The sequence below is a fragment of the Miniopterus natalensis genome, chromosome 11 (assembly GCF_054644295.1).
Source record: "Miniopterus natalensis isolate mMinNat1 chromosome 11, mMinNat1.hap1, whole genome shotgun sequence".
NCBI lineage: Eukaryota > Metazoa > Chordata > Mammalia > Chiroptera > Miniopteridae > Miniopterus > Miniopterus natalensis.
Genome location: NC_142091.1, coordinates 65,133,335 through 65,277,513, shown reverse-complemented (window position 1 = coordinate 65,277,513; position 144,179 = coordinate 65,133,335). Strand labels below are relative to the sequence as shown.

Sequence of the window (144,179 nt, the reverse complement as noted above, 5' to 3'; positions counted from 1 at the left end):
GAAGCAGGTAACAATTGATTTTTGTCAGATAATCAATGAACGCTTATCGCTCACTGCTTAATAACCAGTTGATCTGAATTCAACTATTGTTTTCAAAACCATCCACTAGACTGGACTATGTACCTCCCCTCAGGGAGGTTTGGGTGAAAAGATGCAGTTTCTAGACAAAGCCTGTGCAAATACAAACAGCAACATAAACCTGAGACCCTTCAGCTTGATTCTGGTGGCGCCCACCAGGGATCTCTGTCTCCCCAAGGATACCCGGAGTCCTTTGTCCCCTCCCCTGTCAGCGAAAACCACACATAAACAGGCCCTTTAGCTGCTAGGGTCAGGGTCAGACTCACACCTTTGTTTATATCAAATATTTACTTTGTGCAGTTCTGATATTTCCATCACAATTGTTTTACCCAAAGTGGGTAAAATATAATACTGGGTCTCAAATGCAGAAATGCCATAGGGTACCAATAAAAAGGCCCGCACTATGTAGGGACTATTAGTTTACTGTAACTAAAAGGTATTTGCTCTGCAGGGGAAAAAAATCTTAAAAACTAAGAAAAAGAAAAAAAGGAGAAACCCCCAAATTTTTTTTGATTGGGTAATTTTGGGGAAGGTAGGGGTAGTATGATATAAAATTCTGAAGAAAAAGAAAATATCCAGAAAGCAAAGGAAAAAGAGAAATAAGGAGCAATGTATATTCCCCAGTAAAATATATTTTTAGTGCAAACATGGGAGATGCAGAGGGGCTCTTGCAAAGCAGGGACCTTCCAGCTAAATACTGTCAGTTCTTCAGCTCTGAAAAGGCCAAACCAAGCGAGGCTTTAAGGAGGGGCACAGTTTGGAGATCAAGGTTGTTAATTCAATGCAATTTTTTAAAAAGAAAACCAAATCAGTTAATAGAATTTTGAGCAAAAAATTCAATGAAATATTTTTAAGATTCAACTTCCTCATATAATTTAGTATCCTTTTAAGAGTTTTTTTTTCACTATATTGAATACCTTTCTAAAGTATTTATTTACTGAAAATTTCCCTCCACATCTATATTTTCAACATATTAGTAAAATAGGTTCAAACTTTTTGTTTGGTTTTTGTATAAATTGCTAGCATTTTTTCCCCCTGAAATATCCCTTCTCAAAGTTGTATTTTTTTTAAATTCAGGATATTTTAAAATGATTACTACTTTTTCAAGTATTGTATCATTATGGAGTAATTAAGATTTTAAAATTTTAACCATCTTTATGACTCAGAAAGCCCTTAATCCAATTATCAGGGTGAAGGGTAAACTGACCTTTCCCCCTTTCAGTACTGATTCTAGTTTGGAAAAAAGAAATCTCTTTCAGAGAATACTGATTTCTATATTTACCAAAATATGATGGGCAAATTTAACACAGTGAAGTTTTAAATAAGCTTGACATAGCAATTTACAAAATACCTCTTGTGTATAAATTTGGGGTTTATGTTTATTGCTCCTGCATGGCACAGAGAAAAATTTCATTTCATACTTATATTATGTGTTTAAACCTACCTCAAATAGCCCTCTGAATTTAATTTCCTGGGGTCAGATCTGTTTCTTTCCCTTTTCTTTTTATATTTTACTCTTGCTTCCTTTCATTATCCTACTCTCTCTATATTATTTTCTTCCTGCTCATTAGCAATATTTTAATAACAAAATCAGCAGTAAATAAAGGCAGTATAGCAGCACTGAAAGTTAGAATTATATTACCTACTGTTCTCCTTCTAAAGATCCCAAGGTAGCTTACAAAGAGAAAATGAAATCAGTGCTCTTTCTCTTTCCACAGGATTTAGAAATTTGACAATTTTTACATGATACTGATGCTAAAGCATTGTAGACAGTGCCTTTTCTATACCATTATTGGGATTTCCCCACATTCAAGGTTGGAGATGGAAATTTTATTTAAAGATGTCTGATTTGGGACTGATAACTGACAGATCCATAATCAGTCTCCTTATGAAGGCAGGGTTATTTCAGACTTGAGGGCAACTGACTTGTGAAAAAAAAAAATACTATCCTATGTCAAAAATAATGTCAATATTTAGCCTGTGTATGTGATAGACTCCCCTTTAATTTTAAATGAAACTTAGAAGGATTCGCACCTCCCAGTATACTAGTGAGCCAGTGACTAGGTTTTAACGTGAGGCTACCTTCGGGTAGAAACGGTGAAGTGCCACCCCCGGGTGGGAAAGGCGGGCCTGCACCTCTGCTGCGACAGTGTGCACGCGCGTGTGTGCCCCCACCGGCGCCCAGAAAACAGGATGCGCTGACCGACCTGTGCCCGGACGGGGAGTGTACAGGTTCGGGGTTTTGATGACATCGCTCAGCCAAGACGTTGGATAAACGCCTGTCCGTCTCTCTACCCTGTCCTCTCCCAGTCACTGCCCAGCTGGTGGCACATTTCTCCCTCAGCCTCTGGCATCTTGTAAGATCACAGCCTCCCTTCCCTGCTTTTAGTAAATGTATGTTAGCCTCCACGAGGCCATGCCATCAAAAATATAATTCTGAGCCCCTTGAAGAGAAAGGAGAATTAGCAGACATCAGCCTCCTTTCCTGAATACCATAAGCCTCCATTTACTAGAAGGCAGCTCCCTAAGCCACACTTCCCCCGGAGGGCTGCACATTAGCAGGCCCAGGAAGAATGAAAAATCCTTGTGGACGTGGACGTATATGTGTATAATCATCCCAGTCACCCCACGTCTCCCCCTCTCTTTTCTGTGGCAGGCAGAGTACATTTAAATGCAACAGGTTGGTGGGCATGTCGCAGGCATGAGAAACAAGGATTTGTAATCTTTGGAAAAACTGTAATTTGGAGCAATTCTGTAACCTGGGTTTTCATACTTGTTTTGGATATATGATTTTTTGAATTCTAATAATTTTTGGAGATTTCCATAAACTCCATTTCATTCTATAATATGACTCTTCAAGCAACTGTCAGAATCTATTACTTTAACTTACTACAAGGCTCTCCTACATTAAAAAATAAAAGCACAACAAAAATATTTTTGCCAAAAAGCAAAGCAGTAAATAAATAACGGTCCCCATTTAGTGTCATGTATAATCAATCCTTTTGTAAGTATAACTGTTATAAATAAAACAATGTATTTTGATGTGTTATAATAAGATCTAAAATTTTATAATCCTTGAGTATATACAGAAAGAAAAAACAGATGGAAAATCAGCTGAGTACTAAAATATAAAGTCCTAAAATTTATATTAGTAAAGAAAAAAAAAAAAAGCTCTCAGTTTAAAATTGTATCTGGAAAGATATTTTGACTAAAAATTATATTTGTAACTAAAAAAATTAACTCAAAAAGGGGTCTTATTTTCAAATTAAGAAATGAATTTATGAATGGTAGAAGAAAGCAGCACACCTCTAAAAATAACCATATTAATGAAATTACATATCTCTCTGTAGAAAGTTGTATTTATTTTGTGCCACATGAAAAATTAATATTTTATATTCATAAATAAAATATCTTAGATATTGAGCTTTGGTTAAATGATAATCTTTACTGGGATAAATTATGTTTAGTTTGTAGACTCTATAGAAAACAAACAAAAAAGAAACAAAATTTCATGTTAAATCTCAGAGTAGCTGAGGGGTAGCTCACTGAAAAAGAAGATTTTCAATCATAAAAATGAATTAAAAAGTGTAGTTTATTTTTAAATGTCCCCCTTTTTTAAAAAAAGATACTTCCCTTCTCTCAGAATTCTAAATCATCATGAAAAAATAAATTCAAAAGCTAATAGCTAATCCTGAAAAATCAAGAAGCTTCCATCTGTATTTTTTAAATGTTTGTTTGTTATTTGAAGAGATATCAACTGTTTTCCTGATCGCTTTATATTTAAATGCAAATACTTCTTATGAAACAGGTTTTTTTCTGGATAAACTTCCTAAAGGGTAGTTTAGGAAGGGAAATATCTACAAATAGGAGGTTTTATAAGCATGAAAATGCTAGATTAGTGTTACAGACTAAAATGGTTTTTCTTAACATTTTCACTTTAATTCTTTAACATTTTAATGAGCGAATTTTAACTCAGGGAGCTATCGATAAAAAAAATTTCTTTCTTTTTAAAATTTTATTATAAATGACAGCTTCTGTGCTCCCTTACCTATATACATATATTTTAAAATTTAAAAAGAAAGTTAGGCCTAAGGAAATTCACTAGGGGGAAACTGCAGTCCTCTTTTATGTAAATATTATTTCATTAAAAGTGGCATTAACGCTCAGGGGTCCTGGAAATGTAAGGAAAAGTTTGGAGGGTCATCTCTGATTCACTCTTCCTTTTTAAGTAATTCATACGCTGCCAACTTACTCACTGCCCTTCAGCCAGCTGAGAAATAAAGAATTTTCCAGACAATTCATTTTGGTTCATAGAACCCCCACCTCTAGCAAGCAGGTTTTCTGCTCTTTTTCCTATCCCTGACCCAGTGCTCCAGCCACAAATTCAAAGCCTGAACGAGACTCTTTCATTAGAAAAACAAAAATTAAAAAAAACAATCACTCATTCTATCTTGAGATAAATAGTAAAACGATTTCTTTACTTGATTTTTTCCCTACTAACCTAAGGTCTGGGCCTTAAAGGTGATTAGACCCCGGGGATTATGACTCCCTTACAGGGTTAATTTGCCTGTGGAGATGTTTAAGGGTCAATGGAGTGTAAGTCATTACCGTTTGCTCTCCTGCGAGGCCAGGAAGCCCTGAGCAAACTCCCTCATGTTCTCACGACGTATCTGACCAGCTCCCGACCGGTTCCCTGCCCAGTTCACAACATCTGGGACATCTTGGTACGATCCGGACAGTCCTTGACTTTACACTCATTTTTGGCCTTGCTCTTCCTAGCAACTTAACCTTTCTGCTTCCCTTTTCCTATTCTCAGCTCTCCCAACTAATCCGGGACTATCTCTAGTCCTGGGCCTGCAGGGACCTGTCTTAATAATAACAGTTCATATTAGTCGATATTAACTACATACCTGAACTAGCTTACTGACATCTCATTTCATCTTCCCAACAGCCTGATGACACAGGTACTTGAATATCCCCATTTTCCAGGCGAGGATACTGATTCAGAGGCAGGATTTGCTCAGGGGCACGCAGCTGCCAAGAGCAGACCTGGGGAGTAAAACGAGGCCTCACTGGCCTCAAAGCCCAAGGTTCTCGCCATCAGGTGTTACAGCTTCCTCAGACTCTGCTGCTATTTTCCTCCGCTTAAAAGGCTGCAAGAAGAGATGGCAAAGGACCACTCTATAGACTGCGTCTGACATGTCCCTGAGCTTTTTGTTATGTGGTTTTTGTGCGTGTTTTTGTGTTTTTTTAAAGAAAGAGAAGTAATTGAATAGAAGCAATGGGTAGGCTCTGGGTTAAAAAGTCTGTGGAGAAGGCTCCAATTTCTATAAAAATTAGATAAAATAAATAAAAACAAAAAACATATTTTCCTTCCCCTTTGGAATGGCCTCGAACGTGCTCGACAGGTCTGAGGGTACAAATGTGGCCCCGGCCCTTTCTTCCTAGTGTTACACAGAAAACAGAGAGACCCCATCAATTCTCCCTGCAATCACCCCTGCCATTGCAGCCAAGACTTAAAAGAAAGGCCTGACAGGACAAGTTAAGTGGATCACAGGCAGGAGAGAAAGATTGTTTTGGGGGGGTAAGAGAACACAAAAAGATTTATAAGACTGTGAAAAGTGAAGCTGGAGGAAGGAAAGAACAAAGATAAAATACAGGGTGGGGCAAAAGTAGGCTTACAGTTGTCCATATGGAAAATAATACGATTAATAAATAATAATACAAGAATAGACTCTGTGTTTCCCATAATCACAACTGTAAACCTACTTTTGCCCCACCCTGTATATATGAGAAAGAAAGAGAAAACCTTGTTTATGACAGCAAATAATGTCCTCTATTCTTGCCCTTCAGTTTTCCCTTTACCCTTTTCTTGGAGGGACTCCCCTAAGCTCTGAAAATTTAGGACTGGATATAAACTGACAGGAAAAAGGAAATGGCAAGTACCCTAAGTGAATTGCTTTTCCTTCCTGATCAAAAACTGGAAAAAAAAAGTATAAAGAGAGTGATTTGCAAAAACAATTGTGATTAAATTCGACAGATTTTTAAAAGAACTTGAAAGGAAGGAATTACAGGGAAATGAAGCTACAAGGAGATAATCTTTGTGTAGGGATGCATAAAGTAGAGAAAAAGATTTTCCTATCAGCTCTTCTCATTTGCTCCCAGCCGGGTAATCCTGGGCATGGGCAGGCTACAGAGCAAATGGACAGATGCTTCCAGAAAAGCTTATCTTTTATCTGTCACTCGGGGGACAGCTCTGGTCCTATGACTGCTGATTCTATGATCTAAGCCTTGTATGCCATTGCTATATGTGTCAAGCAGGAAAAAAGTCTATAATATTAATAATAATAATAGTAATAGCAACAGCTAACATTTATTGAGCACTGATGAGGTGCAAAGCACTTTCTATGCATAATCTCAATCCTTCCAGAACCTTATGGTTGCTGTTAGTTCCCCCATTTTACAGATGGGGAAACTGAGAAAATGAAAAGGACCAGTTGTATTTGAATTTTCTATACTTCAGTTTTGGCTGCAGCAATCTGCTGCTTCCTTGCTTACGTAGAAATTCACACCCTGTCCTCCCACAATCTACTACAAAATCTTTACAAATTCAGATCCTAATCTGGGCTTTGCTTTCCCAGGGTCGTCTCCCGGCTGTGACTTCCACTGGCTGTGCACCCTGGGAGTCTTGAATAGAGCATCTAGCTCTCCCTGAAAACACAGTTTGCATCAGTATCCGATCAGTGCTACAGTCAGAAAATGCCCTTTGCCCTAACTGATGGTGCTTTGGCCTTTCCCATCACCAGAAGGAATTCTGAGGGCCCTGGAGGAAAGGAAGGAAGGGGCTCTGAAAGACTGGGAACTAGGAAGAGACCTTTGCACACTGACCTCTCCATGTCCACTTTGGGCAAGACTCCCAATTTCTCCTTCACCGAAGACCTCAGCAGCATCACCTGCCATAAAGGCCCTTGATGTGCTATGTAGACACGGTCTACCACCCTAAGAGGGCCAACCCAACCGGACCAGTGTACCAAACTAACAATCCAACAAATGCACCATTCCTTTCCCTCTCAAGGAATCCCTGTCCCGTCTAGCTATGATTTCCCCTGGTGGTCAAAAGGGCCAGAGGAAATCCGCCTTTGCCACAAGCCCTGACACCGAGACCTTACACTGTGCATCTCCAACACAAGCCTCTCTTCCTTCGCGGAATCACCAAACTTTGCCAAGAACACTTAGCCTGAAAGATAAGCTATCTCTTCAGAATTCTGCAAGACCACACTAGGTTTGGCCATTGAAACTTCTCTGCTTCTGTCCCTCGGCTCCATGCCTGCCTTGCCTTTCAGTTACTCGTTTTCTGTTCAACATTTAGTCTAGACATTTGCTAAGTATTAACTAAGTTCCAAGTACTTGTTGTCCAAAAAGAGGGGACCAAAACGCATGATGAAAATGCAACAGAATGCTACGAGGGGGAAAAAAGGAGCAACTAGAAATCAAGATTTGACGATGCAACCTAAGCTTCAAACCTTAATATTATAAAACGTAGGCCTTAGAGACTAACCAGATGAAAAAAATTTAATTTGGGGTTCATGGAGCCCAAGGAAGTCATGAACTCCCTGAAATTGCATGTAAAATATCTGTGAGTTTTTTCTTTTTCTTTTCTTGTTTTGTTTTTCTGGAAAGAAGGTCCATAGCTCTATTAGGTTATCAAAGGGAGAAAATTTACTTATATCTCCAATGCCTAAAATAAGGTCTGATACACAGTAGGGACTCAATAAACATTTTTTGAAAAAAAAAACAAAACATTCAACATTCGTTGAATAAATGGATGGTTGAAGGGTCTGAGCTCTAAAGCACCTAACTTTATAGATGGAGAAATTGAGGCCTAGAAAGGATATAATTGCTTCTTCAAGGTCATGAGCCTAAGTAGTCAGGACCAGATAGAATTAGCTGTTTTAACTCTTTCCGCTGCTAGTTAGTCTTGTTTGGCTTTTTAACCTAATCACATCTTTCACTCCATTTCATTTTCTTCCTTCCAATCCATTTCTTTTTAAGCACAGAGAGAAATGCATCTTATTTCCTAGTTAGAAGTTGCCAGCTAGTGCATATCCCAAAGGGGGGGGGGGGGGCAAACAGCAGGAGAGCCTATGAAAAAGGCCACCAGAATAATTTGTTTGCAATAGCACACACAGCATGGCTACCATTCCTATGTGCTGAGGACATGATTAATATGGCATTGAAATGGCTGTTATTGATGGAAATATGGAGAGCTAAAATAGTGAAGTTAGAGCTAGGGGGTGGCAATAAATCTTAAGCTTAAAACTGACCAGGCCAAGCAGCCGTCCTAGGGAGCAGGTGATCTACAGCACTCAAAAGATATCTGAGGGACAAGATCAAACAGATCCCCCACTTGGTTTAAAAGCTCCTTCTGAGGGCCTTCCTTGCTTGTAAAGTAATTAGGAAATCCTGGGAGAATTCAAAGCAGGCCTTACTACCCTCCAAACAGCGTACAATCAAACCCAGCAGATAAGAAGGATGAGACCCAAACTGCCACCCAGGGGACAGAAATAGGGAGAGGGGCCTGGTCCTCACAGAGCTGCTCCTAGGAGAGGTCTTGAAAGAGACTAATAGTCAGATTCTGTGACACAGCAGATTTCTTGTGCTGATGACTCCCTCGGAAAACTGAGGCCAACATGAAGGCTCTGAGGTCTAGGATGTGTCAGAGGCAAGAGACGAGAGCTGTTCTTAACCTAGCTATAGCCCCAGAATGCTAATTACTTGCAGAAGGTACTTTTGGTAAACTCTTCTTTGAACCCTGGCATCATAAATGCAAGTCATTTCGGAAGGGAATCTGTTACAGTGCCCAGGGTTATATTTATGGATTATATGTATTATTAGTGGTAGGAAATATTTACTGAAAAAGGAAGAATCCAGAGTGGACAATAAACAACCTGGGTTTGAGCCTCAGCTGTGTGACCTTGATAAAATCACTTAACCTCTCTGAACGTCTGTTGCTTGATTTATAAAACAAAGTTTATATATCCTCTATAGCTCTTTCCAGCTTTCACATGCTACATATTATGACTAAGTTTGAGGTTTAACACGTCGATAGATTTTTCAAATGTGATCTGAAGAGGTTACCCTTCAGCCAAAAAAAAAAACCACAAAAAAACAAAAAAATCAACACCCCCCCCCACCATATTATTTTCTTAGATTTCTCTTGCAATTGAGATATCAATTAAAGGGGAAAAGGAAGAGATGTTAATCTCCTGGAATGAACAGCAACCCTATTGCTCTAAGACAGATGCTGCAAACTTCAGATACTTATATTCAAAAGGGGAATTTTTAAAGAGATAGCTTCAGCCAATGATTTCAAGGCCTTGCCTTCACTTTATATGGTGGGATTATAGAGGACTCCAGTCAATTTATTTATTATTTGAGTACCACTCTAAAAATGTAAACATTTCACAAAATCTACGTAGCAAGTCATTTCATTCATAGAGCAAATAGCTCTGTTTTGTAACGATCTGAAGGTCTTCCATGCAATGTGCTTCTGCTCTGCCATGACCCTCAAGTTTCCCTCTAAGATTGCTAACAGCTTCCTACATTTTGCTCACGTAACATCCAAGGATTAGCCAGGTAGCTCAGTTTCTCCCTTCCTCATAAATCTAACAGCCCTGGGGTTTCAAAATTCTCTGCCAAGCTCTGAACTGAATTCCCCAACAAGAATCACAATATGACACTGAAGCTCAGAAAGGCAGCTAAACAAAAACTCTGTAGCAAAGGATTTTACTGGTTAATAGAAAAAGGCAAATGTATTTAGAGTTGATGTGTTACCCTTCAAAAAAAATCCATAACCTGAAACTTCTATCTCTCCTACGTTGAACTCCAGTTAAGGAGACATAACACAATGCTTTAGTTTCCTCGGAGAAACTGAGCTCAGCCGATGACCAACTCTGCACTTCTCCTGGGTCCCTGAGGGGCCTAAAATAGTCCCAAAAGTGTGGGGTGGAGATCAAACTGTGAGCCCCACTGAGTGAGGCCTGCACCCCTTAGTATTGGAGGCTTGGGAGCCTCCAAACCCTGAGGCCTAATACTTGCTAGGAGATAAGACAGGAAGGGGGCCTGCCTTGTGGGGTACTGTGTCCTTCCTTATGACATCTATGATGGGTGCCTTCCTTTGCCAAAGACTAAGTCACTGAGGACAGTCTCCCAACGTTGGATCACTGGCTTCCCTGTGTCTCATCCCCAAGTGGGGAGTGTGTGTGGAGGCCCCTGGGCCTGCATAGGCCAAGGAGCGGTGGGCTGAGGTATCTGCACTCACCTGGCACTTGGGAGCTCATTCGTCCAGACCCTTCAGCTCGTGTGACTTCTGAGACCCCCTCTTCCAGGGGCCACCCCTCATGCAGACCTCCAGGTGTCAGGACAGGTTTGACCACCTGAAAGGACAAATAGATGGGTAAGATTACTCTGATGGCTCAGAAGGAGAATGGGAGGAATTGAGGGCTGGGACGTTTTGCAGGAAATCAAGGCGAGGGGAGGCTGAAGGGGAGGGAGAAGACAAAGGGGCACATCTGGGCCAAGGGCTGCAAGGCAGGGATGCTGATGTAGGAGAGCTTTTCAGAGGTACCCACAAAGCCTCCCAGTCTGAGACGTCTCTGGGACAGGAAAGAGGGTCCCGGTCTGAGGCTGAAGCAAGTGTGCCCAGAACCTTTGACTCCATCCCTTCCTTTGTCTCCAGCCTAAGGCAGGTGAGGTGGAGGGACTCAAAGCAACCACAGGTCTTGGAGTGAGGATAGAAGGGGAGAAAAGGCACAGAGAGAGGAACCCTGGCTCTAGCGTGGGTGCCTCAGGAGGAGACCCAGAGGGGGAGCAGTCCAGATGCAGAGCAGCCAAAAGTGAGCCTGTGGGGGACAGCATGCAGAAGCCCCTAGCCTGACCCAGGGCAGGTGGCAGGGAGAGGCCTCGGTGGTGCCTTCGCCCCTTGCTTAGCTCCAGGGGCAGTCTGGTTTCCTAACACAGGCACGAGCTAAGCTAGTTGTCTGGGCTCGAGAAACCAAGTTCCCCCAGCAGCTTCCTGGACACTTTCCACTCCCCAGGGAGAAGCCCCCCGAGGTGGGGAAGGGTCTCCAGCAGCTCCCCCTTCCCTACAGGGGCTCTAGAGGTCGGCATCAGATGCAAATGCTTGGAAGTTTCCATCAGGCCCCTGTTAACTAGGTGACGTGTCTTTTTTTTTTTCAAAAGGGGTGTATTAGCAGTTTGAGGGTTCAAAGAGATTGCCCCTCTCCCCCCTGCCGACCTTCCTCAGCAAAGGCAAAGTGGGAAGAAAGCGGCTGATCAGCTTCCACTGGCCTCAGGCTGACGCAACCGCCCTGAGGAGGGAAGGAAAGACACCCAAAAGCCACAGGCTTTCCCTCCTCGTGAAGGGGGGTCCTCTCCTCCCATCCCACCCCGGGGAGACAGCCCCGGGGCGAGCCCCCGGCCGGGGCTGCAGGTGGGCGCCCGGCCCCGCGGCCGCCGCCCAGCTGCGGCGCTGCAGCCGCAGGCGCTCCTCGGAGGCAGCAACAGTTGTCTGGCTGAGGCGAGGCGAGGACTCGCTCGGGCGCGCACGACGCCGGCTGCGGCCGGGTGCTCCTGGGCTCTGCAGCCCTGGCCCCCCACTTAGCCTCGGCGGGGACAGTGAGGGGACCCCCGGCCCAGGGACCCCCAGCCGCCTGCGCTCGGGGTGGCTCAACCCCTTCTGCGCAAGTTCACTTCTCTCGGGTCACCTCTCCCAGGCCCGGCGAGGGACGGGGCTCTGGGAGAGAGGAGGGCTTTCTGGCCAGGGAAGGAGGGGGCTGTCAGCAGCCAAAGACAAGAGCAAAGCTGAAGGGGCGCAGGGTGAAGCTATTTTTACTCTAACGTGGCTCTTCTGCCTCTCCCTCCTCGAAGCCATCGCTCCACAGACGGCCCCAGGCGAGGGGCAGGGAGGAAACCCACCCCCAGCTTTTGCTTTTGCTCCATCTACTTTGGCAGACGGTGGAGACCCTTTTACTCTTTCCGAACACGCCGCCGGGGAGGGAAAGCCTCCTTTATCTGGGGAGAGGGACTCTGGTTTAGCCCTGGAGCTCGGAGTCCTCGCTTTCGGTGCCTTCCCGCAGGCTGAGCTGGACGGCCGGACTCTGCCCAGCGCTCTCGGCCTCCCCAGTCCTTCCTCCACCCGGGAGAGGGTAGAGGCTGGGCGCTCAGCTAGCCGAGCGCGGAACAAGGGTGGGCGTTTAGGTGGCTGGGAGAACCGTAGCTGGGGCGCAGGGGAATTCAGGCCCTCCCCGAAAATGGGTAGCTTTGCAGCCCTCGGGTCTTGAACTCTCACATCCCTAGACACATTGTCTATCATTGTCTATCCCTCTGGGCGCCTGTGTGTGTCTGTGTGTCCTTCTGGTCCAGTCCCTAAGGACGTCTAGCCGTGTTTCTTGCTGGCGCAGGGCACGGGGCGCAGGTCGTGGCGAAGGCCTGGTTTGCGCCACTTGTAACCAAAGTGGTCACGACTGCAAGGAGTGGAAGAGGAGGGGGGACCCACAGACGGTCCCCAATCCTGCAGCTCTGCCTCCTTCCCGAGGACCCGGTGCCTGGAGAGGCCAGGACGGGGCTGCTGCTGCTGCTAAGCTGCTGAGTCGGGTGCGACCGCATCTCTCAAGAGCTCCTTCTCTGCAGGGGAGGTTTCCCCCGGTTTTCGACTGTTTTACCCCCTTCTGTGCTACTTAGTTTTGAAAAAGACGAGATGGGGGTGCACCCGAGGCTGCAAAGCGCCCTGAATTAGGTTGGAAGCAGGTGCGGGGGGAAGGAGGAACTCCGGGGACCGGGCGGTGCCTGGGTTTTCCCTCCTCTCGGAGCCACCCAGGGCCCCGCGGCTCCCTCACCTCCGGGCCCGGCTCGCGGATGGGGGACGCCGCAGGCCTCCAGCCCCCCCCCTCAAGGGTTTCCCCACCCCCAAAGTGTAGTTGGATCCTTAGGGTCCAACAGGACCAGAAAATGTCCTCAATTGATTCCTGGTCCAGGTACTGACTCGGCTCTAAGACCAGGTCCTTTTTTGTTTTTTCTTCTGTTTTTTTTTTTTTTTTTTTTGCCCCCCCTTTTTTATTTTTCTCAGCGGGTGAACGGGGTTATTCGGGGTGTGAGCGGGGGTGGGGGGGAGACACAACTTCTGTAAACTTTATTGCATTTTAGCTTATTCCCACTTCTCCGAAAACACACGCACACCGCCTGCTCCAATTTCCCCTGTGATACAAAGTCCATTAAAAAGTTGGGGGGGGGGGGCGCTAAGGACAGGCGGGTGACCGAAGCCTCGGCCGGCGCTGGAAGGACGGGAGGGAAAAGGAGTAGTTCTCCCACAGAAAACGGGGACAGGACTGGGAAGGCTCGGGCGCGCGGCTTCGGGAAGCTGAGTGGGCTTCGGCGATCGCTTGCAGTCTTCTGGACGAGTGCGCCCTCCGCGAATGCTTTTTGGGGTAAGGGCTTCCGGCTATTGAGTTATGTACAGCAAGCCCAGACCGCAAAAAGATTCGCGAAGGGCAGAGTCTGCCGGCTTCTTCGGTCCGCCGCCGCCGCCTCCAGCCCAGGATGCCTCCGAACCCGGAGCCGAGCGCGCTGGGTCTCCCCGGCGCGCTCCGGCGCGGCTCAGCCTCCCCGCCCCGCGCGCCGCCTCCCTCTCCCGCCCCTCTCCGCGCCCCCGGCCCATCCCCGCGTTTCTCTACACCGTCGCGATCCCCCAACTCAGCTGGCACGGCCTCGAGCGAGGTGTGTGCAGAGCGAGCGGAGGAGCGCCGAGCGGGACCAGGAATCCCGCCGCCCAGCCTCCACCCTCTCGCGTCGCTCTGGCACCCGAGCCTCGCCGCCGACCTGCTGTCTCCCCCACTCCCCTAGCAGGGCTCCGCCAGCCCGGCTGCAAGGTCGCGGATCTCTAAACAGGTACAGCTCGGATTCCCCCTAAAACCCCTCTCGTCCCTCCTAGTTCCCCAGCCGAGGTTCCAGCCGCGACTACAGGCGCTGCGTAAAGAGAAAAACTCCCCCAGAGCACTAAATAAATACAGACGAGGCTGCCAGCTCATTGGTACGGACTAAAATCGTCACCCACCAATCAGGAGAGAGCTCGCATTTTCTTTTTCTTTCTTTTTTTTTTTTTTTTTTTTTCAGAAGGGGGAGGGAGAAAAAAATATTTCCATTTCTAATTATTCAACAAAACCCAGACGAGAACACGTTAAAATATTGTTGTTGCAAAAAGCTGGCCATGACCGCTATTCCAGCCCAGGGGAGGGGAGGGGCGCGAGATGCTGGGCAAGCGGGGTTCAAGAGAGCGGCCTCTCCCAAAGGGACCCAAGCCAGAAGATTCAGGCAGAAAATGACAGGCAGATGAACATAAAATAAACCCAAAGTCCACGCTAGTCAGCCTATTTCTAGAAATATAAGACTATCTAAATCCCGTCCCCCCCCACCCCCCAGTTCTTAATGCTCAGTAGGAAGAGTGAAGATCCTCCCTCCTCCCCCTCCCCCAAACCCATCTAGATATTGGGTGTCTAAGAGCCCACTCGCCTCAGGTGCCCTTTCATCGCTGCAGCCCCTCCCCCACTCCCTACCCATTCTGCAGAAAGCTGGGGGAACAACAAGTCAGGAGCCCCCCGCAGACCGCCGCCTCCCATAGAGGCCTTAGAGTTTCCAGCTTCTGCAGGGGGGAGCAGAGGGCGGGAAGGGAGCCTAAGGTGGAAGGAGGAGAGAGAGCTCTTTCCTACGTTAAGCCTCCTTCCCTCTTCCTTCTCTCCCTCCGGGTCCCCTCCGGCATCCCAAAAATCCAGACTTTGAGAAGGTGCCCTCCTACTTCCCCGGGCAGCGCCACCCTTCCATAGCCTCTCTCGCCCCGCACCCCCTCCGCCCCAGCGTGGTCCAAGAACAGTGTGACCATCTCCCTCCCCAGCGGCAGGCCCCTATAGGGAAAAACACAGCCAAGGGGGGATGCTGCAAACATTGCAGTAACTTAGAGCGAAAGTTGTCATATCTGTTCTTTGCCACCCTGGAATCGACGTGCGGACGGGCGCGGGCGCCCACACACACACTCTTGCTCAGCACGCCGGGAGAAAACGTAGCTAGACGAAGTAGTCACTGTCTCCCGTCGGCCCACCCCTCTGCACATCCATCACCTTCCCGCGGCTCTGCGACCCAGCCACCCTCCCACCGCCTACCCACCACACGGCGACCAACAGACGCACGCACACACCCTCCGCGCGTCCGCGCGCCTGCCGCTCCGGAGGGGGCTCCAGGCGCTGCGCCCGCCGCCGCTGCGGCGCTGGGCAACTGGGGGGAAAAGTTCTGCTTAGCCGACCACTGAGCCTACCCGCCACCGGCCGACCCTCGACCCAACCCCCTTCTGCTTACCTCGGGAGGGAGGCCCCGGGAGCGCGCTGGTCCGGAACGCACTGCAGCCAGCTGGAAGGAGCTCCAATCCAATCGGCCGGCGCCCCTCCCCGCCCCCCCACAACTGTTTGCCCAGAGGCATAGCGGGCTCTTCCAGGTAAGTATATAAGTTACTGTACTGTGTGGGAGGGTCACGATCTTGGTAATTGCGGCTTTCCGAGCTTAACCCCTGCGTTCCTGCCTTCCTCCAACTTGTTGAGGACTCGTCGGGTCCCAGGCGGAGCGAGCGAGCGCGCCAGCCAGCGCGCCGGCCGGGAGGGGGAGAGAGGTGCACCGGTAGCGAAGGGAGAGCAAGGCAGCCAGCGGCGGAGTTCAAATGCCCCCCTGGCAGCGGTTTTCATTGGATAGGTCCTTCCCCCCACCCCCGGCTCCCCTGGTTTGGTGCCCCCCCCGCCCCCCCCCCCCCGGCTCCCGTGTAGGGGACGTCTCCAGGCGAAGTCACGATTCCTTCTCAGTTCGGAATGAACTGTGACTAGAGCCATGACGAAGCCAGCGCGCATTACTCACTTTTTGCAGTCACGACTTGGGAATCCGTGCTGGTTCCAACCAAAATTACACCGCTACCATTGAATTATTTAATAGGTTCCAGTTAGGGGTAAACTTGTCCATTGTCAAGTGATGGGGGAGGGGAACGGGGAAAAATTAGGACCCGGAGCGTCCTCCCCCCCCCCTTTATGATACTTGGACACCCCCAACCGCTCCACGTGTTGCAAATGCTTTATTGGGCTACCACCCCTCCCTGCCCGAACGCTTCCCCACCCCACCCCCAGCTATTTTCTGTGCAAGTGTGGAAGGATTTGTAAACACGACCACGCAACTTGCGGGGCTGAGGGGCGAGGCTTGGGAAAGGGAACCAGTCGGTCCGGATGAATGACGAGGAGGGCCCAGGGGTGGCCGAGAGGTCTCAAGCAGCTTCGGCTTGAGCTGAATTGTCAAGACAAAGTGTGTGATGCAGCGCCGTGTTATTTCCCACAAATAAGTAACGGCCCTTGTTACTATTATGAGCTGGCGAACACCCAGTCTCAGCCGGGGAATCTTCCCAGAGAGGGACTGCTTCTGAGCTAAAAATATCTGGGCCCCCCAACCCCCAGGGCTGCTCGTCAGTGTCCTGTATGGGGGGGTCAGGTCACTAAAGCCAGGGGCTGTTGCTGGATTTGGATAGGGCAGAGGGAGCAGAGAGTACCTCGGCTCTACTCTTTCACCTGAAGGCCAGCCCCCTCAGATACTTACCTCATCGTCTCGAGTTTATTATTATTTTTTAATTGCATACAAAATATCCCTGCAGGCACACAAGCGTACTGCAGATGCGCAAGATTGCCTCATGTCCCCCGCCGCCTACAGCCCACCCTTGTGGCCGGTTCCAGGATGCATTTTTGTCACTCCTCTACCAGGGGTTAATCAGTATAAAGGTCTTTGTGTGCGTCTGATGACCTTCCTCCCTCCTCACCTGTCTGGCTACAGGTTTGGCCAAGGTGTCTGGAGTTGATTGCAGTGAACCCCACTCTAGGTCAAGCCCATAATCCCAGGGAGTTGATGGTCTCCCCAATAACATTTGGCAACTAGGAGACGACCCCCCCCCCCCGCCCCAGTTTCCCTCAGAGCCAGTTTTCAGAAAAATCCTTTGGCTTTTGGTTTTAAGGTCCTCGCGATGTTCCCAAGCCTGAATTCTCTGCACATCGCACCAGCAACTCCTGTGCCTTGGCTTCTAATTCATTCATCCCACCAACTCCTTCGGGGCTCCTATGACTAGGACGCGAAGGGGGAATACTAAGAAAAATGCCATAATGCACAGATACACCCTTCCACACCTCGCAGGGATTGCAGGATGCAGGAGCGTGCGGGGATGAAGTGGGAGGGGACGAGAGTCCGAATAAAGCAACCTATGGCCTCTTATTTTTAAAGTCACCATCACCGGAGAGAAATCTTTCAAACCCACTGGCGGGAAGGTGCGGGAGCCTGGGAACGGAGACCCAGATAGTGCCTGGCCTCTGCGGAAAAAGCCGGTGAGGCAGCGGCGTTGGGTTCCTGAAGCGCTGGGCCTTGGCGCATCCTCGAATCTAACACTTGGCTCCCCCTCCTTTAATTTTTTTTCCTTTCCTTCCCACTCACCCCTCCTTTTCCCCAAAGCTCTCACCGAAGTCACGACTATCCCCTTTGAACATCCTTAACTCCCTCCTTCCCGCACCCTCCTTCTGCATGCAGGGCGGGGCTATCCGCATCTGGCGCCAACCCCGCCCCCTGGCGCTCCGAGCTGAACTCGCAGGGGACCGGCGGGTTTCAGCACCTGCCCTCCATGGACAGCGACCTCGTCCTGGGCCAGCCGCGACCCGGGTCGCTGTCCTCCGGCTGCCGGACCCGAGAGCGCGGGGAAGTTTGTCTCAAGGAGTAGAGATCCTACTCTCTTTACCTCCCGGCCCCATCCATGCGATTTTAATCTATATCTACCGTCTCCATTAATCTCGCACAGAAATAGCACATTAAGTCGTATCTGGGCACCCTTTAAGACAGAGAAAATGGGGAGGGGAGGGGGCAGTCGGGAGAACCGAGCTCAACAGCGCCGACCCATAAAGAGAGAGGGACTTGCAGCAGCTATTGATTCAGAGATTCGTCAGGGTGATTCCCAGCTCTACAAGAATTTCCCCTTCCAGTTCCTTTGCATGCAGCCCAAAATTCATTAGGCACACACACACAGCTGTAATCCCCCCCACTCAATCCCACCCTCCTCTTTAGAAAGGGGTAAAAAGGCAGCCAAAAAGAACCTCGGGGCATGCACAAAGTAAGCCTCAGCTCATACTCACAGTCTGCGGCATGCACATGACATAATATTACTTACCCAAACGGGAACTCCTTAAGAGGGAGAAAGAAACAGGGGGAGGGAAGAGAAAGTGGAAAGAGAGAGGGAGACAGAAGAGAGGAGAGGAAAAATCCAACAATTAATTTCCAGACATAGTTGGGGGGGTGGAGAATGCGGTGATGTCCAGGTTTTCTTCCACCCGCGCTGGCTTTTTATCCCAGTGCAGCCCTCGGTCTATTTCTGGAACACGATCAAACCCTGATGCTATTTTTAGCAAGTACTGAAAAAACCTCCACACACAAAGGCATTTCGCTAGAACGTTTTGTCCAAAACATTAAATGTGCATTAAGCGCCCCCTCCCCACCTTTTTCTGCACTAGCAGGCTCACTCACATTACTGCAGATGATGTTTTGCAAAGCAGAAAAATACCCAAATATTTCTTATATGCCCCCTCCCTCCCGTCTGCCTCTGCCTGTTGCAAGCTCCTCGCGTCTGTCTCCCTGAGCAGAAGGCTCTGGAGTGGCTGTATTCTTTCCGAGCCTCATGTCTCCATTGACCAGATCCCCCGCATTCCGGGGAAGAGGGTCGGCTTAGGCCCCTTCCCCAGACGAGCGTCCCAAGGAAGCTCTGGAGTCTCCTGCTATCCACGATGGAGATTCCCAAACCAAGGGGGGGAATCCTCCTTACCCTTCCCACGTTTCCCACCCATGCTTTGCAAAATCGCGCTGTGTTTGCAACACACCGCCTTTGGAAATGTATATTTTGAAGGCTGCATATGTGTGTGTGTTTTGCGTTCTAGTAATTCACTACGAGGGGGCTGGAGAAATAGACTCAGGAAGGCAGCGCAGAGCAGCCGCCTTGAGGCTCCTCTGCCAGCCTGCGTCAGTCATCAGCCACTGACGTCACGTGCAGATTCTCCCCTTTGGTGGGTCTGGTTCAGCCGGGAAAAGGCTTCTGCTCGGAGACAGCGCTTTGTGTTCAGAGCAGCCACTGAGCTGGCGAGGCAGCCGGGGCGGGCGCCACCCCAGGCTCGGGCTGGGCGGCCGCAGAGGCGCCGGCCGGCGGCCGGGAGCGCGGGGCCCGAGGGCGCGCCCCGCAGGACAGCCCCCTTCCCCAGCTCCCGCCGCCCGGGCAGGCCGGTTCAGCGCCCACTCCCCCAGCGTCCCTTCCCCGCCCTTTCGCGACCGGCCGCTGTAGCAGATTCAGCTGCGGCTCTAACTGGGATTAATTCTGTGTGTCTGTCAGGCAGAGCGCCGCGGCTCCTGGGCTGACGCACACAACAGATTCCGCGGCTCCCGCTTTCTCCCCTGCTCCCCTTTCCTCCCTCCTTCTTTCCCTCTTCTGTTTCCTGCGCCCACGCATCCTGCTTGGTCTCCCACGGAATCAGCCAGCTACAGCTGCCCAGAGAGCAATAATAATCCGAGTTACAGACAGAAGGACAGACAGGTTCCCAGAGCAGGAACAGATAAACCTGCAATGAACACACAGCCTTTTGCAAATGACCAGCAGCATTAGGAGCTGCCCTGGTGTTGGGGGGCGGGGGGGGGGGGCAGGGAACAGGGCGTGCTGCTGCAGCCTTTCCCTCTCCTCACCACCCCAAAAGGAAACCCACCTCTACAAATACCCAGATGGCAGAGTATTAGCCAATAAACAACTTCTGGTGAATGGTCCAGGGGAAGAAAATTCAACAAAGCCTGGAAACGCTTAGTCTCTAGCAACAAAATCGGGACTTTTGAAGACTAGGTGATGGTTTGCACTTTCTCCTCAAAGGCCAGGGGATCTTTTTTCTTCTTAAAATAATGTCCCTGAAAAATGAGCTCAGTGGATTAGGGCTATTTTTAAACCAATTTGAATGGAGCTTGTTTCATGAAGGTGACAAAATCTGTGTGTGTGTGTGTGCGTGCGTGTGTGTACGTGTTTCGGTGTGTTGTATCTGAATCTGAGATTTTCAGCAGGAGACGTGCCACACCTCAGCATGACAAAGGGTTTATTGATTGGTGGTGATGGAGGTGGGGAGAATTCTTGCATATTGGAAGATCTGAACAACATCTCATACACAGAGACCACCTTCCCCAAATCTACACAGCATCCTGCATCCGCCTTGCATAACTTCTGTGCTGGGGGAGGGGGGAGGGAATCAGAGACCTATTTACAGTCATGGCTTGATGCATGGCTCGTCTCCTTTATTAACCTTAATTATCAACTTTCCTTGGCAGTGGTTTTCCTTGATGCCAATAGACAATTTTCCAGAGACTACCACCAGGATTTAGGGCACAAGGCCTGGGAGACAGTGATCACGGGGCTGATCTTTAATCACTGTGATCTTTAATACCCTCTCATCTCCCTCCTCAGGCGCTCCTAGCCTTTGTAACTTGCCTTGGAGATTTTGGGTTAAGCTTAAGCCCATCCTGTACCCTTGATTCCTGTCTGTGGTTTAAGCCTTGCCCACTAAAGGGAGACAGAGGACAGCTGCTCAGCATGGAGGACACCCTCTGGCAGCCCATCAGCAGCTGTTTATTTTTAGTTCCATGAATGCATGTATGTATGCATGTGAGAATGTTGCTGCAGTAGGGAGGTGTGCAGTCAGGCAGTCAGAAGAAACATCAATGAGATGTAGGTGGCCCTCATTTTCCACTGAAGATGACATCACATGGGATCAGCAGATGTCACCCAACAGGCAGGAAAGATTCCCCATCATGTGTCTGCAGCGTTCCAATGAAGTCTTCTAGGATTAATGCAAATGTCAGGCTAAACATATTTTTAAAGACTCAGAGTAGGTATGTTTTTAGAGAGATGAGAGTAGGTATGTGTAAACATCAGTTCACATTCACAGAAACCATATAGTTTCTATATAAGCTACATAAACTCTATAGAGAAGAGACAATTTAGAAGAATGTGACCTGCTTTCTATTTCTATGCTTTCTATGGTTGTTGGTTGCTATTGTGTCTGATGTTGAGACCAAGGCAGGTTCATTTAAGATCCCTTTGGGGGTTCCCTGACAGCTTCCAGAAAACCCTGATTCTAGCCCTAACAGATGATGTGGAGCTGGAAATACAAGAAATGTGCTCAGACTCTGCATCTCAAACTTTTGAGGGCGGTAGTCAAAATTATACTAACCTTGGCTGCCTGGTTGACTCAACATCTCTGCCCCTTCCCCAAGAGGGTGCCCCTCTGCCTTGTTCTCAACTTGCCAGGGTTATCAAGCTGACAGATAGATGGGAGGAAGGGGGTGGGGAGGAGATGCTTAGTAAGCTCAGCAGAAACATTTGCAGAAAGTTAGGCCTCCAGAGGCAGTGGCTCTGTTTTTCGTACACAGGACCTTTGGCACATGACTGAACTGGAGCTGGTGACATTGGCTTTCTGAGCTGTCCTACCATTCTTTGCTAAGGGCTGTGATGCCCAATTCCTGTTGGAGCAGTCAAACTCAGGATCCAGGGAATTAACAGACTGATGTGGAACCTGTCCAAGATGCAAATCGCCTTCTGCACTGTCAACTGATTCCTGGGCATCCCAGCATGAAGAAGACTTACTTCCCCTAATGCTCCTGCAGAGGGCCTAAGGGCAGGCTGTTGTCACAAAGTCCTTGAGAAGAACTGAGTCTCCTCTCTTTCAGGGTCAGTGAAGCCCAGAAATGTCCCACCTGTGTCTCTTGTCTCCTTTCTAAGCACCAAGAAAAATGCCTGTAGGTAAAGCACTGGATTTGGAAGAGAGAAAAACAACAACAAAAAAACACAAACCCAGCTCCCAGGAAATCAACCAATAGTCTATCAGGGAAGAGGTCCAGGGAAGAGATTTCTCTTTGCCTAAAGGTATCTCCATCAGGGAGCAGAATTATTTTGGCCTAAGTGAGGGACAGGATGGGAGGGAATAAACCAATAGTCTTTGAGTATCTACTATGTGCCAGACGCTGTGCTAGGCACTTTACTTATGGCAATTCTATGGGTGTCATTACAATAATGTTACCTACCCCACTGGGTTGTTGAGTACAGAAATCACTTCGAAAAATAGTAGTTATGATTTTTCCCATTTCAAAGCTAAGGAAGTGGAGAACAGATAGGTTAAGTGACTTGTCCAAAAGTCTTAGAGCTTGACATTGTACAATTAGGGATCTGATTAAATCCATGTCTGTGTGGCTTCAATACTTATGCTCATACCACTCTATCATCTTGCCTCTATTTGATCTTTTACATCCCAGTTCCAGGCTCCATCATTTGGAATTGGAGATGTCTGGGACTTTCTCAGTAGTGACCTGAATAATGAAACTGATTTATTCCTCCTAAGGAGCCCTTTAGTCAGTAGACATCCAGACACACAAGGCTACCTGCCTGAGGAGAGACGTCCTCCACCCTCTACCTAGGGATGCCTCAGCTCATCCAAAACTCAGAGGATTTGTCCGAAGCCAGCCAGTGTGGATGGCAGATGCAGTGACCTTTATGCCCATTGAGGCTGCTATGCCCAACCATGTTTCCACCTCCACTGAAGAAGCCCCTTAGGTGGCACTAAGGAGTTAGGAATTCCCCAGTCCAGTCTTCCAAGCACTCTGCTGCCTTAAGGTGAGATCAGCAGCAAATCTGCATTTTGACTGGCTAGTCATCAGAGTCCTCCTTCACCCCTTTAGAAACTGGCATCCCCCATCGTTTCAATTCTGAAAACTTTAGAGGCTAAGCCATTAGCACAGTGGGGGAGTCAAGCCCCAGCAAGCTATTCCACGATCCCCATCCCCTATCAAATACATGTTTTCATCACTTACCCTGATCAAGAAGTACATTCTGTCTCAGGAACATTTCTTAGAAGCCAGCATATTTGGAGGTTTGAGGGTGATATTTTTAAGGATCACTTGCCTGCTGAAGGAAAGTGACTAGAATTGCATCCCCCCCCCCCTTTTTAGTTGCCATCAGCACTCAAAAGTCTCAGTTCTCCATCTACCTGAAAGCAATCGCAGTGTTCAACTTCAGAATAGTGAAGAAAAGATCTGCTCTTTGCACACCTCCATTATCAAGGAACAAGCTCTTTCAAATGCCCCCCTCCCCTCCCTACACCACTAGTAACCGCTGGATGCCTCGGAGGGCGAGATGATGGATTTCCCAGATAACTTATCGATGGAAGGCACATTTGGGAGAATGGGGACCTAGAGGGCCACGCAGGCGTATCTAGAGTGGGTTCATGCTGAGGGTCTAAGCAAACACAAAGAAGCCAGAGCAAGCACATGATAGGGGGCTGAGGCTGACGGGGTGGGGTGGGGTGGGACTCAGGACGCCAGCATGTTTGAATTTAGCAGAGGCTAAACAGAAGAGCATCAGAGCTTGAAAAGCATGGGCCATGCGGAGAAAGGAACAATCCGAGGGGTGCTTCAAGACAGCTGCACGAGTTTGGCCTTAATTTTGTGGTTGGTGGACAGCTGTCAACCCCACCTGAATTCAGTGGGCAGAGGAAGCTCAATTACAGATTCACGGGGGAGGTCCAGGGGGTCTCAATTAGCTGAGCTTTCAATCCTTTCCTATTAAAGCAGCCTTGAAAGTAGCTGCTGGTCTACTAGGCTTGGATCCCTATATCTGATAGGCCAACAGTAAAGCATGGGCATTGCATTCTTTAATTCCTAGTCCAGTAAATATAGGTTGTGGCATAGGGGCAGAATGGACTAAGGTATGTGCTGGATTGGCCAGGTTTTTTGTACTTATTGGCAAGGCTATGAGTTAAACAATGAATTAGATCCGAATCTTGTCATGAGAAGAGAGAACTTCAGCTCATCTGTGAAGATCCGGCATCGTCCATTAGTTCTAGTTTACCTCTCAAAGTGGAAATAGATGTGGGGAGAGAAAACACACTTTCTAGGTATAGTGGGCTTTCTGAGAACCACACTTTTTGCAGCGATTGTCTTTGAGAAAGAGAGCACTATGAACTCAACAAATTCCAATTTGGTTAATACTGGGTGTCTGTTTTGTTTTGTAGAGGTTTAGGTTAACATTGTGAGGCTGGAATGAAGGGCATTTGAGACAATAAGAACCAGTAGAGGACAAATCTTACATCCTAACGGGGTGGATCTGGCTCATCAGCACCAGGTTTCTGAGGTCACTACACATCACCTTAGACAGTGGGGGCAAATGTCACTTACCTCACCATCCAGGAACCTGTGGCTCAGAAGCCTTGGGTCTCAAATGAAAATGCCTAGAGTGAAGCCATCGCAATGTGGTAGAATGAAATGCAAATTTAATTGGAGGGGAGGAAAATCGAGATGGTTCCATCCTGTGTTCGGGGGCAGTCCAATTCAGAGGATCTTTTTCTTTCTCTCCGCCCTACCGCCACCTTCTCAATCACTCCAAACATTCTCGAGTGAGCTCTTTCACTATAGCTGACTGAGATTAAGGGATTTCTGGTCTTTCCATCTGGTTTCAGTTACGTCATACTCAGTTACCTTGGGTACCTACATCGAGTGTGGCTGCTCTGGCAGAGAGCCATGCAACTTCATTTTGGAAGAGGTAGGATTTGCTGTTGCTTTCCTGACCTGGGGGCTGAGTGTTGGGCGGAACCTGGCAGGAGACACGGGTAGGAGAGAGGGAGCTAATGTTAGCCACCTGGATATAACTCAGAGGGGAACTTGCCAAACAGAGAGCAAAGCTACTGCCCGTGAGAGGGGCACCTGGGAGAAAGAGCTGAGGGGGTAATGAATGGAGGAGGGATGGCGATCGGGAAGGGTTATTATGGCGAGGGCTCATAGGAAGATGAACGCGAGCAGCAACACTGCAGCAAGCACGAGGCAGAGGGTGAGGTGAGTCCTGGGTGTCTGAGGACTGCTTTGAAACCTCATCTGGTCTCCTCTTGGTCGTTGGCGCTCCTACAACAAGCAAGAGTGAAAAGGGTGGTCTGTCAGCAATCTACCTTCCATCACTCACAGCTCCTTGTGAGCACTGTTCCAGGTTCTCCCCTCCCCTCCTTCAGTGCTATCATTTTGGCAACCCCGGGGGTAGCAGGGACACGAGGGACAGATGCTCAGGGCTACAGTTAGGTAGAGATGCTCAGCCTTACCAGCAGGTGGCCAAATACGAGTTCACTCCAAATTGGAAGGCCTAGACCAACTATGCACCAAGAAGTCACATTTCTGGCAAAGTAGAGTTTGTGGGGTTAACAGGCCGAACCAGAAAGACAGCTGCTTCCACTGGTAGTTGGGGGTCAGGAGGTTACATTATGGACAAATATTTTTAACCCAACCACTATGTTTAGGACAGTGACAGCCCCCAATTGCTCAGGAGGTGCTGCAGAAAGCCTCCTCTTGTAGCTGCTGTGTTGCTATCAGCAGGTACCATCATGATCCCCTTACGTCATCACTCTGCCTCTAGGGAAAAAGGCAGCTAGTAGGAGATCTTGAATTGGGGTGGGGTGGGATGCCAGGCAATGTCTAGTGTGGCTGCTGTCCCATTGCGTAGGTTTAGAGACACAGCAGTGAAACTGGAGACCAGCACCCAACCCAACAAGGACTGGGAATTCTATGACTTACCTATATCTCAAATTCCCAGGAAGAGCCAATGTGGAAATAAAGGCTTTGAGGTTCTTCTGTGTGAAAAGAATTACATCTCTGCATGGTCCAGGAGAGCTGAAACAATATTTGGGATTCTCCCAGGGACCTAGATACCCTTAAAATGTGGGCTAGTGAGAGACCAGCCTTAAAAAGATAAGTGGCTTGTGTCATTCCTAATTCCCAAATGACTCAATATCAAGGGACCTCAATTATGAACCAAGCTGAAACAGGGAAAGGAGTGACTCAGGACAGGATCTGCATGTAAATCAAGGAGGTGCTTTCACAATCTTTACTTTCTGCAGTTAGAAACCCCAGTCTAGACCTCGGTTTCAACCAATACCAACCAGAAAGTCAGCAATTCAGCTGAGAGCAAAGATTCTGGTCTTGACTCTGCCATTTGCTCCCAACCAAAATCTGGAACGCGTCACTCAACATCTTAAATTCCCAATTTGCAAAACATGTGTACCTGCCCTACCTGCCTCACAGGAATTTATTTTTAAAAACACAGGTGTGAACATGTCCCACACATTCAGAGGAAATACTCCTTAGTCACTGTGGTTGTCACTCTTCCTTCTGTCTGGGCAGCACAGTGACAGCACAGATTGGACAAGCACCGCTATGTAGTTAATTGTCTCATGAGTTGGATTTTTTTTTAAAGCAAAGTTGAAATGCTTGAGGACCCAGGAAGGCTATGGAGCAACCCCAGAGCCAGCACAATCTACTTAGATTAGGTGATGAGAGCCAGCTTTGCTTCCAACTTCACATCGTCCCTTGGTTCTCTTGCGTTCCCTCTTGGGAATTTTAGGTCGCCGAGGTGGTTTGCTAGTCTCTGGTGATGCCAGGCACTCAATCACTCCAGGTCTTCGCCGCCTCATTTATAAAACCCTGCCACATGGAAGTAAGATGCTTAGCACTGTGTTGGCGCCCAATAAGTATGAGATGAAATTATGAAGGAGACAGAAGAAACCAGTCTCTGGAGTTTCATCCTCCTTGGTGCCTCAGGATGTCTCATTTCCTCCTTGGTTCAAGGCACCTAGATGCTCAGATGCCTCAAATTGATCCCGGCAGGGCAGGGCAGGGCAGGGCAGGGCAGGGCAGGGCAGGGCAGGGCAGGGCAGGGCAGGGGAGGGCAGGGCAGAAGGACTGCTTTGGAATTTCTATCCAAGAGCCAGTAGAGGGAGCTCCCGAGTAAAACTGCTCCCGTCTGGTCCACATGTCCTTCATTTCCCTCTAAAGCCAACCTCTGCCCAGGAGCCCCCGACAATTCCTCTTCCAGAAAACTGGATGGAGCCCTCAGCGAAAGCCCTGGACCCAGGCCTGCTTGCAGAGCACCCAGGGGCTCTGGAGCTTTAGAGACAGCTTGAGTCCCACACCAAGGTTCAGCTCTTGGGCTCCAGTTCCAACTTGGAATAACGAAGATCGTGCCTACTGGGCCTATCTCAGGAGATCTGGGCTGAGGCTTTGACGCTCACACTTCTCTGGCCCTTGGAGTTCTGACTGTGCTCCGGCTTTCCAGTCATCCGCTTCCCACGAACGCCTAGGTCACAGTCACTAAAGGGCCTTGTTGTAACTTGTTACAAGGCAGCCATGGAGCCCGGATACTGTTAAGCAGCAGAGTGAAGGAAATAGTCTTTGCCTGCTCGTAGGAGCCTTTAAACGCAAGTGTCTGAGAAACCCAGTGCTGGACACGGCATTTCTCTCATAAAAGACCTCAAATGGCTGCCCAACGCTGACCCTGGCAGGATGGACGCTGGTGAGGCTCTGAGCCAACCTTGTCCACGGTTCCTTCTCTACTCACATTCCTCAGGTCCACCACGTGACACAATCTTTTCTGCTCATCTCTATTTCCTGACTCACAGTTAATCAATGCAGTAGTAGGAGCCCCAAGAGATGGTGGGAGATCTTTCCAGGTTTTCTTATAATTAACATTTGCTCACAGTCTGCTTTTGATTAGAAGTGGCCTCGTTTCTTTTAGGGTACCCAAGGGGCTCTGGGCCTCATCTGCTTACAGGGTGATACAAAGCTCAGGAGGAGCCCAGAATGTGGCAAAGACTTGCCACCCAGGAAGGTTACACACATAGAAGAGCGTCTCTCCCCCTCCCGCTGGCATGCTATCAAGCATAACGATAGCTGGTATTTATGGAGTGTTTACTAGCCTCAGGTACTCTGCTGAGAGGTATGTATACATTATTCCACTCAGTCCTTATAGCAACTCAGTGAAACAGTTCTTATTACAGTTTCCATTTTAAAGTTGAAAAGCTAGGGCTTGGAGAGGCTAAATAAACTGCCCTAAGTCAAAAAGCTCATAAGTATGATAGCTGGTATTCTGAAATGCAGAACAGCCCCCCTCTGGGCTCTAGCTGGGTTCTCCACAGCAGACAGTGGTGGAGTTCCCTTCAGCATTAGATGTTTCCAAGGGTGAGGGGAACCTGGGCAGTGGGACACCCTTGTTAAGTCCCAGCCAGAACCGATGGAAGCACCTGGTGTTCTTTCTCAGTTGATTGTTTCCTTTCCACAAGGCAAGCGCCACCTGTCCCAGGAGGAAAAATGACCACCAGGATGAAGTTTACTTTCGTTTTCTTCTCTGAGATAACCCCCTGGATACTAGGCCAAGCCACGGAAAACAAAAGGGACTCATTACATCTTTGGAAAATGCATTGGACTTCCATAATTTGGGGATGGGCTGGAAGATGGACAGCTGGGGACCTAATTCAAGGGTAGAATTCTTTAGGTCTCATGCCTGAAAATAAGACTGGAGATTGCCATTAAAAATAATCAGAAGTGGGGTGTAGGTAATGGATTCCCTGAACAGGATACAGGTAGATAGCTTTTTAAAATCAGAGAGCTTATAAATCAGTAGGTTAGTGTAGAATAGGAAAAAGCCTCTTGTCTTGGTGTAAGTGGGTACAGAAGGAGTTTTCAGGGAGGGATAGTGGCTATTTTGCTCTTCCTTTTTCTCTTACACTACCTCCCCAGACAAGTTCTGTTTTCCAAATCGGTGTGAATTCTATATAGAAAAGTAAATTTGAAGCAAATAATGCTTTAATGGATTGGGATCCTAACTCCTGCCTGCCCCAGAGTGAGGCTAGGTACAGGCCTCCCTCCAAAGCATGTCTTCTAGGGCTTGGTGGTTCTTAATACCCAAGATGTGGTGGTCAGGGTAGGTCTTGTCATTCTGGGTCCGGTGAACCCTCACGTAATCAGCCCATGGGTTTCCGATAGGGTGAACTGCCATAAAAGCCTGCCCCCCTCACCAAATATCACCAGGAGTCTCTGGAACGAAAGACCTGTATCTCAATGGGTGGAACCTGTTGTCCTTTTCCAACTGGTACATCCACACTAGTTAATAAACTCGTGGATGAAAGGATTCCTGATAGAATAGGACACAGGATAGATAGGTTTAGAACAGGGACAGGAAGCCTGCGGGGGCTTATTGGCCAGACAGAGGATTTATAAATCCCAGGGTTGGTAAGGCTCTCACCAAAAGATGAATGTGGGCTTTAAAGGCCTCCCTCACCTTCTGGACCCTGAGTGCTGTGGTGGCAAGCAGGATCCATATCTTAACTATCACATGGCCTGCTATCTAATAGACTCTCCTTAAATTTTTGCTGAGCTCCCAATTTTCATGAGGCCTTGGGGTCCAGGTAAGGGATTACTTTCCCAAGTGTTCTCCACTTGGGAATGAGGTCATTGAAACTCAAGACCTAGATGAGGGGTAGATAGTCCTTCTTGTCTCCAAGGAATCACTGAAGGACTCTCACGTGTCCAAGGAGGACTTGGGACATCTGCCCCATTGGAGAGGAGGAGCCTCGAGTCTTGCCTCTCAGCTCCAGTGAGTCAAATGCAGATGATCTTCTCATCCATAGTCTTGGGGTCCAGACCTGTGCTAAGCACTGACCTTTCTTCTTACCAGGATGCCTCCTCTTTCAGGACTGGAGGCTGCTGGGGGGAAAGGGTTTATGGGTTCTGAGCTGAAGTGAAAACTCCAGGAGAGTTCCCCAGGCCTGCCCCTGTTTTTGCAGGGTCAATGGAAAACAGTTCCTTTGGCTTTCAGTAGGGTAATGGTAGGGAAGATAGAGTTTTCCCCTCCCAAGAGGAGTCCCTATGTATGTGGAAAGGTCTAAGAATGACTCTACTGGCTTCAGAAAAGGAAGAATCTACCCAGGAAAAAGGCATATGGTGGAAACGCCACACCCACAACATGCTGTTAAAAGATGCTCCCAAGTCACTTTTCTGATGCTTCCTTGGGCCCATGAATGGCCAGAGGTATAACAATAATAAAAATAACAATAAAAATAGTAATAAATCAGACATTTGGTATGTGCCAGGCACTGTGCCAAGAATTTGCAAATAACTCAATGAATCATCATAACTCTTTGAGGCAGGTGCTATTATTACTCTCATTTTTACGTTTCAAGAAACCGAGGCTTTGAGAGTTTAAATAACTTGTCAAAAGTCACATAACCAAATACAGGAGTCAAGAATTGAAACCAGGCCTGTTTGGTTTCAGAGCCTGAATGAATCATCATCAGACTGTACTCAGGACACTGTGAGAGTCCAGACTATGAAAGACCTATGTCTACCTCTATTGCCGAGTGAGATGGGAAAGAAAGGGAGGCAGGATTTAAAAAAATTAACATCTGCCTGTGCACACACATATGCACAAACACGTATATCACGTATGTAGACCACTCTAGAGTGCTTTGGGATAAGCCATCTCACTTCTCATTTCATTCTCAGTGGGGTAAGTGACTATTCCCACTGTCCAGGTGAGATAAGCAGGTCACAAAGAAGCTAAATAATTTGTCCTCAATCATATATCCACTTGATTGCCTGAATCTACATGGTTTGATGCCAAACCCGTGCCTCTTTATAACATATTTCCACAATAATGAGGCATACTCAGAGTCAGCCAGCATCTATTAAACACCCACCATGGGTCAAGCACTGTGCTAGGCTCATTTCATAAACAGTAAATAATTACTCATTGACTCCAGTCCGCTAACTGGGCTGTCACTGCATCAGCGTCCAAGTCAAGTAAAAGTTATACAAAAGAATAAATAAGAGTAATTCCTTTTCCTCTTTTCTCTAGGTATTCTTAGTAGCTTAGTTCAAGCTAAATATTTAACCAAAAGGTGTTGCTGTCATCTAAAGGACAAGGCAAGGAAGAAAAACTAGATTAAGGCTGAAAAACGTAACTCTCAAATTCCCCGAACCAAAGATAGAGGGTCAACAGGGTCTTCGTTTTCTAGGTTGGATGCATTTTTAATCCCATCCTATTTCCATTCTAGTTCAACTTACATTTCTGAGGGGCCTTCTAGCTTTGCTCCTTAGAGGGTGTTGATGAAGAAAGAAAATATTCCCTTTTCACTGGGGTGTGTCAGGAATATAGGACTCTCTTCTTGACCCTTTCAGCCTTAAGCTCTACTCCTCCCATATCAACATCAATTGAATTTACTGCCAAAGTCACTTCTGACCAAGAGATTCCTGGGCAGACATCAGAAAAGTGGTGAGAGAAATGATAACTAATAGCAATAAGTGCTAAATAATTCATACAATTATTCACAAAGCAAGCAAAATATTATTTTATTCATTTGCAGATGGTGGAGCCTAAGTACATATCAAGCAGAGGATCTGCTTCATGAAGCCGAGCTCGAAACTGATGGGTAGGGAGTGGATGGATGCTTAATTTCCAAGGCCTGGGCTCTAACCCAAGGCTTCAGCAGACCCAGAAGAGACCAGCAGATGAATTCTCTCTTCAAAGCCGTGACACCATCACCAGGAAGTGGTGGACTTTTCATAGAGTTGGACTTGGAAGGAAAGGAAACCCCAATGGATAAAAAATGGGGGCTTGCTGAAATTTTTTTTTTGCTGCAGATGGGATGATTCTCTTGACGAGGGAAGATGAACCAGGGTTCTCAGTCTGGGATCTGGGTTACTTCTCACCTCCTCTTGCCCAGGCTGGCTTCATGGCCATGTGCCCAGGCTGGCTTGATGGGCAAGTAGAGGTAAGTCCATGACTAAGTAAGTGGGGGCACTGACAGCTCCTGGAGGTCATGCTGTTTGAACCAGAACTTGCTTCAAATGCAGAAAGAAGGGTTCTACCAAACACTGATGCCCAAGGAGCCCTATCATATCATTTCTTACTGGTGGCTTTCCCTGCAGTTGCCAACCACCTATGCTGGAAATGATGACATGGAGGGAGAGGGAAGGAAAAAGCAACCCATAGCTCCTTCTCCTTTCAGGCCTTCCTGACTCATCAGCAAGCTGAAGTTGGAGAGTGCCGGGAGAACATTTGCGTGTAAGACGTGAGACATCATAAAGGCCGTTGAGTTCATTCTGTCCAATGTTCCTATTGTTCTGGTAAGAACAAAATACATGTGCATGTACGACCTATGAAATACTGATTATGTAATTTCAGTGATTCTGCGAACGAATTAAATGCTCTTATATTTGCATATGAAACTATCTTTGCGTAACATAAAGATGAGTACTAATTCATGCTAATAATTTAAATTTTTATTTTTATTTAGCACGACATTAAACAGCAAATTAAGAAACATCACAAGTTGAGAGAGATGGTAAAAGAAAGAAAAAAGCTTTATATTCTAGTACCTTTAACGGCACATTTTTTTCTGGTTTTTGAACAAGGGGTCCTACGTTTTCATTTTCCACGAGGCCCCATGAAGTATGTAGCTGGCTCCGCTCTTGCTCTTACTTTTCTTAGGAGAACAGAGGGGAAGCATCAGGGCTAACCCACGGCGATGACCATGTGGGGAGGCGGGCTTCACTCTTCTCAGTGGGAAGGCCGCAGCCTGCAGGGAGGCTCCCCAGCGCTGAATGAATCTGAGGAAACCCAGGGCAAGTTCAGGTTCACCACACACACTCAGGGACGTCAGACCCGCCCCGACACAGGACGCGGCATTTCTCCACTGGCATCTTCAGACTTGATGGGTGAAGAGGGTCCGCTCTTGTGTGCAGCTCATGAGCTCGTGAGTGGAGAGAACTCTGCACACACACACGTGTGTTGTGGTCTCGCCACACATATGTGCATATACACTGCATATGTGTTTGCATGTGAAGTGTGCTTGGACAGCTGGTTGAGCCCAAGAGAGGTGTCTTTTCATGGATCTCAGGGGGTTGGCTGACGGACATGAAACACCTCAAGGCCAAGGTAGAAATGGTGTCTTTCTGGAACTTAGTCCTCAGGAGACCCCAGCTAAGACTAGTGAGCGATACTGATGGGTTTGGGGAGCTATGGAAGACACACACCTGTATTTCCAGGACCAGGTTTTTCTTCTAACCACTTACTTCTTTTATATTAAAAGAAGACAAGCACTTGTTGAATTAGGTAAAGAACAGAAACAACTGCCTTCTGAGGGGCAGGACACAAATGACCCTATAACCTCCTAGGCCATGAAAGGCTATCCCCCTTCCACCACTGGACAAAAAATGAGGGGGCAGTCCCCTGAACTGGGACCTTAAGCCATGTGGACAGCGGATATCAGGCATGCTGGCCTGGCTTCACTCCACACCAGCAGGTCCATAAGATGGAGTTGCATCCACTCTGCTCTTTTCTAGCTGGACAGCCCTTCATACCAACAGCAGGCTCTGTGCAAGTCTGTGTGCATCTCACCTCCAATCCCATTTGTATGTAATCCTTGCCTTGGGTTCTTCTAGCTCTGGAGCCATGACAACAGCATGTTGATTCTAACTTCCAAGCACCCTCCTCAAATCTCCCCCCACCCCGGCGGAATAGAGTCACTTTTCATGTTAATTTGGTAACCCCATGGGAGGAAAAAGCTGCCACTTACTCTTCAGAATCACAGCCCTGTCCAGGTGGTCTTCACTACCACCAGTCCGGTCCAAAGAGCCACTGCCTTTTACCTTCTCATATTTCCAAGTGCATTTTAACCAGACATGCAAATGGTGCCCCCACATATATATTTAAAGACCCATTGGAAGAGGGGATGTTCCCCCTGCAAAGAGACTTGTGTTCCACCTTCCAGGAGTGGCTGCTCTTCAGAGGGGAGGTGATTCAGCTTTCCTGGGGGTCATTTTCAGGGGAAAACACAGTACTACAGCTGAGAGCGCTGCCTGCTTCCCTAGACTAAAAAAAAAATCCTCAGACACGGAATTCCCATGGACAAATTCTGGCCAACACCAGGGGCTAAATTTTCCCCATTAAACGTAAAGCTCAGGATAAAGGATGCGGGGAGGGAGAAGGGGTGACAATGCCTTTTCAGCCTTTTCAACCCTCTGGAGGATTTGAACTCTGGCCCCCAAGGTCAAATGACTGATGTTCAAAAGTCCCTTCTTCCCATCCCTCCACCTCTCTTCCCCAAGCTCCTGACTAACAAAGAAGGACACTCTTTGCTACACACAATAAAGCCCTGGTGGATTTACCCAGATTAAAGAGCCCCTTGAAGTCTCTGTCAAAACTAATCTTCTCAGGAGAAACACTTGTTGATAACCACCTTGCTTTGTGAAGCAGCAGGGAGACCAGGGCCCCGCTGGAAAAACTGGCCTCTGACCTCCCCATCTCCACACGGCACCAGGCCCCATGCATCCCTGACCTCACAGAACGCAGCCCCCCCAAGCCCTGCAAGCTCCCGCCCGGGCAGCTTCTCCAGCCCAGCTGAGCCAACCTCACACGGCCTCCTAAAGCCAGGCGGCCGGCCTGCAGCGCCCCGCTCAGACCCCGCTGGCCGCCGGCCTTCCCTCCTCGCCGCCCCCGCCCCAGCCCAGCGATTTAACCCTCCATCCTGCGGAGTTCAGCCTCTCTCCATGCTGCAAAGTTTGCCAGGCGCCTGTTCAGGAGGCTTTCTCTACACAACCGGCCCTAGGAAATCATGCATAAAGATTTCCCTCTACAGGTGGTTGTGAGCTGTAGCAGTTTTTGCTCTTGAAATGGAAATGTGTGTGTGTGTGTGTTTAAATTTCATTTTACCCACTGATTGGGGTTTTTTTTTTTTTTTTTTTTAATGTTTTGCTTGCACCCACTAAAGACTTAGCATTTTTTCCAAAGAGTGGGAAGAGAGGTTGAATTCTTTCTGCAAGAAGTGTTCCCATCACTATACCGACCACCACCCTCTGACTCTTTCTCTCCCCACACTCCCCCACTTTGCTTCGACTTCATAAAGCCTTTTGGGAACTAAATTTTCATGTGCAAAATAATTACGAGAATGAAGACAGTGAATGAGAATCAATCCAAAATATGACAAAGTGGAAGAAGCACTTGCCCACTAAGAACCCCCTCCACCCTCTCACCCCCCCCACACAAAACATTAGGGTGGGGGGAGACAAGGCAGCACCCCCTCCCCAGTCTACCGCCACAAGATTGTCTTCCAGCGGGCATGCCTCCTGCAGAACCCGCACACACACAGCCCTGGGGAAGCCTGCCCAAGAAGTCTCGACAATTTGTGCAAATATAAGTGCTCAATGAAAAAGACAGTAATCATGGCCAGTCACACAGACCTACTCCTCCAAACATTCGCCAACTGACATCATAAACTTTGCAAAAGCCACACACAAGACAGTGCACGGTATAACCTACCTTGGCGAGCTCCTTCACTTTTTGTGCAAATGTTTTCCCCTCCGCACGCTTTACACAGATTTCTAGGGAAATTCGGAAGGGCTGGTGAGGGGGTGGAAGGGGTGAGGGAAGGAGGGTAATATAAATAAGGCAGCGTTTTAAATGCACCACGCGAAAAGCTCGGGGTTTCACGTTTTGTCTGCACTCTTCCCGGAGCGAAGCAAAACAGTTCGCGTTCGGTGCCAGACTTGGTCGGAGAGAGAGGGAGGGAGGGAGGGGGCGAGAGGGAGGGGAGGGAAAGACCGAGGGTGGGGAAGGCTGGAGGGAGGGAGCGAGGAGAGGAAACGGGAAGGGGGCCGAGGCAGAAGACAGGGGAGGGGCGCGGGGAGGGAGGGGAGAGGCGGAGGGGAAGGAGGGGGAGCCGGGGGAAAGGAGGGAGCGAGGAGCAGCCCCCTCCCACGCGCCCACCCCACGCGTGCAGGCACCTCCTGAGTAACTGATCAGCGCAAAGAACTCCTCGCCCACGGTCCAAAACCCCGCCTGAGGTCCAAGTCCCGAGGCCCTCACTCTGGGTCTATTTATAGACAGACCCTAATGATATGCGTTGCATTTGAACGTAAATGTGTGTGGGGGGTGTGTGTGTGTGTGTGTGTGTGTGTGTGTGTGTGTGCGCGCGCGCGCGAGCGGATCACGTACGGTTCCTTTGACAGGTATGATTTTTATTTTATCTGTAATTTTTTTTTTTTTTTTTTTTTTTACTGCGGTGCGTTTGCTTATATCTGCTTGGATTTTCTTTCCTTTTTTTTTTTTTGCATCAGGAAAACATGTATCCTTTGAAGGTGCTTGGGGGAAAATGGTGGGGGTCGTAAAGCTTACAAAACCCTGGCTTTCCCTCCCACCCCCGCCCGCGGAGCTGGGATATTTGCAGAGTTGGGGCTGTTTGAAAAGGCTCCAGCTCCGTGTAGCACGCCCAGTTCCAGCAGTGTGTGCTATTGACCTGCATTGACGTCAGTGCGTCATTAGGTCTCCCTTAGAAACACTGACTTTCAAAAATAGTATCAAATTAATTCAGTTGGAGCCTGGTGAAGAAAGGCTACTAGCTGGAATCAGCCATAAAACTCCAGAATTTTCAGCCCTAGATCTCTTCTTTTTCTAGGAGCCAAATAAAAATCAGATTGTATGGAAAATGCCATTGATGGGATTTTTTTTCTCCTTAAGAAAAGAGACCAAATTAGATTGCAAAACCCAGAACTGCTTCTTTTTTTTCTTTCCCCTCTTTTTTTTCTGATCTAAAAATAACCCCTGCTTGAGCTGACTGCGGTATCTTTTGTGTTGCAGCTCTCTGTTTTTAGCAGTATGGTCTGCTGAAGGGTGGAACACAAGTACAGATCTCCATCTACTGATATTTGCAAAGCCAATAATTAATTTTAATAAAACAGGTGTGCCTCATTGTGATGGTGGGTAGTAAAGGAGAGGGAGCTCCATAAGAGATTTATACCATTCACACTTTCCAGTTTCATGTTTTTCCAATTCATCTTCTTAGGATGCAATTCTTACCCCACGTGTCTCACGTGGCCTCTGACCAGCACAAGCAACCCCCATTCATACAAACACAAAGCACCAGCACATTCACACTTAGCAGAGACAGTACATTCATAAGCAAAGGCTCTGGATCTTTCTTCCTCTCAGGGCTGCTTGGCAGAAAAGGCATAGCAGCCCACCAAAACAGGATTAGGTTTAATCTGGGGGATTTAAATATGCCATCTGATAATTAGATTGCACTGTTAAAGTCTGCATTTATTTAAAACCTGCTTTTTATAGAGGAGCAACCACCCCCGTCACCTAACAATACAATTTCAATTGGTCCATTTTATAACCATATGTTTATATATTTACATATACCTGTGAATTATATTTGTGCATATAGGAAGCCTCCCCCATGGAAGCCAGGTGGGTGATATCTTCTGCTCTCAAAGCGTGCGTGAGGAAGGGATATTAGATCTTTCTCTTTTCAGACGAGGCAGTTTACAAGAGTTTTGTATGGTCTTCATTTTCATATCCCTGCTTCCCACCCTCTCTCCCTTACCCACTTTTCTCAAATATGCTGAACTTGTGCCTCTGGGTGACAAAAGAATTTAGTTTCTCTGACCCATTCAGTTTTTGGCCTCTGCTAAGACTATTAATGAGGGGACTAATTAGGGCCATTGTGTACAGGGGCCCTCTTGGAGGCCACTAGGATGACAAGGGATGTGGGAGAGCTTGGGTAGAAGCAAGGAGAGCCCAAGATATATTTAAATCACGTGACTTAAAATTAAGAGGGCCTGAATTTTTTTTAAATACACCTACAAGGTTAGGTTCGTAATCACCCAATCATTTGTGCTTATCACTGTTTCCTAAAAGAATGAGGCCCTTCCTTTCATTCCCTGAAATGGAACTGAGATATCTGGGTAAGATCTTCAGACAAGGACAGAATATTCATGACTCTACCATGGGGGGCTAGTAGGCCAGGGGAATGGCAGGCAGAGAAAATCATACCCCGGCTCCTACCCATCTGTCTCTTGCTCAGCCCCAAGGAGGAGCATTGAGGGTGAGTCAGAAGGCTGTGGGGCAAGTTTATCTAAGGACAATTTCTGGTGGTTGGAGGAAAGTTCAACTGATGACAGACTGACCACGTGGTTTCCCTTATCTTGCCCCCCTTTCTTCTCTGAGGGTTCAGGGAGGAGAAGGCAATGGCCAATAGTTTGTGCTGCCACAGCAGCAGCAGCAGCAAAAGGGAAGTGTGATGAGAAAACCAAGTGCCCCCCTTCTCCCCCAACCCAGCCCTTACAGACTTTGGTAAAGATACTGATCAGTGGATGCTTCCAGCCAGCCAGGCACCTGCAAACCACCACCAGGGCTTGCAAGGCTCCCATACACCCTTCATCACAAATGCATCCATTCACAGAAACCTAAACAGTCATTCATGCACCTGCACACAACCACATTCATTCATATTTTAGCCACAATTGCAGCCACGCATTCGCCTGCAAAGGCTGAGCAAGTGTGCACAGCAGGAACACGCCTTTAGAGGGCTGCATTCTACCCCTCCCCTCTTACACACACACACACACACACACACACACACACACACACACACTCACTGTTTGCCCAGCTTCCTTGCTTCCTTCCCCCAGGGGTTTTCAGCTCTGAAGTGCACAAAATCCTGGCAGGAATAAATTTTTCCCATTCAGATGGTCACATCCCCAGCCTGTATAAAGACCCACTGACTTGGTCCATGATTAGATCATGGAAAAGATGCCCAAGAGCTGGCAGAGCAGCAAATGCCTAGGTGTATGAGGAGGGCCAGTTCTTTTCCTGGCCTGGTTTTCCTCACTTGGCAGCCGGTGAACATGGACAGGGCCAAGGGAGGGGCTTACAATGTGGCCCAAGACTGCACAATGTCCCACTTGGCCTATTCAGATCTTGTCCTTTGGGAAGAGGTTAGACTTGTGGAAAGCTGTCAAGTACTGCAGGAGCCAAGACTTGGCATTCTGAGGCCCTGGGAATTCTTGTCAGGCTGCGCATGAAGGGTAGGGAGCTGGGGAGTCTCCATTTGCCCCTCCAGATTCACTTTACACTCTCTCCACTCTCTTCTGTGCCCAGAGAGACTGACCTCGATGGACTTCATGAACAGACTATATTGATCTCTGGTTCAGCCAATGGAGGACCCTAGCAGGGAAATTAAGTACAGGAGCAGAGCACAGTAGGGTACTTAGTCCCCCATCTCCCTCCCTGCCAAGCTATGGGTTGTCTGTGGCTATGTCCCTCTACTGAAAGCCATAGCTGCTGTCAGGTGGCCCTCTTACACAGCTACAGTTACAACTCTAAGTTCTGTGTGTATGAATACATCTAGACCAGCAATTCTCAGACTCTCTAGGTGTGTGAACCTCACCAGGACAAAGGTCCCCAAATGCACCTACTGGTTACCTAAAAAAGTCTCCCATCAGAATGCTGGGTAAGTAGTGTTTGTTTTATATGCATAAAACAAGGTGAGCTTTTTCTGTTGACTACATGGAATCAAAGAATAGATGCTGCAGAGATACTGCAGAGCAGTGGTTAAGGAGAGCTCTGAAAGTGGGCCATCAGCTCAGCTGTTTACCAACTCTGTGCTCATGGACAAGTTAATTTCTCTAGGCCTCAGTTTCTTCCTCTGTAAAATGGAAATGATAATAACAGCACCCTACTCTTAGAATTGTTACAAAGACTGTATGAGATAATGTATGTGAAAGTGTATTACACAGTGCCTGGGACAGAGTTAACCCACAACAAATGTTAGCTATTTAACTATTAATAGAATAAGCATGCATTCTACAGATGGCCTTCTATGGGATATCTAGAATTTTCATGGCCAACAATATTCATTTTATATCATGACCTGAACACACAGACACACACACATACACACTGTAAGACAGTAATAGTTATCCTTACAGTTGCAATGCACTTTGATATGTCATTTGTTCTATTTCATCAAAAAATGCATGTCATAAGTACTGGAGAAACAGTGATCTGGTGAACCTTCTGGGATCAATGTAGTGAGGACATCCTTGAAGGTGACAGAATAGGGACAGACCATTTCCTCATGTCTTCTAAACAGGTGTAGTCTCATTAATGGGGAAAAATCAGTAGTAGATATTCTCTACAGAATCTGAAATTCACTCAAGAAGCATGTGAGCAGACTTATGCATAAGTAACTAGGAGTTGGTGCTAGACCTCAAGGAGCTTATGGTTGAGTAACAGTTAAATTCATTCACTCATTTATTCAGTTTTAATAAATTGAGCCCCTACTGTATGTGAGAACACACTGTTCTATATCAGTGTACAAGACAAAATTTTCTGACCTCACAAAGCTTACCATCTCAAGACAGTGACAGACAATAAATAAATAACCAAATAAACATAATATGGTTCAGATAGTGGTAACGGCCCTTAAGGAAAAGTTAAGGACAAGGAGACTGGCCGACTGGTAGGAAGGTCCATCCTGGGTCAGATACTCAGAAACACCTCTCTAAGGAGAAGGTATTTGACCAGAGGCAGGAAGTCAGGGAGTGAACTGTGTGAATTCTGAGAAATGCTCCATTGAGAGGGACCAAGAAGAGAAAAGGCTCTGAGGCAGAAATGAAATAGTCCAGGTAGAGGAAGAAAGCCAGGGTGGCGAGAGCTTAGTGAGCACGAGAGGTATATGGGGCCAGATGACATAGCTTCCTGAACATCATGATAATCTTGAATTATGTCTGAATGTGACAGAGAACCATTGTAGGATTTTAAGCAGAAGAGTGACATGATCTGATTCATGTTTCCAAAGGATCACTCACACTGCTGTGTGGAGAACTGACTGAAGGAAGCGAAAGGGAAACAATGGGACCAGTCAGGAGGCTGTCGCTGCAGTCCAGACTAGAGCTGTTGGCGGCTTGGACTAGGTTGTCGTGGATGGAGGTGGCAAGAAGTGGTTGAATTAGCGGTACCTACTTTGAAAGTGATGCCACTACATATGTGTAATATAATGTAGAATGTGAGGTGCCGAGAGAGTACACAATGCTGTGGGAACTCAGGTGAAAATTACATCTGGCTGAAGAGTGAGCTGGCGTTTGAGCTGTGTTCAGGATGAGTGGGCAGAAATGGTGCGGGAGGAGAGGACATTCCAAAGAAAGGGACAGCATACGGCTGAAGGCACGGAAGAGGGAAAGCAGAAGGTGTTTGGGGCCCAGTGGTAATTCTGTGGATTATGGGAGGCTTGAAAGGGTGCAATGGGCTGAACAGGTTTGGGATAAATCATAAAAGGCCTGGAGTGCCATGATAGTGTTTGGGCCACTATCCAATGGAGAGTCACTGCATGTTTCTAAGGAGGGTTTTGTAAACTCAGAGCTCAGCTTTAGAGAGTACTGGACATCTTGGGGCTGCAGGGGAATCCAGAAGCTTCTGCTTTGGGCCTCCGTAGATTCATTCAACATGGAGATCTATGACCTTCCCTGATCCAGAATCTTTTGTTCCAGTCAAACCAGCCCTCTTCATGACCAGTGGACTGACCACAATTATCCCCTCCCCTGTGCTTTTGTTCAAGTAGTGCTCGTGCCTAGGTGCCTCCCCCAGCTCCCGTCCACATATCCAAATCCTCCCTCATTCTTTTCTGCTTCCTTGGTCTCTATTGCTCTCTGCCATCTACCAAAGTATTGTCTACACCACTCATTTTGGCTCTTAACCTCATATACCCACTCATATTTCCTTAAGAATATATTTCAAGAACATAGGACATCCCCATGAGATATAAACCCCGTCCCATCAAGGACCTTACCTGGCACTTCCTTTGTTTTCTCCACAGTGTCTGGCATTCAGTAGTCATTCAGTTATATTGACCACACTCATACATACCTAATAACGTGAGTGTTGAGAACCAAGTGGCCTCCTGAAGGGCCAATGATAGAAGGGCAGCTGTCCAGAGGAACTGACATTTAGACACACAGCTTTGACCATCCCAGAAATGAACACACTAAGACCTGGACACACTTAGTTTTTACCTTTCATAGAGCTGTCCTGGGGACCTTTGCTCTAGGGAATATAATCCACATTCAAGAGGACACAGCAAGCCCCCGATTTCCAACAGGGAGACAGGGGAGTGGGCCTGGGTCAGATTCAGTGTCCTCCCCTGGCCACCTCACATTCTTGCCCCTCCTCCAGCGTGGACAGGTGGCTCCCCAGTTCCTTGCTCCCAGGCTGAGCTGCCACACAGTATATATCACTTTCCATGGAGCCACTTCACTCACTTTAGGGGCTTCCGCTCCAGAGTGCTCCCCCCCCCCCAGCAGTGCCCCCACTTCATTTCCCCAGCCACTGGAAACTGCACGCAGGGAGACACAAGTTTCAAGACAGCCAGAGGGCCGCGAGGACTCTCAGCACCTGACACCTTGCAGGGACATGGGTCACTTAAGGACACACCGCGAAGGCACAAGCGATGGGTTTCCTTCTCGGTTGCTGTGGGCACTCAGTTTGGTGCTCGGCCTGTCCTTGGCCTCCACTGCTCACTGGTTCTTCCCAGGTGCTCCGCAGGGAGGAGGGTGGGGAGGTGGGGACCCAGGGGTCCAGGCCACTGACCCAGGGAGGATGAATTTGTCGGATTCTTGCTCACGTGCTGAGCGCGGAGCTGGGCCCAGGCTCCATGGGGCAGGGCGCCTGCCTCCAACAAGCCCAGCACGTGGTGGTGCAGACCCGCCGCGCCAGGGCCGGCGCCGGGGCTGCTGTGGAAACGCGGGCTGCGGAGTGTCGTGGGGACCCCGCACCCACTTCAAAGTCTCTTCTCCCCACCCCCTCCCAAGCCCAGCTTCGGTGTAACCTCCAGGACCAGCTCTCCACCGGGGGAAGGGCCCCCTTATCTGCCTCCTGGTCCCCTCCCTGACCGCGGGCGCGGGTGGGGGTGAGGGCGGCGAGAACCCCTTTCCCGAGCCCCTCCCCCATTCGGACCAGCGGGGCGCCCCGCAGCCCCGACCCCAGCTCCCGGGCGCAGGGGCGGGGTCCCCAAGGCCTGGGGGTGGGGCTGGGCGAGGGGGTGGCGGCTGCAGAGGGCCCCTTTCCCGCAGCCCCCCGGCCAGCTCGCCCCCGCCGCCGCGGCTCTCCTCCCACGCGTGGAAGCCGCGCGGCCGCGGAGGCGGCGGTCCGGCGGGACCCGCCGATCACGCTCGCTGGGGCCGCACGCGGCCCTGCGCCGCGGGCACGTGAGGGGGCGGGGCCTGCGCCCAGGATCCCCTCGCGCGCTGCCTGCGTAGGAGCGCGGCGCCCGCCCCGCCCGCGAGCTGCGCCCCCCCGCCGCCCCGCCGGCTCAGCGCCGCCGCCCCCGCACCGCTGCGCGCGCCGCCTCCGCCCTGAGAGCTCCCGCGCGGGGGCGGGCGGCGGAGCCGGGGAGTCGGCGCTGGCGCGGAGAAGGAAGGGGGGCGGCGGGGCGGGTTCGCCCAGCCCTCCGCCCCTGGACGCCCCCTCCCCAGTCCCTCGGAAGGCGCTCCGGAACACCCCGCGCTTTTTCTAGATTTGGGGAAGCGGGGGGATAGAGCTGCGGGCTGGCGGAGGCGCGGGGTGCATGGGATGCGAGCACCTCCCCCATCCACCCACGCGCGTGTGCTCTCCCGGCGCTGACGATGTCCTGCCCGCTCCGCCGCTCGGGTTCTGCTCGTGACTCTGCTTCGTGCTGGCAGAATTCCGCAGCGTGCGCCGGGGCGGGGGCGGGGACGGGGGCCGCGGAGTAGCTGCTGGCGTTGCCCCTTGTGCATGCCCACGCTGGGACATGCCGAGCCACCTCGCATGCCTACCTCCACCCACAGTGACCCTGACCTCCCGTGCCAGGTCATTCCCAGATCCAGCCCCTGTGTCCCCAACCACACTAGAGGACACTATGTTGTGTCTCCATCCTGCACCTGGTTGGCCCCGGAGGACATTGAAAGCGCCCATCACTTCCTCTGGGCACACACACTCCACCTCTAGAGTCCACATGGGTGCTGGTGGCAGAGGGGAACGGTGAGGGCAGAGGGGCAACACACAGACTGTCCACAGGGCCCCTTCCGTGTCCACCCTCTTGGAACAGGGCAGTGGAAAAACAAACAGGAACTCTGCAGAAGATGGAGCCAAAACACCAGCTCCTTTCCACCTTCCTGGCGTTGATCAGCACGTGTGTCCGCCCCCGGGGGTAAATATTATGGTTTGGTTCCGCTCAGCACTCAGAAGACGCAATTGCTGCCCCTGGTAACTGGGCAGCAAGGCCTGGCCCTGGGCTCGCTCCTGTAGGATGCAGTGCTTCTGACGTAGGGCCCAAGATAAGGCGGTGTGTTTTGGACACACGGAGAGAGGTAGGGTGAGAAAATAAATATTATGAAAAGCAAGAGGTACTCAGAAATCACACTAGGCGCCCTTCTGTTAGTAACACCCTGCACTAGAGGGTGTGGGCTCACTCTGGGGGAGGGACTGTGGGAGAGCTGTTTTGGTCCTCCCAGAGCTGGATGCAGCCCCGAGGCCCTCTCACCCGGTGAGAGGCAACAGGGCTGGACCTGAGCTGGGCGTGATCATTGCTGGCTGCAGTGATAGCCACTGTCTAAGAGCTTGACCTGCATAGACTCTTGCACCAAAGGAGAAGTCCAAGCAAGTGATTCCGTTTTCCCTGGTCCCTCCTGTGCTACAGCCTACTGGATGTGTTCGATCTGGTTGCCCTTCGCATTAGAAACTTGAAGACATCCTTCAGCAAGCCTCTACCTTCCAGGCCAGACTCCTCAAAATTCCTGTTACTCAGGACAGCAATTTCATACAGTTTGGCAGCAGCTTGTTCTTTGATTAGAGTTGATTTTGTCACCTGGTATTACCTTGAAGACAGGGATTTATGTACAAACGTGGAAAGGGCCTCGCGAGAGGGCTGTACTCCTGGGGGAGGAAAGGACAGTACAGAGCATTAGGATCCTTTGACCATTTATTTATTCATTCATGGTGTGTGAGGGCTCACTGTGTCCAATGCCTTGTGCAAGGTGGTGGGGAAACTCAGTTAAAATGACATGGGCTTTGATGGTGGGAGTTTGGGGTCCACTGAGAAGACAGAGAATGATTGAAATAATTGATAGAACAGGAGGTATAACTGGAATCTACCCTGGGGACTCTGTCAGTCAGCTTGGGCTACATTATGCTGCAGTAACCAGTGACCCCAACACCTCAAGCAGTTAAAACAAGCAACGTCCACCACAGGTCTGTGGTTCCACTTCATGCTCTCATCATTCTGGAACCAAAGATGAAGGAGCAGTCCCTCTGTAGAACTGGCTGGTCTCAATGACAGAGGGAAAATAGAGATGGCAGAGTTATGTAATGCAAGTCATTGGCTGAAGCAAGTCATGGGATTAAGTTGGTCATAAATGGGCCAGGAAGTATAATCTTTCCACAGGGTCAGGCCAGTGGGGAAGGACAGTAAATATCTTGTCAAATAATACAACCTACCCCAGCCTCCCAGAGTTGGTGAGGCTTGAGCTGATGGCAAAACTGGATTCAAACTAGGGCCCGGTGGGCAGACAAGGCAGGGAGGCTATTCCTGCAGCCTCATGGGCCAGTTATGGAGGCATAAAGCTGGTTGGTGCGTTCAGACATGCCAGCCACCGCCCATTCAACACCTCTTCCTCTTTGTTTGCATAGTGTAGGGTAGGTAGCTTTCTTTGTCGGCCTTGCTCTCCCAGGTGGGAATCTTTTTTGGGGGGGCTTGCTCCAAGCCCCATTTCAAGGATTGTCACTGGGGGAAGGACACTGATTTATTGTTATATGTCTTCCCAAAGATAATGGACCCAAGTTACCTAAAAATTCTTGTCCTCCATAAATACTGCAAAACACCAAAAAATCAGCAGATTGCCATAGAACACTTGATGCCTTAGAGACTAGACAGTGGTGGCTACGCATGGGGGCTGAAGGCTACCAGAGTGACCACTGTAGGTGTCAAGTCTTCTAAAATTCTAGCCTGTGTTCATGGAGCTGTTTAGGGAATGTCTCTAGATGGTTCTGATGACGACCTAGGTCTCAGCAACTCAGCTTCTCTGTCCTGGTGAGCTTGGTCAATAAAGACCTCATTTCTACCCTCTTCTTCTAACAGTTTCTATCCTGTTTTAGTTATTAAAAGAGGGACATCTCTTGGCCAAGATGCCTAGGTGACAACCCCCCTTTCCCCTAATGCTGCTAAGCAGGAACAAATAGGTGATTCCTGACCTATTAATTAAACCTTGTATTAGGTTAGTCCTTGGCTGAGAACTCACTGGCTATTAGCCCCTCCACATTCATTTGGCTAAAACAAGCCACAAGGCCAAGTTCAACATCACTGGGGTTGAGAAATATACTGAAAAAATAATCCGGCTCATCACAGAGCTGCAAAAAGTGAGACCAGCAGTAGGATTAGAACACTCTGTGTAGCTTTATTCACTATTATCCTGTGTTTACATGGACACACATGAAAAGTAGTGCAAGGAAAATCACTCATCAAGCGCTTTCCCCTTCACCAACTTCCCCTAGAAGTTTAAATATTCAAAGGAAAACACTTGTTTCCTTTACTTACCATTCACTGAGTACTTCTTACACCAAATATGTGGGGTTTTTCCCCCACCAAGGAACTCTCCAACTGTCCAGACATCAGCTGGGTGTCCCTCAGTTCAACTCAATTCTACCAATAACTGCCTATAGTTAGTACAACCCCACAGGATAAGGGCTCAGTCCCATAAGACTGTCCTCCCCCTTTTAGATGTCAGTCACAAGTCCCAGGTTGTTACGTGTGCTTCTCACCTTCTGGCTGTAAATTAAACCCTCCTTGGGTTTGATACTTTTCTAGAATGGCTCACGGAGCCCAGGAAAACAGTTTACTTACCAGATAATTGGTCTATTATAAAGAGATATAACTCAGAATAGCCAGATGGAAGAGATGCATAGGGCAAGGGATGTGGGAAGGGATGTGGAATTTCCATGCCCAATTCAGGCACTCAATCTTCCAGCACCTCCACATGTTCAGAAACCTAGAAGCTCCCAGAACCACACAGTATTGTGTGTATGTTTTTAATAGAGGTTTTATTGCTTAGCCACAATTGATTAAACCATTGGCCACTGGTGATTAACTCAGCCTGCAGCCCCTCTCCTCTCCTAGGAGGTCAGGTCAGGGGCTGAAAGTTCCAACCCTCTCATCACAAGATCGGTTCCCCTGTCAACCAACTCCCATCCTGAGGGGCATCCCAAAAGTCACCTCATTAACAACCTCAGGTGTGGTTTCTAGGGGCTTGTTCAAAATAGCAAAAGATGCTCCTTTTACCTTTATTCCTCTTAAAATTTAGGAAATTCCATAGACTGAATATATATGTCTTACTATGCATCATAATATCACAAATATATTTGAATTTTTTTGTGCTAAAATACACATTACATAACAATTATCATGTTGTTGTACAACCATCACCACTCTCTATTTCCAGAACTTTTTCATTCCAAACAAACTCCGTGTCCATTGAACAATGACTCCCCATTTTCCCCTCCCCCTCAGCCCCTGGTAACCTCCACTCTACTTTGTGTTTCCATCAATTTGCCTATTCTAGGAACTTCATATAAGAGGAATGACACAAAATTGTCCTTTTGTGTCTGACTTATTTAGCATAGTGTCTTCACCGTTCATCCATGTCATAGCATGTACCGGAATTTCGTTCCTTTTCGTGGCCGAGTAATATTCCATTGTAGGAATATTACATTTGTTTCTCCCATCCATCTGCTGATGGACACTTGGTTTGCTTCCACCTTTTGCTGTGGTGAATAGTGCTGCTGTGAATATTGGTGCACAAGTATCTGTTGGCGTCCTGCTTTCAATTCTTTGGGGTGTATATGGTTCTGCTGTGCTTTAATTTAAACAATAGGCAAATTTATATATTTTAGTTCAAATTAAACTTCCAGCTCTTTTCTCTTCCCAGTACTCTGTAAGGCAGTAAAGGGTATCACTTTACAGACATGGAAGCTGAGCAGGAGGTCAGGGCTGAAAATGAGGGCTGGAAGCTAGATCCTTGGTCTGTAGTCTCTCGCACTAGGCGAGCATTCCGGAGGACAGGGGCTGCCGTCTGTCCTTACCGCTGATGGATCTCTAGGATGGATGACTACAGTGCAGTCAATACATTTTGAAAGAATAAATAAATGTGGTTTTTTGTGCTTTACACCCTGGCAGAACCTCTGAAATAAACTCCTGGTGTCTAATGTATTTCTCTCCTCCAGGTCTCCCTCTCCATCTACTAGAGGGACTTGGGCAGACACGCTGTTCCAGGCCCACGTCTTAAAGGATAACAGTTTCAGCCCCAGTCAGGCCCGAGCAAGGTTGCTTTCCACAGTGTTTCTGTTCACAGTCCCAGGAGTTCGCCCTTCTCCCCATCCCGAGTGTGGCTCCATCTGGGCCCCCCCATCCCTCCCTGGGGGTTCCCTGCAATTCCAGGAGCAACTGGCTCCTGGCTGCTGTGTGAGCCCCCCTGGGGGTGCCTTTGGCATGGGGTGAGGGGGTATGAACGTCTTCAAACCAGATTTCACTAGGGACAGCTAGCCGGCTGCATAATCGCAGGTCCTGTGATCTCACAGCCCGTCCCGGGGTTCGGGAACCTCAACCCGAATTCCCTTTTGTTTACAAATGGAGAAAACTGCCGTGTTAATGGGGCGGTGACTGGGCTTGGCGCTCGCTCCAGAAGATGGGGGCTCTAAGGGGCTCCCCTGCCCTCTCCTCCTCGGAGGAGCCTGGGTGTGGCCTGCACCGGCCGGTCCTTTGTCCCCGGCTTCCCGCCCGCACAGCAGGAGCTGCGGTGAGCGGCGCGGAGCCCGGGGACGTCCCGCTGGTGGAGGGGTCTGTGCAGGAAAGGGGGGGCGCAGAGGCCTCCGCCCAGGCCCCCAAAGGACGCGGCCCAGGGCTCAGCTCCCCAGGGGGGTTCTTTACTAGGGAGGCGCAGAGACAAAAGGCTCGCGGGTGGGGCGGGTGGGGGCTGCAGACGGGCTCCCGCAGGTTTGGCAGAAACAGAACTAAAGCCGCGTGTGCGGAGCCCGCCCCGAGGCCGCACGCGCCCCGCTCGGCTGGAGGGGGCGGGACCGGGGCGGGGGCTCCCGCGGGCAGCGGAGGGTTAACCCCTCGGGGCCCCGGAGCGCGTCGGAGCTGCTGTCCCGGGCTGGGCTTGAGAGCTTTTATCCCGTTAGTCCCCCTCCTGCCTTTGCTTTTTATTGTTCGGAGTTCGGGGTTTGGCTTTTTCTTTTTAATGTTTGAAAGATGTCGAGGGGGAGGGGAAAAGTCACCCCAGTGGCAGGGCGGGAACCCCAGCGGGCAGGAGGGCGGGGTGTTGGGGGGGGCCGCCGGGTGTCCCCGGTTCAGGGGAAGAGCTGGGCAGCCACCCTTACCTGCCCCTCACCCCCACATTCCCCCGAACCCCCAAACCTCAACCTGGGCCACGGCGCCCCCTGTTTTGAGACCCCCTCCTACACTAGTCCTGCAGGACAGCTGCTGGCAGGGGCCACCTGCCATGGGCGCGCCTCCCGGACACCCAGGCTCCTGATCACTGGTCCCAGCCTCTGCTGGCCGGGGGCGAGAAGACCTGGGTCCTGCACCCTGCTCTGCGCGGACCCCCTGGGCAAGCACATGGGGGAGATGGACACTCTCTCCCTCTGAAAGCAGAAGAGCAGCTGCCACCCAGGAACGTGGAGGAGATCAGGCTCCAGAAATGAGGGGAGAGGTGGCCTGGGTTACTCAAGGACAACCGAGAGCTTAGCCGTCTCGTCTGTAAGACCTTTATGAAAGAAAATGATAAAACTCGGGCAGGGGGGCGCGCTCAGCCTATGGCCACGCTGGCCAGAAGTTTCTGCAGCAAGAGGGCTTCAAGTCGAGGTCTTGGTCTGAGGCCAAAGGCCCGAGCACAGAGGTCAGGTGAGAGAAAGGTCAGGTGGCTTGGGTGTGGCACTGTGGAGCCAGATATTGAGACAGAGATGAGGGGACAGACCCTTTGAACCCCAGGATTCCGGCGTTGGAAGGGGATGCTTGCGGGTATCTAGGGGACTTCCCCGAGGTGGACGCATCCAGTTGGCTGCACACTTTGGGCCTGAGGGAGACGACCTGGGACTGGACAGTGATTACTGGCCAATGGAACCGTGTAACTTGGAAGCCCCGGGAAGCCGCAGGGGTTGCAGAGCCGGAGGTGGGAGCCCAAAATGTATTTGCATCTCTCGTATTCCTGCCTGTAATTTGCATCTCTCGTGTTCCTGCCAGTAACTCTGGCAGCCAAAGCAGCCCTGGGCAGTGCTCCCCTAGTGCTCAAGCTCAGGCCGGGGTCTTCTGAACTATGGCTGACATTATACAGGCGGACTTTGACCAAGGACAGGGTACATCTGAAGGGGACCGTGACAATGGTGCTTGGCAGGAAACTCTCCCACCTGACCAACATAACTTAAAACTGAAATTTGAGAGAAAGAGGGAGGGGAAATGTCCATCTGCAATGACAACTGGATATTGTGGAGAGCCGGCCTGCCATTAGTAAAAAATAGAAAAATCAAAGACATCCTCAGTTAACTTTACGTGGGCTCAAATTTGGGCTGGGTATCTTTATTTTCTCTTTAGGTCCTCTCTCCACCCATTTGCAATTATGCCTTGAGACCTATCTTTATGTTTCAGTGGGCTCTCAGGCCCCCTTGGCTTCTATTAGGTTCAGCCAACAAGAGTCAACCAGCAGGAGACTGGAAGGTGGAAGGAGAATCAAGTTGGGACATTTATTTTGTGGCTTCCTCCCAGCTGAGTCACCATCACCTGGCTGCATCCTGCTTCTAAAGACCATAGCTCTTGTCAGGTGGTGATCTGCTCTAGCACCACCCTCCAGATTCTGGTGTTTGTCCCTCCCTTTGCCCCGGCAGGGCTTGCGGTGGTACCAGATCCCCAGTGGGCTAGCTCCATTTCTTGCTGACCTTCTTTAACCCTGCCCGAACTATTAACCAGCCCCTTTATTAAACCCTCAATTATCCCATCTGAGAGTGCCACCCACTTGCTCAGACCCTGACCAATACAATAATTGAATAAATGATATAAAGCTGAAACTGTAACCTGAGGTTAATAGAAGCTCAAAGCCATCACCAAGATCTGGTTGGATGAGACTTATGACATGAATTCTCTGATGGTGAGGATTCCCTTCATCCAGATAAACTGGTCTTATTGCAGTGCGTCAGGAAGTAAAACTCAGTTTGTTCATTTATTTAAAGAAATGATCATCGAGTTTCTGCTGAATGCCATGCACTCCACTAGGGGCTGGGGAGTCACTGGTGGGCTAAACAGATAAACCTCCAATTCTCATGGAGTTTTTAATCTAGTGGGGGAGAAAGACATTAATCACATAGTCACAAATATGAATATGTAGGTAGAAACTAAGATAAATCCTTGGCAAAATAGCTACAAGTTTCTCTGAGGGCATCACTGGGATGCTGATAAGGCGTGGAACATGAGAGAACATTCCTCGTTTGAGGAAGTGACACCAAGGTTTATAGTGCTCCTTTACATACACAGTTTCATTTGATTATCACTTCATTTGTGAGTTGGACATATATAGGAGTTACTGTTTTCATTTTACAGCGGACATAGAAGTCCCGATCAGTATAGCAGCATATACATTTTAGCTATATTAATCTCAAAGAACTTTAGTATCCAAATTTATTTACAGTCCACCCAAGAGAAGGAGGTTGTGCAGTACACCCAATAATAATGCATGATCAATAATACAGGTTATGGGTCAATTCGGTTCCATTAACAGTCTGTTAATCGGTCAATATGAGACTGGAAGCAATTTACCTTAGCCTTGTTAATAATATTTTTTCAACTTTATTAAGGTATAAATGACAAATAAGAGTTGTATTTATTCAAGGTATATATACAAGGTGATGTTTTGAGATATGTATATATTGTGAAATGACACCACAGTCAAGATAAGTAACTTACCTATCCTTCCTTCCCTTTTTTTTCTGTGTGAGAACACCTAATATTTACACACTCTTAATAAATTTCAAGTATACGATATAGTATTGTTAACTGTAGTCACCATGCTGTACAGTAGACCTCCAGAGCTTATTCATTTTGCATAAATGAAACTTTGTATCGTTTGACCAACATCTCCTCATTTACCCCCTCCCCCACCCCTCCTCCAGGCAAGGGACATTCTACTCTTTGCTTCTATGGGTTTGATTATTTTAGAGCCCACATATAAGTGAGATCATGAGGCATTTGTCTTTCTGTGTCTGGCTTATTTCACTTAGCATAATGCCCTCCAGGGTCATCCATATTGTCACAAATGGCAGGATTTCCTTCTTTTTAAATGGCTAGATAGCATTGCATTGTGTGTGTATACACACACACATAATATTTTCTTTATTCATTCATCCATAGACAGACATTTAGGTTGTTTCCATATCTTAGCTACTGTGAATAACATGCACTCACCATCCATCCATCCATCTGTCCGTCGTCCATCCATCCACAGGAGGCATCAGAGGCTCTGTTTACACGGCACAGCAAACAGGCCAGGTCCAGAACCGCAGCTGCATTGACATCACAGTCCGATTGCTTTCGCATAATCTGCCATCCTCCTCCAAGTCCGGGATACACCTGCCCAAGCCAAGGAGGGAAATTAAAGGAGGTGTCATAAGGGTCAACAGTGCTGTGCTGGTAACCTGGCTCTTCGAAGGGGAAAAAAATTCCTAATTGGTAGCGTCTGCTGATTTCCATGGTTTAAATTGCCCTCACCGTGGCCCATTTCCAGCTACCAAGGTGACGTCACTGAAGAGGAAGCTGCGAGGTCATGTTAACAATCTTACACCGGCTCTGTGGCTAGTGATGGCAATTCTCAGGGCCCGCTGATTCCAGCACACCTCTGCGTCCCCAAGCTCGCATTTTTCAAGCCTTCTGTGACCGCGCTGATTGTGGTTCTCCTAGAAACGTGGCATCGATTTTGGTTTACTTTTCGTTAGAAACTCACCAGGAGTTTTTACTTGATCCTTCCTACCATGACAGCGCTTCATCCATAGGTCAGGCAGGTTGCCGAGCATATGTATTCCAAGTATAGATTCAGGACCTAGAGACTTAACGACAAGGTGGATATGACTCTGTTTGGCTCACTGTGAAATGGTTTGGGTCCAAACTCTGTTCATCTCCTGACTCCGGTTAATCCCCACTCAACCCACGACCAGAAATAAGCATTATCTCAGAACCAGTAATAAGCCATCAAAAGTCTGGTTTTTCTCATCTACCAGTGAACACCCACTCTACTGAATAACCACAGTTTCCTTGGGGGAAAATTGGGAGGAAGGTTTCCAGCATAAATTTGCAACATCCTTGGTGCAGAGTACACCTTTTTCCTATTCACCGAACTTAGGTCTGGGAATTTAGTGAAAACTTATGACCTCTGATGTCCTGAGACTTTATTTGTCAGATCTCTAGATCTCTCGTTTTTATTTATTTATTTAATTATTATTTTTTAAAATATGGCTTTAATGATATCAGAGAGAGGAAGGGAGAGGGAGGGAGAGAGATAGAAACATCAATGATGAGTCATTGATTGGCTGCCTCCTGCAAGCCCCCAGCTGGGGATTGAGCCCGCAACCTGGGCGTGTGCTCTGACCAGGAATCAAACCTCGATCTCCTGGATCCTAGGTCAGTGCTCTACTGCTGAGCCACACCCGGCCGGGCAAGCTCTCTCGTTTTTTAAGAAAAAAAAATTCCACAGATCAAGTGGGACCTTAATGCCATGCTCCACATATTTTAGTCCTTGGTTTTCATTTTCAGTTAGCCATCACCAAAGATCCCTGGGTGTTAGTCTATTCTGATGATCACTCTGGCCCTGCTGCCTTCTATGTCCACTTTGCTTATGTCCATTAAGTGTTACTACATAGCCAATGCCAGGATTTCATTGTCCCCATTAACACCCAGGAACACACTTCAACAGCAGTAACTTCTGTCGTCATCCCTAGCACTAGAGGACTGTAACTATGGCACTTATGAAGGGTGCTGGTGCTCCCTCCTCACCACTGTATTTCTCTATATCTGGATGATAGGAGAGTCCTTTGGCCCCTCTCAGGGGGTATGGTTAAGGCATCAGCTTGCCAGTCACACATGATAAGTCCATTCCAATGTACCTAGCTCCCTAAGTTTTTGGATGAAAGACTGGTGGTGTTTTGAGGTCCAGGGTCTTCAGGTTGAACTGGGTTCTCTTAAGTATCAGCATTCTAATTTGGGGGCCCCTGGTCTTTCCTCATTATTGCCCTAACTTAAGAAATCTGATGAGGCTGTGAATTTGATCTATTTTGTCCATCAGCTACCTACACGCTAAGAATCTCTCCTTGATTTTTGGCTACATCAACTTACTAGCTCTAAGACATGTTATTATTTTAAGGCAACCATAACATATTCTCTTAGGACAGTTATAGGAAGTCCTTGGTTCTCTGACTGTATCTTGAGTGATAAATTTAAAGCCCTGAGCTTGCTGTTCTATTTCTTTAAATTCTCCTGGATGGTTAGAAGCAGTCAGCCTACCACATAGTCCTTATGTGCTTGATGACTATCAGCTGTGCTATGGCGTTTGCCATTTATTCAAAGCCACATCTTAAAAAACCACTTCATTCCATGTGATCTCTCTCTCTCTCTCTCCTTTATTGATATAATTCACACACCCTACAATTCACCCATTTAAATTGTACACTTCAATGATTTTTAGTATATTCACATAGTTGTGCAGCTATCACTACAATCAATTATAGAACACTTGTTAAAAACAAACCAACCCCATTACTTCAGCTATCATCCCCAAATCCCCATCACCTCTGGCCCTAGGAAACCACTAATCTACTTTCTGTCTCTCTATATTTGCCTATTCTGGACATTTGATATAAATGGAATCAGAATGCATGGTAAGCAAATTGCCTTCTTAAATAGTTTTTTATTTTAACTGGAATAATTCTTCAATGCAAAGGAATGGAGTACTAATGGTAGACGCTCAGGCACTGGCAACGGGTGTGTGTGCTGGGGAGGAGGAGAGACTTGGAGATTCAGATCCTACTTCCTCTGTGCTTAATGCTAGTCCTTTTGTTTTGTCTCTCATAAGTGCTTGGAAAGGAAAATGTCAAAAGCCAATCAGCTGCAGAATCCGGGAGAAGGCCAGTGAGTCACTGCAGTGGCTGAGGCCCTGCTGAGCTTTGCGTGGAGGAAGGAAGAAAGGAAGGGGGAAATCTCTGCCCTCGGGGCTCCCCTCTCCAGGGGGAGACTGGCTGACTGTGTGGAGGCACCAGAGGGAACAGACCAAACATTGCAGACCTGGAGGCGGCAGGTGGGGGGGGTGCCATGCTTGACCCCTGGCATTGCCCCAGAGGACTGGGAGAGTCACTCAGAAGCCCTCACCTCTCCTTTAGTCCTCATGGCTCTTCACGAGGACATGGGAACATAGTAACCTGCGCGAGGCGGGACAGGGCTAGGGCTCATCAGGGCTTGATAAAATGGGGGCATAAACTGTGTGCATGGCACAGATGACGACGTTCAGTGGTTCACCGATCCACTCTTAGGGGCACGGCACCCCTAACTAACATTAAGTCGCCCACCAAGAACAGTTCCTCCCCTTTTAATTCTCTCTCAAGCCTTTTAAGTCAAGAGAAGGAAACACTTGGTGCCCGTGTTTTTAATACCTCACCGAACGTCCCCTTTAACCACGCCAGCACCATTATCGCCCCTGACCTTAACAGCATTGTTCTGATTACAGTGAATTGATTTTACCCACGGTGTTGACCTTCCACGTCTGGTAGTGGTGTAAAGTTTCCATCTTACATAAATCTTTTAAGAGCGCAATAGGTGAGTCAGTTTAAAGACATCACAGCAGGGGGTATATAGATACGGCAAAAACGGGGACGGTGATACACGCCCGAAATGACCGAAGCGGGTACAAACTGCACTGGTGTCTGTTTCAGTTCAGAGCATCTGTGACTCAGGCATTGAGAAGATAAGAAATGCCACTGAGGTCAGCCTGGGCTCGCCGTCAGGGCGCTCGCCGCCCTGCGCTGGGGCGGGCCGTTTCCTTGCCTGCCTTTCTCAACAGACAGGGAACCAGGTGTCTATCTTGTTTTATCCTATCCCCTGTGCCCAGCATGGTGCCCAGCGCGAAGTCCTCAGTACTTGTTTACTGAATGTACAAATGAACGAGTGGGCGAGCGAGTGAATGGCTGTCTTCTAGGTTATAGGCCTTGACACTGAGAAGTTGCCCTGATCGTGTCCGTCCACCCGTCCACCCACCCACGCCCCCACCCATCATCTATTGTATACTTCTTAAGGACTACTATGCTCAAGACTTCCTGCCCTTACATTCCTTGCAATGGCTTTATTTTTAGTCCATAAACAATCTACTTATTGTGCACAGAGCTGTCAAGGTATTGTCAGTGTGGGGAGAACACAATTGCTTCTTGACTGTAAACAGCGATGTTGGAGCCAGCAGGCTTGAGATTGAATCCTGCCTCTGACAATATTTTGAGCACCTTGGGCCGTTTATCTTTTTGAGTAACAGCTTCTCCTGTGAGGAGTTTCAGGACCATGGAAGTTGCGGGAAGGCCCCGAGTCGGCCTCGGTGGATGCTGCTGAAGGAAGGGGCGCGAGGTGAGGGACGGGCCCCCTCAGGCCGGGTGGCGGGACCAGCCCGCAGGCTGAAAATTCAGGGTGGGCCCGAGGAAGCCTGAGCCGAGCTCGGCTGAACCCCGCAGCCGCGGAGCACAGCGTGCCGAGCAGGGCGCCGCAGAGGCCCCTCCCACCCGGGGCCTGAGGCCGTGGCTGTGCCAACAGCAGGGCCCCTGGACCGCGACCCGGGGGGCAGCGGCTCCCGCGGCTGCGGCCGCCTGACGGCCCGGCCCGCCCGGCCCGCCCGGGATGCGGGCAGTTCCACGTTGGCATGGTGACCAGTCGGCCTGGCTCCCCCTCCTCTGCACCCTGACCCGACAAAGGGGCCCCTCGCCGCGGAATGGGGCCCAGCGGGCTCCGCGGCCTCGGAAGGGCGGGGGAGCGGCTCGGACGCCGAGGGCCCCGCTGCCCAAGTCCCGCGGCCGCGCGCCCGCGCCGTTGCCCGGCAACCGGGGAGGCGTCGCCCTGCGCCCGGGGCCGAGTCTGGGAAGCGGCGTCCTGAGCGGGGGCGGGGCGGGGCGCCTGCTCCCCCAGCTGCCTGCCCCCGAGGAAGGGCGGCAGGGGGCGCCCCAGAGAAGGGGGCCGGGGCCTCCGTGGGCCCCCCGAAGGCAGCGTCCCCCCCAGAGCGAGGCCTCGCCGCAGCCTCCCCGCGCGCCCGTCCCTGCCCCGCACCGTCCGCTCGCGGGCCCCCGGGGCTGCTCAGGGCGGGGCCGTGGCCGGGGCTGCGCGCCGCGGGGGCCGCAGGGGCGCGGGGGCCGCAGGGGCGCGGGGGCCGGGCCGTCGGGGGGGCGCGTTCTCCGAGCCCGAGCGCAGACCCCTGGGGGCCTGGGGTGGGGCCCGCGTCGGCTTCTGGAGCAGGACCGTCCTGGCTTCCCGCCCGGGGCCCTGACCCGGGGGGAGTGACTCGCTCTCTCTGTGGCCCAGCTTCTCCAGCCTTAAAGCGGGAGCGATCCCCCTTAGCATGTGCGGAGGGCCCGTGAGCACCTGCTGCGCAGAGGGCCCCCTTCCCTCCCGCCCTTCCCTTCGCTTCTCCTTCCTGCGCCTGTGACCCAGCGCCCTGGAGGCGTCTCCCAGCTCCACACAAACTGCTGCGACGCCCCACAAACACCAGGGCACCCCGTTCTGCCTAAAGGCCTGAGGAGCTTAGTCTGTGAGGGTGCAGGGCAGGACGGACCCCTATGTCTCTGAGATGGCCTGGTTTCAGGTGCCCTTTGCCTGTCTGGATTTTCTCATGTTCCCCTTTTAACTGGGGCTGCTTTTGCTTTAAAGAAAAGAAGAGGGGATGGAGCACACCTTACACAAGGCCTGAGAGCTCCGAGGCCTTGGAGCGGCCATGCGGGCCCAGAAGATGCGGTCCTGGGCCCTGGGCCCTTTGCGCCCGCCTGGGGAGAAGCAGGTGCTGGGGAGAGCCTGCCTCAGCCGGCGGCCCTGGGGGCCCGGCCCTGCACCCCATGCTCCGTCCCCACTCCGCAGTCAGCACCCGACAGGACTGGGAGCCTGCGTGGGTGTTGGATGAAGGCGGGAGTCACGATTCCAGCCAGACGCCTTGTCCTTTCAGAACAAATGGGTCCCTCTTGTGGCCGCGAGGCCTCAAAGCCGTTGCTCCCACCCCTGTGCCCTTGGGGGCTGCTCAGAGCACTCCCACAAGTATGGGAAGGGGGGCACCGAGGGGAGAGGGTGCAGGAACCGAGGGAATCTGGTCTGGCCAGGCCCTGGCGCACCCAAAATTAAGTCATTCCTGTGTCCGGTGGTGGTCGTCATGGTCGTGTGTCCCCCACCCCCCACCTAATGGAAGCAACATGGCTCTTTCCCGCCTTCCCAAGCAAGAACCTTGTGGAGGTTGAAACAGCCATTCTGGGAACCTCACCGCCCTCAGGCTGCGCTGCCCAGCTAGGTGGGGGCGCTGCGGGGACAAGCCCGCGGCAGGAATCGCTCCCCCAAAGGGAACCTCAGAGTGGAGACGATGGTAGAGTCCTTCACGTACTGTTTCTGGAGATTCTGTTGCATCCTAGCTCCGGCTGGACTCATTGTGGGGTGTGTGGCAGAAACCAAGAAAGCTGTCCTGTGGCTCTCCAGTGCCTTCAGCCCAGTTAGTGTGTTCGTTCCAGACAGAAGTTCTTACCTGGGGTCCTTGGATTGGCCCAGCGACCCCCTGAAACTATATGCAGAATATGACCTCATGAGCAGTTTTCCAGAGCGTTCATCGGATTCTCAAGGGATTTTAAAGAATGAGAACCACAGCAGAAACGAACGAGCAGAACTTGCTCATCCAGTGCTGTACGGGCCCTTTAACGACAGCCACGTGGGGGGAGAGCCGTGTTCAGATGGTGCTGTCTGCTTCCATCGGGGCTCCTTTGACCTGTCCCCAGGGATAACTTCAGACTATGGAAGAATCTCAGGCTCACTGGTTCTCGAACACATCCTCGCTTTTGTCCCCAGAATGACCCAGCTTCATCACCCACTTTAGTCACCAGCTTTGAATCCAAAGCTGTTGACTGTTAGCAGTTTCCAAAAATTCCACCCAGCCTAACAAGGCAAAGATTTGTCACCCTCAGGAGTATTCAAGGGAACAGGACAGCATCACTGTAGGATAACCTGAAGCTTCCTTCAGAATGCAGAGTGGGAAAAGAGTAGATAAAGTTTTGGAGGTGACTGCTTTAAAGGCTCTGATAGAGCAGTAAAAAGTCAGCCATGTGATTGTGTAACGACTTACAAGTCTAATAGATGAACTAAAAATACCCAGATGAGATAAAGGGTCAAAGGAGTGTGTGCGGGAAGCCATAGAACAGAGAAGTGGTGGCCAGGAATGTGCCAGCATCCACACAGCGTTCAGGAGACTGACCGACACCCACTCTGGGCCCCAGATGAAGAAGACGGGAGCTCCCAGAGTCACCGAGAGACGCACTCGCACCAGCTGTAGAACCATGTGGGAAATGGTGTAGCCCAGGGAAGCAGGGGGCTGCGGGTGGGGTGGCGGGAGAATGACAGGGGCACGGAGGAAGCCAGTGAAGGGTGTCCTACCAGTCCATTGCCCCTGGGGGGCAGTCACCAAAACTCAATCCCCTAGGGGACTCTGGGAGACAGTCTAGAAGAGGCCTCAGAGTGATCTTACTCTAGGGGGTGTGTATCCACCCAGGCAGTACAGCAAGGGCCCAATGTGCTCCCACACCCACCACAACTCCCTGGCAGAGTCCCAGCGGCCAGGGCAGCAGCAGAAGTGGGGGCTGAGGGGAAGGGCCCCCAGCTCTGGCACTGGGCCGCTGTTTGATGAGTAGAGGTGAAGGCAGGAGCAGCGGGTCAGAGGTGAGGGCCGATGCCAAGGCACTGAGGCCCGAAGGAGCAGGGCGAGGCGGCACCTGCAGCTGGCCCTCAAAACGCCTCCAAGTGCTCTTTTAGCCAGAGAACGAGGTGTTGCCCCATTTCACACCCAGTTTCACCTGGAGCCCTAAGCCCCAAGTCTCATCAAGCGTGGAGGAGATATAATTATTTCCCAAGAAGGAGAGGAGAGGTCTGCTTCGAGAGACCGTGCTTTGGGGCCTTCTGAATGGGCGTTCTCTAGGGGTGAGTTCCGTCTGGGGTCTGGGTGGTGGTGCACTTGGGGCTGCGGATGGAGCTCATTGTCTCAGGCAGCGCCCTCCGCGGACCGCTCTGATGATTGTTTCATTCCTGTCCTACAGTAGCCCCACTTGGCTGCTGAGCACTTGAAATGTGGCTAGTTCAATCAAAGAGATGAATTTTTCATTGTATTCTATTTTAATGAATTCAAATGGAAATGTCAACAGGCAGACTGCTAGTGGCTACTGTACTGGACAGCTGGGGTCTGGGGGCTCCATTCACCTCCCTTTGGCCTCTCGGTCCTCTGCAGGCAGCCACTGGGAGCTCCTAAGCTGGAAATGCCAGGGGTCCGCCCCTTAGTTGCTGAGTTTGGTCCTCAGATGTTCAGCCTTGTGTCCAGCTGCCACCTGCAGGATTTGGAGAGCAACGGGCAGAAGTGGCTGATTCCCTATCCCCAGGCTCCCTGATCCTCAAGAGCCTCACTCAAGGCACCCGGCTGTAGAGAGAATGGTGAGAACGGCTCTGAACACATCCTCAGACTGTTGGAGAGGCTCAGTGAAGAAGCCCAGGCTTCTGTCTGCTGGTATTTCTATTAAATGCTCTTATGGGCAAGTTCCTTACCTTCCAGGCTGGGAGCCACTGTCCCAAACAGTCCATCTTTTAAATCAGGGTCCAGAAATGGAACCAAACTCTTAACCGAAAGGAAGAGGTAACATTTCTAGAATTAGGAGAAGATTTTGTGACAGGTTTGCAGATCTCTGCTAATAAGAAGAGCTAGCCTTTCTTGGTTGTGCAGTGTGAGCCTGTCCCTGGTCAAAGTGCTTTAAGGGATCAGGAGCCATGGGTGGCTCAGAGGCGGGGCTCAGGTGAAGAGAGAACAGCTTCCCCACGTGTCCTCTGGAGTTTTCCCTGATCAGATCTCCCTCCTCTCTTTCAATAGCTACCTATTTCCAGTCTCTTCTCCCTGGTATTACTGTTCATCATTAATTACTTCAATAGTTCAGTAACTTTTTTTTAAACCAAGCAACTGTTTGCTCCAGGCCCATATGTTGTTAGAGCAGGGGATATGGACATCAGTTAGGCATGGAGCTAAGCATCTGATGGAAGACAAGATATATAGCCCATTTCCATACAGTGTGATGAGTGTCGTGAAAGGGGTCAGCACAGGTGCTGCTGGAGCGTGGCGTCCTACGACGCGTGGACAGTGCCTCACAAAACCAGTGGAATTAAATAAGTGGAGGAAAGAGGAAGAGTGGGAGGAATTGGCATTCAGGCAGTGGGAACAGCATGATCCCAGGCATGGAAATGGGGAAGTTTGATGTGTGTGGGGAACACTAAATTGTAGCTTAAAGCACAAGCTGGGGAGTGGCTTTCTCTCCCTCTCCCTCAGGACGAAGCCCAAGCTTCTTAGCTCTGCTCATGATATTATGATGTTGCTCACGATCTGGCCCCAGGCTCATCTCCCCTCCTCCCCTTTGCTCTCCCGCGCACCAAGTTACCTGCAGTGGCAGCACAGTGCCTGGCACAGGGGACGTATTCGATCTGTGTGTTTTTAAAATTTTTATTTTCACTTACAGTTGACATTCAATATTATATTAGTTTCAGGTGTACAGTACAGTGGTTAGACATTTATATAACTTATGAAGTGATCCCCTGATAAGTCTAGTACCCACCTGGCACCACCCATACATGGTTATCACAGTATTATGGACTCTAGTCCCTATGCTGTACTTTACATCCCCGCGACTATTTTTAACTGCCCAATTCGTGATTCTTAATCCCTTCACCTTTTTCACCCAGCCCCCAACCGTCAGTTGCTCTGTTTCTATGAATCTGTTTGTTTTGTTTGTTCATTTATTTTTTTTAGATGCCACAAATAAGTGAAATTGTATGGTATTTGTTTTACTCTGTCTGACTTATTTCACTTAGCATAATATCCTCTAGGTCCATTCATGCTGTCGCAAATTATAAGATTTCATTCTTTTTTATGGCCAACTCATAGTCCATTGTATAGCTGTACCACACCTTCTATGTCCAGTCATCTACTGATGGCCATTTAGGTTGCTTCCAAATGTTGGTTATTGTTAATAATGCTGCAGTGAACGTAGGGGTGCATATATCTTTTCAAATTCGTGTTTTGTTCAATCTATGCTTGCTGAATGAAAAGTGAGTGGCAAAAGCAAAGCATGGAAAGGCAGGCAGGGCTGAGCCATGGAGGGCTCTGCTTGGAGTGTCCAAATCAAATCATGTGCACCTAGAAAAGTCTACACCATCCCAGGGGACTCATAGTAGATCTGCCAGAGAACTCCATTTCTGAGTCTTCAACATTCAGTCTTCTGCTGGAGTGGACTGTGTCCTTTAATTTTCCCAGTCTTATCTCTTCAGCTAGATGTGACTCTCTGAGGGCAGAAACCACGTTTAATGTCTCATTCAGTGTCGGACGTCAATAGGTGCTGAACTGAATGTTTGTAGGCAGAGCTGGACTTGCCTGGTTGCATCTCCACAGAAAGGTAAAACATGGGGTTAGATCTAGGGAAGGCACATCTGACCACTGGAAGTCTGACCGTTAGAATAACCACATAAAGCTGAAGCTAGAAGCCAGTCTTCCCAGCTGCTTGCTCAACCACTGGCTGGGAGACGACAGCAGATATAGATGTCATAGTGGAGTTGCTGAAGGCCCAGGAAGGGGAATTATCTGCACAAAGCTGGCCCCCCACCTTCCCCTTAACCAGTGATGCAAGGCCCTCGGGCAGGGAGGGGTAGACTATGTTTCCTCTCTTAGCCAGATTGAGAGGAGCCTGAGACAGAAGTGTGTGTGTGTGTGTGTGTGTGTGTGTGTGGTTTTGCAAGTTCCACTGTAGAGAAGCAAGATATTTCATTTCCCTGAGATTGGTTTTTTAAAAAATTGTAAGATGTGGGTGGAAAACCCTCAGAACTCAAACAGCAGGAAGGAGAGGAACATATTAATTGCATTGTTCGTCAATCATTCAGCATTTATTAAGTATTTACTATATAATATAGTGCAGTTAGTGCTAGGAGACACAGGCATATGACATAGGAACACATATGAGAGAGACAAGGTCAACACACCTGAAGGCAGATAAGGAACAGTTAAGAATGAAGTAGTCATTAGAGAGAAGTTACACGTGGAAGGGAACTAATTTGATACTAATTGAGGCAAATCTGAGCGTGGGGTGAACCTGAGCTCCAGCACATACCGTGTAATTATGAACCAGTTACTTCACCCCCGAGCTTGGTCCTCTCACCTACAGAATCGGGGCAGTACCGTCTGCCTCACCTGGTAGTTGCGAGGGTGAAGCGAGAATGGGCATGGCGCGCATGGTGTGCGGGCGAGCTCGCTCCAGTCTGGCTCCTTGCTTCCCAGCTGTGGCCTTGGGTAAATTACGTAATCTCTCAGTTTTCCCATTCTTAACATCGGAATAACAACAGATAACGACACTTTTGGGTTGGTGCGAGGTTTACTTGAGTTTTATCCCACGAGAACTTTTAGAATGCTCTTGGAACACAGCAGGAACTCAGTACGTCTACAGCAGGAAAACAAGCGCCGAATTGTTTGCACAAGAGAAATGAAAACCTCTGTGCACACAAAAAGCTGTATGGGGATGTTTATTGCAGCTTTGTTCATAACCTCCCGAAGCTGAAAACACCCCACTGTCCTCCAGCAGGTGAATAAATGATGGAAGGCTACCCAGCGGCAGAGCGAGGAGCTGATTCATGCAACACGGCCAGATCTCAAGTGCCCCGCGCCAAGCGGAGGAAGTGGACTCCCCAGGCCGCGCATTCTGTCACCGTAGCCAAAGAGCCAGGGAGGACAGGTCCACAGTGGCAGAGGTTAAGGTGCGTTTGACCACAAAGGGCAGCATGAGGGAGTCTTTTCGGGATGATGGAAGCTACATAGCTTGTTGTAGTGGCTGTGCGACTCTCTTCATTTGTCAAAATTCACAGAACTCTACACCAAAGAGTGAATTTCATTGTACAGAAATGAAAACAAAACAAAAACTGTTGAGTGTTTCAGGAAACTAAACATCAAGTTGTAAAGGAGTGGGGAAGTAAGGTATACATGTTAACCTATAAATATCCTGCCCGTGATTAGAGGCTCACTTTATTCAGCAACAAATGAGCTTGTTCCTGAAACACATCTGCTGAAGCTGTTTGGAGGTGTTGGACTCTAGCTGTACGAGGTCAGAGTGCGCAGGCACGCCTGACTGCTCCTGCTCCAGGTCCTCATGTAGTCTGTGCTCCAAGATCAGTGACCCGGTATTTGAGATGGTACCTGATGATCGTGGGAAGTCTACAGAATCCTGCCTCGGTTCAGTCCTGTCCCAAAGGGAATGCTCAATTTTATTCTGTGTAACCCTCACCAAGGGTCTCCACCGGCTGACTTGATGACCTTTAGAATCAGCGCTCACCGAGGGGACCCGACTGTGGGGCTTACATTCCTCCTCCTCCTCTGGGAAGGTCAACTATACACCCAGCTCTGACCACCGGCTGCTCGTGCATCTTTGCTGGTCAAAGGGAACACGCTAACAAGCTCATCTGCTATAGAGCCTAGTGATGGACTGTCTCCCCTTCCCTTGCTGCTGTGGGAAGACGATGGGATGCAGTCATAGGTAGGCTGACTCACGGCTGTCCAAGTTAGCCTGGCTCTAAAGAAAAACCACGCTACAGACCTATTTTGATCATAGACAGCTTTTATTTTTGTTCTCGGTATGTGCCCTTGAAGATTCCAAAATGTTTGGAGTTTCTGATTCTCCTGGGACCAGAGGTAACAGCATTGTACGGAAACACTCGACCCTGGCTCATCGCTCCCTCCTGAGGAGCTCAGTTTGAAGGCCTCAGGGAGGGAGCTGCCACTCACACCTTATTCCAAGATGGGTAACACAGTGAACAAAGAATTAGTAAAACATAGACTCAGTCTGTAGAGGGCTTCAAATATACATATTCTATATATAAACCTGTTATATAGGATTTCAAATTATTGGTTTCCTTGTGATTTGTAATTAAAGTACAAATGATATAGATGTTGTACACCGCTGATTTCCCCTTCTCAGCCCCCCTCCCTCCCCAACATAAATAACATGACAATGGTCAGGTGATCCTAAGGGTTTCTGCTGTTGTAAATATTTTGTTTTAAAAATCATTTCCCCCTTCTTCCCCTGCAAACTACCTCTGAGAGTCTGTGACATAGCAGCACGAACGGACAAGACTGGGCAGCACGGAGACCTAGTGCAGAGAGCGCGGGGCGCTGCTCCCCGCCAAGCAGCACAGGCGGGCGCCTGCATTTCCACCACACCAGGGGCCACGCAGGAAGCAGGGGATGCGCGGTGTCCTCCCCAGAGGAGGCGGCTGGCTGGGCCACTGAGACAGGCCCCGAGGGCCTCCAGGCTTTGGAGACAGAGCACAGCTCCAGAAATGTCTTGCTCAGTATTTACACACCTTCTTTAAGCTGCATTTCCCTTTAAGAAATCTGTGTTTCTGAGGCTGGCTGGGAGCAGGGGGAGCTTAAAGACAAACAAACGGATTCCCAGTACGTAGAAGTCCTATTATAAGTCTTATTCAGTTACTTTCACACGTCATTAAAAGCAGACAGACAATGATTGGTTTCTTCTTTTCTCAGAAGCACGAGGGGAGAGAGGGAAAGGAGGGGTGCGCTAAGGAGACCGGCGTCCCTTCTTCAGCATTAGGTGACACTGGATGGTCTGGATTCGGTTCTTGGCTGGGACAAACTCGGGCTGCAGCTTCAGAGTCGATTCGTACCACACCAGCGCCTTTTCAAACTCTTCCTGCAAGGGACAAAGGGACAGATGTGAAGGGTGTTGCCACCAGACCTAATATACATTGCCGCCCCCCCCCCCCCCCCCCCCCCCCGCTGCCCAAGAAGAAAGCACCTCTGTGCTAGTGACAGTCTGCAGTATTTTCTCAATGGATCTAAACTGCTGAGAAAAACTCTGAGGTCTGGGAGGAAACAGCTCCCTCCACCCCCAACTGCAAGGGCACAGAGAAAACCACAGTGGAGCCAGGAACCGAGGGAAAGGGGGATCACTCTTCAAAGGTCTGACCCAGCAGCAGGAGGAACCGTGGTAGCGACAGTAAGAACTAGCATCACTGAGCACCCGTGTGCCCGGCACCATGCTGGGTGCTTTATGAAGTTCTTCCACTCAATCCCCACGGAAACCTCCAGAACCATGCCTGACCAATGCTCATTACACATCTGCCTGGATATTCTACTGCAGCTGGAGAGATGGAAGTAAAGTCAGGTACCTCAATTAGACGTGTAAATCGTGAAACAGTTTCTTACTCTGCCTACCATTTACTACGGACACGGTCTGGAAACGATCACTGCCACACTGAGGGCGTTTATCTTTGCTAGACTAATACTCTCACACAGGAGTCCGGCTAACTGGTTAAAGACTCCTTCTAGCCCAATGGGAGAGAGAATTCCTCACTCAGGGTAGAACATTCCACACTTGCTGGGCACGAAAACAAATTCTTCAGTTTTAAGAAGCAGAGGGAAACTAGCACATGAGCAATACCTACCCAGCCCAGTTACACTTCTGCCTCTGAAGTCAAGGATGACCCATGAAACAGCCTAAAGCTGCTCACCCTGCGAACCTTCATTGGGCGCACCCTGGGGAAAGCCCCATGTTGGGACACCAAGTGTTACATGGGAGTGGGTGACACAATTCTCATGTTAAATTCGGCTAGGACAGCTGGGGAATCCCCAGAATTTTAAGTTCTAAAATCAGTCCTTGTTTCTGACCAGAAAGAGGGTTCTGGATGGCGGGTTTGCCATTTTCTCTGTCAAAGGTGTCCCATGAAACTGATGGCATTTCATTATTCACTGAACATCTGGTGAGCACCTACTGTGTGCCAAACACTGTGAAGTCCTAGGAATAGGGAGATGAAGAGCAGTGTTTTCCCTAAGGACCTCCTAGTCTGAGGGGAGGCAAATACTCAAACAAAAATTATAAAACATGGTGAAAATACAGCAGAGAAATATGCACAGGGCACCATGAGGGTAGACACCTGGCCCACCTGGAAGGGAACGTGAGTGTGTACACGTCCACGTGGAGTGTTAGGTGAGCTTTTCTGGAAAAGGTGGTGTCTCCAGAAGATGGTAGGTAAATCTGACTCTGCTGTTAGTGTTAGCTGAGAATATTTAGATGAATATCATTTACAGTTTTTAAAAGCTCACAACCCCTTATCAATAAAATATACCGCCCGGCCGGGCGTGGCTCAGCGGTTGAGCATCGACCTAGGATCCAGGCGATTGGGGTTTGATTCCTGGTCAGAGCACATGCCTGGGTTGTGGGCTCGATCAATGACTCTCTCAGCATTGATGTTTCTATCTCTGTATCTCCCTCTCCCTTCCTCTCTCTGAAATCAATAAAGATATATTAAATAAAATAAAATAAACCTTTGGTGGAGCTAGCAATTTTAGACACAAAACTTACGGGAAACTGGGGGACACTGACATAGTCAAATACATTTGAAATCAAAGCTGAGCCACTGAGAGGCAGTGGCAGAGCTGGTGTGCTCTGCCCTTGTGCCAGCCTCACCATTGCCACGTAGACGTTGCCCAGGGTGAAGTGGTTCACAGCAAAGTGTGGCGCAATCTCTACCGCCATGGTGGCCACTATGACGGCGTCGTTCCAGAGCTTGGCGTTGTGCAAGATGTTTGCCAGGCTAATCAGGGGTACATCCTGGTGGGGGAAGGAGGATGGCGAGAAGGGAAGAATATTGGTGTTTGAGCTTCTGTTCTTGGTTTTTGTGATCATAAATAATGCAGTTGGCTTTCCTGGTAAATGACATAGGGTAACTTGATGTGCTAGTCTGCTGTTTGCTACTGGTCTGTGACAGGTAAGGAGCTTGCACCACAATATAAACCAATGCATTCCTTCTCTCACTGAGAAAGTCTTGTCTCAAAAAACAGGTTGGTTAGAGCGTTGTCCTGATACGCCAAGGTTTCCGGGTTTGAGCCAGGTCAGGGCACATACAAGATGCAACCAATGAAAAAGGGTGGAACAACAAATTGATATTTCTCTCTCTCCCTAAAATCAATCAATAAAAAAATGTTAAAAAACAACAACAAAAAAACAAAACCCAAGCAAAATGATAATGTTAGCTGAGGAAGTGACCCCGCTGAGTGGAGTTGGTTTACATTCTGGTGCAAGCTCCTTGCCTCATTTCAGATTGGTAATAATTAGTTAATGGACGGACACCTGCCCACAGACCACACCTTGAATCATGCTGTCGTGGAGCAAAAGTATTTTCTGTAAAGACCACCGAGCCACATGAAGCAGGGGCTGGCAACCTTTGGCCCACAGGCCATATCCAGCCTGGAACACAACCACCCACATTCCTTTATGTATTTCTGTGGCTGTTTTATTTATTGTGGCAGAACTGACTAGTTGCAACAGAGGCTGTTTGGCCTGCCACGCCTACATTTCTTACTATCTGGCCCTTTGCAGAAAAAGTTCTCTGACCCCCGATCTAGAGGATCTAGAGTCCAGGCCCTTCCCTATCGCCTGGCAGTAAAGGGCACAGAATGCTGGGTTGAAGAAGTAGCAGCATTATTATCCCAAATATTTATTCCCTTTAAATGTGTTACCTGAGCAACTATATATCACATTGTGCTGGGTTCTATAGGAGACACACAAGAAATGGGGAGAAAAAAGAGCCATCTTTACCCTAACTGGACACCCAGAGTGCATAACAGTCCATGAGGGCACAGGTTTAATCACGTTCCCAGGTCACAGAGCTAGTAAGAGGCAGGGCTACATTTAGAACTCAGCATGCCCGGGGGAGAGCCGTGCCCTCCGCTTCCCCTGTGCTGCCCCGTGGACAGACGCACCAGCCCTGTCTTTAGTAAGTAGGAGATCTGGAGATTAATGCAGACCTCACCATGAGTGGGTACAAATGTGCTGTTAAAAAGTACATTCTCAGTCATCATAACAGTAATAGGCCTTTCTGAAAAGACTGATGTTACACAGGGTTAGCTGGGGTGTGTGTGTGTAAAAGGTGAGGTCGGACAAAGAACAGGAACTGGCTGATGGATATGAAGAAGTGGCGATTTGCTTCTGTCTCTGTGTCTGGAAGAAGCTTACATCAGGAGTGTAAGCAAAACAAGCACAGCAGGCCCCGGGCGCAGGGGGTGAGTTAATCCCCCTGATCCCACTTGCTGAGATGGAGCCGGTATCACAGTGGGCATCACCACAGGCATGTGGCAGTGGTGTATCGGCAGCCACAGGCTCTGCCCTACCCCAACCTTCTGCCATTTTACTGGCTGAGCAAGTTGACACCTCAGAACAAACCACTGGCAATGGGAAGGACCCAGGGACAGCAGCTCACACGTGTGAGTCCCACGCACCTTCATTTGGTGGGGAGCATAGTGCAGGGCCTGGCGGAGGCAGTCGATCGCCTTCTTCCCTTGGCCTCGCACTCTCCAGTAGAGGGCCGCCATGCTGGAAAGGACCCAGGACGTCTGGTTCTACGGAGGAACGTAACTAAAGCTGATGTCTCTTAAATAACGTACAATTTACTACCAAGATTAAGAACAGGGACACGAGTTAGCAAGCACTTCACTGAGTATCTACTAGGTGCTGGCACCCTGCTGTGTACCTCATGTCCACCCTCTCGTTAACCCCAGTAACAATCTTATGAGCCGATTCTACTGTTTCAGCCTTTTTGTAGATGAGAAGGTTATGATTCAGAGAGGTTGAGCATCCTTCCCAAATATACTCAACCACTAAACAGCAGAATTGCATTTCATGTCCATGCTCTTTTTCATTTAACTTTTTGAACAGGTAACTCTTTCACATTTCAAAACCTGGGAATTATACAAAGTGATAGAGAGTGGTGCTGCTCCAGTCCCTGCACAGGCTCTGGGAGGCCTGGGTGCTTCTGCTTTCACCCTCCCAGAGCCCCAAGCCACTGTATAAACAGGTGTGGCTATGTGGCTGGAGAGACCCCATGAGGGAGAACATTCCCAACTGTGCCCCAGCTATGCCAGCCCCTCTGGCTGAGGTCCCAGACATGTGCGTACAGCCCGCTTTGGTGGCCAGCCCAGAGGAGTCTCCACATGTCTGCAGGTGCACGAATGACGCCAAGTGAGACCAGAAGAAATGCCCAGCTGAGCTCAACTCAGACTGCAGAATCTGGAGCCGGTAATAGTTCTGTTTTAAGCCAGTACATTGTGGGGTGGTTTTTTAGGCAGAAACAGATAACTGAAATAGTATTTGGTATCAAAAATGGAGTGTTGCCATAACAAAGTTAAAACATGTGGCATCAGCTTTGGGAACGGGTTGGAGACATTTGCTGGAAGAGCAGCTGTGAGACTATTCCAGCAGGCTGGCGAGCACTGAGGAGCTTGCTGCTGGAGGCTGGAAAGAGGCACTGCTGTCTATTGGCGAAACACAGTGAGGCTGCATCTTTCAATAAAGAAAATGTTATACCCTGTCCTAACACAGTTGTGGGCCTAGTGAGGACTTCCAGGAAGAGTGCTGGAAGTGACAAATGGATTTTTAAAACTCATGTATAATATGGTAGTAGAGAGAAGAGCTAAATGAGGAACTGTGTGGTTTTCAAGCAGAATTTAGAGAAAATGCTTTCGAGGTGTCATTTGCAGGGTTAGAAAATGAAACTTTATCAATGGCCAGGAATAGTCCCTACTCTGGAAGTGCAGGAGATGGTAACATATGTCCAGATGGATTTCAGACTAATATGCAACAGTGACTGTCATGTGCTTTCCGCTTCCTTTCTTAAACTGATGTGACTGTCCTATCCCTACCACACTGGCTCGTCAGACTGCAAGTTGAGTTCATTCTCTTAATCACTATATTCTTCAATGTTATATAGTGATAAAATGGAGAGAGATGGAAGCCTAAAATAATTAATTTTAATGTAAAAAATCCTCCTCTCTACATTAGCATTTTTCAAACTTTTTCATCTCATGGTACACATAAACTAATTACTGAAATTCTGGGGCACACCAAAATATATATTATAGTTTTTGCTGATCTGACAAAAAATAGGTATAATTTTGATTCATTTACATTGGATGGCTATTGTTGTGTTGACTGTTGTCATTTTTTTTTTTTTTTTTGACAATCTAAGGGAAATAGTCAGCTGTTGCATGTTTTAAAAATTCTCGCAGCACAGCGGTTGAAAATCGCTGCTCTACATAAATATGACACAGAGGCGGCAGATGAGTTCTATTTTCTGTAGGCTGTACGAAAATGCAGTTTTGCAAATATTCTGTTTCACAATTTCAAGAGAAAAAGATATTTAAAGCTGTATTTCCTACCATCCACAATCTGAAATACCAAGTATTCCCCTCTACTAGAACCCTGGCTTATTTCATGTACCGAGACACCATGGTTCCCAGGACCGCCACCCCTACACACCCATGCTGGAGTAAAGACGCCGGATTAGGGAGTTTCATCACAGAAGGCAAGCAAAGTAGCAAAAGGTGCTGACCAAGTGATGAGAAAAGTAATGGAAAAGTGACTGAAACACTGGGTGGAGATATTACATTACCCTTTTAGTGACCAAGTGCTAAGTAACTAAGAGTCTGGAAAATAATCTGCAAAAGTTAGAAGGTGGGCAACATTCCCAGCTCTCCTGCTGGGTGACTTACCTTTTCCAACACTTTGGCAATTCGGGTACCGATTTGTTCAAGGGACTGTTGCGGGTACTGGTCTTTGCCGAGATTCTGTAACACCTGCACAGGAGGAAGGTGGGGGTTAGAGGAGTGAAAGTGAGGCAGGGCCTAGACAACTCTGCTGAGGCTGACCCGCACAAGTTCTTTCTCCTTTCTCCAGGGCACAATCTGCAGTCCTGTGGTGAGGCATTTTATGGAAGACCCAGGTAAGGCCATTATATCATCCCTCAGTCTCCCCTGGTTAACAAAAATTATAGACATGTAGAAAATGCAGTCATTATAACAATGTCAGAAAATAAAGAAAAGAGACACTGTCTGTAATCCTGTCACCCAGACACAACCACTGTTAGTATCTTTCCATCTACCTTTCGGATTTTTCTATGTATACATACATTATTCCTCTCACAGGATCTGGGCTCACAGTGCACACCGTCACCATTTTCACATAATAAATTTCTTCGTGCCACTAAATGGATTCCTATACATCTTTCTTACGACTCCACTGTCTACTATCTTACATCTATACCAATATTTATGTCACAAATCCTCAATTGTTGGATATTGTGCCATATTTTCCCGATTCTTCTTGGTATACTGTGGGTCTGCCCTCCATTCTTTCCTGTTTTAGAATGCCACCAGGAGAATTAACTGTCGCAAATATTTCTTGTAAGAGCCTCTGTCTGAGAGCAAGAAGAATGCTACCCACCTTGAGGAGTGAATCAGAATTAAAATTGCCTGGGCATAAAAAGAAAGCACAAGCTCAGTCCCAGGGCCTGAAAGAAATCAGGCTTAGCCTAAAGCCACTGAAATGACAGCCAACTGAAAAAAGGCAAAAAAACCTGGCCTGGCAACTGTGTTTTCCCCTCTCAGTTACACCAAAACTGGGGGACTAAAAACTACAGACAAGCTGAGTAAAACTGAGCACTCACCTCTGTTAGCTGGCTCTCGCCTGTGTAGTGCAGGCTGGCTCGGTTGGAAACCCCATGCAAGTGGTCCAGGGTGTGCATGCTGGTGGGAAGATTGCCGTTGCAAAGAGGCTCCATTGCTGGCTGCTGAATTGGAGTGGCAAAGTCTATGTGTTCCGTGATGCTGAAAATGGAGATGACCACATTAGCCATGGAAAACTTGAGTGGTGGGAGAAAGTGTTAATAATCAGCTGATCCTAACTTCATTATGTCATTAGGATTGTCTGGAACCACAGAATCTCAGGCTGGAGGACACCTCAGAAATTATTCAGTCTGATCTCTCATTACACAGGTGCAAGGACTCCAGTGCTTGGCGATAACTTTCCGTTGAATGTGTGAATCAAGATCATAACCCAGATCAAAGGAGCAGTGTTGGGATCTGAGTCCTGCCACCAAGAGATTTTCCCTACCACCCAAGTGGCCTCCTTTCTGTGCTCCATGTGGTCTGATTTGCTCCCTCCTGCTGCTCCCTTTTTCTCATGGGGAGGTTTTAAACCAGGTGGGTTTGGATTGCTTTTTCCAGGGTATAGATTAGTGATCGATACCCATGAGTTGTTCCTATTTTATTTTCCCTTTATGCACAGAAACACACATGCCCCCCACAGAAGTTTAGATAGTATATTTTATACAAAAACAGCTGTCCATGGTATCTACATATAAATGTAAGTACTTCCCTTCATGGGCCAAAAGTGGTAATTTTCCTGCGATATATAGGCTAACTGTTATTTACTGTCACATATACTAATATGGCAAACTGGCATTGCCAAGCTCTATCTCTAGTTATTTAGTACCAGGGCTATCATAATGAACAAAACACACCTAGTCCCTGCTGTTATGGTGCTCACAGTTTTGTGAGTGACTTAACTATGACAAGTGTGATGAATTATAAAAGATAAAAACAAGGTACAATGTCAGTGCTACACTGCAGGAGGGTATCTATTTCCTCTGTGCTGATGGAGGAGGGAGAGGGCTAGGGAAGAATTACCTGAGGAAGGAAGATTTAAGTGAGACCAGAGGATGAGTATGCATTACCAGGTAGGAAGGAGGTGGGGAGAACACAGGCGAAGGGGACACCACGTGTGAGGGCCCTGACGGGAGGTAGGACAGAGTTGGAGATGGAAAGACACGCAGGAGCAGGTGTACAGTGCGGGCCACTGTAAATAGCAGTGAGAAGTAGAGCATTTAAAAAATCATTTGACTTATAACTGAGGAAGAATTCTGAGCACTAGGGGGAGAATGGACTGAATGGAGCCAAGAGTCAGTAAAGCAAGAGGACCAGCTAGGAGGCTACTGAATGAATGTAAGCAGAGATGATGGTGATCTGACTGAAGGAGGTGGCAATGGAGATGGAGAAAAGCAGATGGTTTTTGAAAAATACTCAGAGGGTGAAAATGACAAGAAGTGGTAGCAGACTGGATTTGAGGGGTAAAGGAGAGGGTTGTTAAGGATGGCTCCCCAATTTCTGGTTTAAGCACTGCTGGAGCTTTACTAGGAATAAAAATTAGAAAATACAACAATGATTTTTTTGGAAGATGCGTAGTCTAGAACATTATGAGTTTAGTTTTCCTGAACCTGGGGCATCTGACAGCTATCTAGGCAAAGAGGCAGGCAGATAATTGGATGGAGGGGTTGAGGGACTTGAAGAAAGCTCTGGTTTGGAGAGTTGAATTTGGGAATCATCAATATACTGGTGGTGCTGGAAGTTCTGGGAGTAGGTTAGTCTGACTAGGGTGATTATAAAGGCTTGGTGGTAAATCTTGGGGACTCCAACACTCAAAGGGTAGAATAGGGGCCAGCAAAAGAGAATAAGTGTCTGAGGAGGAAAAGCAGTTCTCAGAGCAGTAACCATGGGTTTTGGAAGGAGTCTGTAAATCCTGATTTGCCCTGACTCCCTTTTCAAGTGCGTGATGTCAGTGAGAGACCATAGGTTTTATGCTTCTAAAACAGGGATCCAGTCTTCAATTCAAATGAAGTAAATCTGGGTAAGTTACATAAGTGTGGGCAAAGGCACTGGGAATGGGGCACATTCACTGTTCAGTGCAAATGGCCACTCCCATCTGTGGGCTGTGGTCAGCAATGGTCATCCTCTGAACCACCAACTCTAAAAGGGACAGAGGCCCAGTGCGGTCACTGGCACACGAATGCCACGGAGGAGGGAGAGGTTTAAGATACTCACTCGATGTTTTTTGAAGAAACTGCAAGCCAGGTACTCACGATGGCAGTCAGCTCTACCCAGCGGAGCTTGACACACTCGTCTGGGCTAGGCCATCCCAGACTCTGGTAGTCACGCTTTTTTCCTGGAAAAAAGCATGTAATCAATGACACAATTGCAAAGGAACACAATCCAGTGTATTATGCCCTGGTGATTACTTCACCCAAACTGGTGGATCTAAAGGTGCTAATCATTCTTTTAGTCTTTAGAATTTCTACTCTATAGAGAACTAAAATCTTGTCATTCACAGGCATGGGAATAAAGCTCTAAGCAAAGCCTTGTTCTGCAAGACAGAGAATGAAGTACAAATACATGAGTCCTCCACTGGATTCAAGACCAATCAACATGAGACAGGGGTTAAGATATTCCTCAGTGTTAACATTCTTACCAAACTTAACTTTCAACCCTCTGCATTTTGGTTTTAAAGACAACTCGAACTCTGTCAGGAGAAACACGTCTTTGAAGCAGATTTCTCAACTTGGTCCTAATTCTGCCTGAAGGTCCCAAGGAAGAGATGGCATTTGAGTTTGAAGGTTAAGAATGAGTGATATTTTAGCACCTCTGAGGTGGCAGAGGGAACAGCGTATGCAAGCCAAGGAGGTAAAATAAGAGCATGGCTGATTCAAAAAATGATGCTGAAGGGTAGAGAGAGGCTGGGTTATAAAGGGTCCTGTACAGCACACTAGAAGTTTGGACTTCATCCAACAGGCAATGTGGAGGCTTTGGGCCCACATCTCTCCATCTTGTTCACAGAATACTATAAGAGGTTCTGTTAAATGCTTTGCTGAAATCTAGTTCCACTCTGTCTATGGCACTTACCTGGTCTTCCAGTCTAGGAGCCCTCACCGGAAAAAGAATGACGTTAGTTATGCATTATTAGTTCTTAGAAAATCTACAATGATCGTTTATGATTTCTACTCGCCACCCCCTATGGGCTCACAAACTACCTGTTTAATAATTTGCTTAGAACTTGGTCAGGATTCATCACGAAGCTTATCACTTGGAGTGGACAGAATCCATATTTACTTGAAAACTGGGATACTGAACCTCTCCAGTCTTCTCTCATCTTTTCCATGCTTTAGAACATTTCACTTTGGTGACAGTAAGTAGTTCCATGATTTCACTTGTCAGTATATTCAATGTGCAACCTGGGCCTACATACTTGAATCCAATTGAAACTGCTTAAGTGCTCTCCTATCATCTCAACCATACTGAGCTTTAATTTTCACTTTTACAAGAAATTTTTAGTTTTTTGTTTGTAAAAGTAATATAGGCTTATTATAAAGTATTTACAAAACAGAAATGCATTAGGAGAAAATACAAAATCACCTCTAGCCCTATAGGCACCCAGAGATGATCACTTCCAACACTGTGGTGTATTCTCTTCTACGTTTGTTTCTATGTACTTGTTCACTTTAGCATATTTCATCAAATTTAAGGTGTCACAGACTTTAAGGTGCACATTATTTTACATGATTTAAGAAAGAAAAACACTGCCAATTATTTAAGACACCATCAATTGTAAGATATATCTCAACTGCAGAAATATTGAAATGTAAAAGAGTATAGTCAAAATACAGGATGCTTCCTATTTTACAAAAATTGAAGTATTCTCTCTATACAGGTATACTTCAGAGATACTGCAGGCTTGGTTCCAGACCACCACAATAATGAAAATATTGCAACAGAGTGAGTCACACAATGTTTTTGGTTTCCCAATGTATATAAAAGTTGTTTACACTATACTGTAGTCTGTTAAGGGTGCAATGGCATTATCTAAAAAAATGTACATACTTTAATTAAGAATGCACTATTGCTAAAAAATGCTAACCTCACCTCAGCCTTCAGCAAGTAATAATCTTTTTGCTGGTGGAAGGTCTTGCCTTGATGTTGATGGCTGCTGACTGATCAGGTGCTAAAGGTTGGGATGGCGTGGCAAATTTTAAAAGTAAGAATAATGAAGTTTTGCCACATCGACTGCTTCTTCCTTTCACAAAAGATTTCTCTGTAGCATATGATGCTGTTTAACTGCATTTTAACCACAGTAGAACTTCTTTCAAAATTGGAGTCAATCCTCTCAGCCTCTGATGCTGCTTTATCAACTAGGTTTATGTAATATTCTAAATCCTTTGTTGTCATTTCAACAATCTCCACAGCATCTTCAGCAGGGTAGATTTCATCTCAAGAAACCACTTGCTTTCTTATCCATAAGAAGCAACTCCTCACCCGTTCAAGCTTTATCATTAGATTGCAGCAACTCAGCCCCATCTTCAGGATTTACTTCTCTTTCTAGTTCTTTTGCTGTTTCCACCACATCTGCAGTTACTTCCTCCACTTAGGTCTTGAGCCCTCAAAGTCATCATGAGGGATGGAATCGGTTTCTTCCAGACCTGTCAGTGTTGCTATTGTGACCTCTTCCTGTGACTCTCGAATGTTCTCAGTGGCGTCTAGAATGATGAACTTTGCAGAAGGTTTTCAATTTACTTTGAGCAGATCCATCAGAGGAACCACCGTCTATGACAGCTACAGCCTTATGGAATGTGTTTCTTAAATAATAAACCTCAAAAGTCAAAATTACTCCTTGATCCATGGACTGTAGAATAGATGTTGTCTTAACAGGCATGGAAATGCTGTTGTGTATCTCCAATGAAACCTGGTTGTCCATCTCCAACAGAGCTCTTGGGTGACCAGGTGCTCTGTTAATGAGCGGTGCTATTTTGAAAGAAATCTTTTTTTCTAAGCAGTAGGTCTCACTAGTGGGCTTAAAATATTCAATAAACCACGTTGTAAACAGATGTGCTGTCACCCAGGCTTTGTTGTTCCAATTACAGAGTGCAGGCAGAGTAGACTGAGCATGATTCTTAAGGGTGCTAGGATTTTCAGATGGTAAATGGGCATTGGCTCCAACTTAACGTCACCAGCTACATTAGCCCCTCACAAGTGAGTCAGCCTGTCTTTTGAAGCTCTGAAGCCAGGCATTGATTTTTCCTTTTTACCTATAAAAATCCTATGTGGCAACTTCTTCCAATGTAAGAAAATCTGTTGTTTAGTGTAGCCACCTTCATTAACTATTTTACCTAGATCTGCTGGATAACTTGATGTAGCTTCTCCACTATCACTCGCTACTTCGCCTTGCACTTTTGTTATAGAGGTGGCTTTACTGCAAAGCGCAATAAAGTGACGCACAATAAAAGGAGGTACGCCTCTATGTCGTTTATAATAAACTGCTTTTGTTCACTTACTAAATTACATACACCGTGCCTGCACAGTACGCATGCTATAATTTATTTAGGCAATTACCAACCTTTAGGTTGTTTCCACATTTTTATTACAGGCAACCCTGTGAGCAATAACTTTAATACTCCTGTCTTGGGCACTTGGAAAATGATTAACTTGGGGTAAATTATTGGAAGTAGAATTGTTGGTATATTTTTAAATTTTCTGAACATCTAGTCAAACTATCCCAGAACTCATAATTCATTTTTACTGATTCTCATTGTTTGTTACACATTTAAAGACAATTTGATAAGCAAAAATGGTACGGCACTATTTACGTTTGCACATTTTTGACTACTTGTGAGGCTGAGCATTTCTCACATGTTTAGTGGCCACTGTGTGTGTGTGTGTGTGTATTTGGTGAACTGCCTATGTACTTGCATGTATTTTATTGAAATGCTGCCTTTCTCTTATTGGTTTGTAGGTGCTCTTTAAATGACGTTGATATCCTTTGCTTATCATATATTCTGTAAATATTCTGCGGAAGTATTATACAAATATTCTGCAAAAAATACTTTGTTTCAGTCCTTTGTCTTTCTATTTTATGTTGTTTTCTGGTGCTAGAATTATTTTTTTCTTTCTTTCGGCTTTAGAAAAAGTTCCTTTTCACCTTAAATGTATATAAATAACCATCTAAATTTTCTTCATGATTTTATTACATTGACTGTTTAACCCATTGCAGTGTTCACTTCCATAACAACATTTCACAGTTTGAACGATTTGTCTTTGCTCCAGAAGACAGACCTGACAAAGGAAGTGTCCCTTTCTTTTGTAACCTGCTAACACATGCTATGTTCCTTAAACAGTAATGCTACTTCATGCTTTTAACTCCAGTCATGACAAAAATGTCCTTTTTGGTGTCCTTACTATTTTTCACAAGTCACAGTTCATTCTGGGAGTTAGCCATTTTACTGTGTGCCCTCTGCTTTGAGCTTTGGTAAGTGCTTGCACCAAATTAAATAAGACATTTTTAGAAAGTTACCTTGAATTTTCAAAGTCCAAGACAGTGAAAATAGCCCCCCCCCTTTTTTTTTTAAATCCTCACCTGAGGATATGTCTTTATTGATTTTTTTTAGAGAGAGAGGAAGGGAAAGAGAGGGACGGGGAGAGAGGGAGAGAGGGAGGGAGAGGGAGAGAGAGAGAGAGAGAGAGAGAGAGACACTGATGTGAAAGAGAAACATCGATCAGTTGCCTCCCATACATGCCCTGACCAGGGACTGAATCTGCAATCTAGGTATGTGCCCTGACCCCCAGAATTGAACCTGAAACCTTTTTGGTGCACGGGATGATGCTCCAACTAACTGGGCCTGGCCAGGACAAAACATCCTTTAAAAAAGATATTTTTTATAAAGAAATTTTATCAGCACTTCACTGCTGGAAAAGAAAGTCAACTGGACTTACGGGATAGCTGTGAGCCTGGAGTCCAGAGATGGATTTTGGAGCAACTATGTACATGTCAGATTTTGATGTATTTGCATTTTTCCTGGTGAGTAGTGTTAAAGCATTTATCCAGTACTTAAAGAGATATCTGACACACAAAAATGTTACTAGTTAATATGTATTGAGCCCTCTGTGCCCAGTTCATATAAAGCACTTTACATGTATGAACTCAATATAATCCTCACAACCACCCTATAAGATAGACACAGTTATTATTCCCCTTTTACAGGTAAAGAAAACGAGGCATAGGGAACTGAATGGCAGAATTGGTATTTGAGCCCACGGAATCAGTCTCAAACCCACATTTTTATATATTAACCTAGACTTTTAAGTTAAGAATCAATAGGACATTTAAGCTCAAGATAAAAAGAATATAGGCCAAATAGCCAATGGTAAAAACGTGAAGTAACTGTCAAAACAAACTTTTTATATCAATGATTGGCTTCTTGCTCACTTAGCCCAGTTACCTTCTCATCTACTTAAGTCACAAACATATCCTTTGTGAGAGCTGAAACAGTGAAATCTGAAAGAAGAAACTGGCATATTAAACATTCAAATGTACCTTGTGGTCCAGGTGATGCCACCTTTGGGCCAGTGATCTCCAGGTTTGCTTGGGAGCGCTGTACATTTTCTGCTTGATTGGATTCTATCTTTTTCCCAGGAGCTTTTTTATGATCTCCTTTGGGTTTCTTTACACGTTTGACCTGGAATGTGATCTGAGAAATGGAAACATGTTAGGGACAAGTGAGACTAGTGATCAAATCTGTCAATGGCTGTGGGTATTGGTGGCTTTAAGAAAAACCAGTCCTGTGCTGAGGTTAAGTTTTCTTGCTGTTTAATTCTTAAAGGTCTAAATAAAGAATGTTTAGTGAAATAAAAATAGTAACCTAGCCTTGAAGGAAACTGAAAATTAAGATGTCTGAACTGGGTCGTCCCCAATCTACAGGCTTCGAGCGTGGCCTCGCACCCACCCCACTTCCTCTGCCTCCTGGAAGGGCTAGCAATACATAAGTAGCATGAAATGCTTCCTGCAGTACATTTCCAACGTGAAGGCTGGCTGGAGCCTGGGGTAAAGTAGTGCTACACCCCCAACGGAAACATCACACGTGGAAACAAGGAACCCCTCCCCCAAAGACCGGGCTAGTTTGGTAAGAACCAGGTTGGCAGCGCTCACCCATTCCGTCGCTTCGTCGTCTTCACTTCTGCAGTCTCCGTAGCAAGAGCTTTTGGCCATTCCGTCCTGGGGACCTTTCTTCAGCACCCGTATCCCCTGCAAGTCCAGACGCCGCCCTTTCATCTCCAGGGCTCCCCCAAAGCCGTCCAGAGGCCACGCCTGTTGAAATTCATCCACCAAAGCCAAGATCTCTTCCGACATTTTGGTTTCGTCTGAATTCTCTATCTCATCAGAACCATTGCTTTCTTCAGCCACTGTACCTGAAATTCAAGAGCCAGCCTGTTATTAAAAATTACACAGTATTCGTTCAAGTGTCTGAGTGACGCCAACCTTGCTTTCTGAGAAAAGTTTTGGCTCTGGTTAGAGGCACTTCTCTACCCTGCTTTCATAACAATACTATTTGGCATCCTCAAAATTCCTAATAAAATATCATCTTTGTCATGGAGCTTTGTCAAGAGCCAGTGGAGACTAACGGCAGCGGCTGGGTGGCAGGCGCAGCCCACGTTCCCCACGAGCCTGAGGATGGCTGTTTTATGTATGGATTTTGCGCAAAAAAGACCAACTCGCTCTAGATATAAGACACACATGGCAAAGATCAAGTTTGTTATGTTATTTAATATAGGCTTCTCCAGGTTTTATTCAATAGCATAGGAAAGGCCATAGCTGCATGTCTAGACCACTCAGTCTAATTGCCTTAAGTGAACAATGGTTTGTTTAATAGGAAATTATCTAATTCCACACGAAGACTCCTATTTTCACTAATGGCTGATATAAGAAATAGCAATATGCTAGTAATAAAATAGCAATTTTTTCCTAAAATGGTTATCAAGGTATTATTTGTTATGTTGCTCAGGTTTCTTATGTAAAGATTCCCATGGATGTTTCTCATCACAATGGCCTAGTAAAGATTCTTTCTCCTGAGAAGTTGACACGTTTCCATTATTACACATTGAAGGTGACACACCCTATGAGTTCCCCTCTATGCTCAGAGAACTAGGAAGCTCAGGGAAAAATTACTCTGAGTCTCTTAATAGAATGCCTTCCTTTAAAAAAAATTCTTTACTACTTAAGTTATTTTGAATTAATGGCTGAATCTGATATTGTGTGTTCTATTAAAGTTATCTCCAATCCTTTTTGGAAGTAGGGAGGGCATAAAAACAGATAACAAAGTGAAATGCCTGCTTTCGTAATATGTACCCACTGCACAACCTGAGAGCTTGGAGCTGATTGCTCACAAAATGCTAGTCTACATTACCCCAGTGATCTTCAATTGGTAATTCCAGCTTGTTCGGTGATTTAGACCATGGTATTAAAAAAGCCAGGGTCAGGAATCTCATATCCACGCAGACCTATGTAGCCATTGTGAGTAACCCACGTTAGAAATGCATAATATTCTTCTCTGAGGAGGCTTGGGTGAGAGAGATGGCTGACTACCATTGCTAAAAATCACTTAACGCTTTGAGCCCTACTCACAGAAGATGCAGTGTCACCCTTACCTCTGGTGGCATGTCTGTCTCCCATTCCCCATTCTACTCCAGAGAACGGGAAAGTCTGTTGTCAGTGCCACCAGAAATCTCTGTCATTCTTTCTTGAAAAAGCTACAGGGCTCTTCTAGTTGTAACAAGTGACTACAAAATGTACTACTGTCCTTGCAAGGAAGTTTCTTTTAGGTTTTTCTGAACCAATCTGCTGATTTCTATAGATGATGATGATGATGATGAAGAAGAATGGAGTTCTGAAACAAGCGTAAAGTAAAATAGGGGTTTGCAAAATAGAATATTCAAATAAAAATGGTTGGTTACTTGCCTAAGTTTGTGGCCAGTAGTATAAAGGTAGAGTTGACAAAGAGTTTTAATTTTCAGAGTCTATCTTGTTTGTTACTGTGTCCGGAATGTCCAAGCACAGAATGAATGAACGGGAACTCAGAAATAGTTTGGTTTGTGAGGTTCTCGGGACTCTGCTGCTCCTGCCTTTTCTCTGTCCTGCTGACTTTTTAAACTCTAAGGTTTACCTTCCCATGTGGTAAAGCACGGCCAACCCAGCTGAGTGGTAAGCAACAGGAAGGCAGGCATGACTTCAGCATAATGAGCAGCACACTATGTCATTTACAAAGTTCTCCGCGGGAACCCAGGAAAGCAGCTGGACAGGGTTGCTACAGGGATCCCAAACAGCAACTTGGAGAACTTCGTCTTGTTGACTCTAAGTATTCCTCATGCTATTTTAGCTTCTTCTCCTTCCTTCTCCTATGGATACTACGGGGCTGCTTGCACCTGGTCCTGAGACAGAAAAGGATTTTTCAACCAATTTGGCCATAGCCAAGAACATGGGTTTAAAGAAATGTGGCTTTTGGCCAAAAGGAGCCTGCAGGTAACTAATTCTCCAGTGTATAGTTAGAGCTTCCTATGGATGCTATGTTTGGAGAATTTAGAAAGCATTTCTGTTGTTTACTTGCAAAGAGTCCCCAAAGGTTAATGCCTCCTTGTGCCCATGCCATGAGGTAATATATATCATTTAAAAGTTCTTAGAGAAAGGGGCTTTCATTGATGAAAATCAATACTCAACTAAAGCGAGACTATGGCTTCTGCTGCTGGCAGCCAGTAGGTCTTTTCAAAGGCTGCTGGGGTGGGTGATAGCAATTCCTAGAGAACACCACTACAGAAAGGAGAGGAAGAGGGAGACAATACATGTGCAGAGTTAGAAGAAAGATAAACCAGAGTTCATTTATTTAAAGCTTACTCTGTGCCCATCTACACGTATAAGCTATGTAAACGGGAACAAAAGGGATAGGAACCTGAGGGATCTGACCCTGAGGAATTAATGAATTAATAATCAAGTTGAAGACACAAAACTGTACACATTAAACAAGAAAATGTGCACATTTAAATATTTTTTGCAAGGGAAAAAGTACAACGGTAGTCACAAAGTGCTTCCTAGAGGAAGGCAGACGTTGTGAGGCAGGATTTAGACAGAACAGAGGGCTGGGGAAGGCACTCCCCAGAGTGACGGCACTAATGAAGCATGCACACACATACTCGCATTACCCACACACACAGGCACAAGGAAGGTATATGCGAAGGCACTACTAACTTCCAATTAACTGGGGCAAAAAACGTATGCAGGTGTTATCAGCAAATAAGAGGCTTAGGAAGGTGGGAGACACTGAGAATATCTGGGAGTCAGGAAGAAGGCTCATTGGGAAGGGAGCCTCTTGTTGGCTCAGCAGAACGAGATGAGAGCCACAGTATTTATGAAGGTTAGAGGAGTATATCAGTAGGTGTATTTGGGAGTGGGGAGGGGGTAAGGGGAGCAGGACAGAGGATAGAGGCCAATTAGAAAGGTTATTTCAATAACCTATAGAAGAGTTATATGAAGGGAGGCTGACTTAGGGTGAGGGCAAAGGGACTTTTTAAAAAGGGAGGGGAAGAAGTACGTAACGAAATTTCAATGGAGAAAAATTAATAGAACTTGGTACTTAAATGGATTTAAGGGCAAATAACAGGGTAAATTCAAAGATGATTTCAAGATTTTAAAGCCTAATGTGAAACAGTGGGCTTTTACTAGGTGAATGCAGTTTGGGCATCTGAGTATGACAACAGAATGCTGTTTACAAAGACACTGGAACTAGGAAAGGCAATGCGATAGAGCACTGAGATTTGTGAGCCCCGCAGAAGACCTAAGAAGGGCTCCTGGTAGCTAACTGGGCTCCAATTTTATAACAGAGCCTAGCGGCCATTCCTACACATGGGCTTCCCGTGCAAAGTGCACTTCAGGGAGAACCCTGCCTGCCTGCCTGCCTGCACTGTCTCTGGCCTGGAGCAGCCCTTATAAAGGAGCTCCCGGAATCCAGGTTCAACCAACAGGACTCCGGCTTTCCATCCAATTGGAGCTGCGCAGCTGACTACTCAGAGCAGCTCTATTGCGACCAGTCAGGACACTGCCTCTTGGACCAACCAAATTGCAAGGATTAGGAGTCCTCAAATCCTTTGCATGAGGATAGACCAATCAGAGACCAGGGGTGGGGACTTCTGTCCATATAAGCCAGCTACCCTCTGGCTCCAAGAGCTCACTTTCCCTTCCCACCAAGACTGAAGATTGTGTTTCCCTGGCTAGAGCTGAAACACAGATGTCTCACTGTAGACAAGTGCCTGGCTGACGGGGGGGCCTGGACCCAGGGCCACCTCACAGCTGTGCTGTTTTCACAGCTGTGCAGTATCACCACTGAGCTCTTTGCACTGAAGTTTCCTTCTTCATTGCACCCCAAATTGGGGATTCCTGTTGGTGTTGAATCAGCGCCAATGACCACCAGTTGACAGATCTTAGATGCTTATGCATGAATTCACTTAAACATTTGTTGCTGTGTCTAACCATGTGCTGAATGAAGGCTTGGAATATAACAACCCATAGAGCTTAGAGTCTAGGCTAGAATGGACGGAGGAATGTTTCTCCGGACATGGTTCAATAGCAGCCGGGAATATGGAATTCAGGTTTGGTGAGGGGTCTGGATTGTAGAAGAATTGCAGAAGGTTTTAAACTGTGCCTGAAGCAAGAAGAATAAGTATTAGGCTTGCTGCCTGCGGGACAGATGGTATGACATAAACAGAAAAAAGGCCGAGACCCATAGCTCTGCTGTTTTACCTTCATTAACACGGACTGTTCTTACACTGGAGAAGGGAGGGTAAAAACTGTGACATGAAGAGACTATGAGCGCCTGCAGAGAGGCTTCTGAGAGTTTAGTTTTTCACTTGGATGAATCCTCTCTCAGGGTGCTGGGAAAGCCATGGTAGGTAACCTGTCAAGAATCACACGAACTAGGGGAAGTGCAGAGAGAAGGAGAGAAGTGTGTGTTGTCCTGATTCAAAAAGAAAATGAAAACCTGGGGGAATAAAGAAAACAGAAAGAAGAAGGGAGAGAAAAGGAGTCCAGTACTACCTTGCCGTGTGTGAGGCACACCTGTAGTCGTGGCTCGGCCTGGGAACCTCAGTGTAAGAGCTTTTCAAAGCAGAGGACATTCACAGAAAAGTGACTTGGCGAAAGTACTCAAAACAAAGACACACATATAAAGTTATAACGCACACGCACACACACACACACATCCAGATACACTTCTGTTGCCGTAAGGTTGCCCAACAGTCCATTTCTGAAAAAGACTCACCTTTATTCTGAGATTGTCTTTGTACTTTTTTTCCATTAAAATGTTATTATTTATATAATGGTAATGACAGATTCTACTTTTCTTTAAAAATGACCTTACCAATTAAAAAATAAAGTTCTAATCCATCAAACTCCCACTTCTGAGAACTGCAAGCAAAAGGAATTGAAGGCCTGAGAATAATTTTAATTATGCCACCTACTGAATATTTTAGGCAAGGTGCCTAAGATCACAGGGTCTCAATTTTCTCACCTATCAGATGAGCGTAGTAATAAAATACACAAAGTTAATACATAATTCTTAATACTTTGTAAATTATAAGTACCAAAAAAAGGTAGTGATTATCATAATAGTTTATGGTTACTAGAGAGGATACTAACTTTTCTCCCCCATATGTCTAAATTCTGGGAGTAACTTTCTCTGAAATGGCCCTAGCTACTGAGATGTCCATGGGGACTGCAGTTGTACCAGTTAGCATGTTCATACCAGTGGGCTTCCTAAGATGCAGTTATCAGAGACAGAAAAACTCCATTTTTAAACACAAAAGCCAAGCACAGACATTAAAGAACTTTTGTATTATATTTTTGGAGGAAATTTTAAAAAGTCCTACTAGTAAAACTAGCAAAAGTGATCATCATACTATAGACTAAATTAGCTGTCTGGAAAGGAACCCACCTTGAGAGAAAGTCTGTATGATGCTGAAGGGACCAGGAAAACATCTAGTTTCAGGGCAAATGTACTGTATCCTCAGGAGAGGGGTGGAACTAAAGAACTTAAGCACCAGGTTATAATGCCAGGTTTTATTACTTTAATAATATTTGCTGTACACAGGAATATAAATTATATAAGACATGGTATATAAGCTCAGAGTCCGATGGGAGACAAGACATACAAGCGACTAATATTGTATGACATGTGCCTTGACAGAAAGTGGAACACTGCAGATGGAACAACTAAATGCTTGGAGCCCTTTGTGAAAGCTTCACAGAGGAAGTGACATTTGAGCTGGATCTTGGAGCTGCACAGGAGATGTCCACATAAAGTAAAGAGTACACAGGGGCCATTCCGAAGCTGTGCAAAGACATGGAGGCTCAAAACAGCACGTGGGGAATTGTGAAAGGTTTGCGCTTTCTGCCATGCACAGTACTAGTAGGTAGTTCAGTTAAAGATGAAATCGAGGGGCAAACCTACAAGTATCCCACTCTAAGACATTTGGACTCTCCCTATCAATAATAGAGAACTATTGAAAAATTTAAATGTAGTAACTTACCTGATCAGGTCTGATTTTAGAAACAACTCTGGATACACAAGAAATTGGTGATGGGTTACTTCTGCTTTTTAAATTTTGTACCATTACATATATTCTCTCTCTTACTCATCCCTTCCCTCTCCCCCTCCCCTGCTCCTTACAGTACACTGCAGTAAGAGGCTTGGTAACAGGGAACCTACTTAAGAGCCACTGCAACAGCCCAGCAGAAATGAAGAAAGCCTGAATCTAGGCAGGGGGGACAGCAGAGATAAAGGTGAGATTCAACCAGCCTTATGAACTGAGGGATCTAGTGGTGACTGGGTGAGCTGCGATGCCACTGACAGAAAGCAGGAATACAGAAATTAGAAACAGGGTGAAACAGGGTGAAAATGAGGACAAGTTCAAGTCTGGCTACGTTAAGTTTGAAGTGCACGTGGCACAGGCGGATAAAGAGAGCACTACAGAGGGGTAAATGAGACCTGGGGTTACAGAGAATATCTTAGCTGAAAATACAGTTATGGAGTCACTGGTATATGCAAAGGTATGTGAAACGCCAAGAGATAACACGGAGAGGGATAAGAAAAGACCAAGATTAGGATCCTGGGTAACTCAACAAATAAGGGGCAAAGTAAAGAAATGAAAGAAATTGAAAAAGATGTCTGAAGACAGGAAGAGAGCCAAGAGCAAGTGATATCCCAGAAGCCAAGAGAAGAAGGTGGGAATTTTAACAAGTGCATAGTTCCAAATGCAGTAAATTTTGGTTAAGTAGGATGAGTATTAGAAACAAGTCATACATTTTGGCAATTATGGAACTGACTCAAAATGTGGTTATAAAATGGGATTTTAGGAGGGGGGCCTGGTAGGTAGGCCCATTATTACAAATCTTTAAATTTTATTGGGTTGGCATCAATACAACTTATCTTGCCCCCCCGACTTACTCAATAGACTAATGACATTAATAGTAGTATATAAACAAATCAAATTTGTTCTAGTAAAAGACAGTGAGGCAGAGAAAAGAGAAAGAAGCGTGAAGAGCATTTTCACATTACAGCTCGTCTTCTAGCTATTTGAGCGTCACCGTCAAGAAATTGCAATGTAATAAATGAGTGACTGCTAAAAGAAGGAAACAACCTCTTGAGTAGAGAAAAGCCTAAATGTAAAGCCTGAAAGTTGACTTTACCCCATAAGCACAGCTCAGGTTGAATCAACTTACTTTCAAGTCTAAGGACATCTGAGTCCCTCCCTGAATTCTCAACAGAGAGCACAGGGTTCTCCTCTGCCCCTGTCTCAGAGGACTCTTCTTCAGCAGCATCCAATGTCCGTGAGTTGTCAAAATATTTCTGTTTGTCATGGCTGTTGTCCAGGGTTTTCTCATGACAATGACCTCAATGACAAGAGACACAGACACAGCACATTAGAAACATCTCTCTTCCGTAATCCCATGGCTCAAGGTCCCCAAGCATCAAGAAGAGCAAAAAGGCGAGTTTTTCTCCAGCTGCTGAACATACAAAATCAGTGAGCTAGAGAGCCCAAAGCCAGAGCATTACTGTGCCTCAAGATTTAGCACTGAAGTTCAAGGTTCATCCGCAAGGCTATTGTAAGAACCAAGTATTTGCGGGAGACACACTGTAACAACAAAGATCACGTCCCAAGATCTCATTCCATTCATGATGAATGACTGTGAAACTTCTTTGAAAGTCAAAAACATCATAAAGTTTGCCTTCTGCCTAAATAAATCTGGAGGTAGATGAATTATAGCAGAGAAATGTAGCATTTTTTGCATAACTTAAAATGAAAGATATATCAAAAGACAAAGGATTATAAATAAAAAACCAAGGAATTAAAGGGGGATGGTGGTAGTAGGGAATCCACGTCTAAGAATGCAACATCACAAAGGTGACTTTTTCTTTTGGAAACAAACTCTGATCATGGACATAAAGATTTATTGAAGCATAAAATGTCAGATCTTGAATGTAATCATAGCACTTTCTGGTATGTGTAGTGCGCCTGACCTCTTACACGTTGCCAGTGATTTGACGAGCTTGGACTCTATTAGGGAGTGCATGTTAACGTGGATAAAGAGCCACTACCCAGTCCACCAGATGGTCATTCTCTGGGTAGGGGTAGCTGTGTCTGACGAGGCAGCGACTGGGCTCGCTGAACAGGTCTCCTCCTTGCTTAGGTTCCATGCATAGACTGGCTGAAGATACATGTTCAGTAGAAGCCTACAACTTTCCTATCACTTTTTGAGTAACAGTGAATAAGTAATTTCCCTCCTTTACCAGTACATTTAAAAATGCTCTCCAAGTTTACTTTTAGAGAATGTTGTCTCAAAAAGATGTCTGTTCCCAATCAAGCTCTCTGTGGCAGTGGGAGCACAAGTCTCTTTCTGGATTTGACGACTCCCTTACAGAATCCACGATTTAGGAAAGCACTTCTCACACCATTTCCCCTGTTGGGCCAGCACACGATGGACTCAAAACCCTGCCCAACCAGCGAGTTTAGGGTAAGGGGACTAGACGTGTGGGGTCACTTTCCACCTTCCGATTCTACATTGTCACGCAGGAAGTGGTGGTTCTGGGGTTTGAGTCAGTCCCATCATGTGTCTGAGGCTGCCACATTCAACAAGGCTATCTCAAAACTGCATTGTTTCAAGAGAGCTTTACACTCAAGAAACTTGAGGGGGGGGCAGTAAATACAAGATAGCAAACAATATCGAGGTAGCATACTATGCTAAATACGGCCTTCAGAGATTAGCTTTGAGAAGGTAGAGCTTGAATTTTGAAGAATAGGTAGGACTTAAAAAGGGGAAACTACAAGAACAGAAGCCTATTATTTGTTGAATGTTGTCTTTTTTTCTTCCACATACTCCTCAAAAACACCTTGTGAAATATTTTCATTTTACAGATAAGGAACAGATTCTCAGTGAAATTAAGTAACTGAACATAAGTGGCAGACCTAGGATTTGATCAGTTCTGTCTCACACAGCCTCTTGGGTCCCCACGAGTCAACGCTACTGCGGAAGCAGAGAAAGGAGAGAAGGCGTTGTGGGCAGGGAGCAACGATGTGCTGGGCAACGCAGAAGGAACAGGAATTCCCATTTGGGTTTGGGGGACGAGAGGGAAGGCATGGGGGGTGTGGGGGGTGAATGTCTGTGTGCCCATGGAGGGCTCATAGGAAAGAAGCCACGAGCAATAGTAGCTGCTTTCTTTCTCCAGGTTCTCCTGTGAGGAAGTTGCTGATTTGCCTCCACTTCTGTCTGCACCATCTAGTACGTGCAGGTAGGTAAGCACGGGGAAACTAAACATGAGTATTAAAACAAAACAGTGATGACTCTACACAGCCAATTGCATAAAGACTACTATGCAGAACATTATACTTCTCAGAGACGATTTTTTTTTAAAGGATGTCTAGAGCAGCACATTTAAAAAATTTTTATTTATTGATTTTAGAGAGAGAAAGGGAGAGAGAAAGGGAGAAACACTGAATAGTTGTTCCACTTATTTACACATTCACTGGTTGATGCTTGTGTGTGCCCTGACTGGGGATCAAACCCGCAACCTTGGTGTATCAGGATGGTGCTCTAACCGAGTTACCTGGTTAGGATAAGAGACAATTCTTAATTGGGATATAAATAAGCATGACTATTAAAAGCAGAGAGAAAATAATGATGACAATGAGGCTGATAATTTTAAAACATATGTTATTTCGAGTATTCTCTGCCTTCAGCTTTGGTGGATTTGCTTCTAAAGCTTTTTCACCTTGACACAAGTTGAGTCAAACTTAATGTTACAAAAGCAAAGGACAAACCTTTAACATTGGAACCCAGTGAAATTCTAGCTGTTTCCTGCAGTTGACTCCCTCCTCCAACCTTTGTGCCTTATTTTTTCTCCTGCCCTCTTCCCATCATAAGAACTTAATTGGTCTCATCTTTTTAAATGTCTGCAATATTTTAAAATGCTTTATAAGCAATTTATAAGATATGATGTGCTCAAGATCCCAAAATGACAATTAATCCTCCTGCACAACCTCAAAACCCAGACACCCTCCTGAAGCAAACCTTGTGCGTTTAAGGATGTCTTGTCCTCCGACTCAGGAGATTGGGGCCAAAACCTCTGAGAGGGCAGAGGAGGGGACCAGTGAGAACTTGGGGAGCAAAGGGAGTACGAAGTTCATGTTTGGATATTTCTTGGAAGTAGACAGAATCAAAATGATCAAGTAAGAGCTTGTACTTTTAAGATGAGAACTGTTAATATTGATTTCCTTACGGTGACAGTTAAAAAAGCCCACTTCAGCATTCTGATATGATTAACATCATTATCTTGGCTAATAATAGAAGCCAAATTGCCTAATTTTCAGTTGCTCCTTCCAGTTGTCAGAGGAAGAACTGAAGCACTTCAGTAAGAGCGAAAGTTTCCACTCCTTGGACCACAGTATAGGTCTCCTCCAGCTCAAGGGAGGACCAATGAAAGTTGCTTACATGGAAAAATATCACTTGTCTTCCCGCAGAGGTGGGGATGATGTTTTCATTAAAGAAACACAAGGAAACGTTGGAGGGGGGAAAATGGAGACACCTACCTATAAAGTAGCGTCATCTTCCATGCACATGACTATTATTTTCTGCTGATACAAAAATGAGGAGACTGTATGGCTTAGACTAACCTTGAGAGGTGCACTTTTTTTTAAGGATTTAAATGAAATGCTTCAGATAACAAGGTCCCAAGTGAAAAAGGGAACACTTTTCTATGCTTAATGCACTATACTTGCTTGCACAGCATTTAGCATCTAATTCAAATCCTGGCAATTTGGTTTATCTCAGAAGAGACTATGAGGCAATACCAACTAAGCATAAAACTCCAAGGAGGGTATTTCTGATTCTGGAACTGCTGAGATCTCAGACGTATCAACATCCTTTTCTGTGGTTAGAATATCACATGCATTAACTGGGTTATTAACATTAACTTATCCTAAAAGGGTGTTCGGGAAAACAACTAAATATTTAATACACTTGTCAAAGCATACATCTCCTAAGAGATAAAGGCACAATTTATCCTGTGGCTACAGGTTTCCAGACTAAACTAAGTGCTCAGAAACTCCTATCATTTCTAAGGTTAAAGAAATCTCCTATTTTCTCATATTAATTCTGTTTACAAAGGTCCACAAAGAATGTTTATTTTCTAACTAGAGTTGGGTAACCACTTGTTAAAAAAGCATACTTACCTTCTGAATCTCAAGTTAGTAAGAGATTCCTGGTTGAGTACGTTATTGGGATCCTTTATGATTAATTATACTAAAGAAATGTCACAGATAAATTGAAAGGCATCAGAAATTTGTAAGAGCCACATAACTACAGCGAGTCAAGTAAAGCCAGTGACGGGCTCATGTAGTTCTTTCAGCTTAAAGAACAGGCTGGAATGGCTAGTGAGTGAGTTCAAATCTTGTTTCTACTATTTTCCTGCTGTGTAAAGCAGGGAAAATTCTTTTTAACTTCTTTATGGATCCGTTTCCTCATCTGCGAAATGCGTTTACTAATAGTATCCATTTCACTGGGTTGTTGAGATTAAATTAGACCACTGCCTGCCACATGGCAAGCCGCTACTATTACTGCTGTCTCCCTGAAAAGCTGCAAAGGAATGAGAAGTTATCCCTATATAATCTCTTTTCACAAAGGCCTTTTAGTTATAGCCAACTTGGAATCTCTAGTATGAGCAGCTGGCTCTTAGAAGTTATCAAGGTATTTGCCCAATTTCAACTTCCTGTGTGTGTGTGGTGTGTGGTGTGTGTGTAGATGCTGGAGGCAATACAGAGTTCATTTCTACAAGTCTCTTAGAAGAAAATAGCAATTATTCCAGATTAAGCTGTTTAGCATATCTAAATTCTAAATTATTTAGTACACTTAGAAGTTAGCCTCACAGCTGCTATGTGCTCTTTGAAGCACATTTTAGTACACTGTGTGAATTTGCTGCCTTACAATATAGAAACAGACTATAGGCACCATACTCAGTTAAACCAACACTTACCTCCGCTGCTCAACTCCCATTGGGTTTCTACGGTCTGCTCCGGCTCCCCCCAATCTTATTCCCTCTACCACACTTCCCCCTATACAACAAATGGGTGTGATACCCTGTGCTTCCTATTACATGATGAACTTCTAAGACACAACTAATAATTAAAATGACTTGTAATAGGAACTAGAGCTAAAATTTTATGTTGTTGAAGGCAAAGTAACAGATACTAAAAAAATGACCTTTGTGAACAGTGGAATATTCTAAGAGTATTCCTACTATCCCTCTTCTGATAGGATACATTATACTCTAGAGTCTCCTTTGTGCCTATAAGAAAAGTTACTGTATAGGAGGTACTCTGGTACATTCAATGAAATATAAGGCACCTGCGTGAAGAATACAGATAACACCGTCCTAACAGACACGAGTGATTTCTTACAGTCTGTCTTTCTCCTTACCTTTCTACTCAACTGCACTCGGACACGGAAGCTATAACACCATATTTTTTGTTAACAGGTAACGTAGAAACACACTGTGAATGTTTTATTTTATTATAATTTTAGCTACCTCATGATTTCATGATATTTAATTCTCTAGTAGATAATTTGTCTTTTAGAAAAGGTAGTAAAATAAATCAAAAGTGTATCTTTTAATTGCTCACCAATGCTATACAAAATTACTTTAAAATATTACCAGGAAACTAACTGTGGGTGGAATGTGGGGCTTGGTACCAGAGTAACAGGAGGAAAGAAACCTTTCTGGGAACAGATATCTTTTTGATTTCCCTCTCTAGAGGTTGTGACAGAGTCCTACATACCTCCTTCCAAGAGGGACATTCCACAGAAAAAATTTAAATTCTGCCTTAACTGCAGCCTTACCATATGAACTTGGGCAAATCCACTTACTTCTCTATGTCTAGATTCTTTATCTGAAATTTTGAAATGTAGAGATAAACTACTGTCCTACTAAAGAGGATTCCTGGGAACCATTAATGAAAACACTGTGGACAGAAGCATGCAGAAATCCTCGAATCTGGGTAAGACTTGGGTTGCGATGACTGCACCTCAGACCAGTGAAGCTGTCTCACCTCCTCTGCCCTGTGCTGTCCTCTAGTTAGGAAAGACAAGAGAAATAATGGCTCCTTAGACTTGTTCTCACCCAGCAATTACTGCTGAATCAAGTTCTTTGCAGGTTTTAAAGTGATGGGTTATATACTTACTAACCTTGAAAGTGCAATGCCAGATAGTAAACAGACCATATTAAAGAACTGAAATCAGGACTGGCCAGCATGGCTCAGTGGTTGAGCATCGACCTAGGATCTAGGAGATAGCGGTTTGATTCCTGCTCAGGGCACATGCCCGGGTTGTGGGCTCGATCCCCAGTGGGGAGAGTGCAGGAGGCAGCCAATCAATGACTCATCATTGATGTTTCTGTCTCTCTCTCCCCCTCCCCCTTCTTCTCTCTAAGATCAATAAAGATATATTAAAAAAAAAAAGGAAATCAGCCACCTCAGAATGATGCAGGCATTTCCTCCTAGGGTGGTCAATGAGTCAGAAGTGAGTTCAAAAAAGAAAAACTAAGACTGAAAAGTGCTGCCCTGAAATACAAGTGTGTGTGTGTTTCTGTTACGGCATATCCTGGAGCTGAAATCTATCCTGGGAACACTGTTCACACGTGGCAGGGGAACCTGCTCTACTAAGAATTCAGGGCTGCACTGGTTCCTGCAGACTTCTATTTCCTGCCTCTTTTCAGAGAAAAAGGGGAAATGGTTGTAAATCTGACCTCTTTGTCATGCCATGTGGTCATAAGTGACAAAGCCTGGGGCACAAAGTTAGGCTCAGTTGAGAGGCAGGCACCAGGACATGTAGACTGTGGGGGAAACAACTCTAGGTGGAAACCAAACTCTTGGGAGTGATATAACCTCCTCTAGAAACATGGAAGACCAGATTAGATCTCTAAACAGGGGACTGTAAACACCTGCAGGAAGTTTACTATGAAAGATGTTCCCACACAGAAACTATATTGAAAAAGAAAGAAAACCGCCATAGCTGGTATTAGTCTTTAAATCTCTGGCTCACTTCATCCTAAGGAAATTTCAGGCAAGAATGCTGGGGAAACAAATCCAGTAGGTTTTCTCAGACTCACTGATTAACCCATAAATATTTTTTATGAGGATCAATAAGGACATTTGTTTGTAACTGTTAATCAAAACCGTGTGGACAGGAGGTGGAAGGTTACAACCTATCTATTAGATGTGTCAGTGTCAAGTGGACAAGTGAACAACACAATTCCTTTTCTCTTCTCCCTCCTATGGTGTTGAGCTACAGACTTTAATAGAAGATCTATATTTATATATGGATGCTGAGTGGTGGTTCGGTAAAAGCATACTGGGTAAACAGTGGGTGGATACAAGTTATTATTAGGTATTCAACCTTGAAATATCATCAGCTAATCTGCTATTTATATAATTCTATGTGCTACACTTTGGGGGCCAGGGTATGAAGGTGAAAAAAAGGATTGGTCCCTGTTCTCAATGAACTAGAGAAGTCTTATAAGAGAGTTGTGTCTTGTAATAGCAAGACACAGTGGGCTGAAGGAGAGGCACTAGTACATAGACTGATTGGTTAGACATTGCTTGTAATTAAGGGATCAGGTAAGTCATATGGCAGAGGTGGGCCTCGAAGGATGGGTAAGATTAGGAATTTTATGCAGGGAAGAAGAGTTATGGGGAGGGGCTGCAGAAAGCAACATGAGCAAACACGTGGAACCAAGAAAGCAGGATGTATGTGGCAAAGAAAACAGGCTATTCACAACAGCAGCATCACATATCACGGTTGGTACAATTTCCATTGACTGCAAAAGGCAGAATGATATTAAAGTTCTTAAGTGGTAAGTGAGCTTAAATTCACCACATCTATTGGAGTCAACCACACACTCTGGCAGTGAATCAGCTTCACTCGATTCTTAATATTTGGTTGCAGGATGTGCCTGCATTTCAGGATTTTGAAACCTGTAATAAATTAACCAGTTTTAATTCTTACAAAAATAAATGGCGGTAAGCTACCTAGTAGCATATTAAAAATGCTATAAAGATTGGGTCTTTAAGATTATTTTTTTTAAAAGCTGGTATCTTCACTAATTCTTATGAAGAATGTGATAAAGCAAAAGTCCTTAACTGCAGGTAACACATGCTGGATAGTCCACAGGAGGGCAGCAAAATGCAGAATTTCTTTTCCTTCAAAATGAAAATTGTTTTAAGCTACAAGTTATTAAACCTCCAGAAATTTAGGTTGAAGAACTCAGATTAAACAAGTTATAAAAGGGGATAAGATTTAGGTAAACAGATGCTATAAATATAGAAACATTGTGAAGACAATACAGGATAATTCTTCTGCACACTGGAACAGATATTAAAGCTCACATACATGGTTTGGAAATTCGCCCATTTTTTCTAGAGTGGGGAAAGCTTTCAAATACATATTACAGAGAAAGCTGCATAAAATTCTAAGCATGAATAGATAATAAAGTCTGACTTCTGTATAACACTGACTCATAATTTCTAAAGTTCTGGGCCAAAAATTTTAAGTGGGCATATGTCTCAGTGAATTAAGAAAAGATCAGGGTTCAGAAATCCTGGGTTTGATGCTTAATTATATTCAATAAATATCAGTACTGTTGTTAGTGGCAGACCTGTAAACAACTTATGAAAATGTCTAATAAATATAATCTACCACTGATCTTATGTTTTCTAATATGAGAAAATAATACTGAGTAAAGAACACTAAAGTAAAATTACATACATCAAAGACATAAAAGAACAATGTAGATTGGTTAAGCAGTTGAAAGTATCTTTGTGAGATACAACTTTTTAATTTGCAAATTAATGAAGTTGAAGGATGAAAGTATTTAGAAAATATTTTAGAGTAATAGTAAATGCTTGGGAAAATCCACTATAGTGAATATTACAGATTCTATATCTACATTTTGCTTATATTGTTATTACAATTTATCTTCCAATTTGGTCATTAGAGAAGATCCTAATTACTGTCTCATGAAATTTCGTTCTCTGTGACTTTATATTTTCTAATTTAAAAAGTCCTTTTTTAAGTGTTGAGCATTTCAGAGACCTTACTTAGATGTAAAACCAATATATGTTTATTTAACAGACTCCATTTTACTTTAAAAAGGGCCAAATGTGTTGTTACTGAAACGTGAGTTTGTTAAAGCAACCCATTCAGTTGTACTTAGGTTAAATCAAATTATAAAATAACAAACCAATAAATATGGAAAAACAGTATATATTCCAAAACTGTGGAAATAAAATATTTAGTCAAAACTAGAAGTGCTAGCTCCTCTTTTGCAGTCAACTTGAGAGTGGGCAATTAAAAAAATCAACCTATTAAGTTTTCCTTCCCAGAATCCTTGAAATGACAGTGGCAATATAAAACTACCTATACAAGAGAAGGCTTTATTAAATGGCATTCAAGGGAGAGATGATAAGCACTGCTATAAGAACATATGTACCTAACAAATGGCAGTCAATAAAATGATTTTTAGATTAATAAAAGTGTGGAACAACTATGACCTAAATCATTCTGTACTAATTGACACATTTTTAGCTATAAAGTCTTTATAAGTAGGAAAATTTTGTGAGCACAGTGATTATTTTTAAGCAGAATGAATCAGTATTCAGAGGTAACAGAATACATTACCTTTGCAGATATTCCAAAAAACATAAACTGAAAGTCTGTGTGAAAAATTCCATGATTATATATGAAAAGCAATAAAATACTTGCTGATGTCAACATACCGAATGCAATTTTACCATTAGGTTCATTCTACCCACAACATTATATTATATTATAGCTGCTGTAAAAATAATTACTAATATGAAACTTTAAAGAAAATAATTTGTGGGAGATTAACAACAGTGGTCAGAAAAATTATTTTACAAAGGGTTTTCCAAGAATACTTAAGTTTTTTTGATCTTGAAAAGCTTATCTAAAAGTTTTAAATTGGTCACTTTTCAAAAATAGACTTTCATAAGATAATTGGGTTAGGAGAAGGGTAGATAAAGGCAGCTTAAATTCTTGACTAATTAAAACCAATATGAATTCCTTTCTTGAAACCTTTGTAGTGTCATAATAAAAACTTCAGACAGTAATATGTCAGACAAGTAAGGTAACTTATAAAGCTTATTTCAATATTTTGAAAATGAAAAAGCTAAAGCAGACAGAATCACCTGAAGGTAGAGAAATGCTAACCACAATTCAGAGGGTTTTGTCTATTTTTAATCGACCACTGAGTAAAGCTCTGAGATTGCTGGATCAGTTGCAACTGTTTAGGTTTTCAATATAAGTTCATGGTTTCTATAGATGCTTATTTCTCTCAAGGTTCAGCTTTCAAAGCTGGAGCTCAGAAATTACTGTGGAAATAAGTATAAAAAACACTGTCAAAGAAAAATTCAATACTGAAATTAATTCAGTACCATCAGGAGTTTTTAAACCTAGAAAATGCTACAGCATATGTTTCCATTAGGGGGTACCAGAATTTATTTAAGGAATAGCACGTTAGATTTTTTGCTAAACTAGTTAATTACAATGTAAAAAAGGCTATACATTTTTAAAATTATTTATTAATGAGTTCTTTCTAAAAGAACTAAAAAAGTATTCCTTATTCCTAATTATTTTCTTTTAATGGTTTTGTATTGGATCCAATAATATTCTTGGGATAATCTGGACTCTCAGATACTACTTTAAGAAAGGTCTGTTTCAAATTAGTTTCTTGGGCTAGTTGGAGTTAAGCTCTGGGGAAAAATTTCAAGACAAATTTTCTCTCTTGACATAAGTAACATAAAGTAAGAATAAATTTCCCTGGCTGGGTAGCTCAGTTGGTTAGAGTGTCATCCCGATACACCAAGGTTTCGGGTTAGATCTCTGGTCAGAGCACACATAAGAAGCACAATGAATGCGTGAATAAACGGAACATCAAACTGAAGTTTCTCTCTCTTCTCCATTCCTCTCTAAAACCCATAAGTTAAAAAATATTTTTTAAGAATAAATTTCAAGAAACTGAAATACTACGAAGCAAAAAACACATAAAACACTAAAGAAAAGGCTTTTTAGAAAAGGGTCACTATATACTTACCAACCATCTTCCCAGTAACAAACAAATTAAGAGAGGAGGGAGATGATAGTAGGTAAAGAAAGTCAGAGATTCTATTACTATGTAAGCAGCTCATTGGAAAAAGTGAATCCCTGTGTACAAGGCTGTCCTTAAGGAACCTACAAACACCCTCTAGTGTTAAGGAGATAAAGATCCAGACCTTGCACTATTAAAGTTCTGAATACTTTATATACATTATGAATTTCTACTTACTTTTATCCAACACCTATAAGAATCTCATGTAATCCTCCAACAGCTATCTAAGATAGATTTTTATTGCCTTTCATTTCATAGATGAGGACACAAGTTACTTTACTGGGTCTGAAAGACAGTGATGGCAGAGCGAGGGCTCAAACATGTATGACTCCAGCACTAGCCACTCCACTACACTGTGCCGCTAAAGCACGGTCTCTGACTTTCAGCATTCATGCAAGGACTCTAGTTTACACTGTGCTCAACAGTGCTCCACAGCAAAGGGATTTATGTTGCTGAGAGATGTTTGGTTTCTTCACTAAAAATCTGAGCTCTTACTGCCTGTCATTGCATTGAAATCCTGAGGCAGTCTAGTACAGGGAATCAGGAAAACTAACTTTGGGCGCCAAATCTATTAGTAATTATTATTATTTTAAAAAATATATCTTTATTGATTTCAGGGAGAGGGAGAGAGAGAGAAAAAAAAAAATCAGTGATGAGTCACTGATTGGCTGCCTTCTGCACACCCCCTGACTGGCAATCTCCTTAGGTCAAGGCTCAACAGCTGAGCCATGCCGGCAGGGTTCTACTAGTAATTATTGTCTTTTAGACAAGTTGCTTACCAAGTGAGTGTCACTTTAAAAATATCTGAAGTGAAGGAGCTGAACAGATAGCTCCCTGCTTGAATATTTCAATAAAATTTGAATATTAATGGAGCACCCACTGTGTGCTCTACAGTGGCGAGGTACTGAGGATCCACACATATGTAAACTGTACCTCTCATAATTCAAGTCAAACATTTTTTTCTTGTAGTGAAGGTTAAACAAGTAAATTACCAAACATTATGGAACTCTTAGAGAGTTCTAACTGGTGAATTTACAATAGTTTAGATAATAGCTGAAATATTTTGACCCAGGTGGATACACATAAGCACATGCACATGTATAAATGCAAAGTAGCTGTAGGAGAACGTGGAAGAATGCAAAGGGATACCACTAATGTCAGGCGACTGTTTTAAAGGTGCAGTAAAGGTTTGGATCAGCTTCACTGAAAGGCAAGAGGACAGAAAAGCTGCTTCAAATCTTATTACACAGATAGAATTCATGGACAGAAAAAATACTCCTCATCATAAATACCAGTCATTATAAAAATCAGAGATTTGGGGAAAAGAAAAAACAGCTCACAGCCTACCAATCCCAGTTGAATATACTTTATTTTAGTCAGCCTTTCTCAACTAGGGTTCTGGGAGAGAATTAAGCCTAACACCCTGAGACAGCTGTATAGTAAATAATAAATAACTTCTTTCCTATGCATCTAGAATTACACTAGTTATGTAAAATCCTTGGGAAAAAGTTGAGAAAATCATTTGCTGTGTTCTGTTGATCAGAACAGGAATTCTGGTTGAACTCATTATTTTGCCAGCACTTAACAGCTGCTTACCACTGCAAACGGAAGAGGTGATGTTGTACAGAAAAGGGTAAAACTGCATACAGCGAATCAACTTCAGGCTGCTTTCGCACTCTGGGCATTTGGTAGTTAATTTCAAAGCCTGTCTAAAGGCCTCAAGTGCCCCACTGATATTCTTCAGAGCAAGGTAAGCATTTCCCAGGCTCAAAAAGGTCAGGGGCTGGAAAAAAAAAATCAGCAAAATGTTAATGAATTAATATTTTCTGAGAATTATAAAACCTTTACATTACAGGTCTTTTGCCTATTTTTAGGTTACCCCATAAAAGTTAACGGCTAACTGTCCACTTTATTTACACCAGCCAATTCTAAACTGTGTAACACACATATAAATTTATCTTTTACCTTTTTACTAAAATAAAAAATACACAGTATAATGTACACTAGTCTAAAGTATATAAATCAATGAATTTTTATATATGTTTAGATCCCTTAACCACCACTCATTTCAAGATATAAAACATTTAGAATGTTTCTAGTGCTCCAAGAGGTTCCCTTGGGCAACTCAACCCCAATCCCAGAAGTAACCACTGTTGTGATGTTGTGACTTCTATCACCATAAATTAGCTTTCCTTGTTCTGAAACTTCATATAAATGGAATCAAATAGTATGTTCTCTTAGGTGTATATACTATATGTATCCTTTTGTAGCTTCTTTTCTGAACACAAAAACTAAGATTCAAAAAATTGGACTTTTTTGTGTAGCAGTTCATTCTTTTTTAAACGATGTATAATGTTCCATGATGTGAGTATACTCCAGCTTGTTCATCTATTCTCCTACTGCTAGGTAGCTGGACTGTCTCCAGTTTGGGGCTATTATGAATAAAACTACTATCGATATTCTTGTAAATGTCTTTTGATAGGCATACGTACTCATTTTCCTTGGGTATATACTTAGCAGTGGGTCTTAAAGGGGAGGCATATATTTAGTTTTAGGAGATACAACCAAATAGTTTTTCAATGTGGATGTACAAATTTATACTCCTACCAACTAGTATGAGAATTCGCTGACTTGGTACTGTCAGTCTTTTTAACTTAGCTGTTTTAATGAGATGATGAAGTGGCATCTCACTGTGTTTTTATTTTGCATTTCCTTAATTAGTAAAGACGTTGAATACTTTTTCAGGTGCTTATTGGCCATGTGGATATCCTCATTTCTGAAGTGCCTATAGTTTTACTTAGTGCAGATATCTTTTCCTAGTCTGTGGTTTGCCTGTTTACTCTTTTAATAGCATCTTTTGGTAAACAGAAATTCTTAATTTTAACAAAGTTTAGTGTATATATATTTTAATTATAGTTAGTATTTTTTGAAATCTTTGCCTACTGTAAGGTCATGAAGACTTTCTCCTTTGTTTTTATCAAGAAGCTTTATTGTTTTATCTTTCACTTTTTGGTACATGATCCACCTCTAATTAATTTTGTGTACAATGTGAGGTAGGAGTCAAGGTTTGTTTGTTTTTCCACAGGGGTTACTCTGCCTCCCTTCCCCCTACTGAACTACAGTGTGCCTTTGTCATACACAAGGTGACCATAGCCATGAAAGCCTATTTCTAATTTCTCTGTTGTTCCATTGATATATTTGAGTATGCCTGTGCCAGTATCATATTGGCTTAATTACACCAAGTCCTGAAATCTAGTAATATAATATAAGCCTTCCAACTGTTTTTTCTCCTTCTCACCCCCGAATTTTTTGGCTATTCTAAATCCATTTCTATGCAGATTTGAGAATGAATGTATCAGTTTATACACACATATACATGCAATTGCTGAGAGAAGAGCACCATCTATGAATTGAATCTATAAATCAATTTGGAGAGAGCTTACATCTTGATATTGAATCTTCCAATCCATAAACATGATTTATATCTCCACCGATTTAAGTCTTCTTTCTCTTATCAATGTTTTGTAATCAGTACAGAAATCTTGTACTTCTTCCTTTAGATTGATTTCTAGATATCAGGGGGTTTTTTTGGTATTATAGTTTTTATATTCTATTTTCCAATTATTTGTTGGGATTTAGTTTTTAAAAGCAGCCCAAAGTATTCAGGTTAGGTTATCTTGGCTGAAATACACCTATACTTAGTATTTTTGTCATTCGCTTGTGTACAAACCATTTATTCTACATTTATTTTATGATAAAAAAAATATTTTTAAAGATCTAAGAATGTTTTATTCTCAAATACACAATATACCCTTATGAAAAGCAACACCTATGATTTACCCAACTACTTGCTTTTGATTCAGGCTGTTAGGTCATTTGAAATGTCTTACTTAACCAAGCCAAGGTGTACAAAATATTCAATATTAAAAATCCTAATCCAAGTAGTTTTCAAATTACATTTAAAGTATTATTTAGTGGTTCACATTCAGATACAAAATTAAATCCCATACCTTGATTTCAAAACTGTCTTCATATTTTTCATAAGAAAACAGTATTGTGATTATTGCTATGACCAGAATTATGGCTGTGCAAATATCTTGTATTAAAATAAACTAAAGTATTTTGGGGAAAAAAGATGGATTTTCATCAATTCATCCAGAAAATAATTAATGAATATTTACTAATGTTTCAGATGCTGTTTTTGACCCTGGGGGTACAGCAGAAAATAAGACAGACAAAGCCCTGCCTTTGTGGATCATATAGTCTAATGTTACACAATTATGAAGAAAATGTGATGGAGAAAATAGCGAGGAGATGTAAGTAATACTAGTAACACTAGAGTGGGGAAGGGAGTGCCATTTTACTTTTTATTGATTGATGATTGATTTGAGAGAGAGAGAGAGAGAGAAGGAGGGAGGGAAACAACTGATTCGTTGTTCTACCCATCCACACATTCATTGGTTGTTTCTTGTATGTGCCCTGACTGGGGATGAAACCTTAAACCTTGGTATGTCCCGATGATGCTCTAACCAAATGACCTACCTGCCAGGGTAGGGGTGCCATTTTGAATACAGTAGTAAGGGAAGGACTCACTGAGAAGTTAGTATTTGTAAAAGATTTTAAGGAGATGGAGGAGCAAGCTATGAAGAAGTCTTGGTGGGGGCAGAAGTATTCCAAGCAGGAAGAATAGAAAGTGCAAAGGCCCTGAGGTGGGAGCATGGCTAGCACGTGCAAGGAAATGCAAGGGGCAAGTGAGGCTAAACAGATGAGCAAAGGACCAATCTCATGGGGGTGGGGTCAAAAAAGAAACAAGGCCAATTCAATAGGATCTTCTACACCATTATAAATTCTTATCTTTTACTGTGAGTTACATGGAAAACCACTGCAGAGACTGAAAAGACAAATGACATCTGTTTTTTAAGAAAGATTTGACTGGTTGCTATATTGTAAATAGACTGTCAGGGGACAAAGGCCAAAAGCAGAGAAGGCTACTGAAATAATCCAGACAGCAGTGGAGAGGATGATAAATAGTGAAATTGTAGATATATTTTGAAAATAGAATCAGCAAGGTGAGTTAATAGACTGCATTTTCCCTGAGAGAAGGAGAAAGGTATAAAGGATGGCTCCAAGTTTTTGTCCTGACCTACTTGCTGGCTCTTTTGTTTCCTCAAATGGGGAAGACACAGAAGAACAAAGTTAAGGAGTTTAGTTTTGGCCTTTAGTTTTTGAGTGTGTTTTAGACACTGAAGTAGAGATGTCAAGTAAGCTATTGGATAAAGGAGTTGAGTTCAGAGCAAAGGTGATAAGTGATTCAATAGGGAAAGGACAGTGCTCTCAAGATATGGTGCTGGAACAACTGGATATCTATGTGGATATCAACTTTGATGGATAAACTTTGATCCCTACCTCACATCATAAAGACAATTGAACTTGAAATGAATCATAAACCTAAATGTAAAACCTAAAACTATAAAATATCTAGAAGACAACATAGGAAAAGATCTTTGTATACTTAAGAATTAACTATTTAAAGACAAGTCATAGAAAACAAAAACCAAACAGAACTAATTTTTTTTCAAACTTCCTATGAGGACATCTTAAATCTAACAGAAATGAAAAGAGAAAAAATGGACAAACTTAAAGGCAATTTTAAAAAGCTAAGACAAAAAAGCAAAGAGAGAAAATATTTTTAACATGACAGATAAAGTTAAAGACTATTGTGTAAGAGTTCATATAAAATTTAAAAGAACTAAATTCTAACAAAATGAGCAACATGCATACATGAACTTTTACCTAAAAAATTACAGGATAAAGAAATTTATATTATAACAGAGAAATAAAAAATTCTAAAGTAAATTTGTTTTACAAATGTAACTTCAGAGCAGTGTGATATGACTAAAGGTGTGAGCTCTGTGGCCTCTCTTCCTGAGTTCAAATCTGAGCTCTGAGTTTTGGTAAATCTCTTGGAGTTTCTTTATCAAATGGGTAAATCCTATCTCATAAGATTGTTGTGAGGATTAAATGAGTTATTACATGTAAAGTGCTCACTATGGTACCTGGCTCTAGTACACAATCAATAAAAATTAGCAGTTATTTTAACTGCTCAATTCTGGTGAAGATACAGATGAAATGAGTATTTTTAGAGCTTGATTATGGCAATGTATATTGACCCAAATCTTTTGGTGGATTGTTTGGCATTTTGTATCGTAGTCATTGAAATATTCAATCTCTTCTTGACTTAGTAATTCCAGTGCTAGCCATTTTTACTACGAAAATTATCTGGAATGCAGAAAAGGCCTTATGCAGAAAATCATACTGACAATAGTTAAGCACTATCAGTAACCTAAACATCCAACAGAACAGTAAGCTGTGATATACTAATTCATCGAAACTTCATACAACCATTTACATTAATGGCTATAAAAACTATGCAGTAATAAGTTATTTTTATATAATAAGTTTTAAATATCACCAGTACAGTAGAGTTGCAATACTACGAAATATTTGCATAGGAGAAAAGTTTAAAAAGGAAATACTTCCAAATGTTGACAGCTCTGATGGGGTACTGATTAAGGTTTATTTCGGGAGTATCTACCCTGATTCATTGATTTATATTTTTATTCTTGTTTCAGTACACAATTTTTAACAACTGAAATTTTAGTGTAATATTCAAAAGTAGAAAGGCAAGTAATCTCTAAAGGAGCTCTCTTCTCTTCAGAAGAATACTGCCTGATTGCTTTGGCTGGTCGCAGTAGTAAGTGAAAAGCATCAAGGGGAACACGGCTGTCCTGAGCCTTTCATCTGGATGTCCACTTCATCACATCCCGTATTTAGCATCTGTTCCCACTGCACGTGGCACAGAGTAAACATTCAATAAATATCTGATGTACTTCTTTAGCAACTTGACCTGCTGTACAGTGTAGCAATTGTAAACTTTTGCTTAAAATCCAGCTATGAATTTGTGTATTTCAAAGGACACTCTTAACAGGCAATATTTTCTTCTCAAACTTAAAATATTGGTTCTGGGATATCTGAAATAAACCTAAACCATTCATGCACACTTTTTCTAAAAGTTTCTTTGGAGAGAATACTTACAAATTTTTAGAGTCTAGGTACAAAAGCAATTTAACTGTATATTTATTGCAACTGTATTTCATCAAACCTAAGATGTCATCAGCTTGTAATATATATCCTTATTTTAGAGATGTTAAAATATGGAAAAAAAAGAAGTGCTTTCTTAGAAACTATGAAATAGAGTAATTAACTGCAAAGCAGTGATGTAACTCCATGGACTGCATGTGGTAAATTCAAGACATGAATATCAATCCACCTCTATTATTATCAAAACAATCTTTAAATTGTGCTGTGGTCTGGTTGGCATAAAGAGATCTATAAATTAAAGTGGTAAAGCAGTATAACTTAAGCAGCATGCTGTGATGAGTAGGATAAAGAAAAGCCAGATGTTTCAGACTGACATAAAAAAGTGGCAGTGTATTTTTAGCTGCTATGTCATTCTTACTTAAGTGTAATTTTCTGGGAAAAAAAAATGAACTGTATAATTATAAATTTTGCTCATTTAAAATATAGGAATAAACATATCAAAAATAAAACAAAATCTGTCCCATGCTCTCTTGAAATATGCAAAGTCTTCTCTGAACCTGAGTTACCCCCACATAGCATGTGTACCTACAAAGGAACATAAAACCTCACCTCAGAGCTATTGATGGCCAAAGCTTGAAGTAGCAGCTTAGCAGCATCAAGATGAAGGCCATAGTGAATCAAAAGGTTGGCCAAGTTCACAAGAGGAATGTCCTGGTATTGAAGTGGAGCCAAATTCAAAGCCCTCTGAAGACAAGCTATAGCGAAAGTGCTATTTCCTACTGCTCTCCAGTAGAGTCCAGCTTCATTGAGTATCAGCCAGACAGGAGCATTTGGCTGAAAAACCCCCAAATACTTCAGTTAGTACAAGAATACAGTACTTGTTCTAAAAAGGATTTTCAATATATCCATTTTAACTTTTTGTATTTTCAGAGAACACTTGGCTAAAGGCACTTTCTACCTTTTTAATTTTATTTTTAAATTGAATTTACTGGGGTGACATTGGCTAATAAAATTATACAGGTTTCAGGTATACAATTCTATAATACATCATCTGTATATTGTATTATGTGTTTATCACCCCAAGTCATGCATTTTAATTTTTAATTACAATTACTAAGCACTTAAATTTCAAGTGTCTGAAGGAGATGACCCACCTTATTAATAGCATGAAATAAGAAAGACCCAATTTCTTCTTCTGGTATAGTATAGTTATTAATACGGGAAAGCAAAATCTGAAAACAACAAAAGGAAGACTGACTCAATTGAGAATAATAGGAAAGATGTTTGAAGAGAATTTCTATAGCTAGCAGTCTCTACTTGAGCTCCTTAGGAACAGCTAATTTGAATAGATATTTATAATCATGTAACATGAGGTCATAGACATACCAACAGGTATTACTCTCACATGTATGTCCCAGTTTTTTATAACTAAACAAAGTTAAGAGACATATACCCCATATACTTATTAAGGTGATCTCTCATACCCCATTAAAGTCAATCTAAGTGTCCAGACAAAATGAGAAATTGTTCAGAAGACAACAGCATGCAATACTCAATGCAATAAAAGTCAGCTATCTTTCCTAGCTGGAAAAGCACCAGGTCCTCAATTAGTCTACTTTATGTTCTTGCAGCATTTATGTAACTGTGAGCAACTCTAAGGCAGGAATCATGGTCTATTTATCTTTGTATACCTAGCACTCCAAACAGTGCTTAGCACTTAATTTTTTTTTTTGCCTCAGTAAATGTTTGTTGAATATAAGGAGTTTCAAAATTAATTTTACAAAGGAGGTCATTGTGATAGTCTGTTTTCTCTGTAAAAAGGTTATTTTTTTCATTTGTATCGATGGAATGGTATGTAATACAGAATTTATACTCAGTAATAAAACATTCCTAGTTACACATAACTAAGAGAATTAAAGAAAACAACATAACAGAACTCACATATTTTTTAAAAAATGTGTGCAAAGTGGTTATCAAATTCATACAAATTCCTAAGGACCTCATATAAGCCCAACACAGAGTTGATAAGGCCAGGGAAAGAGAATCTTTAAGCTTTCAATTTATACAAACTTCTGGAGGCATGGAGGATGCAAAGCTAAACCGAAGTGGTCAGAACGGCCTCCATCGGGTCAACAGAGAGTGCTGTTACTCATCTTTGCAGCCCTCTTAGTGAGGAACAGTGCTTAGGCAGCTACATAAACAGCCCAGAGGAACATTTCCCTGGCACTCTTTTAATAGCATGACTGACTTCTTAAGGATGTCAACAAATCTTTAACTCTATCCTTCAGTTTTATAAAGTTAAAGCTCAACAACTGTCTTCTATCAAATTTTTGTTCCACCTAAGGGGCGTGAAGTCACCCAGAATGGACGGCAATAAACACCAGCCTAAGTGAGCCTTACTTTTCGTGCATGGTCATCTGGCATTTTGGCTTTCAGATCCATGCGGACCTCTAAGTCTTTGACTAAGTAGGACAGAGTCTGGCTTTTTCTGAAGTCAGTTATGGAACAGTCAGGGGTTTGGGCCTCTTCTTCTGAAGAATAATCATCACTGGTGAGTTCGTGGATCCTGGCACAAGAAAAAGGAACAAGATTCATATTTTCAAAGTTTGGGTGATGTCAAGATAAAGACTTAACCTTTCAAGTCCAAGGCTGGTGCTCTCAAAGAACTGCCAGGTGACAATCATGCAGAATCAAGTGCTTTGCCAAATCCATCAGCACTTGCCTGAGTCCTTTGTTTTCTGGAGGCAGAAAGTACGTTGGCAATTCTCTGCCCGTAGGGATTCTAGGGTAGCTTTCTACGCAATCTGCTCTTTTAGGCCACAGAATATCCTGTTTGTCCTAATACAGAAAGAAAGTTTTGCATCAATTTCTTTGGATTCAATATTTCAACTTGCTAAATGAACTTTTAAAAGAACATAAATACACTAGATAATTAAACAACAATTCAGTATTTTAAGATATATGTAGACATTGTGGTTGATTCTATAATCTTCTACTGCAGATTATTAGTCTGAATCAGTAATTCTACCTGCTTTACTACAGACTGGTTCTGGGTTGGGCAGGCCTAAGTCAGTTGAGCCAATGAGACATAAGGAGAGGCTTGCTTGGGGCTTCTGGGAAAGTAAAGCAAGTCTTAGTTTCTTATGCCATGTAGGAACAAAAGGCTTGTTGCTCTAGTTGCCACTGGCTGTCACCTCATGAGGAAGACAAGCTTTAGGAAGAAACCAATACTTTGATGGCAAATTTAAGAAAAGAAAAGGGTCACTGGTAACATCGCCAAGCCACTGAATCAATGAAACCCAAATTATGCCCTATCTCTGGACTTCCTGTAATATCAGGCAAATTTTCTTTTGTTCACGCCAATTTGAGGTGAAGTTTGTGATTTGTACCTGAAAGCATACATATGCTTATAAAACTGGCACAGAAAACTATTTTTCCCTGAACTAAGACCTCTTCTTTGCCAATGCCAAAGTTTAATAATTGTTTTTTATTTGTAAAATGTTCATTTTTCTAAATATAAAGGCTTACTAAGCTTATATCCTAAAGCTATCAAACTTTGGGGGATTTATATTACATATAATTAAATCTAAGTGGTTATATTAATTCTGTTAGAATAAAAACAATTACATTCTGAAAATTTAATAGTGAATAAAAAATATATGGTCTCTGTCCTTATACCCTTATTTCCACTGACTAACATACAATTATGTCTTGGCTTGGAAACCCATCTTCATGAACTTGTTTATCATCTGTGTCTTCTGCTGGAACGTTAGCTACAGCAGAGCCAGGCATCTGTGGGCCACATTCATGGTACCCGCCTGGTACACAATTGGGAGCTCTATAAAAGAATGCTGAGTGAAAAAGTAAGTACAAATGCACACTTAGGTCAGGGTTAGAAATCTGTGAGAGTTGGAAATTGTACTCAGAGTTCACAGCCTGACTTGACATCAGGGAGTCTACCTGCCCCCATGATTGGGAAGAAGTCCTGGCAGACCCTGTGTCTTGCTTATCCATTGCCTAGCCGAATGCCTTCATTCCACAGGCGTTCAGTAAGTGTTTGCTGGGCTGAGCTAACCTGTAACAGAGGCCATATCAGTCTGGTGAGGCTGAGAGTCTCTGCTTTAAAAGAGCTGGTCTGTCTGAGAAAACACCTTCATCACCCTCTCTTAACTTACCCTATATGCATCAGAGTCCCTGCCCCAGATCCAGAGAATGGAATGGGCTACGGGGGGAGACTTGACCAAATCACTGACGTCACTCTGATTTGTCTGAACATCAAAGTTCACAGACATCATACTGGAGGTTGATGAATCTTCACCAAACTAGAAAATGAAAAGTTCGATCAAACTGGAAGCAGAAAAGGAGTTGTGACTAAGATTTAATCCAAAACATTTAGTGAACACTCAAAATTACTAGCAAATCAGAAAGCAGGTCAGTAATAAAGCAACCAGATATTTTAATTCTCAGAACTATGCCCCCCCCAACAGTATTCTCTCACAGATAATGCATAGCTAGCAATTTTCAATCAACTATGCCATTGGGTTGTGCTCCTGTCCCTTTACTTCCTTTCTATGATTTAGTCTCTTTTAGGTTTAATGATTAGCTGATTTAGAGGTTTTGGTTCATTATTTCACTCCCTTTCCTAGACTAAAATGATCACTGTTCTACAAAATTAGTGCTTTGTGGGTAGAAGTAAGGGAGCTTAAGGAAAGGTTATTATTTTTTTTAAGGAAGGGTGCCTAAGATTTTAATATAGCTATCATATAGGCATTATAGCCTATTGTACAATCAATTCCAAATATATATAGCCTTCCTCTGAACCAAGGTAAAACAATGTTTGGTATTCTCACAAGACTGTATTTCTAAAATCTTGTTAGATAAGAGAATGGAACCAGAATGGGAAAAGGCAGGAAAGACATGGGGAAGAGGAATGAATATGATGAATATTGTTTGGGAAAACAGAAATGTCATTCATGGAGGAACTGAATACTTTCTATAAAATCTGACTTCATAAACCTAACATGCTCAAAACCTTAAATGAGAGCCACAAATTTTAGGGATCAAATATATAAGGAATCAAGAGTGGGGGGAGACGCAACATTACTCTTAAATAGGAAAAGTTCATAAGAACTAAAAGAGAACAAGAAAAAGACCTGAACATAATCCACATTTTCAAAGATATCTCCACGATGGTAGCGCACAGGTTGGTCCCACTGGCAATGTAAACTATGCTGCTGGTTGACCAGACGGCATATCTGATGATTTCCTGGAATAAGAAAATTAAAACTGATGAGAAAGTCAGCAATGCCACCATGATTTTCTTAGTCTAAATCATTTAGTTTCAACTCTGTATTCTTCAGAGCCTGGCAGAGGACTTATACAGGAGATACTGATACACGGGAATAATGGTTAATTGAATTAAATCATTCTAAAGAAACATCTCTTGCTCCCACCTACAATACAAAGGTGCTCCCCTAGGTAGTCACTAAGGTTATCTCCTGGCAATTACATTCTATGATTGTAAAATCTACTGATTACATTGCTTTAAAGAACTTTGGGCCCTGGCTGGTGTGGCTCAATTGGTTGAGCATCCTCTCATGCACCAAAAAGGTCACTGGTTGGATTCCAAGTCAGGGCACATGCCCAGGTTCCCGGCTTCATCTCCAGTAGGGGGCATGTAGGAGGCAGCCAATCAATGTTTCTCTCTTTCTCCCTTTCCCTTCCTCTCTCTCTAAAATCAGTAATCAATAAAAACTTTTTTTTTTTTTTTTTTTAAAAAGAGACTTTAGCCATCTCTCTGGAGATAATTTGCTTTATGTATTTCATAAACCTGTTTCAAATTTATATATAAGAGCTCTGGTTGCACTTCAGTACAGATTGAGCAGTAAAGAATCCCAAGGACTAAACATAACCTTTACACTTAAAATAGCAAAGAAAACTTGTTAGGTGGATTGTAAAATGAACAGTAAATGGTCATAGCTAAGGTTCAAAGGTTAAGAGGCTTTCTAGACCAATATATTTATTAAGGGAGAAAGGTACAATATAAGGAATTCCATTAATTTATTCTTTGGTGTCAAGCTGTCATATCTGCTCTCTTAGGGTTTAGTAAAAAATGAAACATTCTGGATACAATCAAATCATTGATCTCCTGTCAACCCAAGTTTCCTTAGACCAGTGGGACCCCAGACTCTAAGAGATTTTAGTAAGAGCTATGGCCCCTTTTCCCAGAAAAAAATTATGCACATACATAATTCTACATATAATTCTGAGGACTTCAGAATCCCCGAAAATTAATCCATTGACCCAGATTAAGAATTCCTGCTTGAGACAAATTCTAATCTAAAATCTTCTAAAATGAAATGTTTGTTTTCAAGGGAGCAAGAAAAAAAGGGTGTTTATTTAGCCTTGTTGCCAGTGTTGACTGAAGAGGGTAGATGCTTAGTTTCTAAGGTGTATCTGGCTTGTTTTACTTGGTGTAGGCTCGAGTTGCAGTGTTTTCAGACCAGCAGTAACTGTCATCAAATGGGAGCTTGTTAGAAAGACAGACTCAGCCCCTCCTCAGACCTACTAAATCAGAATGTGCATTTTAACAAGATCTCCAGGAGACTGACACTCATATTAAAGTTGGAGAAGTATGAATGCAAGCCATAGAGGGCAAACAACCATTGTTAAGAGTAGGATCTAAAAGATGGGGTTTTTACTTTAAAATGTGAATTTAAAAAAAACAGTACAGGGACCAAACCAGCTTCCCAGGCCTGCTGGTATACCTGCTGTGATGACGCTGGGTTTTAAGATCAAAGAAAGTCAGAACCACAACTTTATGCTGCTTTTTGACTGCATGAAAGTTATAAAAGTAAAGCACATTAGAACTGAATTTCCTAACCTGTCTTCAATTATTTGGAATGAGTACTTACCTAATTGTGCTTCTTTTGCCATCTGTGTCTCGTGGATGATATTTCTTAGGATTTGCTCCTCTTGAATCAGCTTATGTTTTTCCAGGATCTCCTGCTGTCTCAGGTAGTGGTCATGCTGCTTTTGATATTCTTTCAACTCATTCAGTGTTCGCTGGAGGGATCTTAACATTTTTAACACCAGGAAAAAGTTACAGAGCTTAAAAATTGTGAATTTTAAACCCATTTACATGCATAAATTTTCTGGTTCTCAGTAATAATTGCTAGGTTTTCCCCCTTTTAACATACAATCACTGTACCACAGTGTTCAAGAATAATGAGGCTAAATAAATGCTATTGTTTTATTAAAACTTAGGGGCAAAAAGATGGATGCAAAATTCTTCCCTAGAACACAAACACCTTGACAGTTAGATAAATGGTGTGCTGGACTTTTCAGGTGCCAAAAAGATGCATAGCAATATACTATAAACCTTTACATATTCAACAATTCTGTTTCCCTCCACAAAGTTTGCGTTAGTCCCAGTGACTGTCAAAGCCTTTCTGGAATCCTCTTCGATTCTGCCTAAAGACAAGGTTAAGTGTAAGGGCCACTCTGCCTTGTTCTCCCACTCTAGCGCTTTGGTTTATAGATTTTGGGATAAACCACAGAAACTTTGCTTTAGAAAGGAATATTCTCTACCACCTGGTATCAAATCAGCTGCCTGATTATATTTAGTAAAAAAAAAAATCTTATAACCTATTACACTGTAACATATGGAGATTTAGGAGCTGTACAGATTGTATAAGAGAGACCCAATTTGATTCTTAAGAGCACAATATTGGAAGTAGCTCAGCCAGGGAAAGATCTAATCAGGTATAATAGAAGTCAGGTATAAAAAAGCAAGCTGTCATTCTTCCTTTTCACTACAATATGCTTTAAACAGACTGGAAAATAAGTATAAAAGTTTAATGAGTTCCAAATCGCCACTTAATTCTCTAATAATCAAAGTAGACTTAACACATTAAGGCAAATTCTATAAGCAATGAACAGTTCACTTCTGAGTTACGTAGTTTCTTAACTGGCCCTATAATCTGTGAAATCAAATGTTTTATTAAGTATACTATAAGGACCAAGTGCAACAGAATTCCTATACTGTACAACTTACACACATCTGATTAAAATGTGGGTCTCTCAACCTCACTCAACATAACAACAGACCAATCCTAGGAGTCAAAGGGGAGAAAGATCAAATACAGCACGTGCAAGTGATTTTACTGACGGTGTATTCTATGGTGACACAAATGTAATCAATAGAATTACTGAGTATCCAGCAGCACCTCCAACTCCACAAAAGTAACTGATCAAATTGTAAAGCTCTAAATGACACCATGTACTGCAAACATTTTCTAGTTCCTGGAATCCACGCTCTTTTTTTTTTTTAAATATATCGTTATTGATTTCAGAGAGAGGAAAGGAGAGGGAGAGAGAGAGAGAAACATCAATGATGACAGAGTCATTGATCGGCTGCCTCCTGCTCGCCCCTGACTGGGGATTGAGCCCGCAACCCGGGTATGTGCCCTGACTGGGAATTGAAACCCCATTGCCTGGATCCTAGGTCGACGCTCAGCCGCTAAGCCACGCCCGGCCAGGCAGAATCCACGCTCTTAAAGAGATTCCTCTATATACCACCACTGAATTGTGCTAAACCTCCTGGATTTGGAGAAAAGGGATAGGACTAGCAGTAGTGAAAAGGTGTTTTTCTTAATTCTTATGAGCAAATTAACACTGATCTCACCATCCATAGGTCTAACTTGAGGTTCTATGGTGCTAGTGCTTCAGGGACATTTTTTTCTCCCAATTACCTATGCTGAGCTTCCAATTTCTGCTCGAGCTTTTGCTGACACAGGACAGCATGCTTCCTCTTTATTGCTTGCTCAAACCCAGGTTTGGCCTGCAAAGCATGGTCGTAACACAGCACTGAGTGGTTATACTCCCCAAGCATCTGAAGAGACAAAAGCAAACACACACACACACACGGGAAAAATGTTAGTCACAGTCTGTTTGCAACTGTCCAAATCCCCTAATAAATTATATGATCATACCTATATCTCACTCTACAATGAATATTATTTTGGTCAGTGGCCAAATCTCCACAACATGAAAACATGCTATAGCATGGCTTAATTGGGAAGTATTGCTATCTTAAGAGATGTACTCTGCAGAAATTTAATATTCCTATCAATTTTTTTTCTTTTTTGTCAAGAGGCTCGGACAATTATGATAAATATTATTGTGTTGAGGTTCCCCCTCTCTAATTCATTTCCATCCCCTTTCCCTCATTTGACCAAAAGAGGAAAGGAAAGGGTATTTTTTATTGAAGAAAAAAGAAAAGCAAGGAAAAGAGCAACTGAAAACAAAAAGTTGTATTTACTGCATATATATTTCCCAAAGTGTAATAGCTGGTGAAGAAGTCGCTGTCGTCCAGGGCTGCGTGGACCACAACAGCAGCATCAGCAGAGAAGTGTGCTCTGTGCAGAACATTTGCCAAGTTGACCAGGGCAATGTCTTTATTGTGCCTAAAAGAGAAGTGGGGAGTAATTAGATGTTAGGAAAGAGGCATGTGTTCCACCATTATGTACAGCTACCTGACAAGGGAAATGACATTCGAAGTTATTGAGCTTAGGGGCATAACTTTCAGTGTACTTACAGAGGGAGAAAATAATTTATGAAACTCATAATGTTTCATTTTTACATACTTGATGGTACTTACTCAACCTGAAAGCTATAAATTCTGCCACAAAATTAAGGTCTAGAAGACATTTTACAATTTTAAAATGTATTTAGTCTTTCTATTTGCTTAGAGAAAAATTTAATTTATGATAATTTCTCTAGTCAAGGTTCTTGCATTCAAGGCTCAAGTAAATCAGAGGGCATCTACATTATATCTTTTTTCCCTAATGGAAATCAGAAGTATATTATGCTATTACTACTTTGAAGTCTTTGAAATCTATCATTTTTTGTGATGGGTCTAATTTCTCTGAACAGGAATGAAGGCGAGTGTAAGTACAACACAATGCTGCTTCTCACTGTTTCCTCAGGTACTGCTTCTTTAAGAGCCCAAGTCTGTGGGAAACACAAGGTGCGGAGGGGAGGAAGCTCACCTGGAAGAGAAGTGAAGTGCTCGCATGGCACACTCCACTACCTGGTAGGGCTCGTTCTTTATCCTCCAGAAAAACGAAGCCATGTTATACAGCACCCACGAGGAAGAATTCTAGAGCAAACCAATGAGACGACAGTCACACACAGCCCAAGGCAGTTTCTTCAACTCAGAATGTTCAAAACGAGCACCTTTACTACTCTGTCTCTTCTGAAACTTAAGATGAAGAAGAGTAAGACTTACCGCAGTGATACAATGTAAGACAAAGCACAAATAAGCTACACCTGTCCAAGAGCCTCCTGGTCATCAGCTGTGCAAGCACATTAGGTGTGATCACAGAGACCGTACAACTACAGGCTATCATTCCAAGGGGGAAACAAAGCTGAAAAGCTGACCAAGCTGACAATTTATTGGGCCTTACTTATTTCAGGACTTCAGAAGTTAGGGCCTAACCTACTTAGAGATGCCAGTTGCTCTAACATGAAATTTCTGAAATTAACATATTTCAAAGTTTCCTACTTATTTAATATCTGAGTAAAGGTACATACGTAAATAAATGACAGGCATATTTGTCATTTCCTGTGTGTTCAGAATCTAATTCAAACCCTCACACTATAATACATTTATAATACGTATATTATTTAGTCAAGTTAAAAAGTTCATTTTTTTTAAGGAGCTCATTAAAAATCTAAACAGAAAAAACAAACAAACAAGAGACCGTGGGCCAAAACCACAAACAGACTATTCAAAAATAGAAAACAATGGCTAATTAGCAGGTGAAATGATGTAAAACTTAACCAAAAAGATAGAAATTAAAAAGATACAAGCTTCCTTTTACAAATTGGCAAAGATTTTAAAAAAATGCCAATACTGGTTACACTGTATATTAATTTCAGATATTAACTGTAGAAAAGTTACATTACTACAGTCTAGCATTTCTGGGGAACAATTTGACAATGTGTATGTAAAATGCCTTAAAAACGTGATTACCTTTGACCCTCACAACTCCACTATTAAAAATTTGTCCTAGGAGGATAATTAAATTTTAATGATAGAAATGTGTAAAAATAAAAATCCAAAAGAATATATTGTAAAACATTAATTATTGCTACTTTCAAATTATAATTTTTGCTTTACCTTTTATAGATTTTTAAATATAATCTGATTTTATACAAGGACGAATTATTTTATTTTCAAAATAGTTTTTAAGATTAAAACTAAGTGTAATTCTGTGTTAATCAGCCTGTATATTTTATCTTCAAGGAAAGTATCTGATTTTTGAGTGATGCAATTAAAGACCTGAGCACTTGTATAGTTGGTTAGGGTTATTCTATTCTTTCACAACTGACTATGACTTGGAACTAAGTCTCCTTTTTGATAGCCTTTTGAGAAAGTTTTCCTTCAGATAAACAAATACTTCCATTTTTATCTCTTATTTTCAGACTTTGCACTGTAAACTGGAGCAAAAAGATGAATTAAAAATTCTACATGAATTACTGAAAACATCAGGATAAGCAGAATATTCTACACATATTAGAAGAGAAAAATAAATTGTTAAAGAAAAATCTTTCTGTAAGATTTCTCATAAAATCTCCCCCCAAGTCTATAAATGCCAAATGTAACTGTTAATTACTCCGTCCTTCTTTGGAACACTTTTTTTCCCCTTAGCTCTTAGGACTGCATTCCTCTGGACACCCTTTTTGGTGTCTTTTGCTGGCCTTTCCCCTCTGCTTGACAGCTAAATGTGGGAGGACTCAGGACTAAGAGTGGCCTCTTCTCAAGCTTCACTGTCCTCCAGATGGCCCTATCCAGTCCCATGGCTATAAAAACTCCCTATTTAACAATTATTCTCTATCTACACACCCAGCTCTGCCTTTTCTGAGATTCCAGACTCATACAGGTATTTAAAATTCAACATGGCCAAAACAGAACTCTATCTTCTCTCCAACTCTGCTCCTCCTTCAAGCTCCTCAAGCCAAAAATTGAGAAATTATCCTTGATTCCTCTTTTTCCCTCCTTCCCAGTATCGAATTCATCAGCTTTTAAACTTCTAAACATTTCCTGAAATAGTTTAAGTCCCTCCATTTCCAATAACCATTCTAGTCCAAACCATCTTCATCTCTCTCTTGAACTACTGAAGGATATTTTAAATCCTAAGCCAGTTTCCCCTTATTACCATTAAGTTCTGGGGATATAATGTTTTACATTACCTTCAGAAAAACGAGATGAAGATGGTAACTTAGCAACAAAAAAAATCATATATAATACATAATGTATTTGAATAAACATATAAGTATACAATGTATTTGAATAAACTATGTATATAAATGTTCAAATTATACATTTTACTTAATACCACTATGAAACTGCTTAGGAACTAGCCTACATTTTATGATACTCTTTAGGCACAGAGGAGAGCAAACACCGTTTTTTAACTCCCACATGTTATCCTGAATGATAAATTTTAAAAGTAGATGTTCCCTTAAAAGAAAAATGACAAGATTTTATTGTTGGTGGCGATTCTTTTTCTTGTAATCTGTGTATTGCGTACAGATACAGCAAAGACACTAATGTTAAATTTTCTTTGACACTCAAAATGTATAATCAAACCTATAAGGTCTGTTGCTTATATTAGTATATAATTTTTTTATGAACTAGTTTAAATGAATCTTTTTAGCATTCCTTCCTGGTTAAGGGGGCTGGATTACCAATGTTTCTCCTTAGCTTGGAACTATACAGTTTCTATTAATGTAACCATAATTTAAAACCACTGTCTAGATACAAACAAGCTGGGCAGGAGTTTCCTGAGAGTAAAATATCTTCTGTTCACATAGAGTCTCCCGGCTCTTTAAGTCATTGATGACTTACCTTCTGCAGGCCTTCATGAATGAGATGACCTATGTCATCTATGTTCCTTCCTAATCTTTTAGATAAATATGTGAAGACTGGATCTTCTTTAGGTAGTAGAGGTGCAGAAAGATTAACTCTCTCTTGTACACCCTGAAGAAGAAAAGAATTGAAGAAAAAAAAGATTATAAAAGACCATAGTTTGGTATCTCATAACATTTATTTTGAAGGAATTTTAAGAAATACAAGATGTTTGTAAAATTATAAAGCTGTTTGGAAGGAGAGAAGAAAAAAAGAGTATTGATAAGCAAGAGACTAAATTTGTATAAAAAAAAAAAAAAGAAGTCCCACATCTCTCTACTTACTCGCAAGTGCTGGAAAGCATGTATACTATATGGAAGATCTAGGATTTTAGTGCAATCAGGTTGCTCAGGGTCTGGAGGGACAGGAGATTCTGTGTCTATATAATCTTCAGGGCTAAAATCAAGAGCAAGAAGCAATGAATAAGAAGAAAGTTCTAATTTTTCCCTAATGGAACCATATTCTCAAAACATCTCAACTTCACAACCAGTATTAGTCAACATTCATAATCTTTTCAGGTAGTGTTGTCAGAGTCAAACATTTTTGGAGTTCGACTTAAGATAAATCAAGAGAGAGAAAATAGGTTGGTGACAGAATGTTAAGATCAGGGACTTTTTAAAAACTAATATAACACTGCTAAATTCTTTCTAGAAATATTAAATCAATTTACACTTCTGTTGACAGCATCTCCATATTTTCACTAGTTACTAATTTTTAAGTATTTTTTTCAGTTTTGATAGATGGAAACTATCTAAATGTTTTAATTTACACTCACTTGATCATTACTGAGAAATATGTTTTCTACATGTTTATTAGCCATTTGTATTTCTTTTACTATAAATTTTTCAATTTTCTGCTGTGGTATTAAATGTTTCTAACTGATTTGTAAGAATTCCACACATAGTATGTACTTTGAACTTTCAAATTTTAATTAACTTACCTGTGACTGAAGCTTATTCTCATTAGAGAAATAATTTATTGATGTGGGAAAGGTCTGTTCAAGAAAACGTAATTTTGGGGAAGGGAAGAGAAGCTCCTTACCTGATGTCTTTGCTCTCCAGCGTTATGTAGGTGCCATCATACAGGTCCAGGTCCCCCAAGGGCACCTTGGCTTTGATGCAGTCGGGATCCTCTTTGTTATGTCTTTGTTCCAGTCCTGTGTCTCTGTCCTCATTCTCTTCTATGTGAATTTTTTGAGCAACTAATTGCTTCTGTTGAGAAGAAAATAACACAATGGATTTTCTAATACTACAGTCTAGATACCATGCAAGACAAAGGAGAATTTAATGTGCTGAAGAACTCCCAGAATCTTTTACGAAGGAAGTCAAGGATTCTGAACATGCCCTCAGTTAATTTAGTTGACATAAATAAGCCTCTCTAGACAGGTGAGAACAGCACTGAGATTCTGAGGCTGTCTGCTGGCAATGCAAAAACTGACTAATATACTGCAACAAAATGTAGATTATCTTAACTAATCAATCATTAATGAGACTAAATGTATTTCCAATGTTTATGAAATATTTTGTAAATTGACTGTTCAAGTTTGCCCATTTTCTCCCAGTAAGTTTTTAAAAAAAATTGATTTATAGGAATTTATGGAAAGAGTAGTTCTGTGCACTCATTCCCTATCATTTATAAGCACTACAAATACCTTCTCCCAGCTTGTAGCTTATCTTTTAATTTAAATGTCATGGTGTCATTTGCTGAAGAACTTTTTATTTAAAGATGGTCAAGTGTTTTTTTAACCGTGTTTTCTGTGTTACTTAAGGCATATTTCTCGTATGTACTGCATAGCTGGTCTAAATAACAAATCCGATCTGATCAGCTGAGTTTTAATCAGTGACTTTAATTTGCTTATTGTGATTGCTGATCTTTTTGGATTTATTTCAACCATATTATTTTGGGCTTTCTGCTTATCATTTTTTCTCTATTGCTTTTTTATCTTTTCTTGCTTGCTGTGTGTGGTCACACTTTCAATGTTCCCTCCCCTCTTCCAGTATCTCCTCTTAATTTGTAGGTTTGGAAACTATCTATTGCATTTGTTATTTTAGTGCTTGCCCTTCCTGTATTTTTGGTTAAATTTTTCGTCAGCAAATACTGTATTTCAGTATGTTTTAAAAGTAAAGCCACACCACCATTATCACATATAAAAAATAATAATTCCTTAATATCAAATATCTAGTTTGTGTTCAAATTCCCAATTATTTCTTCCTTCTTTTTAAAATACAGTTTGAATTGAATCCGATGAGGACAACACACACTGCAATTAATTGTCTAAGTTTCTTTTTTAAAAAAAAAAAAAAATCTTTGTTGATTTCAGAGCGAGGAAGGGAGAGGGAGAGGGAGAGATAGAAACATCAATGAGTCATCATTGATCAGCTGCCTCCTACACGCCCCTGACTGGGGATCGAGCCCACAACCTGGGCATGTGCCCTGACTGGGAATCGAACCTCAGTCTCCTGGATCCTAGGCTGATGCTCAACCGCTGAGCCACACCTGGCTGGGCTCTTTAAGTTTCTTTTAATCTACTGACTACTTCTCTAGTTTTTTTTTTTTTTTTTAAATCCTTGTAATTTATTTGTTAAAGAAATTGGGTCATTTGTCCTGTAGAGTTTGCTACTTGACAGGATTTTGCTGACTGCATGTTTGCATGTTCTAGGTTCATTTAACATGTCCCCATGTCCTCTGTATTTCCTGTACATTGACAGCAGAATCCAAAGATTCTCAACTTTTTTGTGTTGTGGACTTCTTTGGCAGTCTAATGAAGTCTACAGACCCCTTTTCAGAATAATCTTTTAAAACAAAAAGTAAAATAGTAAATTGACAAAGGAAACTAATTATATTGAAAAACAAATTATATTGTGGTTTCACTAGACTCCTACTTCTTTTGGCAAGACTACTTGAAAGGTGGCAATGTTCTTAAGTTTTTAATATGTCTGACCATCAATTTTCCAATAGGATTTTAATTTATTGTTTCTTTTACCTTCTCCTGAACATGACAAGAGTGTAACATGCTTTATCTAATCACTGATCATACCCCAACCCAACCACATACTGTTAACTTTATTTAGTTTTACTTCTTAAAGCACACACACACAAAATACTTAAATAAATTTAACAACTTTTTCACCAATGTTTTTACTGACCATTAAAATGAAGCTTTCACTGGGTTTACTTTTCTTCTTGCAAAAGTATACCTTTAATTTTTAAAAAATTGAGTGTCTGGTTAGTACACTTAGTCTTTGTATGTCAGAAAGCAGCTTTGCTTTGTCTTCACTCTTGAATGGGGTTTTAAAAAGTCTAAAATTCTAGTTTGACTGATTTTCCCTTAACACTGAGGTTATTCCTCCATTTTTTCCCCCTGATATCTAAGAAGCCTATCTAGTTGCCACTACTTTATTTATGAACTGTATTATCTAGTCTCAAGGCTTTAAGTCTGCACGTCAATGATTAACAAATTTATATCTCCAACCAGACCTTTACCCCTGAGTCCACACCTGAAGAACCAACTTCCTACTTGATTCCACTTAGACGTCTAATCGGTACCTCAGACTTAGCACACCAAAGCCAAACAATCACCGATTTCCACAAACTCCCCAATCCCACACATCCTTGTCTTCTCTATCTCAGCTAACATCAATCCATCCTTTCAATTTCTTGGATCAATAACCTCAGAGTCATCCTCTGCCACTCCTCATCTCTGTCTCTCTCTTCCCAGTCACTCCACGACCATCTCTGCTCTCTAACAGTTTTGGTTCTATCCAGTTCCCAAGTCCAGAAACAGATCTTATAATTTTGGTTTGGAGTTCCTACCTCAAAGTAGTATTTTGCCCTGAAATGGATTTCAGAAAATTGAAGATGCAATTATTGAACCATTGGATGGTTCCTCTTTTGATCACCACATTTTGTTCCGTCTTCCTGTTTTGTTTCCCCCAGACTCTTTTCATGAACAGAATGGCTCCATCCCAGTCCTCCAGCAGTAAGCCTGGCTCTCTTGCTTTATCTTGCATGGATAATTGCCAGTCCCCTTTACTCCTCAGCGCTGAACCACCAGACACCATAGTGTGCTCCTGACCTTGGAGACCAGCAGGTTTATAGCTTCAGACACTTTCTCAGCTTAGTGTTTCTGTTCCATTTCTGGTCCATGGAGATGTTTATGTTGCTCTTAGGCCTGGACACATTTTATTTTGATTTCTATTTTACATTTTATCTGTCAATGTTGTATATATGAAGCAAAGGGGTGTATTAAGTATAAACTCAATGCACTACCTTAACCAAAAATTAGTGGAGTCAACACTTTTCATTTGTATTTTCAGTGAGTTGGTGAATGGCTTGTCCCCTGTATATACTCCAATTTAAGTCTCCTTCTCTTTATATTATGTCATCCTGCCCCCTAAAAAATGGGATAGCATTAAACATACACAATGTCCCTACACATCTGAAAATAAAAACTATTTTCTGCACTGCTGCATCTTTTGAACACTGTGTTTAAAAAAGAACAGATCAAGCTTTCAGCATGAAGACTGATAAATATACCTACTGTCTTTGATTGCTAATATTCATTAAAATCAACACTTTCAAATTTATAAGTGATAAAACTGGTAGAAACAAGGTGAAAGGCAATTTAAAAAATGATAAGTTGTTCTAAAAGTACTGCTACCTACAGAGAGCTGGTTAATATGTGCTGAAAGCTCCTACTTCTTAATTCATAGAAATTTAAAAATACGTAAAATTATAACTATTCTGTTGATAGATGTACTAGTTTGAATTTATATAAGTGAAATTAGGGATTTTTACATAATGAGAAAATAAATGGCTACCCAGTTTAACAGGTATTCCAGCTTTTAAGCCAACAGACATGGTGTTTGCCTCTGGTTCTATCATAACTTGCTATGTGAAATCAGGCAATTCACTGTCTTTGGGTCTAATTGTTTCCTTCCCTCTAAAATGAGGATGATTTTCACGATTCCTTCTAGCTCTCAAGACTCTGACCTGATTTTTATTACTCTGAATAATTTTCTAAATCTCATCTTGCAAACTGGTTTACTTTTTCTACAACTTACAGTTCCCTTAAAATTTGAATTCAATTTGCACTGTAACTGTTAAGCAGGGATTTTCTGACGAAAACCCCCCCTGGTTTTTCAAATAACTAACAGTTTGCTATTAAGCAAAATAAATTTATGGAAATCAGTGACAGAAACAAAAAGGTCAGATCTTATTAGCACTCATCAAGTTTTCAAGGTGAAAGGTGATAAATGCTTTTCACCTCAATCATAAGAACATAAAATATCAAGACCCCAGTTTTTACTACTTGGGAGTGAACAAAAATTATATTTTTTACAGGGCATTAAAATCATTCTTCCTTTTCATATTTACCCAAGCTCTCCTTCCAAGAATATCCCCAGAGATTATGCCTCTTCATACCTGATGGAAAAACTTATACATGGAAACTCTGTTCAAGGATATAGTGAGTCAAGAATCAGGCATAAAACCCAGAGTAGGGTAGTCTGTTTTATTATTACTCAAAAGTTACTCTAATTAGATGTTATTTTAAAAAATAATCTAAAAGTAGTAAATTCCTGTAAAAGTCAAAGAATCAGGCTTAAGCAATAATGTGTTTAACTTTTTTTTAATACAATAGCTCCTGTGAAAGGCAATACGTGTCTCAGCTGCATATCACATGCCCAGTTGCCTTACCTCCAATTCTTTGAGGTAGTTAACTGTTGTTTCTTGTCTCATTAATATGACTAAGTCATGGGGATGCTTCAAGTTCATTGGTGAATCCACCTGCAAACAAGCAAGCAATAAATAAATAAAGCGCAAATTTCATTAACATTTGTTTGGATTAATAGTTTCCTTTAATGTGCTCTAAATTACTGTTTCATCCCCATTATAATCAGTGTTAGGTGCTCAGTAAAACTAAAGGAGTATTTCAAAGGTGGTCAGGTATAAATTTCAGCAAAGAGAATGACAGGTTTGACAGCTGTCCTTGAACTCCAACTTGAAAGCAAGCTCTTGAAGTGAATATTCTGACTTGACTGGTTATATGAGAAATATTCAACATGAGAAGTATTTGGCAACGAGTGATAAATTCCTTAAAAGACAATTCACACCTGTAATAATAAAAAGAGACTATCTTGTCTTATCACGTTCCATATCTGAACAGATTTGGAAGTAATTAAAGAAAAATACTAAAAGGACCAAGTTTTGAAAACTATTTATAGAAGCCATAAATGAAAGATAATATAAATAACCTGGAGATTTATTACTTACAAATCATGTTCTCTGGATCATAAACAAGTGACTATGTTGTTGAAGGTGTAGAAAGATGAACTCTCATGTGCTGATAGCAGGCTTATAAATTTATTCGTTTGAAGGGTTGACAACAGATATCAAAATGTTGTAAGTGTTATATACCCTTTGACCTGGAAATATAAACTCTAGGAAACTATCCTATAGCCATTCTTAAACAAGTAGGCAAATATATACAAGGATGCTCACTGTAACTCTTTTAGCTGAAAAAAGAAAAAAAAAAAAGAAAAAAGAAACAACCTAAGTTCATCAATAAGGAAATAGGGAAATCCATTATCCAATGGAATGGTATATAGAAAGCTAGGTCTACTGTCCTGCAAAGATGTTCAACATGTATAGTTAACAAAAAACAATGATTTTTAAAAGAAATTACATGTGTATATTTTTATAGACATAAATGTATACATGTCTGTGCATGCACAACAGGGGTGTCTTTTGGAAAGTGAGATGAGAAGTACATTCATGCTTTTACTTTATACACATATATTTTCAAATTGTTGGAATGTACACATAACACATTTATAATAAGGAAAAACAATTCACACACATACACACGCACCTTTTGGAATTTTAGAAAAATCTAAGACACTGGCCTTGGTACCTAAAGGATGAAATGAAGTTCCTGCTCTCTCATAGTGTCACATTGTCAAATTACATACCAACCCTTCAGGAAGTTCCACTCTGAGAAGAAACTATCTTTTTGTAACCTCTAAGAAATTGACATTAGCTCAACTAATTCATTTTAAAGCAAACTTTTTACATGCAGAAGACAGCCTTTTCTTAGACCTTGGTGAATATGACGGCTTTTTAAAAAATTATTTTAAAAAGAGGGGATAAGAACAACATACAGTAAAGTTGGCTTTAATAATATACACTGTAACAACTGGACAATGTTGACTAACTACAGACAGAACTTACCTGCTTTTGCTTATTCTACCGAATCAGAGATGCCAGAAGAAAAAGAAATGCTAGTCCTGAGTAACGTCCAGTCATACTTTCATTGCAATGATCTGAACCACATAATTATCATTCTCTAGTTATACAGTTATCATCTCCCATGGTCTTGCTTTTAAGGTGAGATCCCTTCACTGCTCCCTGGCCTTCCCACTATATTAAAATTTACATTAAAACTGGATTCTGAATTTAAAAGGCACTAAAAATATAACAGCAAGGCCTATACATGACCACCCAAGCTATAAATCTCTATTAACAATCAAACCTAACAAAGGCCTACAAGCAAAATGCTAGATTTATCTCAATAAGAGGTGGAAAATGTTGCTTCTCCTTTCAATAGCAGTTAAACATATTCCCAACAGGCATGTGTGGGTGGGGTAGGGAAAGCTACTATAATAAATTGAATATGGGCCAATTTAAATTTGAAGCCCACCAATCTTTTCTACAACATGGTATATTACTTGTGATATACTATAGCACACCAAAATTTTGACAGGACAAAATGTAAAGGCTACAGCCAGTGGCCAGAGTACAAAAGAGTTATACATAAGGAAGCCAAAGACAGTCTGCTTACTTTACAGATATTTCTGAAGAGGTGGCTACTTAGTACTTGATTTTATATTAAGTATTTTTCAATGAGGATTTTTAGAAAACAATTGGGGGAGGGGGAATGAAAGTGGGAGCATGACATTCCCATTCCAAAACACCTAAGCAGTCTGATTACCTGATATTTGGAGAACTGTAAGAGGAATGAAAGAATGAGACAAATGAAGGTTTACATGAGAGAAACATTTAAAGTATACTCTTAGTTTTAGATTAAAAAGATACTAGATACCCAGGGTTTTATCATATTTGAATAGCAAGGGCTTGGCCAACATTAAAATATGAGGAAATACTTTTCATTTCCTTGAGGCTTTTAGTTCAACAAAGATACAGCAGCTAGAGGAGGTATGAAGTGATTAGCAGAAGGAAGGAAGGGAGTCCGCTGACAGCTGTGTTTCTCTTTTTACATGGCAGCAAATGACATGGACCTTTGCCAGGTAAGGGTTGGCGGCAAATGATTTATAGCCTGGCATATATTTTTATTGAGGCATTTTCAAGTTCTTAAATTATAAGAGATGATGATTATCCTTGGCAAATATCAATCAGCTCAAATTTCTCTCCTTTCAAACACCCCTCCTCCTTAGAAGATTAAAAATACCACACCATTCACTCAACCAATAAAGGTTTATTAAGACTCTGAACCAGGCCCTCTATGAGTCAATATCTGGAACCTTTGTACTCCTATTTTATACACATTGTGAAAGGAATGGTAATATCCTTTAAAGCCACCTGACATTTAATACATCATATTTTATGAATGGTGGTTTCTAGCTGGTGGACTCTCCGGGGTTAGGAAGAGGTGAAATGCTCAGTCTCTGACTCCACTTGTTCAAGCCAGTGTTGCTGTCACGGCCTTCATGGTGATACTGCAACTCCAGCTTTAGACACGGTAATCATTAGAGGAATTCTGCTTGGGGCTTGACTTTTTACAAAAACAGCCCCTCCCATGCTCCCTTCCCTTAACATAAAAGAAGCCTAAACCTTGTACTTTCTTAAAACAGATTTGAGGAACCACTAGGACTCCTACCTCCTTGGTTGGGGCCTTAGTCAATAAACCTCTCCTTAAAGTGTTTTTGAGTTTTGGCATTCTGAAGCTTTCAGCACAGGGTCTCTGGAGGGTAACAATTATTCTCTTCTTGTGTTTTCTGACTTTTTCTACAGGAAACACATATTACTTAAATATATAAAGTATTTCTTTTTCTTTTTGAAAGTGCTACCTACAGGTCATCTTATTAAAAGGAATCTTTAGAGCACTATGCAACATGTATTTTTTTAAAAAGAACTGTAATGACAAGTGTAAGCTCAGGTCTGAGGAACAATTCTGTAGCTTTTCCTTACATATTCATAGAGAAAAAGTTCCTCTCACAGACATGGGGCCAGGCAAAACACCTCAAAAAGGCAACATCTATTGTATTTTCTTGTTCCTTACCTCCCTCCCCTTAGATTTTTACCCTGATCTTAAATCTAGTTCACTGCCATTTTCAAATGATCGTCCAAGGAACCCTCACCTTTGTGACCCCATCAGGCTAATACAGTAGCAAGGAAGATGCGTTTTAGGGGGTCGGGATGAGGAAGGCCAAAGAGCCTGCCCCACTTTGCATGTACCTTCTTCCATGTCTTGAGAAGTGCAAGTTCACAAAATTCCAGTCTAGCCTGAGCTCTTGAGAGGGAAGTACATGGGCTAATACGAATATAAACAGATCTTTTACTAGAAACATTTACTTGTATAAGATCAATAAAACACTATTACTATAAACTGTCGGGTTTGGAAATATTTTTGTTAAAGATGACATTTTTGCTTTTGGAGTACTTGTCCAGTATTTTAATGAGAAATTAAAAGCCAATCTCAATTTTGTAGGAGACTAAGTTATCAAAACTAAAAATAAACTTTAAATAAAAATACTGAATCTTGCCCAGCTGGCGTGGCTCAGTGGTTGAGCATCGACCTAGGATCCAGGAGATTGCAGTTCGATTCCCGGTCAGGTTGTGGGATCCATCCCCAGTGGGGGCATGCAGGAGGCAGCCGATGAATGACTCTCTCATCACTGATGTTTTTATCTCTCTCCCTCTCCCTTCCTCTCTCTGAAATCAATAAAGATATATATATTTTAAAAAAATATTGCATTCTGACCATCACATGAATTTTTATGGCCTTATATCCTTATTTAAAAGTCTTACACTCAATTAGATTTTACCTTTTATTTTCATAGTTCCTGGAAGACACAGTTGTACATGCTTAAAGCCACATAAAATCATCTAGGTATTTGAAGCATATTATATAGCTATAACCTGGATTTGGATATGCAGTGTTGCAGCCAATCACGTGAGAATATTCACATCAACTAATCACCATTTTCCTGACTGATAGTCAAGTTAATTTTTCATTTTCAACATGAACAACTTCTAATAAAATTACTGTTAGTCTAGGTTTTCTGATTTATGTAACCTAGAACTACACGAAGTCATAATGAATAAAGTAGACGATTTATAATTTTACAAGGAAAGAGGGTGAAACACTGGATCAGGACACTAGAGTTACGGACATTTATCATTCCAGTAGTTATGAAAGTCTTGTAAACATATACAGAAACATCACAGCTAAACAGAGTTGTTTTATATGTAACTCAGAAGTGACTCTCATTCCAGTAGCAAATATTTATGAAACACAGAACAATGGTCTAATAGATATGTCCATGTCCCAATCCCCAGAATCTCTGAATGTTAGGTCACATGGCAAGAGGAAATTAAGGTAACTGATGGAGTTAAGGTTTCTATTCAGATTATCTTAATTAAGATAGAGAGTAGAACCTGGATTATCCAGGTAAGCCCAATGTAATCACAGGGTCCTTAAAAGTAGAATAGCTATGTCAATTATAATTTTAAAAATTAAAAAATACTTAAAAATAAAAGCAGTCAGTTCTATAACAGCAACAACAAAAGTGGAATAGGGAAGTCAAAGAAAGAGATGTGATTAAGGAGAAATGGTCAGAGATGCAATGTTGCTGGCTTTGAAGATGTAATAAAAAGGGGCCAAGCCAAGAGGAAAGGAATGTGGGTGGCATCTAGAAAAGGCAAGGAAATGAACTCTCCCCTAGAACCTCCAAAAAGATACATAGTTCTACTGTCCCCTTGATTTCAGTGAAATATGAATTGGACTTCTAACCTAACCCAGAGTTGTAAGATGATAAATTTGTGTTGTTTTAAGTCGCTCAGTGATTTTTAACAGCAGCATTAGAAAACTAATATAAGCCCTCACTAAGTATCAGAAATAATACTGGACATAATCGTGATTAATAAGACAGGTGACAGCTTGAAAGTTCTTAGTTAGATGGGTGCTGTAGATTGAATTGTGTCCTCCTAAAATACATATGTTGAAGCCCTAACCTCTAAAGTAATGGTAACTGGAGAATGGGCCTTTGGGAAGTAATTTGGTTTAGATGAGGTCAATGAGGTTGGGCCCCTCAGGATGGGATTAGTGCCCTTATAAGAGGCGACACCAGAGAGCTGAGCTTACTTTCTCTTTCTCTCTGCCCTGTGACAGCAAGAATGCAGCCATCTGCAAGCCAGAAAGAGAGCTTCACGGGAATCTGACCATGCTGATCTTGGACTTCCAGCCTTCAAAACTGTGAGAAAATAAACTTCTGTTGCTTAAGCCACCCAGTTGATAGTATTTTGTTATAGCAACCCAAGCTGAGGCAGATTTGTTAAACAAATATCAGAAAAGGGACACTAAAATCAGTGCCAGAAATGGAATCTTAGTAACTTTATCATTACTCAGGTGATAGCAAACTCAACAGCCAGGAAATTCTTGCTATTTGTGCTAGAAATTGCTGCTCTATAAAAGACACAATCAAGTTTTACTTGATTACTCATCAAAACATTAGTAGTATCAACTGGGGGGGGAGGTGCGCTTGACTAATTTCTTTTACTGCAATCCCAACAAGTGTGAGATAAGCATTAATGAGAAAGGTTTAATTTTTCTATGGAGATAACAAAACCAAATTGAAGGTTGCTTTTTGTTCATACTTCTACTTATGGCTACAGTACTTCAGTGAAGGGCAATGGATGAAATACATGGTCTTTCACTAGAATTGGATTATGAACAAAGGTTTTACAAATTCCAAACACTGCTGGGTATTTTCAAACACTCTGGATGCAGTCCCTTAGGAGGACAAGTGGGCAATATCTAAGGAAATTAAATATAACGCATTCTCAGAACCAGGAAATTCCATTTCAAAGAATTCATCTTACAGACAGATATACTCAGTATACTCACGAAGCACTCAAAGATATATGTATGAGCATGCAACACTGCAACATTGTTTATGATGGTAAAAACCTGGAAACAATCTAAATGTCCCTCACTAGGGAACTGGTTAAGTAAATCACAGAATATCCATACAACTGAATACCATAGTCTTAAGGTGGAAAGGGTTAGCTTTTTATTTCTGACATAGGCAGTTGTTTCAGTCTAATTAAGTGAATAAACGATAGTTGTGAGACAAAATGTTTCCAGCTGCATGTTTAAATCTATATATGTGTTTGCAAATGAGTAGGAACGTTTGGGAAGAATACACAACTACATTCTGTGATTGCTTCCAGAAAGGTTTGTGAGTAGTTACAAAACTTCCACTTTTCATTGTATAACATACTAAGTAGCTTGAAGATAACTTAGAACGATGAGCATGTATTTTATAATTTTAAGTTCAATTATAAAATTGAAAAAAAAATTAATTTTGGTATTTGTTTTGCAAATAAAACTACAGAATTGTGTTGTCAGTAGCAACGTTTAGCACTGCAGGAAAGAAAACAGAGTTTAGAATCAAAGCTGGGCTTGAGCTCACATTCTGCACTTCTCACCCACATGGCTACCCGCATGGCTACCTGCATGGCCTTGGGCAAGGAGTTTAACCACTTGGCAGAAACTTCTTCACTCAATAGAGAGATCTATACCCACAATTTTACTGGGTCTATATGAGAATAAAATGAGATAATATGAAAACACTTGGTAAAGTGTTCAGTGAAATACAGACATTAAGTTGTTTTTATTACAGTAAAAGTTTTCTGTTAAAATCCTAAATTAGAGTTTGTATAAAATGTAAACTCTATGAAGGCAGCGCAGTATCTCCCTCACTGCTGTATTCCAAGTATCTGACAAAGAAGCCATTCAAACATGTATTGAATGAGTGAGCTAAGCTGGCCAAGCGTTAATGGGCACACAAAAAACACTCAGCAAATACTTGCACAAATTTGACCTGACTCCATTTGGCCACTTTTGGCAGGTACTCTATCTACTCCCTTGAGTTTACTAAAAATTAATTACCCATCTCAACTCCCCATTCAAGGTGGAAAAGACTGACTGTTGGGTTCCCTCCCTCTTGCCAGTCACCTGGTTTTAATGAAAAAATAACTAAGTACCTCAGAAGGAAAGTGAGGACTGAAGTAAGATGTTAGTAAAAAATGCATAAGTGGGCTCTTTTCTAAAGTTAGATACATGAAGTAGTTACTACTGACTAAACAAATATGGGAGGCACAATATGATCTGTCCAGTGTGAATGCCCAGTAGTATGTCTTGAAAGCAAATATATACTTTGGCTTGTATAAAACTGTCACGACCTTATGGATTTTTAATAGATCCTTCTCTTGTACATGTTTACATTAAAGAAGTTTCTTAATATTAAGTGACTTATCTAAATTTATATATGCAATTCATTTAATAATGCTACAACCTCAAATATGAGTTCTTTGAGCATATCATAAAAGGTATGTTAGAGAGGTAATATATCCAAATACCCACAGGAAAGCAGAATATCTGAGACACTGTTTTACAATGCTGGTTCTGATACTACGTTTTTAGAGAAGTCTTAGGTTGCCTACACCTTTTACTCGTAACAGGGAGAATGAAGGAATTGGTCTGTTTCCTTTAACGTAAATGCAGGTTTCCTCCTCCAGACTACTAAGATGGTGGTGGGCTTTCAGTCGGCTGAAATGACGTGCAAGAGATACAACAGGTATAAGTAAGTAACTGCTTGCTCACAGACATGCACAGGCTCTCTCTTCCTTTCACTTAATATTTCCTGAGTTTATACCATATGTCAGGCACTGTTTTAGGCCCTAGGTTATGTTCTTGTAGAAAGACAAGCAAAAATATATAGTGCCAGTGGAGCTAAGTGGAAATGCTGAGTAGGCAGTTGGATATATGAGCCTGGAGTTCAGGGAGAGACTGCAGGTATGATTTGGGAGTCCCCAGAATATATATGGCATTTTATGCCATGAGACTGCATAAGATCATCTGGTGAGCACATGTACAGAGGGAAGGAAGGGGGGCATCAGTGTTTAAGACGCATGAAGAAAAGGAGAGAATGAGAGGTCACGGCCAAGGTTTAAAAGGAAAACGAAGAGGGTGGGTCCTGGAAGCCATGTAAGAAGTAGTTCAGTAAGGTATGAGGACACATGCTGGCTTGCTAAGAGGATGAGTTAAGATGACTCAGAACTGAGCACTGAATTTGGCAAAATGAAAGGCCCCAGTACCTTGACAGGAAACATGTGGATGAAGGTCTGATTGAAGTGGGTTTAAAAGAGACCTAGGCAAAGACAGGGAAGAGTCGGTGTGCACAGTGACTCCTTTGAGGTGTCTGGCTATAAAAGAGCCACTCAGCTGAGGAATTCCCTTTGCTTTTGCCACCACGGAGTACAGCTGAGGTGCCGGTGCTGTCCACACCCTGCTCCCTACACTGTGGAGGGCAAGCTGTTCTACTTTTTGACCTGACAGGCTGGCAAGCCCTCTTTCCTCCCGGTCAGACTGCCTCCTGCCTCCTCCACCACTGCTTCTAAACTGCAGCAACTGCTGAGCCCACAGTGGATCCTCACCCTCAGCAGGGCAGCTGCCATTTCTCATTATCTCGCCTCTGCCCCTTCCGATTCTTTTTTCCCTGCTTTTCTTGTTTTGTTTGTCACTATTTTCACGTCTCCTGTTGCTTCTCCATACTTCTTGGTGTCTGAGCAATAAAGGGGACTTTCTGGATGATAACATCAGTGATGAGATGGATGATTCCCTTGCACACACAACCTGATCACAGCGGATAGGCAGGAGTAGTCTCTGACACCTAGCTCTTCTCACCCGTGTCCAGCACCTTTTCTGAAGGCCAAGGGCTGACTCCTGTGCTTCGTTCGGACCATGGTAAATTCCTAAAAGGCAGGAACCTTTTCTCTCATTTCCTTACATCACCCAGCCAGCAGATACTATTGTAGCATATGTGATTAAGCACAGTGAGAGACGGTGGGGTGCAGAGAAGATGGATACAGCCACTCCCTTCATGGAGCAGGCAGTCGTCTAACAGGGCTTTTACACAAGTGAACAGATGAAACATGGTAAAAGCTTTCCTAAGGGAATACAGGATGCTCTGAAAGCACACAGAAAGAACAGCTTATCCAAATCTGGGCATTACAGGAGCTTTCCTGAGAAGGTGATGTTGAGGTTGTGAAGAGTCTAAGTGAGCCTGATTGGGACCTCTTGGGGGGAGAACATATGCAAAGGCCCAGAAGCAAGTGAGAACAGAGCATATTTGGGGACATTGACAAAAGTTAAATATAGCCAGGTGTATATGCATGTATATTCTGGAGTGAGGGTGGGGCACTCAAGGATGAACAGAGATAAGGCTAGACAGCAGGGAGGGTCAGGTCATAGACATGTTAAAAAATTGAGACCATATCCTGGGATATGTACCAAACTGTTAAAGGTAGTTTTCCTTGGGGAATGAGAATGTACGGAGGTAGAAGGACTTCGCTTTATACTTTAAATACTCTCCAAATATTAGATATTTATTTTTACAATGCTGTGCTTTACTTTTGTAATTCAAATTTTCATTACTGAATCACAGTAATGATAGTGGCTACGGGAGGAAGTAAGACATAATTAGAAAGGAAAACTGAGGATGTTGGTAAGGAGTAAGGGAAAGGAGAAGTGAAAGAATACGACAAGATTTCTGACATGGACAATTGTGTGGATGGTGAATGGTGGTGTTTCATTAAATTTGGGAAAATAGAGCATGACACAGGTGTAGGGGTAAAATAAGTTGAGATTTGGTCACATGAAGCTTGACATACCTAAGGACAGTCACATGGAATTAGAAGTTTATATAAAGGCCTTGAATCTATAACTCTGGAGAAAAAATATGAGTTATAGACAGAAATGTGGACATTCTCGGCATATATATGGTAACTTAAGTCCTCAGGAAGGATGAGATTGCCCAGGTATACACAAAGAGTAAAAAACAGAGGCTGGAACAGAAGCTGGGGGAAGAACAAGGTACAAAACCGAATTTCTCAGAATAATCTGTGACCCATCTGCATCACAATCTCTGAGGAGTTTGATAGAAATGTAGAATCTTTGGCTCCACCATCAACCTCCTGAATTAGACACTCTGGGTGGCCCAGGAATCTGTATTTTAGGCAAGAACCCAGATTATTTTTTTGCAAAGTAAAGTTTGAGAACCACTGATCTAGACATGGAGAAAGAAGAGCCAAAAGTAAATAAATAATTTTTAAAAGAGCTGTGCTTTGCTTACTGCTAAAGAAAAAAAGAATTTTGTGTCACAGTGGCCACAGGAAAAGAGCTGGCAAAAATGTAAGCAGTCAATAAATACTTGTTCAATAAATAATTTGGAAAAGTACTTAAAGTTACACTTTATCTCAGTATATTTCCAAGTTCCTATTAGTACTCTACAATATAAACAAAGTTAATACCTGGGTAATTTATAAGAAGAAAAATAACAGTGGGAAATACCTAAAAATAATGGACTGAATAAGAATCACTTTGATGCCAAAGTCTAGGACAAACCGCAAAGGGTTAGCAGGTGCCCAGCAAGTTAGTGAATAACCACTGTGCCTCTCAGTTCCAAGTAAATCCCTGAAGTGTATAAACAAGGAAACTACTCCATGACAAAAAGATGGGTTGTTTTGAAAAGCTCTGAAAGAAAGCTGTCAGCTTCATGGCACTATATGGATGCTCTCTCCCAGATTAACCAAATTACCTTAACGTGTGACCAAAATTAAGCCACTCTTTTACTTATAAGCACTTAAAACCAAGAGATAAAGATTGAGTCTGGCACGGCCAGCATGGCTCAGCGGTTGAGCATCTACCTAGGATCCAGGAGATCGTGGTTTGATTCCCAGTCAGGGCACATGCTGGGGTTTTGGACTCAATCCCCAGGAGGGGGCAGGCAGGAGGCAGCCGATCAATGGCTCTCTCATCATTGATTTTTCTCTTTCTCTCCCTCTCCCTTCTTCTCTCTCTGAAGTCAATAAAAACATATTTTTTAAAAAAAGATTTAGTCTGTCTAACTAAATGTGATAGCTTTTCTTTAGGTCATAGCTACTGAAATAGTTGCTTATCAAACAGTTCTTTGCCAAGGCTGCTAGGCTTCAGGACATCATTTTGTCAGAAACCTCATTTGTTTTGAGCAGTTACAAGGATCAGCACTCCAAAGACATCTGTTTGGTAGGAGGCAAAATGATTAAGTAACCCCCAAACTAATTCACACCTTTTTGGGACCCTCCTCTGACCACCCGCCCCAATTTGAAGTCACTACAAACATGCTGCAGAGGTAAAGCAAACTGGAAAAGAGAAGATACTTCCTTCATTTTTCCCATCTTTGCTTTTATTTCTATCCCATCATTTGTAGGTGTTACCAGAAGTGGGGAGGCTTCAAAGTTACTGACTGCAAAGTGCTCACTTGTATGCTCCTGCAGATAAATACATTTTTACTGATTGTTACGACTAAATACCATTCATCAGCTGCATGACTCTGAATGACTTTCTCACCTGAGTTGTACGAAATATTCTTAAAGAATTTTTTCAAATCTAAAATTCTATCATTCTAAGATTGGAGGAGAGGGAAACAGTAGCTAAGAAAATAAATGTCATAATGTTATAAGAGAGCTGAAAAAGATGATACTCTATTTATTTAAATTTTCAGAGCACTTAGGAAGAAAGAATTCCCAGAGGCAATGAGTCCAGTGCTAGCTAGTAGTACACCTCTTGATTCAATAAGGGTGCAAGAAACAAGCTGGTAACATTTTAAGAGTCCATCTGTTAGAACAGGGTACATTAAAATTTTCCACAGAAATGATGTGACACATAGTAGCTAGGCTCTTAGGCTAATTCACAAGTTTATTTAACTTCCAATGCTACTGAATTGCTATATACTTTTGATAAAAATAGAAAATAGAGGTTGCTACACTAGTAATTAAGCAAAAAGAACATAAAAAATGAAACAAAAAATGTTTATCTTGAAGCCTGTTCTTCACAATGAAGTCAACCAAAAAAAGATCCATTGGCCTTACACACACCATAGATCCTCCTAGTGACTAGATTATAATAGCCCACTCCTCAAGTCCATGGACTCCAAAGGACCTCCGCTTTAAATAACATGAGAGGGTCTAGTTTTCAGGTAAGGGGCACTAATGGTTCAGAAGTATTCCAAAGCCCAAAGCTGGGAGAAAAACAGAGAGCTGCAGAGGATAAGGAGAGGAGAGGCCTTTTTTTAGATATCCCCTGAACCCAGTGGGAAATGAACTTAGTGACCAGAGCATTCTCTTCACATCTCAGCTCCAGGATTTCCTGGACAATGCTCCTGGGAGTTCAGTGGCAGCTCAGTAAACATGGAGCCTAAAAACCCTGAATGATATGCTTCCTAGCTGGAGCAGGGACTGTGGAAAGAACAATTTCCTGAGCTGCCATGCCAAGTACTAGACACCTGCTACTGCCAGAAGCAGCTCCAGCTTTGATTGTGAGGAGGCTGCCTGGAGGAATGTCTGCTTCCTGGCTCTGACTGAATCCCCATTTCAACCCCTTTACAGATCTAGGGCTTCCAATATAGATGCATGTTCACAAGTCTGCAGTCTGTAACTTGTGGGGGCCTATCTTTATCATCTGCTAAGCCTAGAAATAGAAACACCAGATGAATGTTCATCTCTTCTCCTGGGAAGGACTACTTACTGTACTTTAAACTTCAACTATAATGATGGAAAATGTCTCTAGTTAAGTCTGTATTTTGGGCAATTCAGAGTTTTAATTCATAAGTACTTCTCCACATTCACTATGAAAACGATGACCTATTATATCTCATGTAAACAGGTTTAAATATCAGGTGAAGAATTTCAAAAGGTATTTGTCACTCTAGTTTTCTAAGATGTTATTTCAATTTGCCCTTGGTCTTTCCCCTGATATTAGGCAACTTTAAAACGGAAAACATATTCAGATAGTATCACCAAAAACAAGTAACAAGGAATTTGGAATGTCATGTAGGACACTACATATATAAGCTAAGCTTTTAATTAACTTTATTTCTGAATGTATGAATAGATCTGCAGTATACTCAAATCTACATACTAAAGGAATCTTTCAGTTCTTTAATAAGTATATCCAAATGTGATAATTAATCACAATTATAATTGAGGTTTGGATTCTGCCTGCATTCAAATTATTGCTGGAAGGGCAACATGGGTAATGCACACACAGCTATCAGAGTGGAGCTCAGAAGCTGAGTGTGGTATCAACTCTTTATTTATACGTGCTCCTTTTTTCTCTGATTAAATCCAACTTTCCTTCCCTAGCCTCTTATTGTTACAATACAGTCACCAACTTTTTTCCCGGTATAATTTAAAAAAAAAAATTTTTTTTATTGATCTCAGAGAGAAGAATGGAGAGGGAGAGAGAGAGAAACATCAATGATGAGAAAGTTGTCATTGATCGGCTGCCTCCAGCACGCCCCAGACCAGGGAGATTGAGCCCGCAACCTGGGCATGTGCCCCAACCGGGAACCGGACTGCAATCTCCTGGTTCCTAGGTCGCACTCAACTGCTCAGCCATGCCTGGCTGGGGCGGTATAAATGTTTATGGTTGCCCAAACTTAAGTAAATGCTGTGTAGCAAAATATTGGAAAAGGCAATGAAAAGGATCATTTAAAAAGGCACATAGCAAAGAAATCTTGCTTTCCTAACTGTGAGCCTAACGAATTACTGCAGGGGTGACTTGGCAGAGAATTCTTTAGATCTCTCCCTTTCTGAAGCAACCCATACCTTTCCCCACTAAAGCATATATATCCAATGTGCAAAACGAAGGAATTTGTTAAAAAAACAAAAACCAAATCAGATCCTACTTCCCCATGGCCATGTTCAGCATAAAAGTAATACATTTCTACCAGCTTTCACTTTTCAGATGGGCTACTTTCTCAGCTGAGTGGCAGGACACCAAAATGAGAAGGAGAAATCAATGTCATGGAGTATAAATAGCTGTGGCCAAAAACAATACTGCAGAACAGCCAATGGCAGAAGGAATCCCCAAATTGCAGCAAGAGGGAATTAATCCCATGCCCCCCTTCTTGGGGGCCTCAGGGAAACCATGGTCAGGAAACAAAAGCAGGCTGGAAGTAGCCAGGATTGCCATACCATTCCCCATCTTTCCTCAGAGGTGAACCCGCAGGCTCTTCTGGGGTTCCCGGAGCACCTATTTATTAAATCTCAGCTGCTACGCCCATGAAAAGGGTTTTTTTTTTTTTTTCTAATTTAAGTTACGCATAGAGAACATGCCACCGAAAAGGAAGTCAGTCTTTTCTCAGACATGCTGAAAGCCACTCGCCAATACCAACGCCGGTTTTTAACTATCTTGTTGAACTCATTCATCAGACCTGAGATAAAACGGGCACCCCACGGCTAAGCTAAATGTGAACCGCACCCGACACAAAAGTAAACCCCGCACTGTGTTCCTACCACCGTCTGTCACGCAACTCCCGAGGCCCAGGCACCGGGCTCCGTGGGTCCCACGCCCGGGCGAGGCCGCGAGGGGGATGCGCTTCACTTTCTAATCCTCGGCCGAACTTCTCAGACCGGCTTCAAGTGCTGAGCTCGTCACGGTGCCCAAGTTTCTGCAGCAGACACAGGCGCACACGCGCACACACACGCGCGCAAACACACACGCGCACACACACGCGCGCAAACACACACGCGCGGGGGCACACGCGCGTAAACACGCTCACGCACACACACGCGTGTGCACTCACGCACACACGCGCGTAAATACGCTCACACAAACACACGCGTGTTCTCTGGGCGTCAGCAGCCGCAAAACGCAGGCGATCACAAAGTTATGTAAGGGAAGCAGGAGTCCGCTCGGGCGCCGGAGCCCGGGAAGCCGCGCGTCCTCCGGGGGCCGCGGCGGCTGAAGAGGCGCCGCCAGGACGGACGCCGCAGGCGGCGGTGGCCGCGGGAAGCTGCGGGCGGCCAGCGAGGCGGCCCCGAGCGTCGCTTCGCGGGGGAGCGGCTGTCCGCGACGAGCCCCTGCGGACCTGGGTAACGGGAGCGGCTGAAACCGCCGGGCGGGCGGGCCGGAGCCGCCGGCGAGGGCGGACGGAGGGCGCGGGAGCAGCAGAAACAAGCGACCCCGCCGGCGGCGCCCGAGCTGTCACCACCCGCGACCCCGCGCTGCCACCTGCCTTCTACTTCCTCGAGGAGGGCCAGTGACGCGTGGGCCCGAGGCGAACCAGAGGCAGCGACAGGCAAACCGAGCTGTGGTCTCTGAAGCCCGAGCACGAGACAGCGTCCCCGGGCCCGAACCCCCGCGGCCGGGCGACGCTCCCCACGCGGCGCGCGCCCCAGGGTGGAAGCCTGAGAACTTGCAGGCGGCCAAGGCCAGGGCACAAGTGGGGTCGGGCGGCGCCGGGGTCACCCGGGCCGGGGCGCGGGGACCGTGGGAAGGGAGGCTGGGGGCGGGGCCCCGCGGAGCCAACTAGCCGGGGGTCTGGCCGGGGAACCCCCCCAGGGCGAGGGCCGGCGCGGGCGGACAGGCGCGCCCCAGCCGCTACCTGCTGCTGGATCTTCCCGTCCTCCGTGACGACCCAGTGCGTGGTGGCGAAGGCCCCTCGAGCCGCCATAGTCAGCAAGGCGGAAAGGCTGAGGAGCCAGCCTGGGCCGGAGCGCGGTGGCAGCTCGCACCGGCCGCGGACCCCTACTGCCGCCGCCATCTTGCCCCCCCGGCCGGGCCGCTCACACCGGAAGCGGAAGCGGGCCCCCGCCGCCCGCCATCTTGGGGAGGTCGGCGTTGGAGGAGGAGGAGCCGAGGGGCGCTGCCGGCTGACGACCGGCTTAGTCAAGCTCGGTTTGGATGCCCGGGAGGCGCGCCCGCCCCGCCTGCTTTCAGGTCGAAGACCGCTTATTTGTTATTGATTTCCAGCGCCCGGTCCGATCTCGGAGAGTGGGAACCAGAGGAAGAGGAAAGTGAGGGAGAGGAAAGTAGTGTTTTAGGTGGAGCCTCTACGCCGAATGAGAAGCCTCGGGAGTGTGTGGACACACACACTTTAAAATAAAACCTTGGTTTTTCTCCTATTTAATTTTTACTTCTAGTTATGTAGAATAGTTGAGAAAAGGTATGCTTTCGAAGCCCCTAAGGGAAGAAATGTACTATCTTTTATTCTTCAAGCCTCAACAGCAGTGGAAGCTTCAGCATCTGGCGGGGGGTTCGTCTAGGGCGGCGCTGTCCAGGAGAAATACCGCCTGAGCTGCGAGCCCCCTGTGCAGTTTAAAAGAACGAGTGAAATTACTAACATTTTGTTTGACCCATTATGTACAAAATATAAGTTCAAAATGAAGTTAGTACAAAATAGATTTATACACTAAATCTTGGAAATCGGTGTGATTTTGTTTACAGCTCATCTGCATTCGAACTGAACGGCCTCCTGTGCTAGTGGCCGCGTTGTTGGCAGCAGGGGCCGCGGTCGGTCGGAGGCCCGGGTCTGGAGACCAGCAGTCCTGGCGCCGCTGGGAGCTTAGAGGAGAGGAAAGCAGCACATTCTCGGTCTCCCCGGTCCTGTCAGCGTCCGCTGCCTCCTCAGTAGAGTCCCAGGTGACTGGTATGTGCGCGCAAGTCCGAGCAGCACTTCCCTCGAATGAACTGACCGGCAGTGCGAGCCACTGGCCCCGCCTCCAGCTTCGCCTTGGATAAGGTCGTTTTAGGGGTTTCAGGGCCGCCTTCTAGCTTCGTGTGTCACTGTGTCTTTAGGTTCATTACGCTTTTGGCTTTCTCTTTGAGACGAGGAGAGTGAGAATTTTGCCCCAACCCTTCCCTACACTAGTCTATTGCAGGAAAAAAAAAAAAAATTGCCAAGTGTTTAAACATCACTTCATGCTATGGAAGCAATCACTGCACAGCGGTGGTTTCTTGGGCTTCCCGAGAGCAGCTTTCCTTGAGGACTGGAGTAATGGACATTCATTTTATTAAAAATTCATGGCTTACCTGCTTTTGTCTAGCTCGCTGCTAGACATTGGGTATGGAAATATGACCACTGAGCAGTCTAGTGGGGTGTTAGTAGGTTAACAATGGAAACGTAAGATAATGGGCACATGTGCAGAAGAGAGAGCAACCAACTGGGTGAGTAGCTTGGAGCAAAGGTGCTGATTCAGCCAGAATAAGCAATAAGTGAAAAGGTGAGATTGGTTGACAGGTTGTAAGGGTTTCTTATGTGTCATACCAAGGAGTTTAAATGTAGGTAGTAGAAATGTTCCAAAGTTTTGAAACAGAGGAGTGGCAAGTGATGAAGCCCCTTTGTCCTCAGAATCTTATTTTAAGGCATAGAAGTCAACCTCTTACCTGTGTATAAAGCTGCCAAGCAATGCTAATCATCATCATCTAACATTTATTGAGTGGTAATGTATCCTGGGCACTGTACAGACATAGTTCCTATTAATCTTTGCTAATTTAGCAAGCATAGGCTGGTTAAGTAATTTGGCCAAGGTTGTATACAGGTCATAAGCAGCAGAACTCAGATTTGAGATCAGATCTACCTGACTCTAGAACCTGAGCCTGGATGAAGGATGGTGAAGAGTTTGAGAGAAGCCCCAACATCACATATTGTACCCATCAGCAATTTCTTTGACACAAGTTAACCTGTAAAGGGGCAGAGTCATAGCTTCTGTAGCTTTAATGTACCACCCACCTCTATTTTCCCTAAATAATTACCCTTGTCCTTTGGGATCCTGTATTAGTTTTCTATTATGTAACAAATAACCACAGATACAGCAGCTTAACACACATGTAACTCAGTTTCCGTGGGTCAGGCGTCTGGCATGGCGTGGCTAGGTTCTCACATGACTGGTATCAAGGCTGCGATCTCATCTGAGGCTTGGAGGCCTCTTTCAGGCCCTCTCAAGTTCTTGGCAGGATTCAGTTCTTTGCCATTGTAGGACTGAGGTCCCAATTTTCTTGCTGACTGCTGACTGTGGCCACTGAAAACTTCAAGGCCACCCACCATTCCTTGTCACATGGCCCTGTCGATATGGCATCTGTTCCTTCAAGGCAAGCAGGAAAACCTCCACTGCTGGAATCTCTTGACTCCCTTCCATCTCTGATCTCTAGGCCCAGATTTAAAAGGTCCACCTGGATAATCTCTTTTTTGATTAATCCCAAATCAACTAATTAGTAACTTTAATGAAATCTGCAAAAATTCCTTTGGCCATATCACGTGATAAATCACAGGAATTGTATTCACATGTTCTCCCCATATTTGAGGGAGAAGACTTGTGAGGGCAAGGATCGTTGGGGGTCATCCTAGAGTTCTGCCTGCACAGGTCTGACTGCCAAATCTGCCCCTCTAGTCTTCACTGAACTGTTTGAAGCGTCACACGGTAACACTTAGGAGGCACTTCACTCATCCTGTTCCCTGCCTGAAATCCTTTCCTTGTTCTTCCCTTTCAAACCTATTATTTAA

The 144,179-nt window shown here is 44.0% G+C and overlaps 1 protein-coding gene across 4 annotated transcripts; it reads right to left on the bottom strand.

The window, feature by feature from the left end:
- Positions 1–64,813: 64,813 nt before the first annotated feature.
- TTC17 (tetratricopeptide repeat domain 17) lies at positions 64,814–141,440 on the bottom strand. Of its 4 annotated transcripts, XM_016197652.2 has the most exons (25): positions 141,282–141,440; positions 125,248–125,337; positions 120,592–120,761; positions 119,835–119,946; positions 119,491–119,622; positions 116,627–116,736; positions 115,897–116,041; positions 115,328–115,467; positions 113,489–113,649; positions 111,728–111,840; positions 110,750–110,896; positions 109,297–109,412; positions 108,975–109,140; positions 107,729–107,806; positions 107,184–107,408; positions 101,070–101,256; positions 88,481–88,651; positions 80,870–81,129; positions 80,258–80,411; positions 74,944–75,064; positions 72,732–72,891; positions 71,779–71,862; positions 69,511–69,630; positions 67,700–67,843; positions 64,814–65,923 (listed from the first exon to the last, which is right to left on the bottom strand). In XM_016197652.2, the coding sequence occupies exons 1-25, from the start codon at positions 141,438–141,440 to the stop codon at positions 65,792–65,794; spliced, it is 3,597 nt and encodes a 1,198-aa protein (XP_016053138.2). In that variant the 3' UTR covers positions 64,814–65,791. The 4 variants fall into 4 exon arrangements, with proteins under 4 accessions (XP_016053138.2, XP_016053139.2, XP_087677941.1 ...); XM_016197653.2 differs by lacking the exon at positions 88,481–88,651; XM_016197654.2 differs by lacking the exons at positions 64,814–65,923; positions 67,700–67,843 and adding an exon at positions 67,866–67,938.
- Between the last annotated feature and the right edge of the window lie 2,739 nt (positions 141,441–144,179).

Bases quoted from the DNA above. Each gene is read 5' to 3' on its own strand.
- TTC17 (XM_016197652.2), bottom strand. From the start codon at position 141,440: ATGGCGGCGGCAGTAGGGGTCCGCGGCCGGTGCGAGCTGCCACCGCGC. The intron at 116,737-119,490 runs GTAAGTCATCAA...GGTTTGCTCTAG, and splicing joins TTCATGAAGGCCTGCAGAAG to AATTCTTCCTCGTGGGTGCT. The intron at 111,841-113,488 runs GTAAGTACTCAT...TTCTTATTCCAG, and splicing joins GGCAAAAGAAGCACAATTAG to GAAATCATCAGATATGCCGT.